The sequence below is a fragment of the Macaca mulatta genome, chromosome 4 (assembly GCF_049350105.2).
Source record: "Macaca mulatta isolate MMU2019108-1 chromosome 4, T2T-MMU8v2.0, whole genome shotgun sequence".
NCBI lineage: Eukaryota > Metazoa > Chordata > Mammalia > Primates > Cercopithecidae > Macaca > Macaca mulatta.
The window spans coordinates 101,321,248-101,465,426 of NC_133409.1; the positions used below are offsets into that span (position 1 = coordinate 101,321,248).

Genomic DNA, 144,179 nt, shown 5'->3' on the forward strand with positions numbered 1-144,179 from the left:
AGGCTTTAGAAAGGCTAGTGACTCACCCAAGAGTGTCCTGATGGCTGGACCAGAATCCAAATTCATGTCTCTCTGGTACCACAGCCCATTTCATTCTGCTCCAGGATGGATGAGTGAGAGAGAGAGAGAGAGAGAGAGAGAGAGAGAGAGAGAGAGAGACAGAGACAGAGAGAGACAGAGAGAGAGAAAGAGAGAGAGAAAAAAACAAGAAGCTGGGAAAGTAGTTGACTTTGTACTTTTAAGAATCCAGGAGAAAACTGGTGAAATTTGGTTGGATTTCTCCTGTTAAGAATCCAGGAGAAAAATAAGGGGAACTCAGGTGAAGTGAAAAAGAAAGGGTGGCTATGGCTGATGGGGTGGAGGCAGATGGATAAGATTTAGTGACTCACTGAATTTGACAGGAAAATAATAAGGAGTATTTAGAGACAAGCCTATGGGAGTGATCCTGGGGAAATGGGAGAATGCATGAATAGAATCATGGAAGAAATTGAAAATTTCTAAAGATTTGGGGGCTGAGGGGAATTCAACAAGTTCATCCAACCAATATTTATTATTCATTTGTTTATTTAACAAATATATAATGGAGCATGCCATGTGCCAGGCACTGGTGGGACACCAAGAACAAACCCAAAGTAAAAGCCACTCTCCTTGGGCTTGTGCTCTGGTGAGGGATGGGGCACTAAAACTGTAATCACACTGAAAAATGCATAATGACAAAGTGGGACAAGGCTCAACAGCAGGGATTTCCTAACCTTTTTGCATGGTGGATTCACCTGATACCTATGTCCCCTTCTTTACAGTGCATGGTTTAAATGTTCTGGGAGTGGTCTGAACTTTGGAAGTCTCAGAACCTCTCTTGGTAGTTCTAATATGCAGACAAGTAGACAACAGCAGAACTGAGTAGCTGTGACCTAGATCACATGGCCTGCAAAGCTGAAAATATTTACTGTCTAACTCTTTACGGAAAAATTTTGCCGACCCCTGCTCTAAAGGAAAAGAATATGGTCTCAGAGAGCTTATAACAAAGCAACAGGAGCTAGCATGAGTGGAGGGGGACTGGGGGTGCTGTTAGGAGGCTCCTTTGATATTTTAGTTTGTGTAGGAAAGTTATCTGGGAGAAGAGGACAGTAGGAGCACTACAAGCAGAAGAAACAGCAGGAGCAAAAGTCCTGTTCCAATTGTTCATTGCTATTTAATGGACAAGCCACAAAACTTAGTGACTCAAAACAACACTCAGTTTAGGATTATCTTTCACAATTCCAGGGGCTGAGTGGCCTCCCTGAGGCAGTTCTTGCCAGGGTCTCTCCTGTAGTTGAAATCAGACCAGCAGCTGAGGCCAGAGTCATCTTGAAGGCTTCTTCCCTTCCTTTTTGGAGGATGATGTCACTGTAAGCTCGACCTTCAGCTTGGCCTGGACCGACAGAAACACCTACCCACAGAAGACCTCACCACATGTTCTCTGTGTTCTCACCACATGGTGGCTGGATTTCAAGAGTTAGCCTCTCAGGAGAACCAAGTGGAAGTTGTGTTGCTCTTTATGACTTTTGTTTGTAAGTCATAGAGCATAGCTTCTGCAGTAACTGTAGGACCACTCAGATTCAAAGAACGGGGCATAGGCCTATGTCTGCTTAGGAGGCTTGTCAATGTCACATCCTAAGAAGGGCCTGTGAGCTGGGACCTATTGTGATGACACTCTATGGAAAATACTCTCTGCTGCAAACACAAAGAAGCATGGAATGCTTCAGCATCTCAAAGGAAAAGCGTGTGGGGGAGATGAGGCCAGAGAGATGGTGAGTCGAGACAGAGTCTGTTTGCCCATGTGAAGAATTTTTATCTTCTTCATAAGCCATGGGATTTTAATAATGCTGGTATTCAATACAGTGGTGTGGCTAGAAGCACAAACTGGACAACTTGGGTTCAAATCCTACCTCTGCCATTTGCGTCTGTGCAATGTTGGATGTTGTGCAATCTCTCTGCACCTTGATTTCCTCATCTGTAAAATGAAAGAAGTTGTTATTTTCTTTACTTTTTTTTTTTTTAAGTTTTGACTAGGCTGTGTCTTTTTCTTATTTTACTTTAAGTTCAGGGATATATGTGCAGTACATGTAGGTTTGTTACATAGGTATACATGTGCTATGGTTGTTTGCTACACCTATCAACCCACCACCTAGTTTTTTTTTGTTTTTGTTTTGTTTTGTTTTTCTTTTTTTGAGATGGAGTTTCACTCTTGTCATTCAGGCTGGAGTGCAATGACGTGATCTAAGCTAACTGCCACCTCTGAACCCACGTTCAAGCAATTCTCCTGCCTCAGCCTCCTGAGTAGCTGGGATTATAGGCACCCACCACTGCACCTGGCTAATTTTTGTATTTTTAGTGGAGACAGGGTTTCACCAAGTTGGCCAGGCTGGTCTTGAACTCCTGACCTCAGATGATCCACCTACCTTGGCCTCCCAAAGTGCTGGGATTACAGGTGCAAGTCACCGCGCCCGGCGTGTGTGTGTGTGTGTGTGTGTGTGTGTGTGTGTGAGACAGAGTCTCGCTCTGTCATCCAGGCTGGAGTGCAATGGCGCTATCTCGGCTCACTGCAACCTCCGCCTCCCGAGTTCAAGTGATTCTTCTGCCTCAGCCTCCCAAGTAGCTGGGATTACAGGTGCCTGCCACCATGCCTGGCTAAGTTTTGTATTTTTAATAGAGATGGGGTTTCATCATGTAGGCCAGGCTGGCCTCGAACTCCTGACCTCAGGCGATTTGCCCACCTTGGCTTCCCAAAGTGTTGGGATTACAGGCATGAGCCACCACGCCTGGCCCATCATCTAGTTTTTAAGCTCTGCATGCAAAAGGTATTTGTCCTAATGCTCTCCCTCCCCTTCCCCCCCACCTCCCAACAGGCCTCAGTGTGTGATGTCCCCTTCCCTGCGTCCATGTGTTCTCATTGTTCAGGAAGTTGTTATTTTCTACAGTACATATCTCATAGAGAAGTTGGGACAACTAAATGGTTTAGTACAAGTTAGTATTTATGACAGTGTCTGGTCCTTAGTAAACATGACAAAATGGTTATCTAATGTTATTACTTGATACCTGCTAGGTAGTTAGTGTTCCACCTGTGGCTTAAGGAGGAATGCTAGCTCTCAGGATAAGCTTGATGCCTTTCTTGCACTCCACTCAGGGGTTGCAGGCAACTCGAACCCTTTGTTTCCTTCATTCTAGATTTTAATACTGCTGCCCAAGGACCCGACCAGAGTCCCTGTGTCACCATCACATCTTCTGCCTTAGAACACAGTGTGGCTCCTGCAGGGGGAGAAATGCTAAAGATTCGACATCCAGCATTACCCAGTGGGCTGTGCAGAAGAGGTTCCTCACATTCCCCAGCCCACCACAGCTTTCCACGTCCTTTCTCCTGTAAGGAAAAGCTCTGAGGCTAGCCAGTTCCTCAGTCATCCTCCCAAGACCAAGCTCTGTTGAGCGCCTGCAGGGCCCTCACCCTGCAATAAGGTGGAGCTCCCTACCCCAAATCACCTTTTTTCTTTTTTTTTCTGGCTAACTCCTTCTTATGTTTCAAGATTAAGCTTGGGCAACGCTTCTTCTAAGACCCTTTTTCTAACCCTTTCCCTGCTCTATCCCCATATTATACCATTTCCATTTGGGCCAAAACCAGGACCTGCTATGCAATTTGTGGGACCCAGAGGAAAATGAAAAGGTGAGTTTCCTTGTTCAAAATTATCAAGAATTTCAAAGTAGCAGTAATAGAGCATTATATCAAGCATGGGACCCTTCCAAGTGCTGGGTACAGCAGGACTGCATGGGTCACAGGCCCAGGAAGTCAACCCTGGTCAAAACACTTACCAGGCTACACTCTAATTGTCTGCATCCCTGATTGCTTCTGCCATGAAACTAGAAGCCACTTTATGGAAAGGGCAGCCTGTTTGTATCTCTGCTACTTAGTACAATCAATCTTGAAGAAAAATATATGAATACACTAACTGATAACTAACACCAAAAACACAGTAATAACAAAATAGGATAGAAGAGACATTCTTGAATCTCCTGCAAATCCTGATAGGAAATGGATCAGATCAGAGACTTTGGAATCAGATGTCATGACGATAACCCACCGAGACCTCTCAAAACCTTGGGACATCTTCCTAACACTCACCAATCCTCAGTGACCTCATCTGTAAAATGCACAAAATCACAATGCCTACCTCTCAGAGCTGCTCCAGGGATGGAATGACAATAATACATGATCAGCTATGCCTTGTACTTACAAATTAGTTCATTAATAATAATTATCCCAATGAACTGAGGCGGTTAAACTAGGAATGGTGTTTTCTGCTTTTCAAAGTACTTTTATATTCATGATCTCATTTGACTTAAAATTCACTATTAATGAGATCCCATTTGTCAATTTTGGCTTTTGCTGCCGTTGCTTTTGGTGTTTTAGACATGAAATCTTTGCCCATGCCTATGTCCTGAATGGTACTACCTAGGTTTTCCTCTAGGATTTTTATGGTATTAGGTCTAACATTTAAGTCTCTAATCCATCTTGAATTAATTTTCGTATAAGGAGTAAGGAAAGGATCCAGTTTCAGCTTTCTACTTATGGCTAGCCAATTTTCCCAGCACCATTTATTAAATAGGGAATCCTTTCCCCATTTCTTGTTTCTCTCAGGTTTGTCAAAGATCAAATGGCTGTAGATGTGTGGTATTATTTCTGAGGACTCAGTTCTGTTCCATTGGTCTATATCTCTGTTTTGGTACCAGTACCATGCTGTTTTGGTTACTGTAGCCTTGTAGTATAGTTTGAAGTCAGGTAGCATGATGCCTCCAGCTTTGTTCTTTTGACTTAGGATTGTCTTGGAGATGCGGACTCTTTTTTGGTTCCATATGAACTTTAAAGTAGTTTTTTCCAATTCTGTGAAGAAACTCATTGGTAGCTTGATGGGGATGGCACTGAATCTATAAATTACCTTGGGCAGTATGGCCATTTTCCCATTAAACTAAAGAGCTTCTGCACAGCAAAAGACACTACCATCAGAGTGAACAGGCAACCTACAGAATGGGAGAAAATGTTTGCAATCTACTCATCTGACAAAGGGCTAATATCCAGAACCTACAAAGAACTCAAACAAATTTACAAGAAAAAAACAAACAACCCCATCAAAAAGAGGGCAAAGGATATGAACAGACATTTCTCAAAAGAAGACATTCATACAGCCAACAGACACATGAAAAAATGCTCATCATCACTGGCCATCAGAGAAATGCAAATCAAAACCACAATGAGATACCATCTCACACCAGTTAGAATGGCAATCATTAAAAAGTCAGGAAACAGCAGGTGCTGGAGAGGATGTGGAGAAATAGGAACACTTTTACACTGTTGGTGGGATTGTAAACTAGTTCAACCATTATGGAAAACAGTATGGCAATTCCTCAAGGATCTAGAACTAGATGTACCATATGACCCAGCCATCCCATTACTGGGTATATACCCAAAGGATTATAAATTATGCTGCTATAAAGACACATGCACACGTATGTTTATTGCAGCACTATTCACAATAGCAAAGACTTGGAATCAACCCAAATGTCCATCAGTGACAGATTGGATTAAGAAAATGTGGCACATATACACCATGGAATACTATGCAGCCATAAAAAAGGATGAGTTTGAGTCCTTTGTAGGGACTTGGATGCAGCTGGAATCCATCATTCTTAGCAAACTATCACAAGAACAGAAAACCAAACACAGCATGTTCTCACTCATAGGTGGGAACTGAACAATGAGATCACTCGGACTCAGGAAGGGGAACATCACACACCGGGGCCTATCATGGGGAGGGGGGAGCGGGGAGGGATTGCATTGGGAGTTATACCTGATGTAAATGACGAGTTGATGGGTGCAGCACAGCAACATGGCACAAGTATACATATGTAACAAACCTGCACGTTATGCACATGTACCCTACAACTTAAAGTATAATAATAATAAATTAATTAAAAAAAACATAAAAAAAAATTCACTATTATTATTTTAAAGATGAGGGGGCCGGGCGCGGTGGCTCAAACCTGTAATCCCAGCACTTTGGGAGGCCGAGACGGGCGGAGCACAAGGTCAGGAGATCCAGACCATCCTGGCTAACGTGGTGAAACCCCGTCTCTACTAAAAATACAAAAAACTAGCCGGGCGAGGTGGCGGGCGCCTGTAGTCCCAGCTACTCGGGAGGCTGAGGCAGGAGAATGGCTTAAACCCGGGAGGCAGAGCTTGCAGTGAGCTGAGATCCGACCACTGCACTCCAGCCTGGGCGACAGAGCGAGACTCCGTCTTAAAAAAAAAAAGATGAGGGAAAGAAAACAAGCTTTGAGTTATCTATCCATAAGACAAGGGTAGAATAAGCCAGGCTTAGATCTCTTTATCCTAATTCGTATTCTTTCAATTGCACCGGGGTGATATTGCTTTCAATGAAATACATCTATGAAAATTTCCTGCACAGGGCCTTTTAAATAATATAACTAAAATTTGATTTTTTTTTTTTTTCTGACTACAGTCCATGGTAGATAACTGCCATATGATTTCATACACTCAGAATTAAGGAACTAGTGGGGGTGATTTTGATCTTACAATTTGCTACTGGCTCTTTAAGTGCAGTGAGACACACACTGAGACGTTCATTCTTTAATTTGGTGCCACTTAAAGGTTCACCGCTTTTGCTGATGTTGGGTATAAAATATAGATCTACAAATAATTGTCTAGAGAGGGAGTAGCTTCAACTTAAAGATAAAAGTTTCACTGAACCTTCCTCCCTAGGTCAGTGGGATGGTCTTTAAATCTTATGATCTTGACTTCTTGCTGACTGATAAGGCAATTGCAGTTTTTTAGGGAAGTTGAAATATTTTAAAAGAATATAAAAGTTTTCACATAGGAGTGACAGTGAATAGAGAATAGACTTGAGAAGAGAGAAATTTTGACATGGTTGTTATGTAGAAATTATTTTTTCCTTGAAAAAGTAAAGGTCCTAGAAAACAGATAAAGAGAGTGACCTCAAATTTTTCTCCATTTTATTAATCCTCTACTGAAGCTCCCATTCTTCAAATGTTAGGCCTCATGAATTATTCTGCATCAGCATTTTCTCTAATGCTTTTTACTTGATTTCAGCAAAGTCTTCTCTAGTCACTTGGCAACTCCAACACCCCCAAAACTAATACCCATTTCCTGTTTTTTGTTTGTTTGTTTGTTTTTCTCCTAACAACCAATCTTTTTCTAGCTTACTTTATTAGCAAAGTTTAAAATACATATCCATTCTACTTTTTCTTCCACTCCTAGAGTGCACTGTGCAGTCCTCTTGATCAGAGCTGAATGTGGCCCCTTGCAGACCATAGGCCATTGAAAAAAAAAACAAAAAACAAAAAACAAAAAACATGGTATCTGTCACCCCTACCCTATCCAGTCACAAATACACTTCCAACATGCAATGGCAAGGCAAAGCCAATTAACCTGCAATGAAAATCCCAACTGGAAAAAGAAAGGGGACGCCTGGAATATATGCAGCAGTCAATGATCTGTAACAGTGATAAATCCTTCTGGGGAGAAGTTAGGAAGGGGTTGCAGCTTTTGGTTATGACAAGGTTGGTAACAACACAGAGAATAAGGTGGAGTAGGGACAAGATCACTAGAAGAAACTAGTTTAAGGAACTGTAAGACCCCGTTACCTGAAGAATCATCAACCTGGGTAACACTGTAAAAAACACCAGCCAGAAAAAATGTTTAAAGGAAACTACTTTCATTACTCAGGTGGACCAAGAGCCCAAGTATATGTGGTAAGGCACAGCATTCAGAGTGCTTGAGCATGTGTTTCCTAATTGATATAAAAAGAGATTCATCTAGGAAAAAAGTTCATGCGTACATTTACTCTCTTATAGTTTTGTTTCACTGCAAAATTATCCAGCATTCCCTGTCTTTCAACTTTAAGCTTTTGGAGGCAGAGATGTACAGTACTCATACCTTTTTCATTTTGGTATCCCCAGGCTTAATACAACAGTAGACATTTAATCAACATGTCCTTGGAACTGAATGTAAGTTCATGAGAAAAGAATGTCACTAGCAACTTTGAAACCATCATTCTAAGAAATTTAGACCAAGGTAATCTAATGTGAGAACGTGAGGATTTTAGAAAGACAATGTCAGAGGAGATATTCCCCTAGTAATGGCTATGTGGACTGGAAAGACTTTCACATTTACATCAATTTGTTTTGAACATCCTTTCTCTGTATTTAAAACAGCTCTGAAATTTTCAAATACATAAAGCCATTTCCCACAATAACCAGTGTTTTGAAATGTCATGTGATTCCAGCATGTCTTACTCTTACTTCAAAATCAGAAGACTTTGACCCTGCTTTAAGGACAAATGATGCTTGCTTTGATATCTTTATTTTTATTTCTAGGCAGGGTGTGTCCTTTGATATTAGAATCTTCCTAGTGTGGATGCAGTTGATTTCAGCAGTTCCCTGATCATCCTGTGAAAAATGCTGCAGAAGTTACAGCACCCATCTGTTATGTGATTATAGAACCTGGCCTGTCACACACCAGGCTCCTCTTTTTTTTTTTTTTTTTTTTTTTTTTTTTTACCATTCTTGCTCTGCCTGTTCAGACATTCTTAGTCTTTCTCGAAAAAGTAGAATGGAAACATAGCTTTCTTAGCCTTTCTCTGCCTCATTCATTTCATGGTGAATTCCTGGCTTCCCCACTATTTTACAATAATCTCCACAAAGTAGAAAGGGATAGCTGGGAAGTCCAGGTTAAAATATCATGCTGGACAATCTAGATTTTAGTTTTATTTTCATGGATTGAATTACATAATTTCACTGTTAATTATCTTCTTCACAGTCTAAAATATCTATCTAGCTTCAGAGTCCAGTGCTTTTTCCGTCATATTAGTCATTCTTCAAGATACCTGCAGAAGGAAATTTTCCATCTTTCCTAATCTGTAGCCAATGTGAGCCCATTGCCTAGGGTTATGTAGGAATCACTGAGCTCAGCCTGTTCGAGTGGTTGACCCTTGGCAGTCATCTAGTTTGCTCCCTTCATTTAGCAGATGAGGGAACCAAAGCCCGAGAAAGATAGTGGGCTTATTGTCCATCACACAACTGGTAAATACTGGAGTTGGGACCTTGACAATGCTACTCCTTCAAGCAGGCTTAAAATATTAAGGTTCAGAACTCTAAGTGGGCCCCCCCGGGAACCTGAGGACAGTTCCTAGTTGTTTAAATGGCCTTTCCATACTTCATTACCAACAGCTACAGCCCAAGTCTGAAAACTCATCTACAGCTATCTAACCTGCAACATGCTTTCCAGGCCCCTCTCTGAGGGGGTTAGGGGAAGCTGGGCAGGGCACTGCACAAATAAACACAACAACACTGGCAGACTTTGGAGCTCTGCTGAAGCAAAGCACTGCCAGGAGTGAAAGTCATTAAAGACCCTTTGCAAAGGCTGTTAAGAAATGTGCAAACAGCCGTATAAACAACACCAGGTCAGGTCATGGAAGGAGACTAGCAACTGGGGAGGCCCAAGAGAGCCTGCCGAAGTGGGAAATTCCCAGCAGGGAGAAGACATTTGGAAAAACAACTCCATCAGGTTTTATCAACACACATCATTTACTAAGTGCTATATTTTATGTAGACTATGTGTGGCCTAAATTTAACAAGAGAAGCTTTGATCAATCGCAGTTTTTATCACTTCCAGATATCTCTGTTTCTGAATTACTGGCAACATTGATGCTATGTTCATTTATCTGGGCTTTCCTCTCCAAACACACCGTGGGTGATGCTCTCAGAGAGATCATCTCCGTGGAGAGCAGCGATGACCTGCACACACACGCTTCCTGTTGGACGTGCTGTGTGGTTCAGGCCCTACACATGCTGACACATGCTGAATTGTAAACAAACATAATTAGGCCTGGTGTTCTAATTTTAAGCCTTAGAGGAAACAGACATATTAATAATCACGGTGGTAGAGAAACTCCCGCATATAGGCCATGCTATGAAATACTAGTTTCTCTGCCAGAGTAAAAACTTTGGCACTTCCTTCTTGAGGAAGCTGATGCTATAATTTCCTTGACCTTCTTTGGAATAGCATCAGTGGCCACAAACCTTCAAGGGAGTTCTGCTGAATGCAGAAAAGTGATTTCTCATGTCTGTGACTTTACCTACATGTGGAGAGCAATTATGTGAAGATGAGAGGGAAGTCTTGTTTTGCACATGACTGCCAGTAGCCTAAATTTTTCTGCTTCTGCTTCTCTATCCAGATTCTTTCCTCTCTGGTCATTCAAGAAGCTCTTTCTGACTGGCCTACCTTCTATTTTTCTTCTGCCAAGATTTTCTTCCTTCGCTTTCTTTGCGCGCACACACACACAGAGCCACTTTTTTAGCCTGGTTGTTCAGCTTTTGCTCCAATTTAGGAGGACTGACTCTCTGAGTACATTCCTCTGGACTCCTGGAGACTCAGACATATACATGGAAGTTTCTTCCACAGCAGTTTCCTTGTTGTCTGTCATATTAAATAAAAACAAAAGCCTTTTTAAATATAAATAAATAGTATTAAACTTTGGAATGTCCTGAAAGTAGCTGGAGAAATTTGCACTGAATTTAGATGGTATGTTTGAGCTGTTCTGATTTAAAATCTAGACTGTGTGCCCCATGAGGAATTGCCCTGTGGATAGACCTCAGAGAGACATGCCGTCACCCTCCAGGACAGCTGAAAGCAGAGTTCATTGAAGGGCCAGGCTGTTATGGATGCTCTTGAAAGAGAAATAAACCAGGGATCTTCCTCATGAGTCCTGACTGAAAGTCATGACAGATTTTCAGAAAAGAAATTCAGCTTGTAATCAAGCTGCTTTTCACAAGTGCAACTCTCTGTGGCTTTCACCAGGGCTGTAGAATTAGGGTTTTATTTGTTTAGCAATGAGTTTTTCTTCACCTGTGTAATGCAAGGTGGGATCAGCATTGGACAAGGATAGCCTGCATGGCACATCATGTGTTTCTTCTCGTTCCACTTGGCACAGGAACTGGTTACTCTTCTAGATATCCACATTATCAGTCAAACACTCTTAATTATCTCGTCTAGAGAAAATTTAGGGCTGGATGCTGTGGCTCACACCTGTAATCCTAGCACTTTGGGAGGCTGAGGTGGGTGAATCACCTGAGATCAGGAGTTCAAGACCAGCCTGACCAACATGGCAAAACCCCATCTCTACTAAAAATATAAAAATTAGCCAGGCACAGTGGTGAGTGCCTGCAATCCCAACTACTCGATAGGTGGAGGCAGGAGAATTGCTTGAACCCAGGAGGTGGAGGTTGCAGTGAGCCAAGATCTCACCATTGCACTCCAGCCTGGGTGACAGAGACTCTGTCTCAAACAAAACAAAACAAAAAGAGAGAGAGAGAAAAAAAATTTAGATTTTTCTGCCATTCTTAATGACATAATTGTCTATTCCTGTTAATGGTAATACCAAAAACTAAGGTTTGCAAGCACTTAATATATGTCAAGCAGTGCCAAACACTTTCTTAATTCTCATTTGTCCCTTTTAAAGTATACAATTCAGTGCTTGTTAGCATGTTTACAGAGTCATGTCACCATCATTACTATCTCATTTAAGAACGTTCCATCACCCTAAAAAGAAACTAATATGGTCTGGCTCTGTGTCCTCACCAATATCTCATCTTGAATTGTAATCCAAATTATAATCTCCACGTGATGGGGCAGGGAACCCATGGGAGGTGATTAGACCATGGAGGGGGTCCCTCTTGCTGTTCTCATGATAGTGAGTGAGTTCTCATGAGATCTGATGGTTTTATAAGGGGCTCTTCCCCGTTTGCTCTGTACTTCTCTCCCCTGCCACCATGTGAAGAAGGACATGTTGGCTTCCCCTTCTGCCACGATTGTAAGTTTCAGGAGGCATCCTTAGTCATGTGGAACTGTGAGTCAATTAAACATCTTTTCTTTATAAATTACCCAATCTTGGGTATGTAGTCATATCAGTGTGAGAACAGACTAATACCATAATTGGTACTAGGAGGTAGTGGGATACAGCTATAAAGATACCCAAAAATGTGGGAACAACTTTGAAACTGGGTAACAGCAGAGGTTGGAACAGTTTGGAGGCTCAGAAGAAGACCAGAAGTTGTGGCAAAGTTTGGAACTTCCTAGAGACTTGTTGAATGATTTTGACGAAAATGCTGATAGTGATATGGACAATGAAGTTCAGTCTGAGGTGGTCTCAGATGGAGATGAGGAGCTTCTTGGGAACTGGAGCAAAGGTGACTCTTGCTATGGTTTAGCAAAGAGACTGGCAGCATTTTTCCCCTGCCCTAGAGATCTATGGAACTTTGAACTTGAAAGAGATGATTTTGAGTATGTAGTGGAAGAAATTTCTAAGTGGCAAAGCATTCAAGAGGAATCAGAGGATAAAAGTTTGGAAAACTTGCAGGCTGACAATGCAATAGAAAAGAAAAACCCATTTTCTGAGGAGAAATTCATGCTGGCTGCAGAAATGTGCATAAATAACAAGGAACCAAATGTTAGTTGCCAACACAATGAGGAAAATCTCTTCAGTGCATGTCAGAGGTCATCATGGCAGGCCCTCCCATAACAGACCCAGAGGCATAGGAGGAAAAAATAGCTTTGTGGGCCTGACCCTGGGCCTTGCTGCTTTGTTCAAGCTCAGGACTTGGTACCCGGTGTCCTAGCCATGGCTAAAAGGGGCCAATGTACAGCACAGCTGTTGCTGCAGAGGGTGTAAGCTACAAGCCTTGGTGGCTTACACATGGTGTTGGGCCTGTGGGTGCACAAAAGTCAAAAACTAAGGTTTGGGAATCTCTGCCTAGATTTCAGAGGATGTATGGAAATGCCTGGTAGTCCAGGCATAACTTTACTGCAAGGGTGGAACCCTTATGGAGAACCTCTGCTAGGGCAGTGCAGAAGGAAAATGTGGGGCTGGAGCCCCCACACAGAATCCCTACTGGGCACTACCTAGTGGAACTGTGAGAAGAGGGCCACTATCTTCCATACCCCAGAATGGTAGATCCACCTACAGCTTGCACCATTTGCCTGGAAAAGCTGCAGACACTCAACACCAGCCTGTGAAAGCAGCTGCAAGGGGGCTGTACCCTGCAAAGCCACAGGAGTGGAGTGGAGTTGCCCAAGGCTGTGGGAGCCCACCTCTTGCATCAGCATGCCCTGGATGTGAGACATGGAATCAAGTGAGATTATTTCAGAGCTTTAAGGTTTAATTACTGCTTCATTAAATATCAGACTTGCATGGGACCTGTAGGCCATTTGTTTTGGCCAATTTCTCCCATTAGGAATGGGTGCATTTATCCAATATCTGTACCCCTATTTTATCTAGGAACTAAATAACTTACTTTTGATTTTACAGGTTCATAGGAGGAAGGAACTTTTCTTGTCTCAGATGATACTTTGAACTTGCACTTTTGGGTTAATGCTGAAATGAGTTAAGACTTTGGGGAACTGTTGGGAAGGCATAATTGTGTCTTAAAATGTGAGAAAGATGAGATTTCCAAGGGGCCAGGGGTGGGATGCTATGGTCTGGCTCTCTGTCCCCACCCACATCTCATCTTGAATTGTAATCTGAATTGTAATTCCCATGTGCTGGGAGAGAGACATTGTGGGAAGTGACTGGATGATGGATGCAGTTGCCCTTGCTCTTGTCATGATAGTGAGTGAGTTCTCATGAGATCTGATGATTTTATAAGAGGCTCTTCCCCCTTCGCTCTGTTCTCAATTATTCTCCTTGCCACTGCCATGTGAAGAAGGACATGTCTGCTTCCCCTTCTGCCATGATTGTAAGTTTACTGAGGCCTCCTCAGGCATGCAGAACTGTGAGTCAATTAAGCCTCTTTCCTTTATAAATTGTCCGGTCTTAGGTATTTCTTTATAGCAGTGTGAGAACAGACTAATACAAAAGCCCTGTACCTATTAGCAGTTATCATGCTCCTACTCCCATAACTCAGTGTTTGGCAAGTACTAAACATCTTTCTGGACATGGCTATTCTGGATGCATCACACAAATGGAATCATACAACATGTGGCCTTTTGTGTCTGGCTTCTTTCACTTAATGTTTCTAAGGTACATCCCTTTTGTAGCATGTATCAGCGCTTTTTTATGGCTGAATAATATTCTAATGTATGAATTTACCAAACCTCATTTATCCATTAATTGAGTGATATTTCATTTATTTCCACATCTTCACTGTCTGGAATACTACTGTTATGAACACTCATGTACAAGCTTTTTGTGTGGACATGTGTTTTCTTTTCTCTTGAGTATATACCTAGGAATTAAATTGTTGAGTTATATAATAATGCTGTTTAACTTTTTTAAAAAAAATGGACTTTATTTTTTAGAGTAACTTTTGGTTCAAAGAAAAATTGAGCTGAAGATACAGAGATTTCCCACATACCCTCTGGACCCACGTATGCACAGCCTCACTCATTATTGATATCCCCCATCAGAGTGGTGGTACATTTGTTATTATACAATTGGTAAACCTACATTGACACATCATTATCATTCAGAACTCATAGTTTACATTAGGGTTAACTCTTGGTGTTGTACATTCTATGGGTTTAGATAAATGTATAATGAAATGTATTTACCGTTATAACATCACACAGAGTAATTTCACTGACCTAAGAATCATCTATACTCTCCCTATTCACCCATTCCTCCCTCTTAATCCCTGGCAATCATTGATATTTTTACTGTCTCTAAATATTTTCCAGATTATATACCTGGAATCATAAAGTATGTAACCTTTTCAGAAGTGGTTTCTATCACTTAGGAATATGTATTTACGCTTTTTCCATGTGTTTTTCATGGCTTGATAGCTCATTTCTTTTCACCACTAAACAATATTCTATTATCTGGATGCACTACAGTTTATCCATTTACCTGTTGAAGTACATTTTGATTGCTTTCAAGTTTTGGCAATTCAGAATGATGCTACTATAAACGTCCTTGTGCAGGTTTTTGTGTGGACATAAGTTTTCAAGTTCTTTACATAAATTCTAAGAAGCACAATTGCTAGATTGTTTGTTAACAGCATGTTTAATTTTGTAAGAAAGTACCAGACTGTCCTTCACAGTGGCTGTACCATTTTGCCTTACAAACAATTAACAAGATAATTCCTGTTCCTTGTCAGCATTAGGTGGTGTCAGTGTTATAGATTTTGACCATTCTAATAGGTGTGTAGTAGTATCTCATTGTTGTTTTAAGTTGCATTTTTCTGATGACTTATGATGTGGAGCATCTTTCTATATACTTACTTGTCATTGTGTGTCTTCTTTGATGAGATGTCTGTTAAGGTCTTTGGCCCATTTTAAATTAGTTATTTGCTTTCTTATTGTTGACTTTTAAGAATTATTCATATATTTTGGATAACAGTCATTTGTCAGACATTTTCTCCGAATCTGTGATTTGTCTTTTTAATCTCTTCATACTTCACAGTATGCTTCCCAGGGAGTAAATTTTAAATTTTAATCAAGTGCAAGATATCAATTCTTTTTGTCATGGATGTTTAGTGTTATATCTAAAAAGTCATCATGAAACCCAAGGTCATCTAGACGTTCTCTTTTGTTATCTTCTGGGAGTTTTATACTTTTGAGTCTTACATTTAGATCTGTAATCCATTTTTAGTTACCTTTTGTGAATGGTGTAACGTCTGTGTGTAGAGTCATTATTTTACCTGTGGATGTCCAGTTGTTTCAGCACTATTTGATGAAAAAATTATCTTTTCTCCATTATATTGTCTTTGGTTTGCGGCCAAAGATCAGTTAACTATATTTATGTGGGACTATTTTTAGGCTACTATTTAACTTTTTAAAACATTGCCAGTGTTTTTTCCAAAGATGCTTCACCATTTTACAATCCACCAGTAATATGTAAGGGTTCCAATTTTTCTGTTCGCTCTCCAATGCAAGTTATGGTCTATTTAATTATAGTAATACTAATTTCTGTGAAGTGATATCACATTGTAAGTTTGATTTTCATTTCCCTAATGATTGAAGATGTGGAGTAGATTTTCATGTGCTTATTATCCATTAATGTGTTTTTTATTATTATACTTTAAGTTCTAGGGTACATGTGCACAACGTGCAGGTTTGTTACATATGTATACATGTGCCATGTTGGTGTGCTGCACACATTAACTTGTCATTTACATTAGGTATATCTCCTATTGCTATCCCTCCCCACTAATGTGTATTTTTTTTTTTTTGGAGAAATGTCAGTTCTAGTTATTTGCTTTTATTTTAATTGGGTAATTTCTGTTGAGTTGTAAGAATTCTGATGTATTTTGAATACAAATTATTTATCAAATATATAATTTGAAAATATTTTCTCTTCTTCCACTGATTGTTACTTCTCTATCCTGATGGTATAATCAGCAGCACAAAAGTTTTGAATTTTGATAAACTATTATTTTTTTTCCTGTATTGCTTGTGCTTTTGGTGTAATGTCTAAGAAACCATTGCATAACCCAGTATTAGAAAGATTTACTTTTGTATATTCTTTTGAGTTTTATAGTTTTATGTCTCATAGTCTTATTTTAATAGACCTTATTATTAGATCTATTTTAGATTAAAATAGGTTTATTTTAGATTAACTTTTGTATGGTTTGAGGTAGTTGTCCAAATTCTTTCTTTTACATGTGAATATTTAGCTGTTTCAGTGACATTTGTTTAAAAGACTAATCTTGGAATTGTCCTCATTGAGAGAATTCCATTGAATTATCTTGCCACCCTTTTTGAAAATCAGTTGATCATAAATGTCAGTGTTTAATTCTGGATATTAAGTTCTGCTGTATTGATCTATATGTTTATCCTCATTCCAGTATCACAGTTTTTTGTTTCGTTTTTTTTTTTTTTTAATTTCTGTAAGTGTATTTCTTCCAACTTTGTTCTTTTTTTTAAAGATTGTTTTGACTATCCTGGGTCTCTTGCATTTCCATCTGAATTTTAGGATCATCTTGTCAGTTTCTACATAAAGTCAGCTGAGATTTTGATAGGAACTGAGTTGAATCTATAGATCAACTTGGTGAATGTCATGATCTTAACAATATTGAGTTTTCTGAGTCATGAACATGGAATGTCTTTCCATTTGTTTAGGTCATCTTTAATTTCAACAATCTTTTACCCCTTTTAGTATAAAGTCTTACGTTACTTTTATCAAACTTATTCCTAAGTATTTTTTCTTTGTGGTGCTGTTGTAAATTGGGTTATTTTCTTAGTTTCATTTTCAGCTTGTTCATTCCTAGTATATTGAAATACAATAACTTTTTGTGTATTAATCTTGTATCCTGAAAACGTAGTGATCTCATTTATTAATAGGTTATTATAATGAGTCCTTAGAATTTTCTATTTACAAGGTCATATCATCTGTGAATATAAAATAGTTATATTTCTTCCTTTTCAATCTTTTTTCTCTTTCTGTTTTAAAATTTTTCCATAAGTTACTGGGATACAGGTAGTAGTTGGTTACATGAATAAGTTATTTAGTGGTGATCTGTGAGATTTTGGTGCACCCATCACCCGAGCAGTATACACTGCACCCTATTTGTAGTATTTTATCCCTTGCTCCCCCACTCTTCCTCCGAAGTCTCCAAAGTCCATTGTATCATTCTAATGCATTTGTGTCCTCATAGCTTAGCTCCCACATATCGGTGAGAACATACGACATTTGGTTTTCCATTCCTGAGTTACTTTACTTAGAATAATAGCCTCCAATCTCATCCAAGTCACTGCAAATGCTGTAAATTCATTCATTTTTATGGCTGAGTAGTGGTCCATCATATATATACCACAGTTTCTTCATCTACTCATTGATTGATGAGCATTTGGGTTGGTTCCACGATTTTGCAATTGTGAATTGTGCCGCTATAAACATGCGTGTGCAAGTATCTTTTTCGTATAATGACTTCTTTTCCTCTGGGTAGATTCCCAGTAGTGGGATTGCTGGATCAAAGACATTTTAGTTCTTTAAGGAATCTCCACATTGTTTTCTGTAGTGGCTGCACTAGTTTACATTGCCACCCATAGTGTAGAAGTGTTCGCTGATCATCGCATCCACGCCAACATCTACTGTTCTTTGATTTTTTTGATTATGGTCATTCTTGCACAAGTATCACATTGCAGTTTTGATTTGCATTTTCCTGATCATTAGTGATGTTGTTTTTTCACATGTTTGTTGGCTATTTGTACATCTCCTTTTGAGAATTGTCTATTTACATCCTTAGCCCACTTTTTGATGGCATTGTTCATTTTTTTCTTACGGATTTGTTTGCGTTCATTGTAGATTCTGGATATTAGTCCTTTGTCAGATGTATAGATTGTGAAGATTACCTCCCGCTCTATGAGTTGTCTATTTACTCTGCTGATTGTTCCTTTTGCTGTGCAAAAGGTCTTTAGTTTAATTAGGTCCCAACTATTTACCTTTGTTTTTTTGCATTTGCTTTTGAGTTCTTGCCAAAGCCAATGTCTAAAAGGGTTTTTTCAATATTATCTTCTAGAATTTTTACAGTTTCACATCTTCAATTTAAGTCCTTAATGCATCTTGAGTTGATTTTTGTATAAGGTAACAGATGAGGATCTAGTTTCATTCTCCTACATGTGGCTAGGATTATGCCAACACCATTTGTTGAAAAGGATGTCCTTTCCCCACTTTATGTTTTTGTCTGCTTTGTCAAAGATCAGTTGGCTATAAGTATTTGGGTTTATTTCTGGGTTCTCTATGCTGTTCCATTGGTCTATGTGCCTAATTTTATACCAGTACCACACTCTTTTGGTGACTGTGGTCTTATACTATAGTTTGAAATCAAGTAGTGTGATGCCTCCAGGTTTGTTCTTTTTGCTTAGTCTTGATTTGGCTATGCAGGCTCCTTTTTGGTTCTCTATGAATTTTAGAACTGTCTTTTCTAATTCTGTGAAGAATGATGGTGGTATTTTGATGGGGATTGTATTGAATTTGTAGATTGCTTTTGGCAGTATGGTCATTTTCACAATATTGATTCTACCCAACCATGAGCATAGGATGTGTTTTCATTTGTTTGTGTCATCTATGATTTCCTTCGACAGTGTTTTGGAGTTTTCCTTGTAGACATCTTTCAACTCCTTGGTTAGGTATATCCTGAGTATTTTTTTTTTCACAGCTGTTGTAAAAGGGGTTGAGTTATTGAATTGATTGTCCACTTGGTCGCTGTTGGTGTACAGAGGAGCCACTCATTTGTGTACATTAATCTTGTATCTGAAAACTTTGCTGAATTCTTTTATCAGTTCTAGGAGCTTTCTGGAGGAGTCTTTAGGGTTTTCAAGGTGCACGATTATATCGTCAGCAAACAGTGACAGTGTGACTTCCTCTTTACTGATTTGGATGCCCTTGATTTCTTTCTCTTGTCTAATTGCTCTGGCTAGGACTTCCAGTACTATGTTGAAAAGGAATGGTGACAGTGGGCATCCTTGTCTTGTCCCAGTTCAGCATCAGAGGGAATGCTTTCAACTTTTCCTCATTCAGTATTATTTTGACTGTGGGTTTGCCATAGATGGCTTTTATTACACTGAGGTATGTCCCTTGCATGCCAATTTTGCTGAGAGTTGTAATCATAAAAGGAAGCTGGATTTTGCTAAATGCTTTTTCTGCATCTATTGAGATGATCATGTGATTTTTCTTTTTAATTCTGTTTGTGTGGTGTGTCACATTTATTGACTTGCATATGTTAAACTATTCTTGCGTCCCTAGTATGAAACCCACTTGATCATGGTGGATTGTCTTTTTGATATGTTGTTGGATTTGGTTAGCTAGTAGTTTATTAAGAATTTTAGCATCTATGTTCATCAAGGATATCGATCTGTAGTTTTCTTTTTTGGTTGTGTCCTCTCCTGGTTTTGGTATTAGGGTGATGCTGGCTTCATAGAATGAATTATGGAGGGTTCCTTCTCTGTCTATCTTGTAGAATAGTGTCAAAAGGATTGGTACTAATTCTTCGAATGTCTGGTAGAATTCTGCTGTGGATCCGTCTGGTCCTGGACTTTTTTTGTTGGTAATTTTTAAATTACCATTTCAATCTTGCTGCTTATTTTTGGCCTGCTCATGGTATCTAACTATTCCTGATTTAAGCTAGAAGGGTTGTATTTTTCCATTAATTTATCCATGTCTTCTAGGTTTTCTAGTTTATGTGCATAAAGGTGTTTATAGTAGCCTTGAATGATCTTTGTATCTCAGTGGTGTCAGTAGTAATATCTCCTGTTTCATTCGCTAATGAGATTGTTTGAATTTTCTCTCTTCCTTTCTTGGTTAATCTTGCTAATGGTCTATCAATTGTATTTTTCTTTTCAAAGAACCAGCTTTCTATTTCATTTATCTTTTGTATCTTTTTTGTTGTTGTTGCAACTTCATTTAGTTCTGTTCTGATCTTGGTTATTTCCTTTCTTCTGCTGAGTTTGTATTTGGTTTGTCCTTGTTTCTCTAGTTCCTTGAGGTGTAACCTTAGAATGTCAGTTTGTGCGCTTTCAGTCTTTTTGATGCAGGCGTTTAGGGCTATGAACTTTCCTCTTAGCACCACCTTTGCTGTATTCCAGAGGTTTTGATAGGTTATGTTATCATTGCCCTTCATTTTGAAGAATTTTTAAATTTCCGTTTTAATTTCATTTTTTACCCAATGCTCATTCAGGAACAGGTTATTTAATTTCCATGTATTTGCATAATGTCAAAGGTTCCTTTTGGAGTTAATTTCCAGTTTTATTCCACTGTGGTCTGAGAAATTGCTTGATATGATTTCAATTTTCTTAAATTTATTGGGGCTCATTTTATGACCTATCATGTGGTCTATCTTGGAGAAAGTTCCACACACTGTTGAATAGAACTGAGGTTGTTGGATGAAATGTTCTGTATATATCTGTTAAGTCTATTTGTTTACTTCCATTGTTTAAATCCATTGTTTGTTTGTTGACTTTCTGTCTTGATGCCCTGTCTAATGCTCTCAGTGGAGGATGGAAGTCCCCACTATTACTGTGTTGCTGTCTATCTCATTTATTAGTTCTATTAGTAATCGTTTTACACATTTGGGAGCTCCAGTGTTAGCTGCATATATATCTAAGATTGTGATATTTTCCTGTTGGACAAAGCATTTTGCCATTATATAATATCCTTCTTTGTCTCTTTCAACTGCTGTTGCTTTGAAGTTTGTTTTGTATGATATAAGAAGAGCTACCCCTGCTTGCTTTTGGTATCCATTTGCATGAAATGACTTTTTCCAGCCCTTTATTTTAAGTTTAAGTGAGTCCTTGTGTGTTAGATGAGTCTCCTGAAGGCAGCAGATGGATGGTTGGTGAGTTCTTACACATTCTGTAGTTCTGTATCTTTTAAGTGGAGCAGTTAGGCCATTTACATTCAGGTTAGTATTGAGATGTGACGTACCATTGCATTCATCATGCTATTTGCTGCCTTTGTTTGTTTCTCCTTTTTAACGTGTATTTTTGTTGTGTAGATCCTGTGTGATTTATGCTTTAAAGAGGTTCTGTTTTGATGTGTTTCTAGGATTTATTTCAATATTTAGAGCTCCTTTTAACAGTTCTTATAGTGGTGGCTTGGTAGTGGTGAATTCTCTCAGCTTTTGTTTATCTGAAAAAGACTGTATCTTTCCTTCATACATGATGCTTAGTTTTTCTGGATACAAAATTCTTGGTTGATAATTGGTTTGTTTGAGGAGGCTGAAGATAGGGCCCAAATTTTGCCCTTCTAGCTTTTAGGGTTTCTGCTGAGAAATCTGCTGTTAATCTGATAGATTTTCCTTTATAGGTTACCTGGTGTTTCTGTCTCACAGTTCTTAAGATTCTTTCCTTCATCTTAACTTTGGATAACCTGACGACAGTGTGCCTAGGTGATTAACTTTTTGTGATGAATTTCCTAGGTGTTCTTTGTGCTTCTGTATTTGGATGTCTAGGTCTCTAGCAAGGCCAGAGAAGCTTTCCTTGATTATTCCCCCCAGTATGTTTTCCAAGCTTTAGAATTTTCTTCTTCCTCAGGAACACACTGATTATTCTTAAATTTGGTCATTTAACATAATCCCAGACTTCTTGGAGATTTTGTTCATATTTTCCTATTCTTTTTTCTTCATCTTTGTTGGATTGGGTTAATTCAAAGACCTTGTCTTCGAGTTCTGAATTTCTTTCTTCTACTTGTTTAATTCTGTTGCTGAGACTTTCCAAAATATTTTGCATTTCTATAAGTGTGGCCAATGTTTCCTGAATTTCTTATTGTTTTTTTCTTTAAGCTATTTCCTTGAATATTTCTCCCTTCACTTCTTGTATCATTTTTTGGATTTCCTTGCATTGGACTTTGCCTTTCTCTGGTGCCTCCCTGATTCACTTAATAACTAACCTCATCAATTCTTTTTCAGGTAAATCAGGGATTTCTTCTTGGTTTGGATACATTGCTGGTGAAATAGTGTGATTTTGGGGTGTTAAAGAGCCTTGTTTTGTCATATTACCAGAGTTGGTTTTCTGGTTTCTTCTCATTTAGGTAGGGTCTGTCAGAGGGGGGTCTAGGGCTGAAGGCTGTTGTTCATATTCTTTTATCCCACAAGATGTTCCCTCCAAGTAGTTCTCTCCCCGTTTTCCTATGGATGTGGCTTCATGTGAGCCAAACTGCAGTGATTATTGTCTCTCTTCCAGCAAGTCTACCCAGCCCCAGCCTAGTACTGGGGGTTCTCTGCACAAAGTCCTGTGAACTTTCTATGGGTCTGTCAGCTGTGGATACCAGTGCCTGTTCTGGTGGAGGTGGCAGGGGGGTACAATGGACTCCATAAGAGTTTTTAGCTTTGGTGGTTTAATGTTCTATTTTTGCGCTGGTTGGCCTCATGCCAGGAGGTGGCACTTTCCAGGGAGGATCAGCTGTGGGTAGTATGGAGAGAAACTGGCAGTGGGCGGGGCCCTGGAACTCCCAACATTATATGCCCTCTGTCATTCTTTCACTAACAGGGTGAATAGGGAAGGACCATCAGGTGGGGGCAGGGCTAGGTGTGTCTGAGCTTAGACTCTACTTGAGTGGGTCTTGCTGTGGATGCTGTGGGGGATGAGGGTGAGGTTCCCAGGTCAATGGAGTTGTGTACCTAGGAGGATTATGGCTGTCTCTGCTGAGTCATGCCAGTTGTCAGGGAAGTGAGGGAAAGCTGACAGTCACAGGCCTCACCCAGCTGCCACACAAACTGAAGGTCTCATCGTGTCCCCACAACAGCCCCAAGTCTGTTTCCAGGTGGTGGGCAAGCCAGGCTTGAGAACTTGCCCCGGGTTACCCACCTCCCAGCTGCAAAAGGAAAAGGCTCAGTTCTTCCCCTACCTGTGGAGACTGCATACTGCATTCACGTCCTCCCCTGAGTTCTGGCAAGGAAGCTTCTCCTCCCATTCAAATTGCTATAAAGTTCAGCTGGAGATTACCTTCTCCCTTTGGTTTTCCCCCTCAAGCTCCTCTAGCCACCCTCCAGATGGATCCCTGTGGTGCCAGGCAGGAATGGCCTGCTTGGGGACCCAGCAAGATCCCGGGGCCTTTCTGCTGCTTCCTCTACACCTGTATTTTACTCGGCTCTCTAAATTGACTCAGCTCCAGGTAAGGTAGGAAACTTTTCCTGCCAGCAGACCTTCAGTTTCTCCATTGGGGATGTGTGCTTGGGTAAAGAGGCTCTCCCTTTCCCACTTCTGCAATTGGGGCTCTCACAGTATTTGGGGTGTCTCCCGGGTCCTGAGGAGCAGTCTACTTCCTTCACAGGGTCTGTGAATCCTCTCAAGATTGCTGGTTTGTTCTTGCAGTCAATCTGGAGCTAAAATTCACAATGCAAGCCTCCACATGCTGCTCTGTCCATCTGAGTAAAACCTGCCATTTAGTCCTGCCTTCCATCCACCATCATGATCTCTTTTCAATCTTGAGGCCTTTTCTTTTTCTTTCTGAATTTCCCTGGCTGAAATCTCCAGTATAATATTGAATGGAAGAGGCAAAAGTGGACATACCAGTCTTATTTCTGATCTTAGAGAAATAGCTTTTCATCTTTTATCATGAAGTGTGATATTAATATTATTTCTTCATAGAAGCCCTTTATCAAGATGAGGAAGTTCTTTTCTTGTCCTAGTTTGTTGAAAGTGTTTGTCTTGAAATGGCGTTGGAATTTAAAAATGCGTTTTCTGCAACTACTAAGATGACCACGTGGTTTGGCATTTTATTCTATTAATATGATGTAGTATATTTTGGTTTTCAAATTTTAAGCAAACCTTACCTTCCTGAGATAAATTCCACCTGGTTATAGTTGTATAATCTTTCTCATATGTTTTTGGATTTAACTTGCTAGTACTAAGTTGAAGATTTTTATGTCTTATTTTCATAAGAAATATTGGTCTTTTGGTTGTTCTTCCCGAAATCCCACCTTTTATTTCTTGTGATGTCTTTATCTTGTTCTGGTTTTAGGATAATACTGGTCTCAGACAATGTCTTGAAAAGTGTTCCCTCCTCTTCTGTTTTTTGGAACAGTTTGTGAAAAGTTGATGTTAATTTTTTGTTAAATGGTAGAATTCACCAATGGAGTTATTTTCTTTTTGGAAAGAGTTATTACTACTAATTGAATCTATTAGCCTGTTATATGTCATCAGATTTTCTATTTCTTTTTCAGTCAGCTTCAGCAATATATTTATTTCTAGAAATTTATCCATTTAATCAATACTATCTAATTTGTAAACATATATTTATTCATTTTATTCCCTTATACTTCTCTTTATTTCTGTAAAATGGGTAGTAATATTACCTCTTTTTGATTTTAATAATTAGAATTTTCTCTCTTTCTTCTTCATCACTGTAGCTAAAGTTCAATCAGTTCTGTTAGTAATTTCAAAGAACCAACTTTTGGTTCCATTAATTTTCTGTTGTTTTTCAATTCTTTATTTATTTCTGTCAAATCTTTGTCATTTTTTTCCTATTTCTTCTTTTGGATTTAGTTGTTCTTCATATTTTAATTTCTTTCTTTTATTTATTTATTATTATTATTATACTTTAAGTTCTAGGGTACAAGTGCATAACGTGCAGGTTTGTTACATATGTATACTTGTGCCATGTTGCTGTGCTGCACCCATCAACTCGTCAGCACCCATCAACTCGTCATTTATATCAGGTATAACTCTCAGTGCAATCCTTCCCCCCTCCCCCCTCCCCATGATAGGCCCCAGTGTGTGATGTTCCCCTTCCTGAGTCCAAGTGATCTCATTTTTCAGTTCCCACCTATGAGTGAGAACATGCGGTGTTTGGTTTTCTGTTCTTGTGATAGTTTGCTAAGAATGATGGTTTCCAGCTGCATCCATGTCCCTACAAAGGACACAAACTCATCCTTTTTTATGGCTGCATAGTATTCCATGGTGTATATGTGCCACATTTTCTTAATCCAATCTGTCACTGATGGACATTTGGGTTGATTCCAAGTCTTTGATATTGTGAATAGTGCTGCAATAAACATACGTGTGCATGTGTCTTTATAGCAGCATGATTTATAATCCTTTGGGTATATACCCAGTAATGGGATGGCTGGGTCATATGGTACATCTAGTTCTAGATCCTTGAGGAATTGCCATACTGTTTTCCAAAATGGTTGAACTAGTTTACAATCCCACCAACAGTGTAAAAGTGTTCCTATTTCTCCACATCCTCTCCAGCACCTGTTGTTTCCTGACTTTTTAATGATTGCCATTCTAACTGGTGTGAGATGGTATCTCATTGTGGTTTTGATTTGCATTTCTCTGATGGCCAGTGATGATGAGCATTTTCTCATGTGTCTGTTGGCTGTATGAATGTCTTCTTTTGAGAAATGTCTGTTCATATCCTTTGCCCACTTTTTGATGGGGTTGTTTGTTTTTTTCTTGTAAATTTGTTTGAGTTCTTTGTAGGTTCTGGATATTAGCCCTTTGTCAGATGAGTAGATTACAAAAATTGTCTCCCATTCTGTAGGTTGCCTGTTCACTCTGATGGTAGTTTCTTTTGCTGTGCAGGAGCTCTTTAGTTTAATTAGATCCCATTTGTCAATTTTGGCTTTTGCTGCCGTTGCTTTTGGTGTTTTACACATGAAGTCTTTGCCCATGCCTATGTCCTGAATGGTACTACCTAGGTTTTCTTCTAGGGTTTTTATGGTATTAGGTCTAACATTTAAGTCTTTAATCCATCTTGAATTAATTTTCGTATAAGGAGTAAGGAAAGGATCCAGTTTCAGCTTTCTACTTATGGCTAGCCAATTTTCCCAGCACCATTTATTAAATAGGGAATCCTTTCCCCATTTCTTGTTTCTCTCAGCTTTGTCAAAGATCAGATGGCTGTAGATGTGTGGTATTATTTCTAAGGACTCTGTTCTGTTCCATTGGTCTATATCTCTGTTTTGGTACCAGTATCATGCTGTTTTGGTTACTGTAGCCTTGTAGTATAGTTTGAAGTCAGGTGGCGTGATGCCTCCAGCTTTGTTCTTTTGACTTAGGATTGTCTTGGAGATGCGGGCTCTTTTTTGGTTCCATATGAACTTTAAAGCAGTTTTTTCCAATTCTGTGAAGAAACTCATTGGTAGCTTGATGGGGATGGCATTGAATCTATAAATTACCTTGGGCAGTATGGCCATTTTCACGATATTGATTCTTCCTATCCATGAGCATGGTATGTTCTTCCATTTGTTTATGTCCTCTTTGATTTCACTGAGCAGCGGTTTGTAGTTCTCCTTGAAGAGGTCCTTTACATCCCTTGTAAGTTGGATTCCTAGGTATTTTATTCTCTTTGAAGCAATTGTGAATGGAAGTTCATTCATGACTTGGCTCTCTGTTTGTCTATTACTGGTGTATAAGAATGCTTGTGATTTTTGCACATTAATTTTGTATCCTGAGACTTTGCTGAAGTTGCTTATCAGCTTAAGGAGATTTTGGGCTGAGACAATGGGGTTTTTCTAAATATACAATCATGTCATCTGCAAACAGGGACAATTTGACTTCTTCTTTTCCTAACTGAATACCCTTGATTTCTTCCTCTTGCCTGATTGCCCTAGCCAGAACTTCCAACACTATGTTGAATAGGAGTGGTGAGAGAGGGCATCCCTGTCTTGTGCCAGTTTTCAAAGGGAATGCTTCCAGTTTTTGCCCATTCAGTATGATATTGGCTCTGGGTTTGTCATACATAGCTCTTATTATTTTGAGGTACGTTCCATCAATACAGAATTTATTGAGAGTTTTTAGCATGAAGGGCTGTTGAATTTTGTCAAATGCCTTTTCTGCATCTATTGAGATAATCATGTGGTTCTTGTCTTTGGTTCTGTTTATATGCTGGATTACGTTTATTTATTTGTGAATATTGAACCAGCCTTGCATCCCAGGGATGAAGCCCACTTGATCATGGTGGATAAGCTTTTTGATGTGCTGCTGGATTCGGTTTGCCAGTATTTTATTGAGGATTTTTGCATCGATGTTCATCAGGGATATTGGTCTAAAATTCTCTTTTTTTGTTGTGTCTCTGCCACACTTTGGTATCAGGATGATGTTGGCCTCATAAAATGAGTTAGGGATGATTCCCTCTTTTTCTATTGATTGGAATAATTTCAGAAGGAATGGTACCAGCTACTCCTTGTACCTCTGGTAGAATTCAGCTGTGAATCCATCTGGTCCTGGACTTTTTTTGGTTGGTAGGCTATTAATTATTGCCTCAATTTCAGAGCCTGCTATTGGTCTATTCAGGGATTCAATTTCTTCCTGGTTTAGTCTTGGAAGAGTGTAAGTGTCCAGGAAATTATCCATTTGTTCTAGATTTTCTAGTTTATTTGCATAGAGGTGTTTATAGTATTCTCTGATGGTAGTTTGTATTTCTGTGGGGTCGGTGGTGATATCCCCTTTATCATTTTTTATTGCGTCTATTTGATTCTTCTCTCTTTTCTTCTTTATTAGTCTTGCTAGTGGTCTGTCAAATTTGTTGATCTTTTCAAAAAATCAGCTCCTGGATTCATTGATATTTTAGAGGGTTTTTTGTGTCTCTATCTCCTTCAGTTCTGCTCCGATCTTAGTTATTTCTTGCCTTCTGCTAGCTTTTGAATGCATTTGCTCTTGCTTCTCTAGTTCTTTTAATTGTGATGTTAGAGTGTCAATTTTAGATCTTTCCAGCTTTCTCTTGTGGGCATTTAGTGCTATAAATTTCCCTCTACACACTGCTTTAAATCTGTCCCAGAGATTCTGGTATGTTGTATTTTTGTTCTCTTTGGTTTCAAAGAACATCTTTATTTCTGCCTTCATTTCGTTATGTACCCAGTAGTCAGTCATTCAGGAGCAGGTTGTTCAGTTTCCATGTAGTTGAGCGGTTTTGATTGAGTTTCTTAGTCCTGAGTTCTAGTTTGATTGCACTGTGGTCTGAGAGACAGTTTGTTATAATTTCTGTTCTTGTACATTTGCTGAGGAGTGCTTTACTTCCAATTATGTGTTCAATTTTGGAATAAGTGTGATGTGGTGCTGAGAAGAATGTATATTCTGTTGATTTGGGATGGAGAGTTCTATAGATGTCTATTAGGTCTGCTTGCTGCAGAGATGAGTTCAATTCCTGGATATCCTTGTTAACTTTCTGTCTCGTTGATCTGTGTAATGTTGACAGTGGAGTGTTGAAGTCTCCCATTATTATTGTATGGGAGTCTAAGTCTCTTTGTAAGTCTCTAAGGACTTGCTTTATGAATCTGGGTGCTCCTGTATTGGGTGCATATATATTTAGGATAGTTAGCTCTTCCTGTTGAATTGATCCCTTTACCATTATGTAATGGCCTTCTTTGTCTCTTTTGATCTTTGATGGTTTAAAGTCTGTTTTATCAGAGACTAGTATTGCAACCCCTGCTTTTTTTTGTTCTCCATTTCCTTGGTAGATCTTCCTCCATCCCTTTATTTTGAGCCTATGTATATCTCTGCATGTGTGATGGGTCTCCTGAATACAGCAGACTGATGGGTCTTGACTCTTTATCCAGTTTGCCAGTCTGTGTCTTTTAATTGGAGCATTTAGTCCATTTACATTTAAGGTTAATATTGTTATGTGTGAACTTGATCCTGCCATTATGATATTAACTGGTTATTTTGCTCGTTAGTTGATGCAGTTTCTTCCTAGCCTCGATGGTCTTTACATTTTGGCATGTTTTTGCAATGGCTGGTACCAGTTGTCCCTTTCCATATTTAGTGCTTCCTTCAGGGTCTCTTGTAAGGCAGGCCTGGTGGTGACAAAATCTCTAAGCATTTGCTTATCTGTAAAGGATTTTATTTCTCCTTCACTTATGAAACTTAGTTTGGCTGGATATGAAATTCTGGGTTGAAAATTCTTTTCTTTAAGAATGTTGAATATTGGCCCCCACTCTCCTTTGGATTTTAGAGTTTCTGCCAAGAGATCTGCTGTTAGTCTGATGGGCTTCCCTTTGTGGGTAACCCAACCTTTCTCTCTGGCTGCCCTTAAGATTTTTTCCTTCATTTCAAGTTTGGTGAATCTGGCAATTATGTGTCTTGGAGTTGCTCTTCTCGAGGAGTATCTTTGTGGCGTTCTCTGTATTTCCTGGATTTGAATGTTGGCCTGCCCTACTAGGTTGGGGAAGTTCTCCTGGATGATATCCTGAAGAGTGTTTTCCAACTTGGTTCCATTTTCCCCCTCACTTTCAGGCATCCCAATCAGACGTAGATTTGGTCTTTTTACATAATCCCATACTTCTTGCAGGCTTTGTTCATTTCTTTTCTTCTTTTTTCTTTTGGTTTCTCTTCTCGCTTCATTTCATCCATTTGATCCTCAATTGCTGATACTCTTTCTTCCAGTTGATTGAGTTGGTTACTGAAGCTTGTGCATTTGTCACGTATTTCTCGTGTCATGGTTTTCATCTCTGTCATTTCATTGATGACCTTCTCTGCATTAATTACTCTAGCTATCAATTCTTCCACTCTTTTTTCAAGATTTTTAGTTTCTTTGTGCTGGGTACATAATTCCTCCTTTAGCTCTGAGAAGTTTGATGGACTGAAGCCTTCTTCTCTCAACTCGTCAAAGTTATTCTCCGTCCAGCTTTGATCCGTTGCTGGCGATGAGCTGCGCTCCTTTGCCGGGGGAGATGCGCTCTTATTTTTTTAATTTCCAGCTTTTCTGCCCTGCTTTTTCCCCATCTTTTTGGTTTTATCTGCCTCTGGTCTTTGATGATGGTGACGTACTGATGGGGTTTTGGTGTAGGTGTCCTTCCTGTTTGATAGTTTTCCTTCTAACAGTCAGGACCCTCAGCTGTAGGTCTGTTGGAGATTGCTTGAGGTCCACTCCAGACCCTGTTTGCCTGGGTATCAGCAGCAGAGGCTGCAGAAGGTAGAATATTGCTGAACAGCGAGTGTACTTGTCTGATTCTTACTTTGGAAGCTTCCTCTCAGGGGTGTACTCCACCCTGTGAGGTGTGGGGTGTCAGACTGCCCCTAGTGGGGGATGTCTCCCAGTTAGGCTACTCAGGGGTCAGGGACCCACTTGAGCAGGCAATCTGTCCCTTCTCAGATCTCAACCTCCATGTTGGGAGATCCACTGCTCTCTTCAAAGCTGTCAGAGTCGTTTGCATCTGCAGAAGTTTTTGCTGCTTTTTTGTTGTTGTTGTTGTTTAGCTGTGCCCTGTCCTCAGAGGTGGAGTCTACAGAGACTGGCAGGTTTCCTTGAGCTGCTGTGAGCTCCACCCAGTTCAAGCTTCCCAGCATCTTTGTTTACCTACTTAAGCCTCAGCAATGGTGGGCGCCCCTCCCCCAGGCTCGCTGCTGCCTTGCGGTTAGATCACAGACTGCTGTGCTAGCAATGAGGGAGGCTCCGTGGGCATGGGACCCTCCAAGCCAGGTGTGGGATATAATCTCCTGGTGTGCCCGTTTGCTTAAAGTGCAGTATTGGAGTGGGAGTTACCCAATTTTTCAGGTGTTGTGTGTCTCAGTTCCCCTGGCTAGGAAAAGGGATTCCCTTCCCCCTTGCGCTTCCCAGGTGAGGTGATGCCTCGCCCTGCTTCAGCTCTTGCTGGTCGGGCTGCAGCAGCTGACCAGCACCGATTTTCAGGCACTCCCTAGTGAGATGAGCCCAGTACCTCAGTTGAAAATGCAGAAATCACCGGTCTTCTGTGTCACTAGTGCTGGGAGTTGGAGGCTGGAGCTGTTCCTATTAGGCCATCTTGCTCCGCCCCCTTAATTTCTTAAGGTAGAAAGTTAGGTCACAAGTTAAAATCTGTTCTCTTTTTTGATATAAAGATTTACATCTACAGATCTCTTTAATAACTCACTGTTTTAGCTGCATCCCACAAGTTTTGTACGTTTTGTTTTTATTTTAATTCATCTCAAGGGAGTTTCTAAATTCTCTTATAATTTCTTCTTTGACTTATTAGTTATTTAAAATTGTGTTGTTTCAGAGGCAGGATGACACAGTGTGAGTAAAACTTGACCAGCCATTGTTGACTTTAAGACAGAAGGGACCAGCTAAGAAATGTGAATAGTGTACAGAAGCTCTAAAAGGCTCTTTCCTTTTAGAGCCTTCAGAAAGAAAGCAGCCTTCAGAAAGAAAGCAGCCTTGGTGACACCTTGATTTTAACCCAGTGACATTCATTTCAAACTTCTGACCTTCAGAACTGTTAGATAATAAATTTGTATTGCTTAAGAAAGTGTGTTGTTTACATATATTTTGAAATTTCCAAATTTTCTTCTATTATTGATTTCTAATTTCATTCCATGTGATCAGAGAACATACTTTTATCATTTCAATCCTTTCAGATTTATTAAGACTTGTTTTATGACCTAACATATGATATATCCTTAAGAATATTCCATGTGCACTTGAGAAAAAATTTGTATTCTGCTATTTAGTATTTATTAGATGCTTGTTATAGTGTTGTTCAAGTCTTGTATTTTCTTGCTGATCTTTTCAATTGTTTTATCTATTATTGAAAGTGGGGCATTGAAGTCTCCAACTGTTATTGTGAGTTGTCTGTTTCTCTCTTAAATTCTGTTTTTGCTTTAAAAATTGGGGGCTCTGCTGTTAGGCACATATTTGTTTGTAATTATTATATTTTCTTGATGGATCATCTCTTTTATCATTATAAAATGTACTTTTTGGCTTTAGTAAAAATTTTGTTTCAAAGTCTGTTTTGTCTGTATTGATTACTGTTTGCAGTAATCTGTTTCTATCCTTTTGCTTTCAGCTATTCATGTCTTTGAATCTAAGGCATATCTTTTACAGATAGCACAGTGTTAGGTCATAATTTTTATTTATTCTGCCAATCTCTGCTTTATTATTAAAGCATTAATTTACATTCAATATAATGAATGATAAGGTAAACTTTACATCTGCCATACATAATTTGTCTTCTACATATGTTTTGTGTCTGTTTTGTTCCTCTATCTCCATTAATTTTTTGTCTTACATAGATATTTTCTAATTTATCATTTTTATTTTCTTGTCATTCTTTTGCTGTATTTTTATTTTCTTGGTAGTTGCCCTAGGGATTAATATCACATAAAAATCTAGTTCAAATTAATAACAACGTAATTTCAATAATATTCAAAACAGGTTTTATGTAATCTTCTCTCCTATTTTGCCTTCTCCCCTTTCTGTTGCTATTATATTTATATAAATAACATCTTTATACATAAGGCACCCATGTATACAGATTTATAATTATTGGTTTTGCAGTTGTCTTTTTTTTTATTTTTTATTTTTTTATTTTTATTTTTTGACGGAGTCTTTCTCTGTCGCCCAGGTTGGAGTGCCCTGGCGCAATCTCACTGCAAGCTCCGCTTCCCGGGTTCACGCCATTCTCCTGCCTCAGCCTCCCTAGTAGCTGGGACTACAGGCACCCACCACCATGCCCAGCTAATGTTTTGTGTTTTTAGTACGTATGTACTAAAGGTATTCTTGTGTTGTGATAAGTATGTGAAGATTGAATGAGCCGCTTACTAGTAATACTGATAATAGAATAATAGCAAGAGTAACTTCATATGAGATTGTTTGGGCGTTAGTGCATAGTTTGAATTTGATGCTCATCCTGATCACAAAATGGAGTAGACAGCTAGACTGGACGTAGCTAGAATAAACAGAAGTCCTAGGTTAAAGTTGATTGGGGGTTGGGTATGGGAAGAGGGGTTCATAGGAGAAGGACAATGGAAAAGGCTAAGGCTGGTGCGGTGATGTAGAGAATGGTAGTAGACGTTGAAGGTTTTAAAGATTCTTTGGTAGAGTTTTATTGTGTCGGCAAAGGGTTGTAATAGTCCGTAAGGGCCAACAATATTAGGTCCTTTGCGTAGTTGTATATAGCCTAGTAATTTTCGTTCAATGAGTGTGAGAAATGCTATGGCGGCTAGTGCAGGTATAATGAGGAGTAGAAGGTTTGTTATGGACATGTTGTTAAGAAGAGGAGTTGAACCGCTGATTGTAAAGTTTTAAATTTTATGCAATTGCAGGGCTCTGCCATCTTAACAAACCCTGTTCTTGGGCTGAGTATATGATGTTTTGTTAGATTGAGATTAGGTCATTTATGGAATGAGGGCACTTTATGAAGTGGGCCCTATTTCTCTTATCCTTTCATACAGGGAGAAATATAGAATAGATAGAAACCGACCTGGATTGCTCTGGTCTGAACTCAGATCACGTAGGACTTTAATCGTTGAACAAACGAACCCTTGATAGCTGCTGCACCATTAGGATGTCCTGATCCAACATCAAGGTCGTAAACCCTATTGTCAGTATGGACTCTAGAATAGGATTGCACTGTTATCCCTAGGATAACTTGTTCCATTCCTCAAGTTATTGGATCAATTACAGATGTTGGCTCGCTTTGGCTTGTGTAGTCATAGCATAGGTTATTCGGAGGTTTAGTTATGCTCCGAGGTCACCCCAACCAAATCTTTAATGCAGATGTAGTGGTTTAAGGGTCCGTAGATTTGTATGATTTTGATTGCATTAATAAATTAAAGCTCCATAGGGTCTTCTCGTCTTATTATTTTATGTCCACCTCTTCACTGGCAGGTCAATTTCACTGGTTGAAAGTAAGAGACAGCTGAACCCTCGTGGTGCCATTCATGCAAGTCCCTATTTAAAGAACAAGTGATTATGCTACCTTTGCAGGGTCAGGGTACCGTGGCAGTTAAACATGTGTCACTTGGCAGACGGTGCCTATAATACTGGTAATGCTAGAGGTGATGTTTTTGGTAAACAGGCGGGGCTGAGTTTGCCGAGTTCCTTTTACTTTTTTTAACCTTTCCTTAAAGCATGCCTGTGTTGGATTAACAGTGTAGATAATACTGGCTTGTTTACATTTATTAATACTGGGCTGTTAAGCATCGGTGAAGTTTTTTGGTCTGATTTAGGTTTATGCGGTGGAGAAAATATTCATGTTACTTATACTAACATTGTTGCTTCTATGAAATAATAGATTAATCCAGTGTGATGTGAGAAGTTCAGTAGGATGCTTGGGATTTTTCAGATGATTGATGTTGAGCTTGAACTCTTTCTTAATTGATGGCTGCTTTTGGGCCAACTATGGGAATTGAATTTTTTACTCTCTATACAAGGTTTTTTCCTAGTGTCTAAAGAGCTGTTCCTCTTTAGACTAACAATTAAATTTACAGGAGGATTAAGTGATTCTGCAGGTAAACTTAAGACTGAACTAAGATTCTATCTTGGATAACCAGCTATCACCAGGCTCGGTAGGCTTGTCACCTCTACCCATAAATCTTACCACTATTTTGCTACATAGACGGGTGCGCTCTTTTAGCTGTTTTTGGGTAGCTCGTCTGGTTTCGGGGAATTTGGCTTTAGTTCTCTTTGCGAAATTGTTTCTAGTTAATTCATTATACAGAAGATATGGGGTGAGTCTTTGCTATTTTATGCTTGGTTAATTTCTTTCATCTTTCCCTTACGGTACTGTGTCTATAGAACCAGGATAAAATTTCTATCGCCTATACTTTTGTATTGGTAAATGATTTAGTATATGTTAATTTGGTATTAGTGTTGATCAGATTTAGGGCTAGTGTTAGCTCAAGGCAGTCAAATGGTATTGAGATCTTCTGGGTGTAAGCCGGATGCTTTATGTTAAGCTATGCCTTGATTTATCCAAGTGCATTTTCCAGTACACTTACCGTGTTACGACTTATCTCCTCTATATAAATGTTAAGTGTGTTTAGTTAAGTAGTCCTTAAATATATTTGAGGAGAGTGACAGGCCGTGTGTGCGTGCTTTATGGCCTGATTCAATTAAGCACTCTATTCTTAATTTACTGCTAAATCCGCCTTGGACTCAGGCTTCATAAGAGTTATCGTGGGGTTTTCTGGGGTAGAAAATGTAGCCCATTTTTTACCATCTCATAAGCTACACCTTGACCTAACGTTTCTGCGAGGACATTTATGCTTACTTTGTGGCCTTTATTAGGGTTTGCTGAGGATGGCGGTATATAGGCTGAGCAAGAGATGGTGGGGTGGATCAGGGTTTATCGATTATAGAACAGGCTCCTCTAGAGGGATGTGAAGCACCGCCAAGTCCTTTGAGTTTTAAGCTGTTGCTTGTAGTATTCTGGCGAGTAGTTTTGTTGTTTTAACTATTGAAGTTTAAGGCTAAGCATAGTGGGGTATCTAATCCCAGTTTGGGTCTCAGCTATTGTGTGTTCAGAAATTTTAAAGCCACTTTCGTAGTTTATTTTACATCAGCTAAGGTTTTACAATTTAGATGGAGTTTAGCTTTATTGAACTAGATCTAAAACACTCTTTACGCCGGTCTCTATTAGCTTGGGTTAATCGTATGGCCGCGGTGGCTGGCACGAAATTAATCAACTCTGAATGTAGCATAGCTTAGTTAAACTTTCGTTTATTGCTAAAGGTTTGTCACTGCTGTCTCTCGTGGGGGTGTGGCTGAGCAAAGTGTTTTGAGCTGCGTTATGCATGCTTGATACTTATTCCTTTTGATCGTGGTGATTTATAGGGTGTCTTCACTGGGACGGGGATGCTTGCATGTGTAATCTTGCCCAGAGTTAATAGAAAGGCTAGGACCAAACCTATCTGTTTATGGGGTGTGCAAACCTGTCTAGGCATTTTCAGTGTCTTGCTTTGGGTAAGTTAAGCTACATAAACAGGGGAGATAGGTAGCTGTGAAGTGCTACCTTTGGGGTTGTGATAATAAGGGTATGTATTTGGTAGTGGGTGAGTGTGTGGGAAAAGGGAAATAGAGAAGAGAAAAAAAGGAAGAAATTGAAGTTGAGAGTGGTAAGGTAAAGTAGGTTTATATTAGTTGAGGGGTAGTAGTTGAAGTTGTGCATAGCTAAAAGATGAGAAAGTAGGCTCTGACTAAGTGGATTAAGGCTTTTGGTTTTGGGGTTTGGCAGAAGTGAGTTTTAGGGGAGAAAAGTCAGAGATGGGGGAGGGGGGATTTGGTAAAATTTTGTTATGATTTTATAGTGTGGCGAGGAATATGTTGCGTAGTTGGTTATTGGTATGTCCTACAAGCATGAATTAAATAACACCTTATGGTATTATGCGGGGCTGGAATATTGAACGTAGGTGCGATCAACAATGGTATGAACCAGGAATCAAAGACAGGTCCTGAGACATACGATGTTCCCGGACCAGCTTTCTGCGATGGGGTCGCGTGCAGACCCGAGAGAAAAAATGCCAAATGCATGGAGAGCTCCCGTGACTGGTTAATAGGGTGATAGATCCGTGATCCATCGAGATGTCTTATTTAAGGGGAACGTGTGGGCGGTCTTAGTTTTATGGCCCTGAGGTAAGAACCAGATGCCGGATACAGTTCACTGCAGCTACCCCCATGAGTTATGGGCCCGGAGCGTGGAGAGTAGCACTCTTGTGCGGGATATTGATTTCACGGAGGATGGTGAGCAAGGGACACCTAAGTGAGGGGGATATCCGTGGTGACGGGGATTAATTTAACTGGAATGTGCTATGTCCGATGAACGATTTAATGTGCTATGTACAATGAGTGGACATTTAGGTTGGTTGATATCCTAAGGGGTATACTTGGGCTTTGGATGTTGGTGTTATGTACTATAGTTGGTTAGCTTATTAGAGTTCTTGCTTGTAAGCATGTTATTGGACGATTGTTAGCAAGTATGTAAGATTATGTGCTATGTACAGTTAAACATTTATAGTACTATATAATATTCATGTTGGCTAGCAGTAATGCACGATTTACATAAGGGTGTGCTAAAATAAATTAGTACTTAAGTTGCATTTAAAGCTTGCACCCCATAGAATACAGAAAGTAGTTCAAATTAGAATGCCAGTTTTGGGTGTTGGTAGTGAAGTTAAATACTTTCTTTCTGAATGGCCCTAGGGAGAAGTTTCCATTTCCGGTTTACAAGACTGGTGTATTAATTTGTACTACAAGGGCAGGTTCACTTGAGTAGATTGTTTTCAGTTAAGGAGGCTAGTGGTATTAAGATTAGAATTGTGGTGAAGTATATCATGGATGCTATCTGTCCAATAATCATGAAGGGCTGGTTTATCGGCTGACCTCCGATTCAAGTGAGAGTTAGTAAATTTGTGATTAGGAGTCAGAATAGGGATTAACTAAGTGGTCGGAATGTTATACTTTGTTGTTTGGATTTGTGGAGTATGGGTATGATTGTTAAGATGAGGATTGATAGGAGGAGTGCTAATACTCCCCCTAATTTATTAGGAATAGACAGTAAGATTGCATAAGCGAATAGGAAATACCACTCTGGCTTAATGTGTGGGGGAGTGCTTAGGGGGTTGGCTGGGGTGCAGTTATCTGGGTCACTTAAAAGGTCAGGTGAGAATAATACTAATGTTATTAAGGTGAGAAAGAGAAGGATTAGGCCTAAGATATCTTTGATTGTGTAGTAGGGATGAAAAGCAATTTTGTCGGAGTGACAGAAAATACCGCAGGGGTTGTTTGATCCTGTTTCGTGTAGAAATAGTAGATGTAGAGTTGTGAGGTCTGTGATAATAAAAGGTAGGATAAAGTGAAGGGTGAAAAATCGTGTGAGAGTGGTATTGTCAATAGAATATCCGCCTCAAACCCATTGGATGAGATTGGTTCCGATATATGGAATTGCTGATAGTAGATTTGTAATCACTGTAGCACCTCAGAATGATATTTGGCCCCATGGGAGTACGTATTTTTAGTAAAGACGGGGTTTCACCATGTTAGCCAGGATGGTCTCCATCCCCTGACCTCGTGATCTGCCTGCCTCGGCCTCCTAAAGTGCTGGGATTACAGGCGTGAGCCACCGCGCCCGGCAGCAGTTGTCTCTTAAATCAGATAGGAGAAAAATAAGGTTACAAATTTTTTAAGATACATTTATATTGTTATTTATATTTGTCTATGTAGTTACCATTATTGTTGTTCTTCATTTCTTCATGCGGATTTAAGTAACTCTTCATTGTCCTTTTATATCAGCTTGAAGAACTCGTTTTAGTATTACTTGTTAGTAGTGATTTTTCCTAGTTTCCGTTTGTTGTTTATATCTCTTGAATGTCTTAATATTTCCGTCCTTTTTGGAAAGATATCTTTGTGGGATATAAAATTCTTAGTTGACAGTCTTTTTCATTCGACAGTTTGAATAAGTCATCACACTCCATTCTGACCCCCATTATTTCTGGTAAGAAATCACCTATTAATCTTACTGAGGATTCCCTAAACATGATGATATATTTTTCTCTTGCTGTTTTCAAGAATCACTGTGTCTTTGTTTTAAAAGTTTAATTATGATGTAGCCAGGAATTGATCTCTTTGAGTTTATCCTTCTTGGAATTCATTGAGCTTCTTGGGTGTGTAGATTATATTTGTCATCAAATTTTGGGGGCGGAGGATTCTACCATTATTTTCTCAAACATTCTTCCTCCTCTTCATCTCTCTGCTTACATTCTGGAATTCCCATGATATGTTTGGTATGCTCGACACTGTCTCACAGATCCTGTTCAATGCCTCAGCATAGCTCTCTTAATTTTTTTCATTTTTAATTGTTTGTGTTTTTCAGGCTTGATATTCACAATTGACCTATTTATAAGTTCATTGATTATTTTGCCAGTTCACATATGCTTTTCAGCTTCTCAGCCAAATTTTTTATTTGAATTACTGTTCTTTTCAATGTCATCATTTCTACTTTATTTATGTTCATTTCTTTATTGTTATTCTCTATTTAGTGAGACATCAATTTGCATACTTTCTTTTTTTTCTTTCAACAGTTTCCTTTGGTTCTTGAACATATTTAAGATACTTGATTTAAAATTTTTTGGCTACTAAGTCCAACATCCGAGCTTCTTGGAGAAAGTTTCTATTCAGTGTTTCTTTACTAGTATTTGCCATTCTTTTTTGTTTTCTTGCACTTGTAGTTTTTGGTTGAAAACTGGACATTTAAAATAATATAATGTTGAAACACTAGAAATCTTATCTCCTTTTCCCTGAGAGTTTTTTCTTACTGCTGTTTATTGTTGTTGCTTCTGTCTTATCTAGTTGATTTCCTGAACTCATTCTGTGAAGTCTATACTACCTTTGCCATGTGGACAGTGAAGCCTCCAGTCAGGCTAGTGGTCAGTGAGTGATTGCACAAAAATTTCCCTAAATTTTTAAGTATCTGGAATCAACAAATCTTCTATCCTTTGGCAAATGATTGAGTGCGTGTTTTGGGGAATACCTTCAACATTCAGGCAGGCAGTCACAACTCTGCCTTGGCTTTCACTTCTTGCTTATATGATACCTCAGACCTCAGGTCAGAAAGAGCTGAGAGGTTAGGACTTTTTCCGATTTTTTTCTGGACATGTGCAGAAAAAAAACATGTGCAACTTTTCAGATTCCCAGGAATAGTCAGACCCGATCAAAGCCCCCTGTGGACATCTCATTTCCCAACTTTTCCTTATAAATATTTTGGTCAGTTTCTTGCTTGCTCCAACTCATATCACTGCCTTAGGTAGCTGTAACATAATGCAATTGTCGCTGATTATTTTTGACACATGCCCCCAGGGAAATGCACAATTTACACTGAGAAAGGACAAATTTTTAGAGTTGGGGTTTCCAAGGAACAACCAGACGAGTCAAATAGTGACAATTTTCTGAGACTGATGTTTGTATTAGTTAATTTTCATATTGCTGATAAAGACATACCCAAGACCGGGTAATTTACAAAAGAAAGAAGTTTCACTGGACTCACAGTTCCACATGGCTGGGGAGACCTCACTATCATGGTGGAAGGCAAGGAGGAGCAAGTCACATCCTACATGGATGGTGTCAGGCAGACAAAGAGAGTTGTTCAGAGAAACCCTCATTTTTAAAACCATCAAATCTCATGAGACCCATTCACTATCATGAGAACAGCACAGAAAAGACCCACAGCCCATGATTCAATCATTTCCCACCGCATCCCTCCAACAACACGTGAAAATTATGGGAGCTACAAGAGGAGATTCAGGTGAGGACAAGGAGCGAAACCATATCAATGTTTCTGGGGAGCTCCAGACCAGTGCTCTGTCCCTCCAGTGGCTGCTAGACTACTGTTTTTCAAAGCTATTATGGTTGAGGGACTCTTGGTTTTCAAAGCTATGTCACAGAGTTGGAGAAAGAGTGATAGGAATAGGATAAGTGCAAACATCCAAAGGTAATGTTTTTACCCAGATCCAACTTAAAAAGAAAAAGAAAAAGAAAAAACCTCTCCTTGTATTGTTGCAAGTGTTTAACTAATTTATAGGGTACTGAAAAAATTGATTCTGACAAGTTTTGTGAGTATTTCGCTTTCTTTACCATGGAGAATTTCTTTGTGAAGGTCCTTACTCCACCATTTCCATTGATGTGATTTTCCTACTCTATTCCCTATTGCCTTGAAAGAGAATATTTATGACCTAAAATAATCATTCAAAAAAATGCTGACCATGAATCTTTTCAGTTATTTGCAAATAATTAAATGATTTACATATTCATTTAATATCTGTAACTGTATTACTCTTTTCTACTAAGTTGTTCTTCTTTTTCTATATAAAATGTAGGTTTTCTTTTTCTCTCTGTAGCCCTCTATATATAGCTAAGTATGATAACAAGCACAACAAGGATTTACAGCATTTGCTTTACACCAGGTACCATCTAAAACACTACACAAATATTAACTCAAAAGAACCTATCACATAAGTGTTGTTATCCTTGCTGTAGACACGAAAAAATCCAGGCACAGCAAAGTTAAAGTTAAATAATGCACCCAAGGTCAGATAGTTAGTAATAGGCAAAGCTGGGTCTTAAACCACAGCAGCCTTAGCGCTTAGGTCTTAAACAGGGCACTATACTAATAACAAATTAACCAGTCTTAATGTTGATGATTACATTTTTTAAAAATGCAATGCTATTAATTTTTGTTAGTTTTAGAGCTACAACTTTTGCTGAACAAAAGAAAATATATACCTATTTGTTGTCTTCCACATCACAAACATATAAAAATGTTCACTATGGAAAATGTCATGAAAGACTAACATTAGCCAACTGATGTTACCTAAGAGGTGATAGTGTTAGTTAATATGGTAGCAAGCATATATTATATAGATTTTTTAAAACAATAAGAAGTCAAAGGTACAGATTCAAACCTTGGCATTTGAATCTTGAATCTATTCCAAATCTTTTCACTCTATAAAGATGTATAGTGCCAGACCTATTCTGAAGCTGTGTGTAAAATTCTACATGCTGCAACGAGATTAATATTTTTTAAAGAGTGATTTTATAGAAAATTGGCACCAGAAAATAAGGTTCTGTTTCATTATTTTGACATATAAAAGTTTATGGAGGTCACAATGTATTCTTTTTTGGAAAAAAAATCATTAGCACATGGTGAAATATACAATTTGTTGGCAAAGCCACAGTAGCACTTTTTCTGTGTAAATTTCTCACAGTCCATCCAAAATGTATTTGAGATGACTTCTAAATAGAGCTGATGAATAGATTAACACGAACAACGTTCTTCATGCCAATCTTTAAGTTTCTAGTTCTCAAATAACATCACTGATCATTTAGTCTCATAGGGCCTGCTTTATTGTTGAAATTCCTCTATACATGCTTTGCAATCAACACTTCCCTTTCAAAGACCTTGTTCTACCTTCTTTATTAAAACACCCCCTGTGTGACAGCTCACCAAGCACCTTTCTACCTCCCAAGCCTGATCTCTTTAGGAGAGGTGCCACTGTGCTTTTCTTCCGCCATTGATACTAACGACATAATGGAGGTGTTGATGTTTTTCAAACACTAAAATTCAGCGAGTCTTGAAATAACTGACCTACAGTTGATTTGGGCCAACTAAGTAATTTGCAGCTTGCCTCTCTAGATTGGTGTTAACTCACTGTAAACTTCAAAGTTCTTTTGGGTACAGAGGGAAACCTGGAAAAATATTTGCATTTATAAGTTAAGTCAAAATGTGTACTCCCAGAGCCCCTCCCTTTGAGGAAGCCCAGAAGTTTTAACATAAACTTTATTTATATGCAAGAGTTATTACAAATTATACCTGAAAAGGACTTTATCATTTAGCTCAAGCTCTACTGACAAATGAGGAAACTGAAACCCAGGGAGATGATTAACTTGCTCAAGTTGACACAATTCAGTCACACTTGAAATATGGCTGCCTAGGCTGGCTTCCTAGGACATATTTTAGAGCCACAACAGTAAGTGTCCAGGTCCAACCTAGAGAGTGATGGTAGTGCCACTGGAAGATGGCATTCCTATGATGATGATGGAAAAAAGGCCAAGTTCAAAGCCAGAGATGCATTGCAGTTATTCATATTACAGCAGGAAATTTAGGATAGTGAGCAATGTCAGGGTTTTGAAGACCTATTTGTAGGGAGGCTGTAGCTGTGTGGTTGGGGGAAAGCCTCATGATTTAAAGGAGTTATGTGGAACTCAACTTTGTAGAGTTACTTATACATATGTGACCCATTCTGGACATTTCCTTTTAGGAAACTGTGTTTTTCATTAAATCTCAGAAGGAACCAGTATTTGGGAAAGGTCGGTCTTGATCCCCCCAGCAACATCACCAATCAGTGATGCAATCCTAGGTTTATCAACAAGTCTCCTCAACTTTGGCTGCTAATGGAAAACTTCAACTCATAACTGTGTTGTTGGTCTCACCCTTGGTGTTTTCTAGCCATATTCTGTGTTGTAGTCAATGGCTCTATCTCGTAAGCACTAAATATGTGAGACAGATAATGTCTTAGCATTGCCGTTGTCCTTGGAAATCCATGCAGCACTCATATCTGGCCTCCTCAGCTGGTTATATCTTCTTTCCTTCACTTACTTCCCCTTTCTCCAAAGGTCAATATGATAATATATGTATACTTTCTGGCTCTGGGATGTGAGCATCAGTTGTCATGATAAGGTAGAAGAAAGAATGGAGTTTGTCTATTGGTAGGAAGCAAGAACTACTCATCTGCTGGACTGATAGCCTCGCAATAAAATAAGAGTGAACAAGTAACACTGGCTATCATCAGAAATAGTGAAGACCATGCAGTGTAACTACAGAGCTATCCTCTGTAGTAAATGCCCTCATCTATTCAGAGCTCCCTTCCCTACACATATGTGTTTTGTTACTTCATACCACTCAAAGGGAAGATAGCATGGTACCTTTACCTGCGCCAATGGAAAGGCAATGAACACTACTACTGAGATAGCCTTCCACCAATTTCTGTCTTCCGCAAGGCTGATGAGTTTCCTTCAAAAGAAAATATTTATTATGTGTAGCCTTAACAGCTCAGTAGAGTTATTGTACTGGAGTTAATGAACATCTTTTTATTGTCTCTAACAGGAAACAACTACTTGCCTTCAGCATGATGTGTACGCAACAGAAAAAGAATGGACAGAAAAACCTGTGCATATCCAGCTCTGTGAGTTTCAGCAAATTATTTAGCATCTCTGAGCTTCAATTCCCTCATCTGTAACATAGAGAAAATAAGAGTCTATTGTGAAAAATTATTATATGGATTAAATAAAATGTTATTTGGTTATATGAAATGTTAATTATAATTACAATCTGATATATATTGAGTGATTAATATATGATCATCCAGCTCCTTCCCAGTGGTAAAATAAACAACACTGTTCCTTCTCAACCATGAGGAGAATAAGAAGAAAGGGGAAAAGAAGGGAGGAGTTTATTCCCTTTAAGGATAACTTATTTCTATTATTTAAGGATATTGTAATTCCTCTGCCCTGGCAGCCTGAATGTAGATTGAAAATACTGAAACTCCTTCACCCAACATGCATCAAGAAGATGAACTTCGGGAAATAAAGAAGTGCTATATATTGTCATTATAGGAAACTATGGTAGTAGGAATGCTAGTAGAGTTACCAACTAAACAGTGGAGTATAATCAAATATCTGTTCCATAACTCAACTAAACATGACCATTTAGTACATTTGTGCCAAATATGAATCAGGAGATAGGTGTTTATTTACCAGCATATCTCCTTACAGAAAAGCAAAAAATGTTCCCACATAACTAGAGATTCAACTTGTCTCACTTCCTATTTTGATAAGATATTGAACTATTTCTTTATAAAACTCCTTATAGGCTATTCAAGATTTTTCATGGATTTTTAAATCCTTTTTAATTAAAACAAAATCCACCAGAAATAATGAAGAGGGAAGCAAAAAATAAATCATTTCATTACATAATGATTTTTATAGTCTATTCTCTAGGACATATTATTATATGGAATCAAGATTTTACATATCCATAACTGTTATTCACACTCTATTTGGTCATAACTGTTTTATTAAAAAATTAATTCATCTTATTCGTAAATTTGTTTTCAAGAGTATTTATCTCAAGCTACTTTTCCACAGGGTAAAAGTCTGAGATTTCTTCACTGAGATAACTCTTCAAAACAGAACTTCTGTTGCTATTTTTTACTTTTAGTAAAAAATGTTTTACTTCATTTAATGCAGTATATACTTACATTTAATGTGGTACTTTTTGCCACATTAAATATGCTTAGCTTGTTGTCAGACTCAGAGATCAGAAAGGATGCATAACATTCCCCGAAAAGACTGTGGCCAGCACCTAACCAAGAGTGGTCAATGGCAGCAAGCCCAGGAGGGAGCAGGCAGAGCACACCCATGCTGCAGTGGCCAGGTCAGCCTTACCCCAGTGTGACTCTTTATAGATGGTCACAGTCCTCCTGGAAATGACTTCCCATGACCTGCTGTTGGCTACAATACAAGGAGTCAGATAAATGATCAGAGCTGATGACTAAGCCCAGCAGGACCAGGCTTAGCCCAGACATCCATATTCAGGCAGACACTGGTACAGGAAAAACACACAAAATAGCACCATCAAAGTTCACTTCCTTCTATGCTAGCGTGGTTTAATGCTTATGGGCCAGATAGAGCATTGCCCACACTCTGAATCACATTCCGTATTATAGAGAGTTTATGAAGATCTTATGAAGGTTAAATAATTTTTCAAAGCTTTATGAACTTTAACAGTAGAAATGCCAGTTTGCTTATTGTTGTTAATCTTGAAAATCTGAAAAAAATCTGAAAAAGAAGCATTTTTTTTAACAAATGTTGGTGGCAGGTTTTCCGAATTCCTACACTGTTCATGATTCATCTTGTTTTCTATATTCCAACTGTGAACTACAGTAAAACAACAACCACAGTCAGTGAAAATATGATAGTACATAATGAGTATTACTTTGATTTCATGGCAAAGCAAAAAGAGCCAGGAGCTACAATCAAATCCCATTACACAATTAATTTTGAGACAAAACAATTTATCTAAAAAATTTTAAATTTCATGTGTTTTAGTCAGTTTTAATATAAGATTTCAAAATTTTCAATGGCTTGATGTTTACTCTTGTATATTTCTTAACAAGCCTTATGAATTACCAATCTAATAACCAAGAAAAGTATAAACTTTTACAGTTTTCCAGGTTCAATGAGAATACCTTAAAGAGCTAGCCAGGGGACAAAAGACATGGATGTCCCTACTTCAGTAAACCTCAGCTGAATGCTTGAGATGTGCAAAACTCCATCTGGGCTTTCTAGAGAGACAGGCGTAAATTGGTTTCTTCACTTGAAGGAATTTGTATTTAGTGGTGAAAACAAGGCAACAAGTAAATAATGCCAACTTAAAGCTGATTACGTCAAAAGCCACGGGAAGGGTACTATGCTTCTGCGTATGCAAAATGCTCTCGGATCAAAGGAGACCAGTGATCTAAAAGGCTCTGCCCTGCTGAAAGCTCTGACTTCACTACTTCCAGAATCTCCCAAGATGTGGAAAAATATTCAGAATTAAGGTGGAAGTGTTAGAGAGTACCTTTACTCTAAATTGCTCAGTTGACTCACAAGTTCTTATAGATCCCATGTGACCCTCAACAATTGTGTTATGCATGTTTCCTGATCAATTTTATTGACCTCTGATAGACTAGTAAAAATAAATGGGAAAATCTGTCACAGAACAGGATGCTTGGAAAATACTTCCATAATAACCTTTAATTGCTAGAATGGAGGCTAGTCTACTTACAAAATAAATGGAGAACCAAGGAAATCACCTGTGTGGTTCAGGCAAAAATGACAAACTGGCTGGTTGGAAGTGGAAGGGAACCCCGATTTGTAGTATTTGCTATTTTTCAAAGTGTTAATATTAATAGATCTACCATGACCACTTTCAAGCTACCAACACGAATTCACTGAACATGGGGTTGGGATGAGCTATGCATAGCACATTATTATTCAATATTTCCACCTATAGATACAATAGACATAAATAACCACAAGATCATATACAATAAAATGTAGTAAAGTAATTAGGAAATAATGGGTTTTTGGTATTTACTACCTCTGTTTTAAATATAATTTATTTAATCATCAGTTGCTATTGTTTAATTTTTAATAATGGCTGTTTGATAACCAGCTTACAATATTCCTGGGAATTTAACAATCATCTCTCACGAGCCAGCACACATAGACTTCAGCACACCACTGCTGTTAGCTGTCAGACACCATGTGCTTCAGGCAGGTGACCTTGGTGTTAGATGCATTTCCTGTCCTAATAGAGGGTGCAGTCTAGTGAGGCAGACAGATGAAAGACAAAGATTATTTAATTCGCAATAGCAACAAATATTATAAAAGGGAAATAATGGGAAGTCCGGCCTTTTGTTGGGGTATGAGTGTGAGGAAATGTTAGGGAAAATGACATCCCTGAGGGAGGGAGTGATTTAAACTCACTGATTTAAACTGAGGCCTGAAGGATGAATAAGAGGCTAAGGCCAAGACTAAGATAAATGAAAAAAAAAAAAAAAAAAAAAAGCTTTCCAGAGGAGGGAAGGTCTGACCCAATACTCCTGTATATGGATAGCAGTGACCAAGGGAGAGAGCAGCAAGCTAGCTGAGATGGTTAATGGGCAGACCATGCATAACCTCTTACATCCTCTTTAGCATTTGATTCTTTCCTAAGATAAGGAGCAAGCCTTGCAAGATTTAAATAATAGTAAGCAGTTGACAAGTTTATATTCGTGTGTAAGATTACTTGGTCCACTGGGGAAAGAATGGAACAATTATGAAAATAGAGAACTTCATTAGGAAGTTATTGCAGTATCTAAGATGCGAGAGTGTAGTGGCTTGGATTAAGCTATTGTCAATGGAGAACAAGAAATAAATGAAAGATGTGTTTTGAAGACAGGACTGAAAGACTCGTCATGGAGAAGAAAGCTCATGTTCACCAATATCCATGTTTCTTCTCCCTTTCTTAGGCACATAACTAAACTACATTTTCCAGCCTTCTTTGAAGTTAGGTGGGGCCATGTGACTGAGTTCTGATCAGTGGTATATTTGTATGAATGTTATGCCCAATACATCCAGGCAAGTTCCATAGAAATTTCCCACATGCAATCCCTTCATTATTTTATCCCTCCCACAGTAACCTCAGAGGCCACATGCTGAACCTGGCCTATCCACAGTGTAGAAGAAGCCTTGGATCCTGAGCCACTGTTCTGACAACCAACCAGTTTATAGAAGAGAGCTACATAAGTAATAAGTCCATTTTATTGTGTTAAGCCACAGAAATTTGCATGGGTTCAGGGTAAAGGGTTGATTTTGAGACTTCTCTTGGCTTGTAGGCAACTGCCATCCCACTGTGTACTCACATGACCTCTTCTTTGCATGTGGAGAGAGGGAGACCAAGCTCTCTGGTGATGCTTTTTGCAAGGGCACTAATCCCATGATGAGAGCCCCACCTTCATGACCCCATCCAACCTTAATTACTCCCCAGAGGCCTCATTTCCACACATCATATTGGTGGTTAAGGCTTTAACATATGAATCTGGAAGGGACATAAACATTCAATCTATAACAACAGGCAACTAAAGCTCTTGGAGAAGGAAGTCAGCTATGCTGAAAGCTGAGAAGTAGTTTAAAAACATGAGTACTAAAATTGTCCATTGGAATTGACAGCACAGGGTCATTAGAAACTATAGTAAAAGTAACTTTAGTAAAGTAGTGGGAATGGAAACCAACTTAGGGTTTATTGGGAAACAAATATTGTATGAAGATGTGGAGAAGTTTGGCTGTAAGAAGAGAGAGGAGAGGTACCTGGAATGGTTATGGAGCCTGTGGAGGATTTGGGGTTTTGGTTATTTTTTGCATGGTATAGAATGTTTCAACACTCCAGTAGTGAGGAGAAGATAGGAAACATGGGATTTCCCTGGGAATATGCATAAACATCAGTGAACATGAACATTTTATACGACTAAGCTGAGCAGAATGTCTTACCCTAGACAAAGCCCAAGAGAAAAAATAAGAAATAAATTCCTTAAGTATTTTGCCAGGGAATGAGAGTCCTGAAAAAATCGCTAGAGGACCTGCTACTTTTCAAAGAATATTTTCCTTAAAACATTTTATGATTTTAGTCACATTTGAACTTTTCAGGAAAAGTTGTTGCTGGAAATCATAAAGCACTAGTCAGTGGTAAATTTAGATGTGCTCTCAATCTCTGAGTAACTGCAGTATAAGCCATCATCCTGATTGTTTGTACTCCCTCTTGGATTTTTGTTTTGTTTTGTTTTTGGTTCATGGGGTCAACTTAAAATCCAAATTTATATTTCTTCTCATCAAAATTGCTATATATGCCCACTAGTCCAGTGAAAACACTTTAAAAATTACGTTTAAGAGAACCTGTGGTTGTAGACTGTAGGAGTTCAAGGCAGTATTAAGTCAAAGGAATTTTCATATCCATAAAAGATGGTTTGCTAAAGCCCTGCTAGTATTGCCACAAGAAAGAAAGCAACATGTTATACCATATCCATTTTATATTTAGATATTAAAATCCCTTCTTGTTCATCCCTTTAAATCTCTCACCCACCATATATTAAGGGTTGTCACATTCTGTGTCATTATCTTTCCTTTTTTGCTTTCACTATGATGACCCCTGTTCAGGCTTCCACTACCTCTCACCTGACTCGATACTATGTCCTGAATTGTTCTCTAATACAGAAAACATTCTGAGTAGTGTGTGCATGATAGGGTGCTTAGTGTTGTTTACCATGTGAGCCCTACTTCTCTGGGTGACTTAAAATCTTTGCCAAACTCCTCCAACAAATCTGCTGTAAGACATCATCTCTTCAGATTAATTATTTGCACAGCAATGTTAGGATGTACAACAGTGGCATGTGTTTGTTGTCTATGTATTTTTTAAACTTAACTGAGGAAAACCAGATCTGCTGTTGAAGGAGCTCCTGGCTGGCAATTTCAGGCATGAGAAATTGCTGCAGCAAAAGTTAAGAGATGTGACTAACATTTCAAGTTATATCAAGAAGAAGGTAGTCATCACTCAATCAAATAATTCGTTCTTTGGAAAATAACCTGAATTATTGATCCTTGATATTGCTAGGATTACTATATTTAAGACTATATTTTTTATTTATGCAATTTACAAAGCTCAACTTTACATTTTTTATATATGCAATTTACAAAGCTCAAATTTAAGAATTGCTACCCTCCATTTACTGACACTGTTGGTGAGGTTATGTTCACTGTTCTTTCTATTGATCTATAACAAATCACATGAACTTTGTGCTTTAAACAAACAAAAATTCCCTCTCTGTGGGTTAGCTGGGCTGAGATGAGTGGTTCTTCTGCTCCATATGGTGTTGACTGAGGCTGCTCATGCAGCTGCTTACATTTAGAAGCTCATCTGGGCTGGGTAATCTGCCTCACTAATATGTCCAGGACTTTGGTGCTGATTATCAGGTGGAGTGCTTCATTATTTCTCCATTTGGCTTCTCTCTCTAAATAGTTTCTCATTATTCATTAAGAAGTTCAAACTTCTTACAAGATAGAAGCCATTCAAATGAGAAAAAGGAAAAGCCATCTGGTCTCTTAAGGTCTATGTCCAGAAGTAGCACAGAGTCACTTTTGCTGCATTGTATTGATCAAGGTCAGCCCAGATGCAAGGGGAGAGAGGAGAGTCTCCACCTCTTGAAAGAAGTGTCGTGTACGAACAGGCATAAGAGACACAAAGTTGGTGGCCTTCTTTGTAGATCGTCTACTACATCTACTATTAGACCTTAAGCTTATAAAACTCCAGTTAATTCCTCTTCCACTAGGCTTGAATATTTTAGTGACTTAATGAAGAGTATGAGACCAAATTCTACTTGAAAATGGATTATCTATCATGACTCAATAAAGAGAAAACTTGCTATATATCCTTTGACTTGACAAGAGATGCTCAGCCATCATGAGATTGTCACTGAAGTCCTCTCAATGCCAACCCATTTGTTAAGAGCATGAAACCTTTCTTTGTTGTGGTGGGCAATAAGTAAAGCATTGTTTTATAAGCCTTTTGAATTGAGTAGAATTTTTTTACAGTAAGACATAGCACCAACAAATATAAATATTCTCTTATCTTTAAAGGATAGTCAACTGGAAAATTCTATGAGTCTGTTATTCTAAAACATTGTATAAATATTACTCAGGATTGCTTTCCAGATTCAAGTTCAGATATTTTAGATAATGCCTTTTTTTCCCTGCCTACTTTTAGTTTGACTTCAAACAATTGGAAATCTTTTAAAGACAGAGAGTTATCTTATGCAATAAAGAATGGACATTGTGTCAATATCTCCTGTAAGGAAGAAAAACAGATTAATTAGTTGTCTATGTAATTTTCCCATGACTGGGTTTTAGCATTTTTTTTCTTTCTTTTTTTTCTTTCCGAATAGTACAAGACTTAGCCAAGTCTGTAACAATGAAGGAAAATGTTTGAGTGTGAGAACTTCTATCAGCGCTTGGGATTTTAAAACCGTCTGAGAAGTTAAGATAGATTTTGAAAGATACAAGGAGTAAATACTTTCACAATTAACTCAGTGGGATTTGGGTGATTACAAAAGATAATTTTGTGTGGTGAGGAAGTGGATTCCTCTTGAACCTCTTCCCTACACCATATAAAAAGCATGAAATAATTCAGCTCCTGCAGACAAGGTGGTTACAAATTATCGAAAATCTACTCTGAACCAACTGCTGTACTGAGTGCCTTATGTACATGACCTCCTGGTAATTCATGGGCTATTCCTCCATTTTACAGATAAGGAAATTAAGGCTCAGTGAGGTCAATTGTCATGCCTGAGTACCTTTTAGCAAGAGTCAAAGCTCAGATTTGGCTTATGTGTTCCTAGCTCTAAATCCAGAGCTGCTTACATTGTACTATACTGACCTTCATGAATTAAAATCATGGTAATAAGGTTTCCTCCAAGTATCTCTTATTTCCAGTCTCACTTCTCAGTCTTTTAGATTCTCTCAGTTCAAATTTTTGTTCAGGCTCCTTTTCTTTGCTCTTCCTCTTTACGCTTAGGTTCAAAGGAGACTCTCAAACAGAGCCAGGTAGAGGAAAATGTAGATGGTATACATGGAAGAACATGCTTTTTCCAATTTTCTGATTTCTGGGATGGGTCTTGTGTTTCTTCCTCAAAACTTTTGTCCTTAGCATTGTGAAATTTGGAGCTTGAGGGTGCTAGTGATTTCAGCATTTGCTGTGTAGCCTACGTCTTTAATGCATTTTTCATATAAGAACCTCAGAATGACTGAAGGAGCAACCTAAACATGTAACTCAGAAGACCAAGTGCCAAGTTCTTTGAACATTGCTGGGAAATTGCTCATAAGGATTTTCAAACAGTTTTAATGCCAAATAACTAAGGCTTCAGAGATTCCTCACCAAAGAAGAAGCTGCAACAGGCATCAAGGTCCAATGGAAAGCAGCCTAAGGTTATTTCACTGGTCACTAATCATACAAGGTTGCTTCCTTCTTGTTAAGTTCTTCTGAAACAAAGTAAGTTTGCAACAACATGGCTGGACCATAAATTTAGATTTATTACAATCACACCCACAGTAATTCCTCCTAGTCAACCTTCACCATACACACCTAATGACTTTTTCTCTCTGGGTGTTGTGAATGCTTCAATTTTTCAGAAAGGTACAAAATAATATGGGGCCTCTGACAACATTGCTTCAGTTAGGTCTTGATAATGGACCTTCCGCCTCTGTGATAACTTCTGAACCTAGCATCTCTGAAGGGGAGAATGGGAATAAAAAGTAAAACATTGACTACCACGATGGCTTCAAGAAAAAGCCATGTCTGAAATGATATAAAATTGTTTCTGAAGGATCAAGTGAAACTACCATTCAACTACAGCATTTGTAAGCACAAATGGTTTGTATTTAATAGACATTATATATTTCACATAACTATAGGTATTGGTTTCATCTAATAACTCAAAGTGTGTTTTCCCCTGAAAATTTACTAGGTTTCTTTCTGCACTCCTTACAGGGATGCTAGCTGACTGCTGTAAACCTAAAGGTCTTTTCTAACCAAAAGTTTATATGAAGTTAGGGAGAGTATGTTTCTGCATAAATTCAATGCCAGTACTGCTGGGAAATCAGGACTGTGTCTTAAATCCAGACTCAAGGACATACAACTGAGGGTGGATGAAACGATTGTATTTGGCATACCTGGACCAATGAAAATATTGGTTCTTGTCCTAAATCCACATAGTCATAATGTGCTGTTTGTAGTCCTGACCCTGCCCCAGAACCAGTGTTCCCTGGTTGCCAGCTCCTCTTCTCAAAGTGAAGCTTCCTGTCCTGTTGGCCCCAAATCCTGGTAATTTCATGATAATTCCCTCCAATCACTTTTGCTCCTAGGCCCCACATGTGCCAGAGTGACCCCTTCCTGGATGCTAGCATTGATATATTCAATAAGCAACACTGTCTGACTTGAGAAGGCAGAATCTTTATTGAATCCTGCAGAAAACAGGAGTGAATCACACTCACTGCTTCATATGTTGTTATGTATTAGGTAGATTGGTACAAAAGTAATCGCAGTTTTTGCCATTAAAAGTTTTATTGCACCAACCTCATATTTTCCTCTAATAATAATGATAATGGTTATGCATTGTTTCTATAATATGTGTTCTAGTTTTCATTATATCTTGTTTTGATTTTGATCTTACAGATTCCTGTCATTATTCCCACTTCACAGATGGGGAGGTAAAAACCCAGAGCTTAATAGCATGTCCAAGATCACGTAACTAGTAAGTACAAGACCTGAACCCAATTCCTCTGACTGAAACCCTTGTGTTTTTCTCCCTGAGAAAAGCAATGTAATGAGAAAATCATTTCTAAGGAATATGTCCATAGTCACCAATTATCAATTTAACTGAAACTTCTATAAAGTGGTTGAACACTAACTAGTAACATTTTATAGTGGTCTTTATAAATAATTCTTTTAACTGATAATAAAAATAAATCTATGAAAGATTTCAGAAAGCTGAAGCAAGCTGTGGGAAGACCAATTTCAATGTTGGCACAAAAACTGAAACACTTGCTCAAGCTTTTGCTCAACTGGTGTTTAAGCAAATTGTATTAAATATCCATGTTTGATTCAGTAGTGATTTTTGAAACTTTTTCTATTCTTATATAAAAGTCTTAGCTCTGCACTATTATAATATATCAAAGTTGGTCACCAAATGCGTATATAGTGAGTACAGCTGTAGAATTTAATAAAACCAAAGGTTTGAGCTAACAAATGAAAAATTATATATTATTGGAAACTTGTGCTCAAAGTTGAAACTTGAAGGAAATATTTTAGCACTATCACAATATTACATTGCAACCATTATTTAATTTATCTCCTCTGAAATGACTTAAGGGAAGTGCTCACAAAGCCCTATTTACTTCATCCAGGAAGGAAGGCAGTGGTCAGAGAGTGAATGAAGTCATGGAAAGCTGACAATGCCTCTATTGTAAGAGCACCTCAGAGTATTGTTTGACATTGACCAAGTGAGGAGTAAGTGTTGGGAGGTTTTAATTTCATCTCAATAAGAGGGTAGGGTCAGAGGAATAATATAAAACTGGCCTTTACTTAAATTCCTTTTTTTTCTTTAATTAAAAAGCATCAAGTTGAATGCACCTGGAAAAAAAGAATGTCTTTTAGTAGTTACCAAGATTTTGAAAGACAGTTTTACATTTTTAGAAAAGTTTCATAAGTAAATAGCATATTTTTGGCCTATAAGTAGATACTATATACATTTTCAGTAGTGCTGTGTATCATATACATGGATGTATAATTTACATATTCACCATTCAATTTTTCCAAAAGAAACTTCAAGAATCCCTAAGCAACCTGTGCGTTGCAATTGTCACTTTGAACTTTAGAACAAAGGAGAGACTGTAAAACCAGTTTATAAAAAGTATTATGAGATACCACAACTGGCATTTTTATGACCTTATTAAACTACATTCAAGTGGCATAAATTATATGTAATGAAAGTGAAAAGGATCTCTGACCCGATTTTAATATTGGGTGCATGCTTATTAGTTTGAGATTTTTCTGAATAGAAACCTTTTTTCAAACTTCAGCAGTTGATATTATGTGGAAGTCATAAATGTCAGATTACATTAAACTATTTTGGTTCATAGAATAGAACAGCCATTAAGTTACTAGAGAGTAATGAGTAGGTCTTCTCACAAAGTAAAGCCAAAGGTGTTAATTTAGATTTGAAACATTCCACCTCATTATAAAAGCCAAATTAATTTGCCATGTGTAGAAGCAGCAAAAACCAATATTTAAAATGTGAAAGGCCTCCTTTTTGTAGAAGAGTGATAGAAAAGGGCATTACAAAGTTTCTATTCCTAAAGAGTGGGCAAACTGGTCCCTCTGAGGTTAATTATGATTAAGTCTTCAGGAGCCTCTTACTGGAAATTTCTATTCAAGAAGTTGAATTGATAGAATTAGTTAAATATTTAAAATAAAAGGAAGTCTGGCCATTTAGCAATTCCAAGTTTAAAAATCTATAAACTTAAACATGTGTAAAGTTGATTTATCTCCTCCAATTTTTATAACTTAATGAAGAATAAATAAATAATCGTATTTTGTTTAGCATTAATTACAATTTTTGAAAAAACAGGAAAAAAAACACACTAATTTGGAATAATATAGAACAAAGTATAGAGCATCCTGACTTTCAAGTGTCTATTTATTAAAAGCCAGACCAAATGAAGAATATTCAAAAACCCAAATAAATAAACATATTTCATAAGAACCCTAGAAACAACAGCCTTTTTAAACCTAGACAACAAATTGAACAAAAATGGTAAAGTGATAAGAATAATAATGTTGGATTGATTTATCATTTTTAAACCATGAAAAAAACAGAAACGCAAAAGCCAATTAATGAATTAATGAAAGAAAAATTCTAACTTATAGTAGTAACCTTGTCCAGAAATAGACAAAAATACCGATCATGGTGTCTACAGAATCAACTATCCACAGTGGTCACATGAAGGACCATGAAATACAGTTGCTCTGTTCAGTATAGCCAGCTACTTGAAGTATTACTAAAGACCCCACAAGGATTGCTAGGAACTCCTCTGTGTTCTCTAGCAAGAAAGGCAGGTGGTGGGTAGTGATATAACTTCCCAGAAGACGTCAAGAAGTGACATCATGCAAAATCATTTAAATTTAGAGTAAAAATGATTTCTAGCTCAGGAAGTGTTTTTATATCCTGACAGCAACCACACTAGATGACTATTTGTATATTTTTTCCATATTAGGACACAGGTTCAGAGAAGTTAGATCACTTGCCCAAGATCACTCAGCTAGTTTATGCCTGAGCCATTTACAGATAATCTGGCTATCTGGCCAGTGGCCATCTCATTTCTATTTAAGTGGTTCCACGAAGACTATTTTATGATTCATGATTTCTTGTGAAAATTTATAATTTATTTTACTAATAAAAAGTTTTATTTAAAAAAAAATCCCTCTAATGATATTTTTTAAAAATACTTAGGCCCTAATATCTAGGTCTGGTTAAATAATAACCATAACCAAAATTTACGTGTTGTTTTCTTGTTTGCAAATTGTTTCAATACATATTACCTAAATTTTAACATGAGATTGCAATTTCTGCTTTTATACATCAATGATTTTTATTTATTTATTTATTTATTATTTTTTGAGACAGGTCTGTCTCTATCACTCAGGTTGGAGTTCATTGGTGCAATCACGGCTCACTGCAGCCTCCACCACCCAGGCCCAAGCTGATCCTCCCACTTCAGCTTCTCCAGTAGCTGGGCCTGTAGGCACACACCTCTACGTCCAGCTAATTTGATGGTATTTTTTGTAGAGGCAGTGTTTCACCATGTTGCCCAGGCTGGTCTCAAACTCCTGAGCTCAAGCTATCTGCCCACCTAGGCTTCTCAAAGTGCTGGGATTACAGCCATAAACCACTACACCTGGCCCACGCTGCAATGATTTTTCAAAAAAACATACAGGTGACTCTCATTTTTCCTTTAACCTACTCACATATCCAGACTCCTCACCCTTTCCAAGATGGACTGCTTTGTCCATCTTTTGAAATATGGTTTCAGGGCTGGACATGGTGGCTCATGCCTGTAATCCCAGCACTTTGAAAGGCTGAGGAGGGAGGATGCTTGGGTTCAGGAGTTCAAGACCAACCTGAGCAACATAGGGAGACCCTATCTCTACAAAAAATTTAAAAAATTAGCTGGACATGGTGACATGCACCTGTAGTTCCAGCTGTTTAGGAGGCTGAGGTGGGAGGATTGCTTGGGCCTGGGAGGTCCTGGCTGCAGTGAGCCGTGGTTGTACCACTGTACTCCAACCTAGGCAAGAAAGTAAGACCCTGTCTCAGAAAAATAAAATAAATAAAATATGTTTTCAGATATAGGAACAATATTCCAAGGCAGTCTGAGCAGAATTGAAACAAAGTGAGAAGGACAGAGTGGGTTGATCAGATACAGACAAAACAGATAGAGGAAGTTTCTTGTAATGTCTGTAACAAATTACCACAAAGTGGCTGGTTTAAAACAACATAAACCTATTCTCTCACAGTTCTGGAGAAATCTGAAATCAACGTGTCAGAAGAGTTGGTTTTTCTGGACGCTCTGAAGGAGAAATCATCTTGTATTTCTTCTCTAGTTTTTGGTGTTGTAGGCAATTGTTAGAGTTCCTTGTTGTATATGCATTGTTCTGATCTTGCTTCCATCTCTAGACTACCTTTTTCTCTGTGCCTCTCTGTATCCTTTTTTTTTTTTTTTTTTTTTTTTTTTTTTTTTTTTTTTTTTTTTGTCTCTTATAAGGACACTCTCGTTGGACTTAGGGCCTACCTTAATCCAGTATTATCTCATCTTGATCCCTAACTAATTACATTGGCAATAACCCTTTTTCCAAGTACAGTCATGTTCTGAGGTTCCAGGTGGACATTAATTGGAGGCAGACACTATTAAATCTACTAAAAGGAGGAAGAGACTTTGAGAATCCCATGTGTACTTGATGCCTATGATGATATCCAGACAGTGGGCAACTTAAAAATAGAAAAACTGATTATCTCATTTGAAATGGACAAATGTTTTTGTGTTATGAAGAAAAAAAAATAAAAAGAATAATTGGAGATATGTATTTATTTAGCAGAGTGATTTTTACTAGTAGAGCTGATACAATCCCAAACAAAGAAGGACTTAATTCACAACATGGCAAGTTTCAGTGAGGCTCCCAACATTCCACTGGAAAGTCACTAGATAATCACAGAGCATGGAGGTGGGCCAAAATGAAACAGAGGAAGTGTAATAACTGAACATATGGAAGCAATGTAGTGATTCTATTAAGAACTGACAGATAAAGGCCATGGGGATTGCAAATCCATCACCTAGTTTTCAGTGATATATAAAGAACAGAGACCTAAAACACTGTTCATTTATATGTGATGTTTTCGCCCTCATCTAAATTTCCTGAAGACCTTGGCTAATGGTACAGAATGTCAATGAGAATTGAATGTGTGATCTCAGAAAATTCAGTGAATTTAGGGACTGAAGAAGGGGAAAACTGATGCTCAAGGTACTAATTGATTAGGGTATCAAGCAGTTAAAAATATTCTGAACAGATCTTGCCAAGAGGATCCATTATAAATTGGGGTCCAGACAATACATAAAGGTGTATTGTCATTCTCAACTATAAAGAATAAGAAAAACAGAAAGTAAATATTCTTACAGAGAATAGCAGAGCATTAAGATTCATTCGCATTTTAAGTCCATTTTATTTTGCCAATGTATTTAATATTTAGAGGTCTGTTATACTAATATTATGTATTAAATTTTTTCATTTCTACACACAGTTAACTAAAGAGCTTTTCCTTAAAAAGCTGTGTAAAAATATTTTTAAATAAGGTTTCTTTTGTTAAAAAAAAAAGCTTAGCTTGCCAATGGAAGAAAAAAATGAACTCAATAGATATGTATCTTATGCGAGGTAGCTGGTAGAGGGAGAGAAGTGTTAGTAGTTATAACAGAAGTGCTAAGAATCGTGGTCTAATGGGGGACTGAGTTTTATTGGACTCTGTACTTCCTCATCATGGAGCTAGCTAAGCTCAAGGTTGACCTGAGCTTTTCTAGACAGGTGGCATTGCAATAAAATGCAAACCATTCAAGCATGGGATGACAGTGAGAGGTGGAGCACCAGCATCAAAATAATCCATTTCTTCTTTAGCTTTACTTCAAATTGATGTTATAGAACTAGAGTTCAGTGAAAACAACATGACAGATTAGAAAGAGCTCACAAGAAACATGTTCTTAATTTTATTTATAAACGTGACCCGTGACATGTTTGTGTTCTATCTAGCTAGAAAAGATATAAGAATTCCTTCCCTATCCCCAAATGAAAAGTTACTAGAGTACCCCATCCTTCAACAGCTGCTCCTTCAATGACCACTTCTTATGCCCATGCTATGACTTGTTCATCAGCAGCATAAGCATCACACAAATCTAACGGATGCTTCAAGATTACTCAGGTCAAAAGCTATTATCTCCCTGAAAAGGAATACAGGTTTGCAATCTTGATATTTCCAGAAATGAATTAACTCTTTTCTTACATCCACTAAACACAACCAAAGCATTGTGGTATTTTTCTTAAAAGTATAAAAGTATATTATTTATGTGTAATAATTTATATTAAATTGCCACCCCCAAGTCTGGCCCAAAAGCCAGAAAAGTAGTCTTCTGATCCTTAGAATCTGCCATAGCATTAAAACATATTAAAGATGCAATTGATGCTTCAGAACGTGTGCATGAATAACAGAGTGAAAAACTGTGAACTCAAAGCAAATTTAGTGACTGGCTCAAGATAGGGAATAAATCAAGAGCAAAGCAGATTTGCATGTTCTGTTAACCCAGAGTTACCTGCAGATGGAAAGGTTGTTTCCTACTACTTTTTATGCTCTTGAGATGATCACTCATTGATCTAAAAGTAACCAGACTTCCCAGAATATTTAGCATCTCCAGCATATAAAAGCAAAATGACTACATTTGGTTATGTATTCACTCACTCCATAATAAAAAGTGGACCTCTCATATCTGTTAGAGACTGTGTTAGTTTCTTTGATTGCAGCAAAGAGTAAATGAGAAATAACACCTAGCTTTACAGAGCTTATTCTTTTATCTAATCATTCAATACATGTTCACCAAGTACACACCAAGAACCATTATGGGTTCTTGGGATCTGACAGTGAGCAAAACAAAAATCCCTGCATCTTGGAGTTTACATTTCTTTGGAGGACAATAAACAATGGGCATATCATAAATATATCAATTGTACAGTATATTCAAATGAGGTAAGTGCTATGAAGAAAGAAAAGCAGATCAGAGTAAGGGGGTCTGGTAGAGTTAGTGCCCAGTAAGGGAGTAAAGCAGTGTGAGTTGCAATTTCAAGTCAGAGTAGACTTCATGGTATAGGGAGATTTAAGCAAACACTTGGAAAAAGTGAGAAAGTTTATCTTGTAGCTATTGGGAACATGAGGATTCCAGGCAAAGAAAATAACCAGCACAAAGAACTAAAGGCAAAAGCATGCTTGGTGTTTAGGATGAAGGGCAGAGTTCCGCTAACTAACTTGCATATAAAGAGGAAGAGAAATGTGTACTTTACCTGGATGCATTGGCCGTTTCTCCTAAACTATTTTAGATATATGTAAAATTCACTTATTTTAGAATAAAGTTCACTTATTTCATATTTTATTGGAGAATATGGAATTAATACAGTATACTACTACCATCTAAAACCTCTATTTCTTGAGTTTTAACATATCCGTTTATCAATGCAGTTAGAAAAAAACAAAAATGTTTGGCTATTAATAGTAACATATTGTACTTTCTAGTATTCTTTTTAGTAATTTTCATTGTTAGCCATACAGGTAAACATCTAATACCCTTTCTTTACATGGCAATGTTCAAGGCATTTGGATTCAGCTATAAAAGCAATTCTTCACCCTTAATGTTAACCTAGACAGGAATTGACACCAAAACAGTGTATTCACCAAGACTTTATTAATTAACAGATGTGATGTAGTGAGGCATTTTTGTCACCCACCAGACAATGAATACTTTACACACATGGTGATTTAACATAAAGTTGATTCATGTTAGAACCCAGTTCCTCTTTCAGTAACATGTAAATTTATAGCAGTATGTCTGATTCTTCAGTGAAAATAATATTTTAAGGAAGGAAAATGGATTTGCTAACACATCCATATTTTCCATGTTGGACATGTTTCACTGCTGTTTATAAAATACTCAGTCATAAGGATGACACTTAAACCTTGAAATTATGGCAAAACAAGCAAACAGACTATCAAGGAAAAATAAAGATTTACACTTAAATTTCCCCACTTTTACCATCAGGAAAACCTAGACCTTGGGCCTCTTTTGTACTAAGAAATTTCACAAGAATATGATTTCAGTATCCTGGAAACAAATTAGTCATTAGGATTCTACTGTTTTCCTTTAGAATTAAAGCAGTGAGAACTGAAAACTTTGCTCTAATATTGCACTGTGGCTCAGCAGAGTCTAAACCTTAAGGGAAAAATGAATTCCAAGTGTCTGTCATCCACTTTTTCACTACAGAATGGAAGGTAGAAGGGACATGTCTTTAAAGCCGGAGCTGATGGCTCCCTGTGAGCACCTGTGTGGAAGGCAGCTCTCGCAGGGTGGTGGCACACTCCCAACATCTGCTCCTTTCATTGAATTTAGCTGTAAATTGAAATTCCATTGCAATGTTTTTAGAACCAGTTGAAGTAAGGAGACTGTCAGAAATCCTCTTTAAACTCACCCTTATCCAAACAGGAAACTGACCCTTGGCCCCTGGACGTAACAGTACACCAGTGGAAATTTCATTATCCCTGTTTCAGCTGAACTAAGTGAAAATTAATTGTGTAATTATCTGGATGAGCGCATGTGTAAAATTTTACAATGTGCCAGTTAGATTAAGTAACGTGTTAGTGGCATGGTTTAGTGCAGAGTCAAAGCTGTCCTATAAAAATGGAATAAAAAAATCTGACAAGGTTGGAAGAAAAAAAAAAACATATGTCAGAACAAATACTTAACATGAGAAGGTAAGGTTAGGCTTAATTCTATAACCTGATGAAAATCTTACCCTCCTAAACCATAGGTAAATCTGGCAGGGTTGGAAAGGGTGTGTGTGTGTTTATGCGTGCGTGTGTGTGAACTCACTGGGACATTTGTGTAAAGGACTTCTCCATTTACTGTAATTTTAAAATGAAACCATTATTAAAAGATTTAACTTGCTGACTATTGTATTTTGTATTTTTTGTACATAATTTTACTTTACTAACTACATTAGAAAGTGTAGGCTGTATTCAGTAGATGGGATTATTTGTCTCAGGTATACTTTGTTCACCTGTTCAGTGAAAGGCTCTGACTTTTATTCTGGATTTAATTCTTCAAATGATAAAATAAATGCTTCATCCTGACTTAAGATTATTTCATTAAAATATTTAGATGAGTATGAACTGATTTTAACAACAAATGCATGGGGATTTTCCTTCTGAAGTCTTACTTACTTTGATAAAGATGCTAAAGTACATTTTCCCCCTGAGATTTTGGCCTCACCCTGCCCCTACAAATATTGCATTATGGAGACTATTTCCATTTGAAAGTCTCTGGAATGTTTAGGTAGAAGAATTTCTGGATGGAAAGTATGATTTGGGGTGATGCTTTTTGAAAGCAAGGATCGTCTTTAAATAACATATGAGTAGTGTGTAATCTTAGCCATTCTGAATGTCAGATTTCACAATGTCAGTGCTATCTTGGCAAATCCAGACACTAATTTATGTATCTCGCCAATAAAATGGATCTCCTGTTTTTCTCATTTCTTATACTATATGTTGTCTCTTTAAAGGTATGTTTATGCTAAAAGTCTGTTGAGATTTTTCTTCCACCATCCTCCTCAAAAATGAAACCTCCACTAGACAAAAATAGTAACATTCTCAAAGAAAATGAATTCAAAAAAAGTTTTAACTTTTTTTTTAACTTGGATTACTATAATTCTATTAGATGTTTGTATTGGGTTACTAGTGCTTTAAGAGGTTGTTAGTACTTTAAGAAGCTATAAAGAATATGTCTATATTTAGTGGAAAATATTGTAGTATATATAAGCATGATTAAAAGAAAGAAAGCACCAATGTGATTTATAGAACAGCAGGGCAGTCAAAGGACATTAAAAATAATCGAGACCATTCAAAGGGAAAGGCAAAACTTCAGGTCAAAGAACATTAGCCTCAACATGAAAATGAAACTGTGGTATTAAACCTACATTTTACCATAGATTAATTATCAGGAAGGTGTTGGAACAGTCCTTTTCTTTTTAAATAAGACACAATGCCCTCTTCACCAGTTTGAAAGTGTCAGGAGTTGGGGGAGGGGCATTTGTTTGTCAAACCTTAGAGAACAAAATGGATACCAGGAGGTGGCCGTGCAGACTTCATGTGCAGCCCTCCAGATTCCAGAGCAGTGCTTGCATTTCAGAATGTATCACATCAGGCATGACTTGCCCCTTCTTGGAAGAAACTGTGTTGGTTTCTAAAGCCAGGCCTGGGAGTTTCTCTGTTTCTTTCAGGAAATGGTAAAAATCAGGAGAATCTAGTCAGACATTTTTTTTTAAATAAAGCATTTTACGGTTGTTACTGTCCCAACTTTATATGAATAAAATTTTAAAAATTTAATCCAGATTTAAATTTATAACTATAGTTTATATGAACACTTTTTAATAATTATTGTTTTTACATATTTCTCCTTTTTGAATAATGTAAATCTGGAATTTGATTTCTAACACCGAACCACTTAACATTTTAAAATCATATTTTTATTTTAATTGACTCCAATTAAGACCATTGTTTCACTGTAGAATATTAGGACTGAAAGAGGCCTTAAAATCCTCCATGTTCATTCTACACGTAAGAAAACCAAACTCTACAAAGAATAACTTCTCTTCTAGGTCAGCGCTGTCTTAACTAATCTGGGTTTTCTAGTCATCTGGCACTTCCCCAGGCCTCAATAGGATGACAAACAAATGTGTGATTATATAGGAAGTCAGATGCTAGGTGTAACATACAGGAGGAAGAGGCATAGGATTTAAAGCCAGGATGACCTGGATTTGAATCCTAGATCTGTGTCTTGTTCTGTGTGTGACTTTGGGTATGTAACTTAATCTCTCCAAATTTCAGAATCCCAGATTCTGTGTTGTGTCTACCTCACAAGTTAGTTGTGAACATCAAGTTACACAATCTGTATGGAGCTGCCTAGCACATAATGAAGAACTAATAAAATTCAAATATTTGAGGAGCAAACTTTCAAAGTCAAGAAAGCAGTTTATTAAATTTATGGTAAAACGCATATAGAAAAGCTTTGAGAGTAATCAGGAGGAAATCAAGTTAGCATAAATTTCCTTTTTAATAAGATTTATTATGCATATCCCATATAGAACATGTTTATTCAGTATGCAGGTAAATCTTTCATTTGAGCATTTGAAGAATAGTTGAAGAGAAAAAGAAATACTGAATAACCTAGGAGAAAAATGGGTGTGAATTTACATATATATTTATAATTATATATTTATATATAAACATTTAGTGAACTTATTATAATTAACATATATATGAAACATGTACATATATGTTAATTTTATTGTGATTTATTATTTACACCCCATTTCCTTCCCAAATGAATTCAAAGTGGCAAGTTATATTTTTTCTTTCCTGTTTTTTGCCAAATGTTGATATATTTTGGAAGACCATTTAATAGATAAATTTCTCAAGCCAGATATTCTTGCAGAATTACAAGAAAACTTGGGAAACAAAGCTAAGCAGCCGGTGCCAGGATATGAAAATACAGAGAACCTAGTCCATGTGTGTGAGAATCTGAACACTAGAGCTCTCTGTGAAAGAGGGAGAAAGAGATTCCTTTCCCTCCCTTCAGTAATAAGAGTAAGGTTACAGGTTTGTTTCTTCTTTCTCATTGCTTCTAGAATTGATTAAATATTTTATTACAAATCCGAGCCAGAATTATTTAAGATGAGGGCTTAAGAAATGGAATAATAGAGTTTTTGAAACTGGTTTAAGGTTTAAAGTCAGCATTTAGTTTCTTCAAAAACACAAATTCATTCATTTGTCATATAGTTCATGAGTGCCAGAAATATAGCAGAAATAAAATCCAACCCTTAATTTTATGTAAATTCCATTCTAGTGGTTAGAGACAGAGAAATAAATAAGCAAATACTATGTTAAGTGTTGCATGCTCTGAGGAAATTTAAGAAGAGGAAAGGTGACGGAGGCAGAGAGAGTGCAACGTTATGAAGGGTGGTCAGAGAAGCACTTGTTTATAAGCTATCCAGTGGACAAATTCAACCTTATTCTTACAGCTCACACCTCACAAACTTCTAGTATGTACTGTTTAAGGGTGTACTAGAAAGTATATTTATTTTGTTAGTTTTTAGTTGTCATTATAGCTTCTAAGTAGGAAATACTTGGGTTCTTCATTTCCATTAAGTTGAGGGAACATGAAGTCAATAAGCCTATGATGTGTGAAAGATACTACCTGTATTTTAGCCAAAAGTAGAATCCCATGAAATGATCCAAAACAGGAAGAAGTAGAGGGGGAGATATTCCATTGAAAAAAGAAATGAAACTGGGGGATGTAAAATAATACAGTTACCAAAGCTAAAAATAAACGAGAATATCTGATCTTAAAAAACATATTTTCTTGGAGAACAGAAATCTAAGACAGCAAAGGGAATTCTTTTCCTTACTGTCCCACTTTTATCCCAAAGATCTGAGGAAGCCAAATGAAAATTTCCTGGCATCCTGGGGCAATAAAATAATCTTGGTCTTCTTGTGAAACCACATTAGTATGGAGAGAGAACAGAGGCCTTTTGAGTGTTCCTAAGTGCTGTGTAAGCTGCATTTTTCTCCAGGAACTCAAAGTTTTGTTTATTTGCAAAGAATTGTGCTACCAAGGCATGGAGGCCTCAGTGGCCCAGGTGACATACTCAGATCTGAACATTTACCAATTAAGAAGCTCTCAATTAAATGCTTGTTCAAGAGCCCAGGGAGACACATCAAAGGTTACTATTGGTTTCTTTAGATATGTTGGCGAAAAAGAAACTGGCATTTCTTTGGTGAAGGTAGACCCAAAAGAAACTGTCCTCAGCAAGCTATAGCTTAACGAAGCCCTGGATGATTTGAGTTATCTCTTCCCTTCACCTTTGCTAGCTTCAAGCATTTTAATGGCAGAAAACTTGATAAAAAGTACTTGAGTTGCTCACTTTCCCATTCAAAAAGACTTTAAAATTTAAGTGACTGCAATTGTGAGTGTGTGTGTGTGTGTGTGTGAAAGAGAGAGAGAGAGAGAGAGAGAGAGAGAGATGGGACTGATTGGCCAACAGTAGAACATTTGTGGAGGAAGAAGAGTTCATTTTATTTTATAACTGCCCCATAGCAAAATGCTATTTCTTTTCCTAATGCTATAACATGAAGTCGCCAGCTGCAGGAAGTGTATGGATTACTTACCTCCTCAGAAGCATAGATGTAAATACACACATAATCACTGGGGCTGCTTAGAGTTTGGTCTGTTTTATTTGGGGCCTGAGTTACCCATCCCCATTTTTTTCCAAGCTATCATATTGGAATTCAAGCTTGAACTAATGTTTTCCTGGTGGATTTAGTGCTTAGTAAAAGAGCTATATTGACAGCACACAGCGAGAATTTCTGTTTATAAGAAAAATAAATTTGTGCTCTCTCTCCAGTTCCACTGCTCAAAATTACTCCTGAAGGGATAAGGACCCCAGGACATGCCACTGGACCACTGAAGGTAAGGGCTCTAGGGAGGGAAGATTAGATGCAGCCCCAAGTCAACTCACTTGCTTATTGTTAAACACAACTGAAATGCCAGCTTCTCCCACCTGTCACTTCTTTCCCTGGTCTCCTGCTTATAACTTGTCTGTAACATGCCACCTATGGTAGCTTTGCCTTTTTTCAGAATACCTGAAGGTAGTTCAAGGCACTGCATATTCCAGGAAGGGAATGGCCAGCATCTTTCCTAGATTTTGACCGCAGTTGTGATTTTAAACATTTGCCCTGTGTCATACTGTGTCCCAGCCTTGGTTGAGAAAACCTAGTTACCATAGTGTTGTGTTGTTAACCTGAGTCTCCCCACTGACTCCAGTTGCACTTCAAACTCTCCTGACTTCGCTCATGGTTCTGACCTCTCCCCACAGCCAGCAGGGGCCTCCTAGAGTGATTCTAGTCCCTTTATTGTCATTCCCCCTGAGTTTCTGCTTCTTCATTTTCAAGAGCTGGCTTTCTCACTTCCTGGTTAACCTGCTAGGATTGCTTCTCCAACTCTACCTATATCATTTATTTCAAAATTGCATTTTCTTTATCTGCTAGTTTCTCTTATTGAAATCCTTCCAATAACAAAATTCAGGTTTGTAAATAGCCACTGTAAGATCACTAATTGTTCTAGAAAGAAAAATAACATTTAAAGCAGGAGGTGAGAAGCAGGCTTTCTTAATGATTATGATGTCTACCCATTTCCAAATATTCCCAAGGGATAGTAAGGAATCTTGGAGAACTCTCTGTTCCACCCTTGGCCTACTCTCCTCACTCTCCTCTTGTTCCCTGAGGAATTATATCCACTCTCATGATTTTAATCAGACTTATTTATATGCTAGAATTAACAAAATATCTACATCTCTAGTCAAGACCTTTCCCTGGAACTCTGGATGAACATATCCAACCAAATACCTACTGGATATTGTCACGCAGATTCTCAATATTAACATATCTAAAACTGAATTCAACTTCTTCCCCTTTCAAAGAACATCTCCTGTAATAGAAGTGGTAAATAATTCTATAGTACTTTCTATGTATCAGGCATGATTCAACGCAGTTTCCACATATTTACTCATTGGATCCTCACAGCAATCTTAAGAAGTACATATTATTATTATGGCCGGGCGCGGTGGCTCAAGCCTGTAATCCCAGCACTTTGGGCGGATCACGAGGTCAGGAGATCGAGACCATCCTGGCTAACACGGTGAAACCCCGTCTCTACAAAAACACAAAAAACTAGCCGGGCGAGGTGGCGGCGCCTGTAGTCCCAGCTACGTGGGAGGCTGAGGCAGGAGAATGGCGTAAACCCGGGAGGCGGAGCTTGCAGTGAGCTGAGATCGTGCCACTGCACTCCAGCCTGGGTGACAGAGCGAGACTCCATCTCAAAAAAAAAAAAAAGAAGTACATATTATTATTATCACCATCCTATGAAGAAACAATGGCACAGAAGTTAAGTAACCTTCCCAAAGGCAGACAGTTAGCAGTGGCAAAGCTGAGATTTGAATTCGAGCTGCCTGGTTCCAGAGGTCATGCTTTTAACCATTGTGCTATTTCACTCTCACACCAGTTAACCTGTCACCAGGACTGGACATCTAGGAATCAGCTGTCACTCTCCTTTCACCTCTTCATCTAAGCAAGCTTGTGTTTCCCTATTCCATCCCTCTCCTCTCAGATACAGTGCTCCATTTTTGCAAACCATTCTTTGCAAAACGGAAAGTCATTCTTAAAGGACTCCCCAACACAGAGAGGACTGTGTCTGACCCTGCCCTGCTCCTTAGCTTTGCCCCTTCCCTTCTCTAGCTGGAACAAGAGGCTCTAGCAATGCTCAATCACTTCCTATTCCTTTAAACACAATGCCGTGCTTTTCCTATGGATTTTCTTATGCTGTCCTCCTGCCTGAAATGTTCTTCCCTTTTCCAAGCACCCTCCTCCTAATTCCTGTTCATTTGAAAGCTTCAGTTCAGTGTCCTTTTGCCAGTAAGTCTTCCCTAATATCTCTACCACCACCGTTTACCCTCCAAGTGGATTGGTTCCTCCATCCTTCTCATGTGCTTTGTGGTACATCTTTTGACCTTTGTTTTTCTTTTCTTTTCTTTTCTTTCTTTCTTTTTTTTTTTTTTTTTTTTGATATGGTCTTGCTCTGTTGCCAAGGCTGGAGTGTAGGGGTACGATCTTGGCCCATGGCAGCCTTGAACTCCTTGATTCCATCATCTGGAATCAATTATTTCTATTTCATTATTCATTCTGTTCATTTCTCTGCCCCTTCCCTCCAGAACTATTTGTTCTCTGAGGTCTGTGACTACACTCGATGAATCTGAAATTCTCTAGCACCTAGTTTGGTAACTGGAGAACAATATAAAATGGATACATTTTTCATGGGTGAGTAGACATAAAGAATGATTGAAAATAGAGTGTCATATGGTGTTTATGCACTAAATATGCATATGTATAAGGAAAACAAGGGTCAAGATATGCATGGGTCATTTAGCGTGTATTTATGAAACTTCTGATTTGCACCCAGTCTTGGTAATTTGCAGTGATGGACAATGTGACAAACAATTGTAATGAAAATAGGATCATTCCAAATAAAAGCCAAAATATCATTTCATAAGTGGGTTTGCTGAGCCCAAGTCACTCTCCAGCTGTGTCAGTCATCTCCTTGGGCAGTGTCATGAATTCTCTTGAGTCTCTAGAGTTGCAGGTCATACCAGAAAAGAAGGGCCTCTGCCGTTTGCTACAGGAGGACTTCCCTCTCAAGGCAGGTGAGAAGCCTCAAGGTCTGGCTGCCCTGACGCTGTTCTTACAGAGTCTCTGGTTGGCAAGTGTGCTGAACTGGACTTCTCTCCATATGAAGCTCAGAAGCAAAAGTGGCTTAGAGACAAAAATAAATAAAGGTCAAAGTCAACTTAGACTTTTCATCATGCTAATGATGTATCCCAGATTACAGGATATGAGCTTAGCTCATCAGAGTGCTGCTTTGAGGTATGACCAAAAGCATAACATTCCTCGGAGCTTTCTGCATGTAATAATTAGTCATCCATTTAAACATCTTTTGAGAATCCATAGATGCCAGTCATTGTGCCACATTCTGGAAGTGAAAAGAAAAATAAGAAATACATTTTGCCTTCATGAAGCTTAGAGTTTGGTGAGTGAGACAGACAAGAAAAGGCATCCAAGAGAATAGTTCATGGGATAAAATAACTTTTTAAAGAAAAAAAAAGAAAAGGCATAGTTACTTGAAATCACATGGGGGATGGGTTGTGGGGAAGCAAAAGGCTTTGTGACAGCATGTGAGGAGGTTCCCTAATACAGAGTAAGGGAGTGAGAGGGAGAAACAAGGATCCTCCCACTTCCCCTATATGTCTTGCCCTCTCAAAACAAGATTGAGAATGACTAGGCTGAGGACTTGCAATTTATCTTCCCACAATTGGTAAGCCATTGAGCCAGCATAGGTGTGATGTTGGGCTATGAATGATGGCATGAATGCTCCCTGGTATTAGAAAGTTCCAGGAGAGTGCGACAAATTTCCATCATTTGTGAATACCATGGAAAATTGCAGGGGGTTAAGTCACTTCGTCACTAACCCCAGAACATCTACCTGCTAGGTGAGAGGAAGCCCTAGCAGCCAGACATGCAGAATGGAGCCTCCCTTGCTTAGTGAAGACTGAAAAACTGAGAAACAGCCTCAGCGAGATGTCTCACCCCAGAAGACAGAGTAGGTGAGGCCTCATTTCCAGTCCCCAAAGAACAACAGATATCCCCTACAAAAAAGCCAGCAGCTCAATGTCCAACCCAGAGAGACTAAGAGAGTGGAAAGGCTAAAGTCTGAGGCAGGACCTCAAAGTATAGGCTTAAAGTGAAAATAGAAACAGGCATGGCCAAGGCAAGTTCCTAGATCAATCACTATAAAGACTGAGGATATTGTGCTACCTACCATATGCCAAGAAAAATGGTACAAAGTGAGTCTTTCGTTCGCCCAAACCCTACCCCAAAACATAAAGTATAGGTAAAAATAGTAGAAGTGCCAACACAACTTGAAGCCCTTTAGCCACCATCCCTCTTCCAAACAAAGTATGAACCCAAAGTCCCTTCTATTTATAAGGTAACCATGTGTCCTTTGTCGTGGGGCAGTCTTGGTTTACAACTGTCTCCTGGAAAACTTATTAATATCATCTTCTTTCATTCTCAAAAGAGTTCTGATATGGGCTATAAATTATCACCATATATGAAAATTCTGGAGCCCCAATTGTGGCAGGAACTGGGCTCAACACATTTCTTTCTTCCGCTATGATATTTAATCTCACTATTTTCATCTCTATGTTTACAGATGAGAACTTGAGGCTTAGGCAGTTTAAAGAGCTTTCCCAAAATCATAGAGTCATTGAATGGAAATAATGGGAATTGACCTCAAACCTATCTGAGGCTAAAATTTGAGCTACAATTATCTATATTTCTTCAGTGAAATACCACTCCCTTGGCAAGAGCATGAAAAGTTGCCTCCAGTATTAAACTAATGAAGAAATTCCATGAGGAATTGTCAGACAAAAATCACTGTGTACTTACTATATTCCAAATAACCATGTTTTAATGTATTTGAATTGGGTCTCAAGGACAACTGCTTTGACAATAGAAAGAAGCTAGCATGAGGGATTGTGTTTCAGGAAGAGGAAACATGGGTGAGAGTGAATACGGCTGATAAAGAACTTATGGACGTTTAGTGAAATGAAAATAATGATGTTTGGGTTTGGAGAATAAGCAGAGAGTAACCATTGAGGTACTTGACTAAAGACTTGGACTTCACCCTTCATGAACTAGGGATTCCTTGAAGGCTCCTACCCAGGGAGAAATATAAGATAAGCATCCCAGAGGCTGGTGGGGGATGGGATTATAGGGGATTAAACTGAAGGCACTAAACTGTTCATGAAGGTCAAAACTAAAGCAGTAACAGTGGGGATGGAGAAGAATGGTGTGTTTGACAGTTTCTCAACAGACACACAACAATGGGCATATCCCAGTAACAAAATGGGTGAGGGAGGAGTGACATAAATGGAGAGAACAAGAATGATGCGCAGTCCCATTAGTGCTTCCCAGACTTCCCACTGCAGACAAACACATCAGATTTTCCAGGCAAGAGGCCTGGTAGTCTGATTATATAACAAGGGCTGGGGTGGTACTTATCATCTGGGAAGCTGGGAAAACACTGGACAAAATGGATAAGATTCCCTTAATACAGCCAAGGATAGAAGAGAAGGAAGAGCTTTCATTAAAAAGATAATAAATTCATTTTGGAAATAACACTTTAGATCCAAGATAACTGAGTTTTTCAGTGTTAGAAACTAAGGAGAGGGCCATGCTTGAAACTTTAGATTTAGGGGATTATTCACGGATACAAGATAATGGAAGTCATGCCTAGGGATGAAGTTACTCTGGGACCAGATAGTATGATAAAAGGAAACAAGGACAAAAGTTCAAACAACAGTAACAGTTAAAGAACAGATGTGGGAGGAAGAATCAATCTGAGAGAGAAAGAGATTTTAGAAGTCAGAACTAAGAGGGGGTAATGTCAGAAGCTAAAGAAATGTGCTTTTCAATGAAAAGGGAGTAATCACCAGTATCAAATGTCACAAAGATTAGGAATTTAAACTATCCCTTGAAATTGGCACTTAGAAAATCATTTGTAGCCTTTCCAAGGCAGCTAGATTACAATGAAACGAAAAGTAAATGGGAATGAGAAAGTGGAGACAAGCAGCATTTGCTATATTTTCTATGGTCTTGGTGGAGAACAGAAGAAATGAGGAGTGAGAGGATGATATGTTCAGAGGGATTTGGGGGTCAAGAGAGACTGCTTTTTTCTGGTCTGTCAGGAGTTGTCAAGGAAGCAAGGGATAGAAACCCATACAGAAGAGAAAGAACAGGAAACCATGGCTAGAAGCCCACAGACGTAGTAGATATTATTTTGTGTTTAAAGGCACATAATTATGTTTGAGGGCCAAGGGAAAGGAATCAGTGAGAAGTGAGATGGTTAGCATGTGAGGAAAAACTGATAAAAAAAATAGATGAATGGCTATTACTTGATATCTGATAAGTAATAGATGAATGATAAAAATTGATAAGTAATAGATGAATGGCTATGAGGACAAGAATAAGACTATAGTATAGATAAGGTTTTAAAAGGAGGAATGCATTTTTTCTCTAAGAGCAGAGGAAAGAATAGATGAAATTAAGGACTTTCTGTTGAAGAAAAAAAATATTTAAAGAACATATGCCTAGTGATGACCTGGTCCCAGTACAGTAGAAAATCAGGTCAGCCATTGAGAGGAAGAGGTAGGTATTGAATCAAGGGCCTATGATGATAGCTCCAGTAAGAAACCTCTGGAAGACTGGCAAATTGTCAGTTTGAACCTCTTGGTTCAAAATCCTCTCCTTGCTTTATCCACCAAGCCCATATTATAATCCATATCCACTACTAACAAACCTCCACCTCCCACACTGAAAGCTTCATCTTAAATCTGACTTCAAAAAGTTTATAAAGATTTCAACTTTGGCCAGGCACAGTGTCTCACACCTGTAATCCCAGCACTTTGGGAGGCTGAGGTGGGTGGATGACTTGAGGTCAGAGTTTGAGACCAGCCTGGCCAACACGGCAAAACACCGTCTCTACTAAAAATACAAAAATTAGCCAGGCATCATGACGGGCGCCTGTAATCCCAGCTACTCAGTGGGCTAAGTTAGGAGAATTGCTTGAACCCAGGAGGTGGAGATTGCAGTGGGCTGATGTCGTGCCACTGTACTCCAGCCTGGGTGACAGAGGGAAACTCCGTCTCCTCTTTGAGATGCTAGTGAGCCTTAGATAGTGCTATCCTAACATGGTTAGCAATAAACTAAGCTTTCTTTTCTCCACTGAGAGTTCTGGTAACATTCTTGGGAGCCAGCCAGCATTCAATTATTATTTCTATCATAAATGAACAGAAGATACTTAGACTTTCCTTAGTGACTAGAGACCAGCCATTGATGTGATAATTGGTTTTCTAAAGATAGATTTTCAGAAATGGGAATGCTGAATAGTTTAGGATTCTTGATTAAATATATACATCTTACATATGAGAAAACTGAGGCTCAACAAATGCGAATGATATGGTACAAAGAGATGAACAAATGGAAACCTGAAATGGGACCCCACAGTGCTTCTCTATAACCAAGGAAGCTGCTTTCTCTTCTCTTTGCTGCTGGCTTTCTGCTACTCTGCTCACTAAACAGTAGTTTCTATTAGCAAGCCCACCTACTAGCAGCCCTGCTTCTACTCCATTAGGGATGTCGCCCTCCTTAAAAGACAGGCATGGGTGAGTCAGGGAGAGTCCTCTACCAAGAGGGTCAGTGCTTAGGGCTGACAGTTAAAACTGAAATATGTCAAAGATGGCAGGCAGAGTTCTAAACTCAAGCCAACGAAGGCTGTCCAAATGAAGCTCTCCATCTCCAGAGTCCTTTTTCCCAAAAAAAAAAAAAAATTCTCTGCTGAATATTTTTCCATTTCTTTGCCTTTTTGCCTTTCTTGAAAATAGCTCACCTCTCCTATTACCAATTAAAGTGCTGCTTTTGCTCATATTGTTAGCCTAACCAATGACAGTGTTATGAGCACAATATTTGTTTCATTTCTTTCACTCTTCAGGAAAATTTAGTTGCTTTCTTGTTTTTGTACTACAAAGACACATTTTTTTCCTTTTTTATTTTACTTTAAGTTTGGGGATACATGTGCAGAATGTGCAGGTTTGTTACATAGCTATATGTGTGCCATGGTAGTTTGTTGCACCTGTCAACCCATCATCTATGTTTTAAGCCCCACATGCATTAGGTGTTTGTCCTAATGCTCTCCCTCCCCTTGGCCCCGACCCCTGACAGGCCATGGTGTGTGATGCTCCCCTCCCTGTGTCCATGTGTTCTCATTATTCAACTCTCACTTATGAGTAAGAACAAGTGGTGTTTGGTTTTCTGTTCCTGTGTTAGTTTGCTGAGAATGATGGCTTCTGGCTTCATCCATGTCCCTGCAAAGGACACGAACTCATTATTTTTTATGGCTGCATAGTATTCCATGGTGTATATGTGCCACATTTGCTTTATCTAGTCTATCATTGATGGGCATTTGGGTTGGTTCCAAGTCTTTGCTATTGTAAATAGTGCCACAATAAACACAATAAACATTTCCTGATTTTTTAATGATGGCGAGTGATGATGGGCATTTTTTCATGTGTCTGTTGGCTGTATGAATGTCTTCTTTTGACATTGTGTCTTTGTGTCTTTATAGCAGAATGATTCATAATCCCTTGGGTATATACCCAGTAATGGGATTACTGGGTCAAATGGTATTACTAGTTCTGGATCCTTGAGGAATCTCCACACTGTCTTCCACAATGATTGAACTAATTTACACTCTCAACAATAGTGTAAAAGCGTTCCTATTTTTCCACATCCTCTCCAACATCTGTTGTTTCCTCACTTTTTAATGATCGCCATTCTAACTGGTGTGAGATGGTATCTCATTGTGGTTTTGATTTGCATTTCTCTAATGATCAGTGATGATGAGCTTTTTTACATGTTTCTTGGCCACATAAATATCTTCTTTTAAGAAGTGTACAAAGGCCCATTTTTATCATTTGCTCTGCTTCTTGGATTTTTATTTCCTTATTTATTATTATTTAGGAAATCTATAACTACCTAAAGCTTGTTTTAATTTCTAAATAAAATAATTACTTGTCTCTCTGTCTCACAGTGATGAACACATAGTTGGTATTCAATAAATGCATCTTGGATCAGAAAAGACATTTTCTTTTGCCGGATATATACATATATATACACACATACATACACACACATATGTACATATATACATACATATTAACCCTTGACCTATATAATCCATGCAACCAGATTGATAAATGCTATAAGTGTAACTACCAATGACTACTAATAGCAATGTACAATGACAGAAAATTACAAGTGTAACTACCAATGACTACTAATAGCAATGTACAATGACAGAAAATTACTCTGTGTAAGCCATTGTTCCAAGATATTAACCTGGGTTAACTGATTTAATCCTTAAATCAACCCTGTAGGGGAGGGACTGTTAGTAGCCTCTTTTTCAGAAAGGGAACATGAGACACAGAAAGGTTGAGTAATTTGTCCAAAACGAAGCAACTAAAAAGTGGCAGGACTAGGATTTGAACCTAGACTGTCTGCTTTCAGTCTCTTAACCACTACACTATACTAAGGACCACTACTATTTTATGTGATTTGCAAATGTAAGAATAAAAACAAATTATATGATTAAATTTAGAATTAATAGTTATTTTTTGGAATACATTTGTTCATATAACTTTTCACAAACACATGGCCATTTTCTATGCAACAACTTTTAAAGAAAGATTGTATAATTCTGAAAAATGAGAGATAAACCAATAATTTTTAAATTCCATGAAATATTTTGTGTAAACGTATCTTGCTTGCACAAATGAATCAAAGTTCTTTCTTTAGCTTTGACTAAACTTGACTTTCAGGATGATATACAAAGAAAGAATGTGATTTATCCTCCCAACTGGAGAAACTTAAAAGAAAGTAGGATTCCAAACATTAATGACAGTGGCAGAAAAATTAGGAAATGAGTATCTTTGCATTTCTAAAGAAAAGAATGCCCAACTCAGGAAAACTCCTGGGCTGCATTTCTCCTCAAATGTTGGGGTATATTTTCTCCACTGCCATCCTATTTCCACCTGGGAAAAGAGGAAAATCTTGGCAAGTGACTGCGAACATCCATTTTATTCTTCTTGAAGTAAAATACATCTTCTTTGTTCTTTAAGGCACTGCCTCTGTGCTTGTAATTCTTAACAATCCTTCCTTTACAGGGACTCTTAGTGGCATAGAAAATGGTTGCCAAGAATTCAAAACCCTCACAAGTCATAAGAAATTATATTTGAGTGAGAAACTGCTAGAATTGTTTTAAATCACCCAATTTCACATAGTTGAGATGTGAACAGAGGAACGGAGGTGAAATGTAAGCTTTTAAAGGAATGTTAACTGCTATCACCAGGGAAAGATACATACATACATATATATCTGTGTGTGTGTGTAGTGTATACACACACACACTCACACACAAACACACACACACTACTGTCAGTAAAAATATGGATATGTTCTCTAGGATATATGGGGAAAGCCAGATGGGAAAAATGATAGAACAGAAAACAAAAGGCCAGACAATACAAAATCTCTGTTTAATAAACACAGCTGGGATGCAGCTGAAGTTGAGAAGACAGTGAAGCTACCTTTCTGCTCACAAAGAAAATCTGCTATTAGTAGAAGTAAAATTGAATGTTTGGTGAAATTGACATTTTCATGCCAAGAAATAGGCATGATTATTTATTCCCAACAGCTTGTAGGATTTAGCATTAAAGAGAAATTGCAAGAATCAGTGACTGCCTAAAGATAATGTCTACTGACTTGCATGGGCAACACATTGATATAAAAAGAGGAAACATGCAAACCTTTTGTAGTCATAAATACATTCATAAAAGCAACTATCATAAATAATTCAATGCATTTGGGCATTTTAATGTATGCATAATATTCTTAATTAAGAAGGATAAGAATTTTTAATTTCAAATATAAGATTTATTTTGCCTCTTTTTTTAATGTTGGAAGATAAAACTTTATTCATTTGTTTATTTTATTATACTTTAAGTTCTAGGGTACATGTGCATAATGTGCAGGTTTGTTACATATGTATACATGTGCCATGTTGGTGTGCTGCACCCATTAACTCGTCATTTACATTAGGTATATCTCCTAATGCTATCCCTTACCCCTGCTCCTCCCCACAATAGGAACTGGTGTGTGATGATCCCCTTCCTGTATCCAAGATATCTCATTGTTCAGTTCCCACCTATAAGTGAGAACATGCAGTATTTGGTTTTCTGTTCTTATGATGTTTGCTGAGAATGATGGTTTCCAGCTTCATCCATGTCCCTACAAAGGACACGAACTCATCCTTTTTTAATATTGCACAGTATTCCATGGTGTATATGTGCCACATTTTCTTAATCCAGTCTGTCACTGATGGACATTTGGGTTGATTCCAAGTCTTTGCTATTGTGAATAGTGCCACAATAAACATACATGTGCATGTGTCTTTATAGCAGCATGACTTATAATCCTTTGGGTATATCCCCAGTAGTGGGATGGCTGCTTCAAATGGTATTTCTATACCAGTGTAAAAGTGTTCCTATTTCTCCACATCCTCTCCACCATGTGTTGTTTCCTGATTTTTTAATGATTGCCATTGTAACTGGTGTGAGATGGTATCTCATTGTGGTTTTGATATGCATTTCTCTGATGGCGAGTGATGATGGGCATTTTTTTATGTGTCTGCTGGCTGTATGAATGTCTTCTTTTGAGAAGTGTCTGTTCATATCCTTTGCCCACTTTTTGATGGGGTTGTTTGTTTTTTTCTTGTAAATTTGATTGAGTTCTTTATAGGTTCTGGATATTAGTCCTTTGTCAGATGAGTAGATTGCAAAAATTGTCTCCCATTTTGTAGGTTGCCTGTTCACTCTGATGGTAGTTCCTTTTGCTGTGCAGGAGCTCTTTAGTTTAATTAGATCCCATTTGTCAATTTTGGCTTTTGCTGCCATTGCTTTTGGTGTTTTAGACATGAAGTCTTTGCCCATGCCTATGTCCTGAATGGTATTGCCTAGGATTTCTTCTAGGGTTTTTTTGGTTTTAGGTCTAACATTTAAGTCTCTAATCCATCTTGAATTATTTTTCATATAAGGCGTAAGGAAAGGATCCACTTTCAGTTTTCTACTTATGGCTAGCCAATTTTCCCAGCACCCTTTATTAAATAGGGAATCCTTTCCCCATTTCTTGTTTTTGTCAGGTTTGTCAAAGATCAGATGGCTGTAGATGTGTGGTATTATTTCTGAGGGCTCTGTTCTGTTCCATTGGTCTATATCTCTGTTTTGGTACCAGTATCATGCTGTTTTGGTTACTGTAGCCTTGTAGTGTAGTTTGAAGTCAGGTAGCGTGATGCCTCCAGCTTTGTTCCTTTGGCTTAGAATTGTCTTGGCAATGCAGGGTCTTTTTTGGTTCCATATGAACTTTAAAGCAGTTTTTTCCAATTCTGTGAAGAAAGTCATTGGTAGCTTGATGGGAATGGCATTGAATCTATAAATTACCTTGGGCAGTATGGCCATTTTCACAATATTGATTCTTCCTATTCATGAGCGTGGTATGTTCTTCCATTTGTTTGTGTCCTCTTTTATTTCACTGAGCAGTGGTTTGTAGTTCTCCTTGAAGAGGTCCTTTATATCCCTTGTAAGTTGGATTCCTAGGTATTTTATTCTCTTTGAAGCAACTGTGAATGGAAGTTCATTCCTGATTTGGCTCTCTGTTTGTCTGTTACTGGTGTATAAGAATGCTTGTGATTTTTGCACATTGATTTTGTATCCTGAGACTTTGCTGAAGTTGCTTATCAGCTCAAGGAGATTTTGGGCTGAGACAATGGGGTTTTTCTAAATATACAATCATGTCATCTGCAAACAGGGACAATTTGACTTCTTCTTTTCCTAACTGAATACCCTTGATTTCTTTCTCTTGCCTGATTGCCCTAGCCAGAACTTCCAACACTATGTTGAATAGGAGTGGTGAGAGAGGGCATCCCTGTCTTGTGCCAGTTTTCAAAGGGAATGCTTCCAGTTTTTGCCCATTCAGTATGATATTGGCTCTCGGTTTGTCATAAATAGCTCTTATTATTTTGAGATACATTCCATCAATACAGAATTTATTGAGAGTTTTTAGCATGAAGGGCTGTTGAATTTTGTCAAAGGCCTTTTCTGCATCTATTGAGATAATCATGTGGTTTTTGTCTTTGGTTCTGTTTATATGCTGGATTACGTTTATTGATTTGCATATGTTGAACCAGCCTTGCATCCCAGGGAAGAAACCCACTTGACCATGGTGGATAAGCTTTTTGATGTGCTGCTGGATTCGGTTTGCCAGTATTTTATTGAGGATTTTTGCATTGATGTTCATCAGGGATATTGGTCTAAAATTCCCTTTTATTGTTATATCTCTGTCAGGCTTTGGTATCAGGATGATGTTGGCCTCATAAAATGAGTTAGGGAGGATTCCCTGTTTTTCTGTTGATTGGAATAGTTTCAGAAGGAATGGTACCAACTCCTCCTTGTACCTCTGGTAGAATTTGTCTGTGAATCCATCTGGTCCTGGACTGTTTTTGGTTGGTAGGCTATTAATTATTGCCTCAATTTCAGAGCCTGCTATTGGTCTATTCAGGGATTCAGCTTCTTCCTGGTTTAGTCTTGGGAGAGTGTAAGTGTCCAGGAAATTATCCATTTCTTCTAGGTTTTCTAGTTTTATTGCATAGAGGTGTTTATAGTATTCTCTGATGGTAGTTTGTATTTCCGTGGGGTCGGTGGTGATATCCCGTTTATCGTTTTTTATTGTGTCTATTTGGTTCTTCTCTCTTTTCTTCTTTATTAGTCTTGCTAGCGGTCTATCAACTTTGTTGATCCTTTCAAAAAACCAGCTCCTGGATTCATTGGTTTTTTTGGAGGGCTTTTTGTGTCTCTATCTCCTTCAGTTCTTCTCTGATCTTAGTTATTTCTTGCCTTCTGCTAGCTTTTGAATGTGTTTGCTCTTGCTTCTCTAGTTCTTTTAATTGTGATGTTAGAGTGTCAATTTTAGATCTTTCCTGCTTTCTCTTGTGGGCATTTAGTGCTATAAATTTCCTTCTACACACTGCTTTAAATGTGTCCCAGAGATTCTGGTATGTTGTATCTTTGTTCTCATTGGTTTCAAAGAACATCTTTATTTCTGCCTTCATTTCGTTATGTACCCAGTAGTTATTCAGGAGTGGGTTGTTCAGTTTCCATATAGTTGAGCGGTTTTGATTGAGTTGCTTAGTCCTGAGTTCTGGTTTGATCCGCAAATACTACCTTATCATGGAAATGCCCACTTTATAGAGTCAGACAGACTCTATCCTTAAATTGAGAGCAGGAAATAATGGAATTGTAGATTTTTTTAAGATAATAAGCTATTTATTTTATATAGCAGACATTATTGAGCATCTACTATATATGAAACACTATGTAAATCCTTGGGTGGGATTCAAAGATGAATAAGGCACAGTCCCTGTCCTCAAGGGACTTATAATCTAGTGACAACATAAGGCATTGAGCAAGGTATGTGGAAGGGGGTGAGGTTGGTAACTGGGAGCTAGGACAGTTTAATATTGAATATAGTAGTAACCAGCAACAGGATCCCAAATTAGTATTTTGCTGTGGTAGTAGCAGCTGATTTTATTTTGGTATGGGTCATTGCAAATTCCTATCCCATGCCCAGTTTTTAAAACCATATCTGGGAAAATTGAAAATGAACGAACGAAAACAACAATAAAATAAAACATGTCACACATTGTTGGAGAGGGGGGTGCTAATAATAATTAAGGTGGAAATAAATGCCTCAGCCTAGGAGTCTGGAGATTGGGAAGTCAGCAGCCCATTTCTGACTTCTGTTTAACTGTGAACAAGACACTTAACCTCTTTGCAACATAATATATCCATCTTTGAGACGATGCTAAAAATGTCTACTAATAGGGGTGCTAGGAAGACAATAGTGTTAACATTTGCTTATTTAATGAATGCTACTTGCTAAGTTTAAGTGGTCTACAATGCTCTACGTGCATCATCCTATGTTGTGTTCTTTGTGAAGGGAACTCCCTGAAATTGTGCAACTTAGCCAGTTGGGTAAAATGTCTTTCCCAAGATAGTAAGCTGGGATGTAAACCCAGCAGTCCTGGACGCTTGTGAATTCTCAGTCTTAAACACTAAGCAGCACTGTCTCTCTGAGGATAAAGAGGAGATGAAACAAGTAGAAATATCATACGTGATGAAAATACTACAAGTGCTGAGATTACAGTACACTTACTTCCTTGCATTGTATGGCAGAGAAAAGTCATTCTCCGGGTAAATATTTTTTTTCAAGACTATCCATTATTTTTTGCAAGACTTAGTCCAATTTCTTTCAAGGTTTGTCCCTTCAAATCAGCAGTGCCTGGAGAAGCCTCCTCACTAACAAAAGCACTGAGAAGTCTCAACTGAATCATACTGCCTGAACCAATGATGCAGGGATATAATATCTCAGGTGGGATGGACATAATGGATTTTCCTGTTGATAGGACAGTGAAAAGATGTGCGGCTGGCTAGCTTATTAAGTGCACTAATTTATTTTAGCACATTCCTTATGCTTTGAAGTGATGTAATAAACAAACATACAGAATTTAATTGTAGCTGTTCCATTTTAATATCGACAAAGTTAGCTTTATGGGGTGGCTAGGGAAAATAATAGGCATTAATCTATGCATCCATCCACCATTCACTCAGAAAAAAACATTTGTTGTATTGTAGGTTCTAGGGTTCAAAGATGATTGAGAAATGTTCCCGCCCTCAGATAGCTGGGAGGAGGGAGAGAGATAAATTAAAAGATAATTTACACTTTGTGGCAAGAACCAAAATAAAAGAAGGAATTATGAGAGATAGGCCTGCAGGAGGCCAAACAACTGAACTAAAGGAGGAATAAAAGGCTTCATAGAAATGGAAGAATAGAGAATCATTCCATAGAATAGGATGAGTCATTTATTCACAACAGCAAAGACATGGAATCAACCTAAATGGCCATCAGTGACAGACTGGATTAAAAAAAAAAAAAAAAAACTGTGATACATATATAGCATGGAATACTATGCAGCCATTAAAGGAACAAGATCATATCTTTGCAGAGACATGAGTGTACCTGGAGACCATAATCCTTAGCAAACTAATGCAGGAACAGAAAACCAAATACCACATGTTCTCACTTATAAGTTGGAGCTAAATGATGAGAACACATGGGCACATAAAAGAGAACAACACACACAGGGACCTATTGGAGGATGGAGGGTAGCAGGAGGGAGAGGATCAGGAAAAATAACTAATGAGCACTAGGCTTAATACCTAGGTGATGAAATAATCTGTACAACATACCCCCATGAGACAAGCTTACCTATGTGACAAACCTGCACATGTACCCCTGAACATAAAATAAAAGATTTAAAAAAAAGAAACAATGATCTTTGATCTGGGCCTTAGAGGATGTGTACAGTCTATATAGACAGGCTATTCTTAATGGAAAAGAAGCTTCTCTACCCTCAACACCCCTCCCCCACACCAAATTAAGTACAGCAAAATGGTTTTATCTACATATTCTTTGAAAGGAAAACTAAAATCTACTCATTTTCTGTTATGTTAAAAGAACAGTATATACTAGTTTTCGTTAGTTAATAAGACCATTAGCCAAGTCAGAGTAAATATGATACTCTGAGATTACGAAGCTGAACAAGCATCAGGAGATCTCATTTCATATCCCAGTCTGTGCCAGCTTATAATACAATCTTGGGCAATACAAATTGATATAATGAGAAGAAAAAAAAACTTTAAAAATTGCTGCTTGAACTGAATCACTAGAAGATATTCAGTATGACCATTGGTAAGAAGTGCTCTTTCAGTTTAGAAGGGAAGAAGGGAGGGAGGGTGAGAGGGAGGAAGAAAGGGGGAGAGAGGGAGAAAAAAGAAGAGAATGAAGAATGGAGGGAGAGTGGGAGGGAGGGAAGAAGGGAAGAAACAAGGAAAGAAGGAAGGAAGGAAGGAAGGAAGGAAGGAAGGAAGGAAGGAAGGAAGGAAGGAAGGAAGGAAGGAAGGAAAGAAGGAAGGAAGGAAGGAAAGAAAGAAGGGAGGGAGGGAGGGAGGGAGGGAGGGAGGGAGGGAGGGAGGGAGGGAGGGAGGGAGGGGAGAGGGAGTAATGAAGGGCAAGGCAAGGCAGGCCATGGTCTATACTTGCTGATGTTCTTATTGTTGGTCAGAGGAGGTTCCCTGGGTGGGGACTGAGAGGAAAGACAGGAAACAGAAAGCTAAATCATCCTTCATTTGGAAAGTCCTTCCTGGAGATTTGTAAGATCAGAGGTCCTGGAAATATGGCAGAGGACTGACTCAGGAGACAGAATGGTCCGTGTGAAGGGAGGATTGTGTAGGTAGTGGCGTGGAAGGACAGGGCGGGTTACAAAAATAGTTAGTCATTTTGTGTTCATCTTTAAGTTGTTCCCTGTGGGGTGCTCTCTGTTGTGTTTGCTTGTGGTGCTTCTGAAGAATGGAGAAAGAGAATGATATCTGGTGTGAGTGAAAGCTGTGGCCCCTCAAGAGCAGGACCCACATCTGCTGTGACCACCTTCACATCCCAGTGCTGAGAATAACACTGGGCACATGTTGGGGCTTCAATATGGAAGAAAGAGCAAAAAGAGGATTTGTGAGAACGTTTCATATGTGTGAGTAATCATTAGTGTATCCATTGTGAAAACTAATCTCATCGTGTCTATTAAATAAAATCACATGCCCTAAGATCCAGCAATATCATTTCTGAGAAACTATATGCCAGAAATAAAATTACCAGTATGAAAGAATTTGTATACAGAAATGCTACTAGCAGCATTGTTGGGGGGTGGTCAAGAAATAAGGACAACCTAAATGTCCATCAAAAACATTTGATAGATAAGCAGACACATTCCAAAGCTCAGGCTCTGAAACCTGCCTTCTTGAACTTAATCTGGGTCCCACAACTTACTACAGTATGTGACATGAGTAGGTTATTTAGACTACCAGTCATTCAGTTTGCTTATCTGCATATTGATGATGACAATAATATCTACTTCATATGTTTATTATAAAAAGTAAAGGAAATCATTCAGGTAGGGTGCTTAGAACAATGTCTTGCACTCGATAAATATTCTCATTACTGGAGGTGTGCATGGGACAAAGAAAAGTGAAGCCAGAGCTGTGAGCACTTTTTCTACCCACGGTGTCTCAGATTCATTCTTAAGAAACTGAGAACTTAACCTTCCAAAATGCCAAAAAGACCATCTTATGCCCCATCTCCCACCCCGGCTTCTACAACACAAATACCCAGCCCACCAGGGTTTGCAAGATACAATCCATACCATCATCTTGCCTACAACAACTACAGGCTGGGAGGGAACCCAGGCACCAACAGCTGGGTCGGGGCATCCTCCAGTATTACGATTCCAAAACCCCCAAAGCCACAAGATAAGCCGCTGATGCCCTACAGGAGGTAGAGAAGAAAGGTCTGGGACCAAGTAAAGGCTTCCAACCCTGACCTATAGTTGTGGGAAATTGGCAAGATTATTGGTGGCATGTGGCAAGATCTCGCTAATGAAGAGAAACAATATTTAAACGAATACGAAGATAGAGTACAATGAATCTATGGACGCCCATCATAATTTCCCCATGTACCTTGCTTACATAAATGCAAAAAGTCTTGCAGAAGCTGCTTTAGAGGAGGAAAGTCGACCCAAACAGTCTCACTGTTTGGAGAACCTTACATGAGCCTTCTCTGCTAAAGATCAGATGATTATGATGGTGGCTTTTCAACGAAGCGTACAGCCACCGTTCGTTTCCAGAGAAACCACTGCCTCATCAGTGAAATCCTTAGTGAGAGTGTGGTATCAGAGGTTCAGTCAGTTGTCACAACAGCTAGAATGCAGGTCCTCAAATGATAGATCCAGTCCTTAATGGTTCAACAGCGAAAAGTAAAAGTTGAACTTCTTCCAAAAGAGGAACGACACCAGGAGAAGGCGAAATTCCTGGAAAGCACAGATTCATTTAACAATGAACTTAAAAGGTTGTGCGGCCTGAAGGTAGAAGTGGATCTGGAGAAAACTGCAGCTGAGATTGCACAGGCAGAGGAACAGACCCACAAAAGGCAGGAGGAAAGGGAGAAGGAGGGGGCAGAGCAAGCTTAGTGCAATGAGAGCAGCATCGTTCCTGAGGAAGAGCAAGTGGCCAACAAAGGCAAGGAAAAGAAACACAATGAGAACATTCCAATGGAGACAGAGGAGACACACCTTGAAGAAACGGCAGAGCCAACAGAATGGTGAAGAAGGCAAGTCTACTCCTGAACACAAGGAGAGCGGGCAGGAGAGGGTCAGCAGTATGACAGAGAAAGGAACCAGTGATAGTAATACTGGCTCAGAGAGCAACGGTGCAACAGTGGAGGGGCCACCACCATACTAGAAGATGAGAAAAAAGAGTAAATGTTGCCTTGTTTTATGTGTTTTAAATACTTTTATAAGTGAAAAAATTGTTTTTAGTTTCAATGGTAAAAAATATTCTCCTTACTATGATTTATTATTATTATTTGCTCATAAGAGCACAGAGAAAAGTGTAAAAATGCATTCACCACACTATAAGCCTTGGTGATGGGACTAGAAGGAGAGAGAGAAGTTACTAACTTGATATATACACCATGCTCTGCTGTTTAATTTGTTGTAAGACACGTGTGTTAACATAGTAATTTGAAAATCAAATCCAATGCAACATTTTAAAAGAGTAAAAACAAAATAGAAAAAAATGTTGAGGTAGACCAGCCCTACAATATATTAAGGTGTATATTGCAGAAACAGGTGGCTCTAGTAGTTAAATATATTCCAGTGGGATAGAATGGAAAGGTCTGAAATAGGCTTCAGTGGGTATAAGGCTTTATTATAGGCTAAGGTAATATCTCTAATCTTTACAGAAAGGTGGGATTATTTAAAATGGTACAGAAACAGTTATCTCTTTGGAAAAAAAATTATGTTGATTTTCTCCCCCGTACCGTAAACTGAAATAAATACCAGATGTATCAAAAACTTAAGTACTTAAAAAAAAAGAAAAGGCAGAAGAATATTTTTCTGATTTTGAGGTAAAGAGAGCCCTTTTAAGCATGCAAACAAACAAATCTTAAGGAATAAAATAGAAATGGCTATATAAACATTTAAAACTTCTATATAACTTCCTTATTCAAGTTTTTAAAAACTATGAATTAAAAGACAAACGAAAACCTGAAATAGTACTCATCATGTGCTGACCATAAAGATAATTTATAAATAATATGAAAATGATGAACACCCCAGTATAAAGAGACTGGGCAAAATAAGTGAGAAGACAATTTGCAAAAGCAGCACACAGATGAAAATGCAAAAAACCATTCAGTGTTTTTAATAACCAAACCGAAATTCAAACAAGAAATACCATTTGTACTTATAAAATTTCTCCCTTGTAAAGGTTAACTTCTAGAAGACCACTTTAATTCGTAGTGTCAAATGCCTCCGTCCCGGTAGCAGCCATTGCCACCTGTTGGTGGCACTCAGAGGTAACTAGGGTTTGCTCTGAGTTACAGCTTTGCCTTTCAGAGAAAGCTCCTAAGTCAAAAGTCAGAAACTTCTGTACCTCTACGGTGTGATGTGGAGAAATGGCTTTTTCATTCTATGCTGCCACAGGGATAAAATAGTACATCTACGGAGAGCATTTAGCAATGTAAAAATCATTTAATGTGTTAATAAATTATGATTTAATGAGTGAGTTTGCATGAAATTATAAGAAAATAATCTCACACAAGAGAAAGAAACCACCTACTATCAGCAGCAGATCTGTTAAATAAATTAATTTAATTTAATGAAATTAGTAAAACAGTGATATAAAAACATGAAAAATATTTACTACATCAAGCTAAGCTGTGGGGAGGGGAAGGAAATGACCAAGTTCTATTTTCTTATTTTATGTCTGAAATTATACATGGAAAATGCTGCAAGTTATTATCTCTAGGAGGTAGAATGAGAAATGTTTTAATTTTCTCTTTTCCTCTGGGCATGTGTGTGTTTTATGTTTTTTGTATTTTCTACAATAAATACATACTACTTTTGGAACTAGAAAAGAAAATTCTGTAAAAAATGATGGCAGTCAGGGGCAGGGAAGAAAAGAAGTCTATAGATTTGCTAAGTTCTTTTAGTCGCTGTAATAGGTGAAAGTGACAAAATGAAATTTCTGAGTGTCAGAAGCTGGACCATAACCAGCTATGTAGCTGCCCTGGCGTCCCTATCACCCCTATGGCTCTCATTCCTCTTCTGCCCCAGGCTGGGCCCGTTTTCTTTCCAATCCAATTTTACGGAAACTGCCAGCATCTAAAGTCTGTGTTCCTTGTCTATCTGCCTCTGTGGGACAACAAATCCCCACTCCTGCCAGCCTTTAATTCTCATTTCAGAATCTGATTCCTCTAAAAGGTTTTCCCAAGTTTGCCTGCTATTCTCTGCTATCTCACTAGCACAATCTGTGATCTTGTGTAAATTAACCTCTCTGCGAATCGATTTCCCCACAAAGTGGGGATAATAAAATTACCTACATTATAGGGTTGTGATAATTAAATGAATTAATATATGTAAAATGCTTACAATAAGACCTGCTAAATAGGTAAACCACAGTAAATGCTGGTTACGATTTAACAATTGTTCTTTCATTATTTTTCCAGAATACCATTTCATAGCACTGTACTTGTATAAAGTATTAATAGGTATACTATTATATTAAAAGAAAAACTAAAGTAAGTGAGGGGAAGGCCAGCCTAAACAAAATTAGTAGGGTTCTTTACTGCAAAATTAATAGGATTTACACTAAATCTGAATGAGTGAGATAAGTGTGGAGGGTTTTCCAAAGTTCTGTTTTTTAAAAGTCCCAAACCCCTTTTCTTAAATTATCTTAATGAATGGTTGAATTTCACTTTCGGGAAGGCTGTATTTGTTTGTTTGTTTATCATTTATCATACATTTGTCTTTCTACCCCTATTCACTTCTGTTCAGTTCAAGGCCTGCTTGCTTTTATTTATTTTTATTCTTTTACTTTTAAATCGGTTCGTTAGTCGTTTTGAAAGCATTTTGAGATAAGAACAATATGAATGTAAGGGGATGGCTTGTTTCTAAACGAATTACATTCCTGAGGCACGAAAACCTTCTTGCCAAGCTTATGAGAGTTTGAAATAAATTTTTATTGAATGGAAGAATGAGCAGATGAATGCAAGAAAACTACCCCACAGTCTAAAATAACAAATTCACCAATTGTTTTAGAAAGCTTATTAAAACAGAGGTTCTTAGAAGGGAGACTGCATTCTACATGAAATGTGTGTGTTGCATATGTAATTTATACTACATCACTGCTGCTGATGTGTTTTTAGAAGTTTAACTCAAGAAAACCTTGCAATAGCTCAAAAATATCCAGCACATTTGTGTCATAATGAGTACCTCAAAACCCATATGAGTGCAAACACAAAAGCTGACTCAGGCAGTGATCTTGGCTGTCTGCTCTGTTTGGGCTCTTGGCATATTGCGATCAATGACATGGAATCTTCTACTGATTCACAGTTGTTTAAGTGGGACACATGCAGGTGGTCTGGGCTAGTAAGCCTGGAGGCTCACCCGGTCCTCAGTATACAATCTCCACTCTTGTTCCACTCCTAGGTAGGCTTTTTGGTACCTGACCCTTGGTCACCCAAACAATGTGTTTAGACCCAGAAAAGGAGTTTTATCTAAATTACAGGATGCCTGGGGCTGCCTGCCCTTTGCAGATGATGGATGTAGATTAGCTGATCTAAACAATTAGTTAAGGAACAATCTGATCCCTAGTGACAATTAGGATGTTTAAGGCATCCTGCTGACAGCTGTGGTGACAGCGGACAGTAAAACTACCCTTCACTGAAATCAAGAAACTGGGTCCTTATGATTTACAGGCAGTCCCCTCCCCCTCTTCCCCATATGGGCTTTTATAGGACTTAAAAATGACTGAAAGGAGCCCCTGCTATGTAGTGGAAAATGAAGAAATGGCAACCTATAATTCTAGCTGAATCATTTCTCAGATCTAGCTCTTCAGAGGACTAAATGAATGGGGAAAACAAAGAAAACTGATAAGGTCTACTTCCCCTGAAATAAGTTGATTTTAAAACGTAAGTCAAGATATTTTCAGAGACAGCACATAGGGGGATCCCCTTGCCTTTTAGTTTTCCCATGCATGAAACTGTTCTGCAGTTTAAAGAGCAATACATTCTTACTAGATAAATTTAGGACAACAGAGTTTAGAGCAAATACTTTATTCAGGGAATCTGGAAATCCTAAAATGCCAATAGAGTACTACTGTTTTGCTACCACTCCAAAAGGAAACATTTTATACATAAATGCTCCGAAGAAAGAATTAATTTTTTGAATTTAAAATACGTTGTATATTTACATAGGATTGGTTCCCAATTCCTCTATCAATTGAATAAGCCTGTGAATGTGCTCCAAGCTGGCTCCTTCCCTACAGAAAAGAACACATTTCTCCAGAGAGGATTTTGAGGAATGTGTCCAAATCCTAAATCCCTTCCTCCCCGAGAGAAAAAAAAAAAAATGGGAGAGAATCAGCACATGGATTTCTATTTCAACTCTTCTTTCTTAGATCTTTGAATTATGGGATATTAAAAATAAACCTAGAGGACATTGCAATGAATTTTTGGAGCAGCTGGAAAAGAAACCATAAAACGAGTGATTACAATCAGCAAAGTGTGATAACAGCTGAACGCATTAGAACCATCCTTAAAAAGTCAGACCCCACCCCCTCCCCTCTTGGGCCTGTTCAATAGAGAAAGGGATGTCACACAATACAATCCAAACACATACTCTGTCCATACTGGGTTAAGAAAATACAGTGCTGGTCATTGTCCCCAAATGACAGACATCCACAGATGGAAAGCAGGAGAATCTGACTTCCACAGTGCTTCTCATTCCACCAGGCAGATTCTGTTTGGAAAACACCCACCTGCACTAGGATCTGACCTGAATACTATTTAAAAAAAAAAAAAAAAAAAAAAAAAAAAAAAAAAATCTTCACTATGGTCACTGCCTTCTAGAAGGAAGTTTAGATAATTTCTCTTTGTATGTCTTCCTTCGGTAAAGATAGTGAAAGGAAAACCCTAAGGGCATGTAACATTTTCTTGCCTTTATTGTTTAAGTAGGGAGAGTTCTCCCTTAAAGGAGTTTTGTTCTTTCTAACGCAGAACACAAACATTGTCCTATTGAAGGAATGCCTTTTTGATGTGTGGGTATAACATTTCACTTTTGCAAGTTGTTATCTGAATGCATTTAAAAATTATTTAAGCAACAATGGAGGGAAAAAAGGTGAAATTTGGTTCAAGGAAAATAGTAGAATTTTGAAATATCTGCCTTAAACTGTATGTTTTTTTTCTTATTTTAACAGCTTTACATTGAAAATCCAGTTTCACACTGTGACAATTTTATTTTCATACTTGCAAATTTTTTAAACTGGAAAAATGTTTCTTCACTAGGAAGTTGCAACTATGACATGTGTAAACAGACAGTAAAAGAAAAAGAGACTATGCTTGCATATCTATGAAAAAGATCATGCCCAAATATAGAAACAGAATTTCAAAGCAGACACCATATGTTTAACTCTGTCTTCGAACATAACCCTTTATATCTTCAGGTTTTCACCTATTATTTTGAGATTATAGACATATGTCTTTAGCAGCCTTCACTTTGGGAACTCATTTTCAGTGCACAACATTAAATACATAATTCTCTCAAAAAGAATGAAACTTCTAATTTTTAAATTTTTTATTAATTTAATTAAACTTATTTATTAATTTATGGAGTACATGTGATATTTGATACAAGGATACGATGTGAAATGATCAAATCTGGGTAACTGGGATATCTGCCACCTCATACATTTATTATTTCTTCGTGAAGAGTAACACTTTCTTAGGGTCGGGCATCAAAGTTTTTCCCAACATAGCTCTTGGTTTCCTTTTTAACCCCAAATATTTGTGTAGAAAAAAATATAAAATATCAACGTTTAAATAGTAAATTAGATTGACTATTTCAGATTTGTTGAGTATATAAATCTAACTTAATGAGATATTAATGAATAGTTCTGGAAATATGGCATCTGAAAATCCAAGTAGATATAGTATCTGTTTATTCTTACTGGGATTTTAAAATCCTGACCCTCTCCAACCCTCCCCCACCCCCGACAAAAAATGCTTGTCTATATAATCAATTTTATATTATGTAGGCATATATTTAATCTACTTCTACATAAAGAATGGTTTCTTTTTAAAAAACTTTTTAAAGTTAAGATTAATTTTTTTACATTAAAATAAAACTTTCTTTAAAGATTTAAAGACAGTTGCTTGACAAAAATTTATGTACATATAGCTCCTGAGCAATTTTATTTATAAGGACTTATTAGTCAATTGTTTAGAAAAATTAAAAATAGCCTGTTCAATGAGAAATAAGCAAAATTTTTTAAATGATGATAGAGCCATGAATAATGAGATTTTTCTAAGAGCATTTAATAATTTGGGAAAGTGCTCATGATATGATTGATATGATACTAAGTAAAATGAATAAGATAAAAAATGGAAGATATGGTTCATATGGGAGGATATTTTCTTCTTGGCAATGGAAGATGCTGATGGTTGACCAGACCACTGTCTTTAAGGCTCCATTTTAAAATGAATCATATGTATTTTTGTAGCTGTGAACCTTATCCTCTATGCTTCTTTCCCTTTGAAAATCGAGCACTCTCTTTTTTCCCTTTACACAGAGCTATATATCTGCCCAGTAAAACAATAAAAATGATGGAAATTATTTGGGGAATGGAGATTAATTTGCAGTTTATTTAAAGATTTTGCATATTTCTTTATGCTTTCAACAGGGCATAGTCCAGGGTGCTAAACTAAAACAAAGGTGCTAGCTTGAAATCTTCATTTATTTAAAATATATTCACCTTCCTTCTTTTATCATGAAAAAAATACAGTTACTCTGACTTCATTAATAACTAAATTACCTTGAGTCTTTGAATTTTAAAATTGTACTATATGGCATAATTTATTAAAAGGTTAAAAGTGGATTTCTAAGAATTTAGATATGAGCGGTTTTTTTAACCTAAAATGTTTTCAGGAAAAAAATTAATTCAAACTTGGAAATTATATGATAGTGCTACTATTCTTTTTATCCCAAACCTTCATTTCCATCAGCTGTATAAACATACTTGAGAGAGCTAAGTATACAAATGTCCAACCGATTTCTAATTGCTTAGTTATTTTCATCAGTACTGACGGTCAGTGGGTTTTTAATGTAAATATTTTACATGTACAATGAGAAAGAGACACAAGAACGAAAGCTTGAGAAGGTTTATTCTCTGCTGCTTGAAATAGCGCGTGGAGTAGGAGGGTGCGCAAATCTGGGCCTTAGAGCGCCACCCCATGGTAGACTGGGCGAAGGCCACTGCAGGGGTGTGCTCGGCTCTTTGGTCCAATATTCTCTGCTTTGTCCGCGTGAAAGAGCTTCCTTCACTCAGCTTATTTAAAACATCAACAACTCTAAATAACTTACCTTCTCTGCACCAGTGGTTGAGTAATTTCTGAATTTAGGAATCCCTTTGAGTATTTCGTACTCTGACTTTAAGAACAGGCTTCCCCACGCCTGCCCTGGCCCAACCCCAGGATAAAACAGAAAATGTGTGGGGATCTGAGTAAATAAATAATCTCACAACAAGGAAAGCGTTGTGAACTTGTGAGCCTGCGCTGCAAAATTCCCTCTCACAAAAAGACTGGTTTAATGATCAGTTTCAATATCTACCATCAATATTCATACTATCTCTACATTGTTACTTTGCAAAAGATCATAAATTGGCTAAAATTGCCAAAGCCAGTAAACAAGAATAAATGCAGTTAGACTTTCTGGGGTGTTAAACCAGAATGTGTATGTGTGGGTCGTTATCGGCTTAGAAAATTAGAAAATCAGAAACAGTACAGAACAGGATTAGAAAATTAGGAACAAAAGCAAGGCACTGTGAAATGGCAATTAAATTCTTGTTTGACTTAAATGCCTTTCTTTTATAACAGCTATACATCCTTTCCATTTTTATCCCAGTGATTTATTTTATCTAAAGTAAAAAGAACATTACCTTTCTTGAGTTCATTCCAAAATTGTTTAGGATAACACAGAATAATATAATTGAAAATTCTCCCTGTCACTTTCATACCACATTAGCGGAACAGAAATGTGTTAACGTTAACTCTTAAGGCTTTTTGTTTGCATTAACTTTAAAAAATGTTTAAATTGTTGTTACCTTTTTCAATATTATAAGTTCTCAAGACTCCCATACACAATGGGAAAAAAAAAATCCATTTACAAATGTAACAAGCCCGGGCAGAGGCATTTCTTCAGGCAATTCCCAAGGAAAAGAATTGGGACAAGGAGTCAGAAGCAGGGGCCCCATCTAGCATTTCCAGATCCACACACCCCCTTTCTGTCAAAAATCTTCCAGCTGACTTCACAAATGACTTTTACAGGTATAACTGGGGTGAAGACCAGCAACATTGGGTGAGGAGATATAAATTCCACCAAGAAAATAAAAAGTCCAATAGTGAAAAAATTCCCAGGAAAGCACTTGGAAAAGAGGATAGGAAGAGTAGTTAAATGGCAGTTTTCTGCCTGTCCAACCCTCCCTTCTAATGACTTCTTTTATGTCAACAGAACTGCCACTTCACTTATCTCAGGATTTCCCTTTTTCAGGAATGGCGATGGTAATGAAGCATTTTTGATGAGCACAGCCATTGTTTGCTCTGCGCTGTCCTCACCCCTCAAAAGAATTTCCCTTATTATTATGAAAGCTTTTTGTCTTAAAAAATATTACATGTTAATGGAACTGTTGTTTAACAAATGTTTTATAAGTGTACCAACAAGCACATTGCCAAAATAAAAGATAGGAAATAAGTGAAAAAAATTGTCTTTTTTATACTTTATAGTTCAATTTAACACTGCTATCTTTTTTAAAACTGCAGAATATAGCATACACAGGTAAGTATTTACTGTGTAAAGAATAATAATAAAATAAACTCACTTGTAACCATCTGATTAAGAAAGAAGATGTCGCTCCACTTTGGAAGTTCTCTACTGCCCCTTCTTCACTACAGTAACCTTTATCCTGACTTCTGTGACATTCCTTCTCTTATTCTTGTTGTTGTTGTTGTTGTTAAAATATAGTGTTACTATCCATGTAAGTATAAACTGAATTATTTTGCAGGTTATCTGCTGACCTTTCAATGTGTCACTTGGAAGGAGAAGTCCGTCTCCTCCAAGATGTAATTTGTAGATAGGTCATCATGTGCTCCCACCTCTTTTTCCCATTCAAAAGACTCAAGTCTCCCAGGACCCACATCCCTTTCCTAAGAAGACTTCAGTGCTCTTAATTCCAGTTTACCCTGGGAGATTCTTAAGCTGTAGATGATGGAGTGCATGTGGATAGCTAATAACCAGTGCATTCTATGCATGCTCTGAAAATGCCTGCTCTGGGTCTAGGCTAATATGTAGGAAAAGTGGGTGGGCAGATGTTGTTTAATTTCAAAGCATTAGACCCATCTTTGTGTTATCTCAAAATATGTCTCAAAATTAGGCTAATGCACAAGTATTATAATTTGGAGCTTTATTGCTTTGACCTAAGACTGTATTTTGAAAGAGGCCCTCAGATGGGCATCCTCATCTGCTTTATCAACTGTACATTCTTTATGGTAAAAGAAGGTCTTACACTGGTTTCTGGGATCATGTTTTCAAAGGGGACAAAGGTGAGGCTATCAGGACAGAAGGGATCAGTAATGGGACCTCTTGAAGATCTGCCATTGGATGACTGAATAGCCACGACAGGTAGAAAAGTACTTTGAACCTAACATGCAGGGACCTATGGTGCTGCAGCTTTTAATAGTGGTGGTGTTTGATTGTGATACATGCTGGCCTCCTGAGTCAGGTGGCACAAGAACAAGTTTCCTTCCCAAGTCTCTTCTAGAGTTTTGCTTCAAAAAGAAACCTATAATCCATGCTGAAGGTCAGTGACTGGAACGGTGTTAAAAGAAAACTACTGAAAGAATTTGCCAACACCTTGGACAGACTAACCCAACAAACATCGCCTACTCTAGTAAACACACTAAAGCCTTCTGCAAAAGAATTGTATGATGTTTTTATTAGCAAGGTATGCCTGGGAATGTCAGAATTTTTCCAGCACTACAGGGCCTCTTATACTGCCCCAGAACCTTAGCTTGATTTAGATTTGGAAAAAAAATATTATATCCATATCAAGCCCCACTAGACAGAGTCCTTTTGGATCAACAATTTCACTGAAATTAGAGCTTGCCTCCTAAATTTCCTATCAAGTCTTGCCTTAAATCCTTCTATTAAATTTCACTGCTACAGATAATGAGAGTTAGCATACAGCACAACCAAAAATGGTGTGCAGAAGTCAAGGACTATGATTTGCATAGGTGTGCTGATAAAACAATAAATTTCTGTTTCTATACCCCAAAAGACTTGGTACACTGAACAGGTAAAACCCAATGATTCTTGTTTAATCCAGAAAACCCAGGCCCTCCATGGACCGGCCTTCAATTGAGCCCTTATACCCCAGTTTCTAACCTTGACTGTGCATTGGAATCACCTAGGGAACTTTAAAACATACCAATTTTTGTGTTCCACTCTCAGAGATTCTGATTTAATTGGTCTATAATGCAGCCCAGGTGGGTACTGAGAGGTTCAAAGACACTCCAGGTGATTCTAATGTACAGTCAGGATTGGGAACTACCGAGCTAATCACTGCAGAATTGACCACATTTTATGGTCTGAATCAAAGACAATAGAGGTAGAAGGTGCAGGGGTTTGTTCCCAGGCACTGGGTTAAATTGTGACACCCCCCCCCCAAAAAAAAGATATGTTTATGTCTCACTCCTCAGAACCTGCGAATATGACCTTATTTGGGGGAAAAAAAAAAATGAGTCTTTGTAGGTGTGACTGAATTAAGGATCTCAAGATGAGATGATCCTGAATTTTCATGAGGGTCCTAAATTCAAAGACAAGTGTCCTTAAAAGTGGAAGACAGAGGGAGATTTGGGATGGAGACTGAGGAGAAGGCCATTTCAAGAAAGAGACAGAGATTGGCATTATTCAGTCACAAACCAAGAAATACTTGGAGCCAGCAAAAGCTGGAGGAGGCAAAGAAAGGCTCTCCCTGAGAGCCTCTGGAGGGAGTGCAGTCCACACATACCTTCGTTTTGGACTTGGCCTCAGAGTGGTGAGAGAATAAATTTACGATGTTTTAAGTCACTCAGTTTGAGATAATGTTATGGCAGCCCTAAAAAAAAAATCTAATACATTGTTCAATGGCTTTATTCATATTATCACATTTAATCCTCACAAAATTCCCTATGAGAGAGGTATTATTATCCCCATTTTAGAGATGAGGAAACTAAGGCTAAGAGAGATTGAACAGCTTGTTCCAGAGGCAGAGCTAGTCGTGGTACAACTGGCTTGACCAGAGCCATGCTGAGTGGCATAAAACTGAGAACATGAAACTTCCAGAATGTTAATGGGCCACTTTGACTTGGATCCAATAAGTCTAAATACATCCTGATTCGAGTCCCCCAAGTCAATCTTAAGGCCAATATGTTTCATCTTTAAAATAATTTTTAAACGCAGTTTGTGTGAATGGTTATCTGTTCATACACATTCAAATATACAGTTGGAATTAGATACCTAGAAGAAGGATGTTAAAATTCATACACTGTTGCTTGCTGTTAGATTCCCCAAGCCTTAGGAAACTGGCACATCTGTGCTTGTTTAGTGGTCTTTACAATTACTAGATCTGGGTTTGATGTCTCAAAACTGGAATTGTACTTCTAGCTCAGTTTCTAATATTTGGGATCTACCACTCGACTTTCTGTATCTCAGCTTCCTCATCTATAGAATAGATGTGAAAACTCTACCTCTCAAGATGATGTGTGTGAAAATGCTTTGAAAACAATAAAGCTCTCTACAGATGTACATTGTGAGTGTGTATGCCATGGTTACTGCTGAAAGCCATATAGGCTATGTGATTTAAAAAAGTATGGAGGGTGGTCCGGGTGCGGTGGCTTATGCCTGTACTCCCAGCACTTTGGGAGGCCGAGGTGGGTGGATCACTTGAGGGCAGGAGTTCAAGATCAGCCTGACCAACGTGGCGAAACCCTGTCTCTACTAAAAATACAAAAATTCACTGGGCGTGGTGGCAGGTACCTGTAATCCCAGCTACTTGGGAGGCTGAGGCAGGAGAATTGCTTGAATCCAGGAGGCAGAAGTTGCATGAACCAAGATCCTGCCACTGTACTCCAGCCTGGACGACAGTGAGACTTCATCTAAAAAAAAAAAAAAAAAACCACTATGGAGGATGGAGAAATCAAATTATTTTTTAAATTTAAAACTGGGTGTTAAAATGGCAAGGAACACATTGCAATCTGCAGAGTCATTAAGTTGTCATAAGGCTTTAATCTCTACAGAGATTCATGCAATTGCCTTAATATGACTAACAATACAAGTAAACTTGTTCTAAAAGGAATTGGCATAATTCTGGGGGTTTGTGTAAGAAATATATTTTTATTAGTTTTTTTCTTCCAATACTCCAATCATTGTCATCTAGTTTGAACTTAAAGTCAACAGATATGTTTTATTTCTTAATAAATTCAATGGAATGCTTTTTTCTTACATATAGAAAACAGTATGGTTTCATACACACTCATTCAGACACACACAGATTTTTAAAATAATGCTTAAATTAGAGAATAATTATAATGAAACAACAGATTTTCTTTAATAGCACCTATCATAACTGTACATTGCAACATAGACAATATATGATTTTGTAGAAAATTATTTATTACAATTTCAAGAAAACATTCATAAAATTTGGTTGACAAGCGATAACATGATTTTATTACTAAAGCAGAATTTTCTTAATATACTATTGCTTTCAATTTAGATGGTTTTAATTGGACACATAACATCTAAATAATGGAGATCCAATCTCCCATTAGAATTACATAGTATGCTATTAAATAGCGTTTAATAGCATCCCGTAAGGAAGGAATGGAAATTAGATTTATGAACACATAGTAGTTCACATTTGTTTATGACATTTTGAGAGCATCTATGTAGACTTTAAATCAGAAATAATCTACCACATTTTAACTATTTAAAGTTTTAAAAATAAAAAAGAACCGTTTATTTCTGTTTCAAATGACAGTTCATTTGCATAAAATTCATTTATTTTTCAAGTATAGCCTATATTATACAACTTGAATAATGTTATAAGAAAAAAATTTTTTCCGTCCTGTGAGAATAAATGCTATGTGATGCCCCAAAATAGGAACCCTGATCACTTTCCCAAGCAGCATAGTATTTTCCCCTATGCAATCATTTTACTTTTGCTTGTGCAATATCAGACCTCAATTCTCTCTGTAAAGTAATCATGCTTTGAGACACATTCAAATATTTGATATTCTGAAATCCCAGAGTTACAGTATTTTAAACTTTTATTACATATAGGGACCTTTTCAGAGAGCCATCACAACATGGTAGAAAATAAAAAAGAACACTTTCAGAAATAAACACTGATCACAGCATTACAAAATAAATATGCCCTAATTTTTATCTCATGTTAGCCAATAAAAACTAGGAAGAACATGATAGACATGGATCAGAACCAATTCTTTTCTTAGATAAAACTGGCTTTGCTAAACAGAAATCTCTCAGTTCCCTGAAATGATTTAAGTCTTATTGTTCCCTGATTTCTATCCAGGGAGTTACAAAATTACTTCTTGTCATTTTATGAAATGCACTGTTTGGAAGTCTGAAAATATGATGCTATTTAACAATCAATGTTTAAGCTAGCTGTGAAATTGCCTGTTTGCATTTTCAGGGTCTGGGTTTGATGGTGGGTGAAGCATGAGTTGTGACTTTCAGTGTGAAATAATTGCATGGCCATATGTAAACCTTCTTCATGTAGCACTGACATAGGTTTATGAAACCACAGTTTACTTAAAATCAGAAAAAAATCTAACTTTTATAAGAAAATACATTTGCGTCTCGATAATACTCTCTCCCCTGCGATGTGCGTAGGATTGGTCCTCCAGCTTTTTTTCTTTTAGCAGGTTTAAAATACCAAAGCCCTGCAGTTATTCTGGGGAATCACACAGTTCCCCATGCAGGTGGCAGAGCACCACACACCACACCTCCACCTCCTCCACGGCCCTTGCTCCTGTGGAACCTGTGTACATGTGCCCTGAAGCATCTTTCAACAATAGTATCAGATTTGCTTGTCGTTCTGAAGTAAATGTTTTCATAGTCTGTCACCTTGCTTTTATTAAAGGTGTTGGGACTAAAGCATTAACCAACGTTGAAAAACACTCATACAGTGGTCCTTAAATGTTTAGAATCACCAATCTCTTTCAGCCTTTTATGAATTGTTTTCACATAGGGATATCTACAGCTAATCAGAAGTAGGACACCACAGATGCTTTCAAGTACTTAACATTTCAGTTTTGTGCCTGTAATGCTTAGATTTGAGGCAAGGCAGCTAGAGTGGGGATCTTTTGTAGTCATTTTAGGAAGCACTTTGCCTTGCTTGCTGTGGGTAGAATCAAGAGTTTTCAGGGAATATCATCTGAATGTTAAAAATATTCTCAGGCCATAGCAGTCTCTGCAATTTCACAATATCTTTAAAAGATTCTATGTCCAGAAACCATCAGAGTAGGAGCTAATTTTATAAAATTTGTATTGAATGTCCAGGCTTTTGCAACAGGCGGCTTAGTCTTGCTTTAGTGCTTTACCTTAAGTAATATTCACACAATTGTTTAAAAACTGCTCTAAAATAAAAAAAAAATAAAATTGATAAATGTACATACAATTTATGCATGTATACTGTGTGCAATTTCTGAGCAAAAACTTAACTCTCTTCTTTGCACACTGCCCCTCCTTCTCTCTCACCAACCCCCACCTTATTTTTTCTTAATGAAACATCTTTTTGAGACTGAACTACTTGGAAGAAATATGTACTTTTTACCAACACAGATTCTGTGTCACTGAGCTAAGTGCAAAATTTAATTAAATGGCAGGAGCGATCTAGTCCCCCTGTGAAGAGGTCTGCTGATAGGTGGGTGAAACAAAACAAGTATGTGTTGCAGGACTCTCGTGCAATGTGGCTGAATCGTGTGTGGTCTGGGTGGACATTTTTTGTCATCCTGTTTGGGAACCAATTCAAGATCTGTTTCTGTTGGCACTTTCCTCCTGTTGTGAATATATTAGTACATCTCTCAAAGTCTCTGTAGACCCGAAAAGCTGGTAATTTAAGCTCTGTGGCTATGACAGACAGTTCTCTTCCATCAGTTCAAGCATGGGTGATGGGGTTTCTCAGAAAGGGAGAGATGTCTCAAAAGCAGAAGAAATAGTACTGGCCCAGGGTTAGTAATGGGTTCTTATCTGTCTTCTTTTAGTTTTTACCACAAATGTTTAACAGCGCATTATCTCTGGTCTGAGAAAGTTATAAGAAAATCATGCCTTGTGCTTATATTCTTCAACTGATTTCGGAGCCACAGCCTGAAAACTGAGATGAAAAACACAAAGTTTTCCATAGGCCACAAAATGTCATATCCTTGTGAAAGTCATGTTTATGCCTATCCTTATGAACTGTTTCTTGCTCTCCACTCTGTTCTTTGGTAGAGCCACTGAAAGATTTCAATTTCTCTTAGATTTAATTTCCCCTCCCATCACACTGAGCTCATTCATATGTAGTTATGTGGGAGGATTCCTTTTTATGAAATATCCATGAGATAGCTGTTTTCCTCAGCAGTAAGGAAAAATGAAAGAAAAACTGTACAGATATTCTGCTGTTTACATATTTCTAACACAGTTAATATAAAATCAAATTTTATTTTAAATACATTAAAGTTTCATTTCATATCATATAATTAAACATGTGATAAATCCCAAATCCCAGAGTTAACTGAATGCCAGCTACTCCTCAGTATGTTTTTTTGGTAGATAAATAAATTTGATGTTGATTTATTTTGTGTACAATGATTTATGAACATAGTGACATTACTCTGTGTTTTCAAGAGCTACCAGCAGTGAAAAGATATAGGTGGGCAAACTTTGATTCTTCCAAAATGCCTAAGTAAAAGCAGCATATTAAATTCAGGTGTCAGTCCTGATGGTTCTCTGTATGTTCTTTTATGTGAAATTTTGCACTCATTGGAGTTAACTATACACCTGACACTATAAAACAGTACAACCACGATATAAGCCATTCACACTGGCCACATCTGCAAATATTTTTTTTCTCTAAATTTCAGACCCATTAATGAATATGTGATTGTTTCTCTATGACCTTTTAGCTTTCTCCAAATCCTAGCAGACGGCTATTTCTCTTCCTTACCCTACTGAATCACACATGTTCCCATTCACACTGAGCATCTCTTATCTCATAGTGTTCCTACCTCACAATTTAAGGAAAGGTTCAGGACTCCCTAAGATTCAGGACTGAAAATGAAGCGTAAATCTTACGGGCTAATAAGCACGGCAGTTACTTCAATAAAATGTTACTTAAAAGTCAATAGGCTCCACATGTTAAAGACATTAGAGCTGTTAACAGACCATTGTAAAGTAAGCAGAATCTTTAATAACCTGCATGCAATGTTGCACCATTCCATTTTCAGCTCAGGGCAGGTTTACCTCCGGCACTGAGGCACTGGGCTCATGGTATGAGCCACTCTTGCATTCTCAGAATTAACAATCCGACAAGACTGTATCCAGAGCTAAAATCTCAGGGCTCCAGGAAAGCTTAAAACTCAGAGAGTTTCGCCTTGCACCTATCTTTAGCTTAGAGACAGTCAAACTGCTTGACGCTATGTATCAGACCCAACTTTCTCTGATATCTGAGAATGCAAGAGACACAGAACTGTTAACGAGAGCTGGCTGCAGTATTCTGGAGAAACTGGACCAAACCCAAGGGGTACCTTTAGCGCATACTTTCAGAGACTGAATGTAAGCTAGAGAAGGCTAATTATGAAAGAAATCTATGACCACAGCCAAAGAACAACTGGACAAAATTAGTTGTGAAGCATTTCATTCTACTTTACTCCTGAGGGAAAGCAAGGCACTAGTTTTGTCTGCAGTTTCTTTTATACTCCCCCAAACTGGAACATTTGTGTTTTATACTATGACTTTGACACCTAATCTCACAGACACCAAACAAACAACACATAAAGGTGAAACTCATAGAACATTGTATTACTTAGAGGGTGGTACTGCCTGCTTTTCTGATGTTTCTAGGCTCCTTTTCATTTCAGAGTATGTAGGTTTCTAGATGGAAAAAAAGACAATGAAGACAAATTTTCTTTCTGGTCCTGGCAACTTTTATATTTGACAAATACATAAAGATTTTTTTAGCCTGAATTATTAAAAGAATGAAAACTGATTAGAAATTCTTTTCATAAATTTAACTAATAAGCTATCCCTTATGGCAATTCATCTTATATCCTGACCATTTTCATTCAGAGATGGAATTTATAGACCTTCCCTTTAGAATGGAATCTCCACCTCAAATTTAACACAGTCATGTTGCTAATAATAACAATTTGGGAAGGGGCAAGGAGGGATAAATCAGACTGGGTCAAAACTGAAGAATATAAAAATGTGATAACTGTACAGAAAGTTTTACGTTTAGAAGTTCCAATAATTTTACCACCTAAATGATCTATATTTTTGTTTGACATATTCCATTTCAGACTTTGTCCATAGGCATATGAATTAATTGGAACCTAATAAACATAACACTTTACATGTGTTTTTTTTTCACTTAACATGTTATTAAAATTACTTTTTCATAATTCTCTGTAAACTTTATCACTTACAATATTCCACTGAGTTGAGGCATATAAAATGTAGTCATTCTCTAATTGTTGTACATTTAGATTGCTTGCCAATTTTTTGATAATTAATTTGAAGTGCCTACTCTAAGATCAACTTCTCAGATGGCAATGAAAAGAGAGTGAGATAAATGGATGCAAAAGAAAATGACACAGGACTTGTTCCTTAATACCACTGAAGAGTTCTGAGAAGCAATGTCAGGGAAGCCGAAGATTGCTGGCCATAATAACTAAGAAGGAATATACTAATAAATGATGAGGCAATGTAGCACAAAAGGGGGCAGAGAGGATAAAATACAAGGTAATTCCCTCTGTCCCCCAAAGATAGAACCAAAACAACAAAAATGAGGGTAAGAAAAGAACCTTGGCGTCCCACCTGGGAAACAGTGCCAGGTACAGCAGTGAGATGCTGCGTTCCCTAGAATTTCACAGAGTGACCAAGTATGCAATGACTGGGAGAGGCTCCAACAATGCATTTAGGGAAGGAGTTGGAAGAGAAAAGGAACTGCAAAACTAGCTCTCCGTGAGCATTTAAGTACTTATTTAGTTGTCTAATGCCTTTACTCTCAGTTCATGAATAGAACGACTAGTTAGTTCTGCTTCTATATTTGACAAAGTGTGACCAAGGACAACCTCTTTCCCTTTTAGTTTCCCCTCAACTATCACAGGAGGGTAATACCTTGGAGCTCTCTCCTGGTCTATTGTTTGGGCTAATGAGGGGTTGTAAAGCATGATATATGAGTAATGTGTAGTGTAAAATATTTAACACCTCTCTTGAGAAAGAAAATTCTAATTGTTCACCTGAAACTGTCTCCCTCACCAATTAATTCCAGTTTAGGAGATTGACACAAGGGGTTCCCCCAAATCAAGTCCATGCCTATGAAGGGTTTAGACAGGTGATAGAGTGAAATTCCACCCCCACCCCCACATACAAAACCACAAGGCTCTTTGGAGGAATTACTGCCTACAACAGACCAGCCAACCTGCCCCTGTGCTTTGCAGGTAATATTTTCATAAAAGGGGTTTCTTTTTGCTCAGTTTGCCTGGTAAGAACATTTAGAAAGTAACGAGTAGCTACTGAAGCTAACCAGGGACATTTTTCTATCCAGGGATTTTTCATTATGTTCGACATTTGGAAATTTCAACTAAAGATAATTGCAGGTAAGCGTCCACCAACCGATGTATTGATTTTCCATGGTAGTTTTTAAAATGGGTACTTGTACACAAAAGACCTCCTTCCTGTATGTTTCAGCTCTCCAAGGTACAATTACATGAAATTATTCAACAGCCAAGTTTGCTTTGTATCACTTCACTGGGTAAGGACACAGAGAAAGCTGCTCCCTGTGGCACTGAAAGCTGCAAATCTTTTTTGCCTAAATGTTTAACAGCCACATTCATCATGGTCTCATAACAAGGCCGCCCACAGACAACACAGTTCACTTGTTTTCGCCCTACTGTTAAGAGTTTACCAGAAAGACCATCTCAGGTCATAGCATTGATTTTATATTCCAACTAACTGTACATTGAAGGTTATAATGGTCTTGAAGGCTCAACATTGGACTGGTGTCATATAAATTGATTTTTCATACCATTTGCAAACCTTCCAGTACTATCTACAGTTTGGAAGTTCTTGAATAATATTTACATTTTTCGAGTAGCAAAATCTGAAACAAGCTATAGCTAATTTAATAACCATAATATACTTGAAAAAGCACTTTTTAATACACAGTGCATTATTTCATTTATTCCTTAGAATAATTCATTAGAGTAGGTTTCATGATAATGTAACAGATTAGCAGAAAATGTCTTATTTGCTTCTGTTCTGTTTGATAATGGTTAACAGAGCTGGGCAAAGAATTTATTCCTTTAACCTTTGAACCCCTGCTTCAACATAAAAATAAGTAGGCTTATTTGTATTTTGTTTTTGTTTTCTTTTTCAGTCTAACATTTATTAAACTCAGTGTGCCAGGCTTGAAGCAAAGCCCTTTACATACATTGTCACATTTAAGCAAGAGACAAGTAAAGAATTTGACTGGGGTTCGGAGAAGTCCTTCAATTATTTTCCTCCTGAAAAGAGCAAACGTAAACTTCTGTATGGATGATACATGAGGGTAACAATAAAGCCCTTCTCCTACAAAGATTTTGGCTATAAAGAAGGGTGGGGGAACTGCCTTCTGAAAGTTAAACTGTAAAACCAAAAATTAATGGAAGAGCTTAGAGATTTTTTTCCGAAGACTTTAAACAAGATAGATTGTTTCCAAGACCAGAGCAAAAATGAGACTTCAGTATGGGGATTTATATGCACAAAGGAAAAAAAAAACGAAGATCCACAAAGAGATGGGACAGCCATGGATGCCTCAGAAGGGGAGACTTAGGTGCATGTACAGGTGGGAGGGGCTGCTTCTGGCTCTAGAATATGACTCAGTCAACCTCAAAACTAAGTTTACCTTTTAGGGGTAACCAGGGTCCCTTGGTACTAACATCCGAATTACAAAATAAACCTTGTGTTATCTGATTCCACAGACCCCAAGACCTCTTCTAATGATGATATGGCTTCCCTGCCAGATGCTACCAGGAGACAATTCATTAACAAAGCTGCTGTCAGTGCTGACAGATCGGTGGTAAAATAATAAGTTGGCTACTTACACATCTAGCTCTATAACTTTTGTGAATTTGAGTATGCTCCTGAAAAATAAGCCACCAGCAACATCCTAGGACTGCATACTTCAGCACTACAGTCTGGACTGTGATGAAGTCACCAGGGGAAATACCAAAACCGTGCTCTTCCAAGGTGCCTTTAAAAAATTATTTAACAGTAAAAAAAGTTTTTAACCATGAGAACATTACTTGCTTCCGTATGAGACTAAAGATCATACTAAACCATGACAAAATACTTAAGATGCTTTCAGTATCTTTTAAAATAAACCTTATATAAATAAGAATAAAACCTTATTTACAGATGAGGAAAAGAGATCCCAAAGAGATGAAATGGCTTAGTTAATGCCATTCTGCTAATTAGTTATAAGAGTCAAAGAAGACTTCAAATCTTTTTCCTGTGCAAGGCTTTCATATTTTATAAGGAACTACTAATTGCTTTAAGTATTTGAGAACACAAGTGGATTTCATATGACTTTGCATTTCCCTTGTGTTTGCTGAACATTTCAAACACAACCATCGTCTATTCACTCTTCCATATCCCTTCCCACTTCTACATCTTTTAATCACTTTAAACTTTTCCTGAAGTCCCAACTTCAGGTGAAATGCATCACATAAAAGGAGACCGATGTTACAGAAATACTCAGTGCCTTTAATTTGGTAATGTTAGTTAGGAATCTCCAAGGAGCGTATGAGAATCTCCAAGTTTGCTTGACAAATCTTTGCACAGAGCATCTCATTATACTGTGAATATGCATGTCAGAAGTGCTACATCTGAAATGTCATATTGCCTGTGCTTTTTCCTCTCAACATTAAATACTCTAGTCTCAGGAAGCACATGAGGTGGGGGCAATGGAGAGAGTTGAAAGATAACAAGGGTGGTGAGTGGAGAAAGTTAGCAGAGTCATTTAACACGCCTGCCTGTAAAACCAACCAACTAAAGTGCTGTAGTATTTCTTCACACAGGTCCAGAGAGGATTCATTAATTAGTGTTTGAAAACAGATCTTTGGGAAAGGTACTATGTGAATGTGGTAATCATCAGCACCATTTACAATCACGTCAATAACATGTGGTGATGGCATGTTGACTCTGATTGTGAACAGTTGTTGCTGTTGATAAAGCTGTGAACTTTGAATCATTAAATGTGCTTGCTTTGTGGTTTTGAAACCCCTTAGCAGATGTTATGTAGTAGAGTTAAGTTCCATCTTGAATATGTTCCTGGAGCCCAAAGCTAAGAAAGAAAATCATCAAAGAACACAGAACAATGACAAACAGGTTTTGACAAAGCCTCTCCCGTGAGAGCTGCCATTGAGAAGTGATATGATAGGTTAGCTCCATTGTCCCATTTCTCTTTCCTGTTAAAGAGAATTTTGCAGCTTGGCTTGCAGCACACTGAATTTCATAGTGGACTGTCAGCCTTAATAAATTTTCCATTAACTTTTATGTATTCTTAACACAAAGCACCAGAATTTTTTTGTTTTTTTGATGATCAAATACATTCCCAAGTGACTCTTCACTCCTTAAAATGAATAGAGCAATTTGAGAATAATTTATGAAAATGGATAATCTTCTGAAAAGTTCCCATGGGATGTCTGCCCACTCCCACTTGCCAACTACATTGTCTCATAGAAGACTTATTTTTCACACCAAAAAAGGGGGAGCAAATGGGGGATAGAAGCAAAGTACAGAAATGTCTCTGTCAGCCATCGAAATGAGATATTTGGCTGGTTGAAAGAGAAAGACTTGCTGTATTGCTTTGACCTATAACTTCTGTTTGTACTTTAGCTATTATCTAATTTTGATTCACTTCTTGACTTTTCCATCTAGTACTTGAATTGCTCTTACATTAGGCTGCTCTTCTGTCTCCAAACACCAAAGACATGTATGTTCAATTTCTGGGCCATTTGCCTACCTTCTGATACTGGATTTCATTGTAACTCCCTGTTGCCAGCTACTTACATAGAATGGGCATATTCTAGCAAATCATGCCTCAATGTAGCATACTCAGCTCTGCTTTGGCCTTGGTTGGCTGCCTGCTGTATTTTAGTGACCACAGTCCAGACTTATAAAAAATAAATTCTGAACTTTCTTCTCACGCATTTGGGAACACAGTGATAGACATGAGGATAAGGATATAGGAGGTAGGGGTCTTAATATGTTTGTGAGAGAGTTGTAATAACATGACAATAGTAAACGTTCATTAAAATGAACATGTTGAAGATTCCTGTGAATTCTCAAATTTTTTGGACTCTCTCATGATCATAAAAGATACATTTGAGTTGTAAGGAGATGAGTGCCAATATTTTCAGCAATTTTTTCAAAATTGATCACTTTTGGTGTCTCAGGAGGAAGCACTTCACAAATAGTGATGCCTGTAAATTATGGGGCTAATCATTTAGTGGGTAATGGTAACAAATCCCTAGTGACAGGATGGCTATTTCTGGTTGCTGTGCTCCTGTTTTAGCCTCCCCTCCCTTCTCCCACCTTCTAAAACTGATTTAATAAGAATTGCAACATCTGAGTAGCCCCTGCAAGCCTTTAAGACAGCAAGTCAGTTACATTCAACAGTATGGTCTGATGGAAATCAGGGTAGGTGGAGTTAAACTAGAAGATGGGGTATGAAGTGGGGATATTGATAATTGTCTTCAGCCATTTCCAAACCAAAGAAGCCACCCTATATTTCCCACAATATGCAAAATGTCCTCAATGAATTTTATTAAGGGTGTTATGAAGGATCTCTGTACTATTTCCCATTTTTTATTATTGGTAGGTATAATTTGGCACATGCATAATAATGTCTGCAAAGATTCCAAGCAAATTATAGAAGGTGTTTCCAATGTCTTTTTTTATATTTACATAAAAGACTTACATGCTCAGAACTTATGTGGCATGATTTGTGTCTAGAAAGAAGAGTTTGTCCCCTTACTGCTTAATGTATTCATTTACCTGCCTGTTTAAGCAAAAACAAAATTGTGACCCCATTCAACCTGTTTGTTAGAAACTAAAATTAGCCATTTGAATATCACTTAACACACTATCAAACAAGATAGTATTATATTTAACGGATATGGAAGTGTTTGCAGCTGCACAGTAATGCTTACTATGTATAGAAGCTCTTTGTATATATTTACACACTTAATTCTCACAACAGCTTGCTCTGAGTAGGAACTTTTATTTATCCTCAGTTTATAGATGAAGAAAATGAGGCACAAAGAGGTTAGGAATATTGCCCAAAATCACATAATTTTTAAGTGGCAGAGGCAGGAACCAAACAGGGACAATCTGGCTTCGGCATCCTTGTCCTTAAATGCTAGACAACACTGCCTAAAAGTTCATACTGGACTGCATCATTATTCATTATATATTGTCTTTGAGCCAATTTATTATGTTTCTGATGATCTCTCTTATTTTGGTGGACCTATTAGAATTATCACCACTCAGTGTGAATATTTGTAACAGAGGTAAAAGTTTTGCCAATTAATCTCAATATTTGTAATTTATTGAACAGCAGAAGCAAATAATTTCCTGTTTGAGTTTCCTGATCAAAGTAATGAAGCCAGTTGAGAAAAATGTGACTTTATAATCTTAGAAACATTTTTCTAAATAAAGTAGTGTCACATCTTTATTTTTGTATGCTGGGTATATTCTAACAATACTGAACAAAACTCCACCATTTGTGAGCAAATTCTAGGAAGGACCCAGCAGTGAGTATATACATAACCATATACATATGTATATAGAAATTTACAAGCTGCAATATCCAGACATCATGGGGCTCGGCTCATAATTTTCTCAACCTTGCCAGACTGTAGCAACATTTATGATCTGAAGATTTATTGATTTTAGTTTTTATCCCTCTCATAATAGGAAACCACCCTTTAGACCATTGACCTCCTCTTGTTATAATGAGAGTAGAATAAAGAAACATATTTATAATGCCATTCTTGGAAACAGGCAAGTTTTTTAAGGTGTTATAAAGAAGTGCTGGTGATATAATGGCAGTGATTGTAACAAAGGTTATATGAAATAGCCATTTAATACTTGAAGCTTATATTGATTGGATTTTTCCCCTGTCTTATTACCTAGGTAACTTGACCATGTTTCATATTTGTAACTAATTATTTAAATAATTAAGTGTATATATTTCAGAACATGGTACTCGAGAAAGCAAATGCTCTCCAAGCAAAATCGGATGTCAAACAGGTCACTGTTTTGAATATGAATTATTCTAAATAAATAAATCCTGTCTCTAAATAAATAAATAAATAAAATAAGCATGTAATGTTTGAGTTATCTTGAATTTAATGTTACAGTTTATAGCTCAGGGATCTAGGCATGTATAAGGCATTGTAGTACTTCCCTACAGCTAAACTCCTTTTTCTAAAACATGGTAGTTAGGCCTATCCCTTATATCATGGAAAGTGTTTTTTTGTTTTTGTTTTTGTTTTTGTTTTTGTTTTGTTTTGTTTTGTTTCTTGAGAGTGGCAGGGAGGGGAATGAAGTCTCACTCTGTCACCCAGGCTGGAGTGCAGTGCCACAATGTAGTCTCACTGCAATCTCTGCCTCCCAAGTTCAAGCGATTCTTTTGTCTCAGCCTCCAGAGTACCTGGAATTACAGGCACAGGTCACCACACCTAGCTAATTTTTGTATTTTTAGTAGAGATGGAGTTTCACCATATTGAGATGGCTAGTCTCAAACTCCTGACCTCAGGTGATCCGCCCACCTCGGCCTCCCAAAGTGCTGGGTTACAGGTATAAGCCATCACTCCTGGCCACAGAAATGTTATGATTAAAAATAAATGTTATAAATATAAGATACTATCAATGATAAGGAAACTTAAAAGATATTAAATAGTATCTAAATATTTATGATACTGTGTATTTTTGGGGGCCCAAAAACAAATTCAAGTATACCATGTTTTAATCAAATCTATATGTGTATATTAAGGGGTGTGCTTTTTTTTTTTTTTTTTTTTTTACTAAAGAAGCTGTGAGGTAGGTCTGACACAGGATGGAAACCATATTTACAAGAGGGCAGGGTTGCTGAGTCTCTGAGTTCCCCTCAGCCAATCCTCCTAACCCATACACTCATTCCAAACTCAGAATTGGGAGCTTCTCTCGAACCTGTATGAGAGACCAGCACCAGACCTGAGCCCTGAGTCAGAAACACACTGGTTCTGCATAGCCCCCACCTCAGCCTGCACCTGGTGGAGCCAGCTGGGGCTTCACCCCCAGCTCCAGGACTGCAGTTATAAATAGTCATCAATCTATTTTCAAGTTATGAAACCCTCTCTAAGCTTCGGTTCCCCCATGTATAAAATTGAAATAGTGACAGTATATCCCCATAGGTTGGCTGTGAAGATTAAATGAAATTATCTATATAAAGTACTCAGCACAGTTCATTGTGCATAATGCACAGTAGATACCAAGTGCTTATATAAACTTCACGGCTTTATTATTATTGTAAATGCAATTATTATCCCCTAGTGATAGAGTCTTGTCCCATTTCCCAGATTCATAGTTATGAGTTTCATGCCCTGTTCCTTCTTTTTTGGTAGCTCAGTTTCCACTATGTGCAGCAGTCCTTCCAGCTACAGGAGACCTCAGTCCCTTTAGGACTGATTTTCTGTCCTTAAGTCTCATGCCTGGATCCAAGGTCCTTCTGGGCCTCCAATGATTGCTTGCTGTTTGAACCACAATAACGAACCCACAAGCCCAGTTACTGCCACCCCAATATGGAAGGACAACTCAGAGCCTGATTTGTTTGAAGTTTAATTATGCTCAGACCAAGTCAGTTTTTCTCACTATAGCTGATCTTAGAACTGTAACCAACTCTCAAATTCAAATTCACTTTCCAAGTGCCTTTTTAACAATGTCTTTCTCTCATTTGTGCTCCCAACTGGTAACTGGTGTCTGGCCTTAGTTGTCTTCAATATAATTGACTTTTCTGCTGTTGCGTTTTTTTGTTTTGTTTTGTTTTGTTTTGAGACAGAGTTTCACTCTGTCACTCAGGCTGGAGTGCAGTGGTAGGATCTCAGCTCACAGCAACCTCCGCCTCCTGGGTTCAAGTGATTCTCCTGCCTCAGCCTCCCTAGTAGCTGGGATTACAGGCATGCACCGCCATGCCCAGCTAATTTTTGTATTCTAGTAGAGACGGGGTTTTGCCATGTTGACCAGGCTGGTCTCAAACTCCTGACCTCAAGCAATCCACCCGACTCAGCCTCCCAAAGTGTTGGGATTACAGGCATGAGCCACCACACCTGGCCTGCTTCTTAAACCCAGGTTCAGAGTGGGACACATTAATATCATAACACAACTGCTCTGTTACTTTATGAATTCCAGTGGTTTTTTTTTCTTGCCTTGCAACTAATTTGAAACTTTAATGACAAGCTTTTTCAGTTCTTGTTCCACCAATGTGTTTTTTGACAAGGCACAGGAACTTTTTTCAAATCCTCTCTGAAAGACCACTGCCAATAATTGGGTCATTGTAAAGTTACCAGGACTAGTATAGGGACATTGGTATGAAAGTTGAGAAATGTTTTCCTCAAAAATTATATACAGTTGTGTGGTATGAACTGCACATTTGATTGTATATACCATAATTTATATCTTCTCACCAAGGAAGAGATAATCTAAAAAGTCAATTTGAGTAGCAAAGTTCTTCAGTAGCAAAATATGTCTGGAATCCAAATTTATACAGATTGCATAAGCAGCCATGAATGTGGTGTTTAAGAAAAACTGATCTGGAGTTAGCCTTCTGTGTACTGGTGCCCTGTCTTTCCCACTTACTAGCTGTATGACCTTGGAAAAATTGTTTTATCTTTCTAAAACTCAGTTTTCTCACATGTGAAATGGGCATTACATTTGTATGATTAAATGATAGTAGTAGTTATTATTATCCAAATCAAGTGTACAATTACAATAAAATATTTGTAATGGGGCCCAGGAGAGATCACCTTCTCAGTAAAAGAGATGATAAACCTAAAGATTTTAATAGGGGTTTTCTAACCTCTCCTCATTTTCTGACATGTGGAGGACATTTTACTGAGAAATAAAAATGACCTGTTTAATCAGCGGCAAAACAGAAGAGGAATCTGGGTCTTTATATTACAAAATTAGTTAGGTCATCTCCGAATTTTTGGAAATACAACAACCGTTACATCTAAAGACTCCTTAGTTCCATAAGAGACTTCTTAAATGCAACAGCAGAGTTCAGATTCAAGGGCCTAAGAAACTTGCAGTTTTATACCAACCCTGAACGGTGAAGAATACGCATTTTAAGTCTGTAAAATAAGCAGATTTTGTAGAGTATTGCTCCAATGTTGTGAACATTTCACCAAATAATTGAGCCAAGTGTCAGAAAACCCTTGGCATGTCAATGATGACTTCACTGTATGAAAAAGGGTGAAAACCAACTAGGGCAACCATATAAGTGTTCCACTCTCTCAGACTTCTACCCAGAACTCTCTCAGGTCAGAGTGGTCCATACACAGACTTGACCCAAATATACTCAGAACAGGTAGCATTGAGTTGAAGCATTGCAGACACCAGGAAAAATACTCTGAAATTTTAACTGGCTTTGTGCTAACTTACAGTTCAATAGGACCACGTGACCAAACTCTCAGAATCATTCATTTTGGCAAATCCAGGCAGTTTGCCAGGATTACATCGTGATAGCTCAGTGAATGGTGCAAATAGGCAGGCACAATGAAAGAGAACTCCCATTTTATATATTTCGTAAATCAGATCAAAAAGAAATATTTGAACATGATGCATCCTCTTAGAAGTTTAAAACTATGGCCACTCCCCAAACCCTAAAATAATTCAAGGCTCTCTAGAATAACTCTTATCTATTGAAGGTTCACTCTGTTTCAAGGACTGGACTAGGTGTTTTAAATGTATCATTTTATTTTATACCTGCAACCACTGAATGACTTAGGTATTAATTTGATCCCCATTTACAAAATGGGAAACACCTTAGTGCCAAGACAGTCAGTAAATGGTAGAGTTGGAACTCAAACTAAGGTTGTTAGACTCTAGGGCCACTGCAAATAGCTACCACTCTCTCCAATAGTAACACTCATGTAAGGAATATAGGCAGATCATCTGTCATGCTGTGAGCTAATTATTAACATATTTGAGAGAAATGGATTTCTAATATTATCCAATAACACCACCAGGAATGTCACATCTGGGACTTGCAAACTCAGATGCTTCTAGGGGACCAACATTTAAAACAAGGAAGAAGCAGCATTTAAGCCCAAATATGAAAGACAAGTGAAATCTGGTGAGGATAAGGGGAAGGAAAAGAGATTGCAGAAGAGGAAAAATGATACTCCAGGCAGAAGGCATGCCATGCAGAAGTGCAAAATAGTTAATAATATGGATTACAACACAACAGACAATTGGACAGAATTTTACACAGTAGTCCACAATTTATCTGATCTCTGTGCCTGTGGTTACATACCCTTTATATTTCCCAATGTTACACATTTCTTGTCTCCTTTTCTTTATTAGTCATGCTCTCTGTTTAAAAGTATTTTCATTAATTCCTTCAACTACTTTTTTCTGTTTCCAGTTGCTAATATCTTTTTGAAACCTTAATCTGTGATCCTTTTATACGTTTTACTTTTCACTAGTTTTAGATTTTTATCTTAACCTTCCATCTATTTTGTTTTTATGCATTTTTTTAAAATTAACTTTCTGTTACTGGTTTTGATCTTTTTATCTTTTATTCCAAATATGTATTTGGAATAAAATACCAAATACAGTATTTGTCAGTATTGTTGTTAGTACATGTTGACAGTATTATTGTTAAACTTTTAATTTCTATTAGGATTTTTATTAGGATATTTTAAAACTTCAACTGTATCCCTATTTCTTAATTTTATCTTAGCTTACTCCCATTTTCATTCATTCTACAATCTGCCCTAATTTTATTTAACATATATTCTCCTTTGATCATCCTTTATTTACTATATTGCACCTTATTTTCTGTTATTTTTTATAATTGTTGCCAAGTATGTGGCCACAAAGAAAGCAGCAGAAGAGTCCAGATATTTGACAGCAGTAATTAAAGTCTGTCTCCAACCATTCTCACTCTCTGCCCCACCTCCAACTCCCCCTAAAGCCTCCCTTCTCTCAAATCCCTACCAATCCCTCAGCCCACTGAATGTTGGCTCTCCAAACACTACTCAGAGGAGTCCCAGAAAGCCCAGGGCTGGCTCTCTCAAAGGCTATAACTCTTCCTGTAAGTGTGTCGCATTTATTTTACTAAATGGAAATTGCTTCCTAACATCTCACTTAAGGATCTGCCTGGTTTTCAAGTCTATGATCAGTTGAAATTTGGTCAAACAGAACTATCACTGTGCCATAAACCAAGAGGAAATGTGAATCAAACCTTGGAAAAGAACCAGACAGATACTCAGGGTGAAGTGATGGGGGTGGGGGAGATGCATTAGAGGTTGAAGTTAAATAGTTGTTCCTAAAAACCAACCTACTTTATTTTATTTCTGGGTTGGTGCACACTTTCAATTAGTAGGATTCTACTTCAAATAATACACTACTTCATATGTAGTATAAGGACCTTACAACTGTGTACTCTGTATTTCTTCCTCCCTTTTTTGTGAACATTTGTTCATACATTTTACTATTACATGTAAGCTACTATTGCTTGCTTATACAGTTATCTTCTAGAACAAGTAAAAGAAAAAAGAAAGTTATTTTACTTGTATTTATTACAATTTCTCCACTTTTTGTTTCTTTATTCGAGCTACTGCCTAACATCATAGTACTTCTGCTTAATTACTTTAACTTTTCTTTTTTCTTGTAGGCAAATCTCCTGGCAGTGAATTTTCTCAGTTTTTGTGTGAGAAAGTCTTTTGGCTTCTCCCTTCACTTCTTGAAAGATATTTTTGCTGAGTGTAGATTTTTGTGCTGACAACACTTTTTCTTTCAGCACTTTAAAGATGACACTCCATTGTTTCCTGGCTTGCACAGTTTTTAACAAGTAGTCTGCCTAAATTCTCATGTGATCCTCTATGTGGAATGTGTCATTTCCTATCATCCGCTGCCCTTGGTCACTTCCAAGACCTTTTTTTAATTATCTCTGGGTTTCAGCTGCTTCTATGATATGAACCTAAGTTTTTTGTTTTGTTTTGTTTTGTTTTTTGATCCCCCTTGATATTCTCTGAGCTTCTTGCACCTATCCTTTGATCCTTTCGTGTGTGTTGCAGGATGAATGACGGCCCCCACAAATATATCCAGAACTGTAAGATAATAAATTTGTGTAGTTTTAAGTAACGAGATTTCTGGTAATATGTTTCAGCAGAAATAAGAAATAAATAGAGCATGTGTCATTAATTTTGGAAAATACTTGGCCATTATTTCTTCAAATATATTCCTTCAAATATTTTTTATGCTCTGTTTCTCTCTTTCTCTGTTTCTCTCTCCTTTTTCTTCTTCTCCTTCTCCTTCCTCCTCTTCCTCTTCCTCCTCCTCCTCCTCTCCTCCTCCTCCTCTCCTCCTCCTCCTCTCCTCCTCCTCCTCCCCTCCTCCTCCTCCTCTTCCTCCTCCTCCTCCTCTTCCTCCTCCTCCTCCTCCTCCTTCTTCTTCTTCTTCTTCTTCTTCTTCTTCTTCTTCTTCTTCTTCTTCTTCTTCTTCTTCTTCTTCTTCTTCTTCCTCTTCTTCTTCCTCTTTTCTAGTGACACATAGATTAGATTATTTGATATTGTCCTGCAGGTCTTGAATGCTCTGTTCTGTTTTACTTTATTTTCTTCACTCTTTCTTCTCTGTGTTTGAATTTGAGAAATTTCAATTGACTTATGTTCAAGTTTGCAGAGTCCTTCAACTGTATTTTGAGTCTGCCAATGAGCCTATCAAAGGCATTCTTCATCTCGGATCCTTTTTTTTTTAAACATCTAGTATTTCTATTTGATTCTTTCTTACAGTTTCCATTTCTTTGCTGAAACTCCCCACCAGGTCTTGCATGTTTCCCACCTTTACCAGTAAAGACTTTACATTCAGTGATTTTAAGGTTATTTTAAGTTAACTGATAGTTTCAGCATCAGTGTCATGTTGGTTATGGTTTTATCAAGTGCTTTGTCACTGTGGTTTTTTTTTTTTTTTTTCCTTGCTTTTTCATATGTCTTGCAAGTTTTGGTTTAAAACCAGACATTCTGTGTAGATTAGTAGAAACTGAAGTAAATACTTTTTATGCCTAAAAAGAAGCCCACTTTTCTTCTGCTAGGTCTTTAATTTGGGGGATTTGTGACAATCAGTTCAGGAATTAGGTAGGTTTAAAGTTTGCTGTCACTATTGTTTCCCTGTCAGATTCTTCAAATTTTTTAAGTGATACCTCATCTTTTGGTGAAGGCTGGTTTACCAGGGTTTCAGTTTGCTTTTTTGTTTGCTTTTTTTTTTTTTTCAATTTGCTTAACGGTCAGGTTTAAGTCATTCCTTTGTATAGCATTTTAGAGAGGGTCTCCCTGTGCTTTTGTAACTCTCCAATGGTATGCCACTGTTACTTTTTTAAAAAAATTTATTTATATTTTAAGTCCCAGGGTACTTGTACAGGATGTGCATGTTTGTTACGTAGGTAAATGTGTGCCATGGTGGTTTGCTGCCCCTATCAACCCATCACCTATGTATTAAGCCCAGCGTACATTAGCTATTTTTCCTAATGCTCTCCCTCCCCCAACCCCGTTCCCCAACAGGCCCCAATATGTGTGTTCCCCTCCCTGTGTACCTTGTGTCCATGTGTTCTCATTAACATGCAGTATTTGGTTTTCTGCCTCAGTTTGCTGAGGATAATGGCTTCCAGCTCCATTCATGTCTCTGCAAAGGACACGATCTTGTTTTTCATGACTGCATAGTATTCTATGCTGTCTATGTACCACATAAAATCAAGAAAAAACAGATGCTGACAAGGTTGCAGAAAAATAACAATGCTTTTACACTGTTCATGGGAATATAAATTAGTTCAACCATGTGGAAGACAGTGTGGTGATTCCTCAAATATCAAGAATCAGAAATACCATTTGACCCAGTAATCCCATTTGCATATCTTCATTGAAGCACTATTCACAATAGCAAAGACATGGAATCAACCCAACTGCTACTGTTACTTTTTTTTTTTAATACTTTAAGCTCTGGGATACATGTGCAGAATGTGCAGGTTTGTTACATAGGTATACATGTGCCATGGTGGTTTGCTGCATTCATCAACCTGTCATCTACATTAGGTATTTCCCCTAATGCTACCCCTCCCCTAGCCTCCCACCACCCCCATCAGGCCCTGGTGTGTGATGTTCCCCTCCCTGTCTTCAGATGTTCTCATTGTTCAACTCCCACTTATGAGTCTTTTTACTCAACATTTGTTAGTCCAGTGGTAGGAAACCTTCACTCTTCATTTGATTAAGCGAATACAGTCTAACCTCATTCTTAGACTGTATTCATGAGTGTTGAAAGTATGGCCTTCTCCACACTCCTGTCCCTCTTCTATCTGTAGTTCTAGGCCCAGAACTTTATTCCCACTCCTCCCTTATGGGAGGAAGTTTTATTTTTTGTTGTTGTTTTGTTTTGTTTTATGTTCACATGTCTCTTCACTGCAATGGATTCTATTTCCTTAAGCTTGTTGGTAGTTGCTATAATTCCTCCCACACACATAGTATTTAAGGCTTTCTTATTCCAGTGAGAAGAAAAGATTTGGATGAGATTGTGTGTCTTTTCTGCAGAGATAGCTGTTTTCTGCCCCAGACCTGTGCCATGAGGGACATTTTCTCAGGACTCTTCCAGTCTTTTCTGAGAGTACCTGGTGAGCTCTGTTGTGAATTGCCTGTAAGTAGATAAAAATTCCCTTATATTATCCTCCCTAAAGGTTTGTATAATCTAGCTCACATTTTGCCATTACTAATTTAGTAACTTTAGCTTGGTTCTTCTTACTAGTGATCAGCTGTGTCTGCCCCAAATCCCCAAATAAACAAGGGTTCATGTCCTATTTCTCCTTGAAGTCTCTGTGTGCTCAGTTCTCTGATGGATCAAGAAAAGTTGTGAATTTGCAATTTGTCTAGTTTATTTGTTGTTTTTTGGTTGTATGAGTGCAGGACCTATGTTTTTTCCAGTTTTCTACAAGTATAGGAAGTCCTCAGTATATATTTTTATTATAAAAGCAATAATATTTTATTACAGAAACCTGGGAAAATTTACAATAATATAAAGAGAAAATAAAAATCACTCAAAACCTCACTATGCAGAGAGGAATGCCTTGGCATAGTTCTCATATATAATATGTGATTTATAAAGGACATTTCAGTCAGACTGTGCACACTACTTTGAAATCTACTTTTTTTCCTACTTTTTGTGAGTCCTTGACTCTATAGACAGCTGTTCACATGAGCTCAGTATAAATCCCTAGTATATAGATGCTTTCATAGAGTATTAACCTTAATGCCACTATCAAGGTTGAAACTCTGGATTGCCAGAATTCAGCACAAACCCTTAGGATAAGAGCTGGTGTTGATGCTTCCCTCCCTCCCTCCCTTCCTTCCTTCCTTCTTTCTTTCTTTCTCTCTTTCTTTTTTTCTTTCTTTCTCTTTCTTTCTTTTCCTTCCTTCCTTCCTTCCTTCCTTTCCTTTTTTTAATTTGACACCCAGGATTTCTGCTTTCTGTTAATTTTAAGGCTCTGACCATTCTTCTCTTTTGTACCAACTCAATAATATATTTTAAAACACGATTTTTGATACTTTCATCAGAATTTTTTGTTTCTTTGAGTAGGATCTTTTGGATTATCTCTTCTGCCATATTGTTGGGAATAGAAGTTAAAAGTCAGTTTTACTGTTCTTCAATTCATACCATTTGGTTTTGCTAGATAAAAATACCTAATTATATTGTTAGCCTTTAGATATGGATGTATTTTTCTACAACTATATTTATAAATTCTTTGAAAGAAGCAGTAGCTCATGTTTTAGATTACTTAGTTTCTGAAGAATTTAGCACAAATTATTGCTTGTAAAAGATACTTAATAAACAGGTTTTTAAAATGCATCATTGGTGCAGGTATTATATTCTCTCTAGGCTAGAACGTGGGCCAATGAATATGAACAATCATACATGGTAGCCACACTCATGACAATGAACTTGTTATTTAAGCTGAGTCAAAAGGTGTGTTACTGTCTATTTTTTTTTTAACTTTTATTTTAGATTCCAGAGTATATGTGCAGGTTTGTTACGTGGGTAAATTGCATGTCATGAGGATTTGCTATAGAGATTATTTTGTCACCCAGGTAATAAACATAGTATCTGATTATAGTCTTATTGAGTATAAAATTAATTTCCTACTTTGAAACATAAGCTTGAAAAACTTTATTGTAAGGTTGTCAGCCAATATAATTTAATAAAAAGTTTATGATGTTGAAGTCGAACAGACTTGGATTCTGAATCTCAGCACTATAGGGAACTAGTTAAATGACCTCAGATAAATAGTTACTCATTATTCAATCATTCATTCAACAATGTTATTGAGCTTCTACCACATGCCAGACATTTGTGCTAGACACTGTAAATAGCAGCACAGACATGATCCTTGTCTTCATCAGGGCTACAAACTAGCAGAAAAATGCACATTAACTAAGTAAACACACGAGCTAACATTACTGTAAAATACTATTAGCTTTTATTTTCATGTATTTTCTTCTTTTCTCTCTCTCAAATGAGATCCTTTCACCAACACTGTAAAACATGTAAATGAGTATCTTCCAATACCTAGCCAATGCCTCTCACTGTCCAAACACAGAAGACAGGAATCTGGAAAAGGCACCCTGCAAGAATCTGTCATCCTGTAATTTATAATATAATCAGTCCCCCTCCAGCTTCCAGAGAAGAGGATGAGTGATGACTGAATCTAGAGCAAAAAGGCCAAGGACTGGAGCAGAGTCCACTAATATTGCAGTCACATGGTCTATAAAGTCACTGATTAATTACATCTAAAAATACATTTTTGAAAGTAATACAATATTAGTTACAAGCATTAGAGGCTTGAGGGCTATTTCATTTAATCTGAAAAACTGAGAAGAAGGAAAAAAAGTATTTTTCTTTACCTAATCTAAATGCAGATTTGTCTGATTTCAAAACCTGACATCTAATGTCCTTGGTGGCCTCTTAAAAAGTTTTCTTAGCAGGGTTTTTGAATAATAACATTCTAAACAATAAAAAGAAGTATGTTTCAACATGAACTTTTTAAGTAGTGACTACTTCATTAGATTCCATTTTAAAGTCTACATTGTTTTGGCATATCTAAGCATTGGAGACTTTTTGAAATGCTATTTAAAATATTTGCTAGGCTGAAAAAAATGACATTGAGCAACAATTTCATCATTATCTGGAACTTATTTATATTGCTTTGTGGGAAAATCCTTTGCTCAAGACATATTCAAGGACTTGAATATATTGATTGATGTGATTCAGTGACTCAAACTTTCCAAATGGTATTAGATTTTCATTCAGCAAATGTTCTATTCATTAATTTAATAGCCTCTGTGAGCTGTGTTTAACAGCCATTGGTCTATATGAAAAATTGATTGGAGTTTCTCTTTCTCTTAAGATTTAAATAGAAGTTTCAGTAATGACTATTTGTACAGAAAAACTGAAAATGGCATTCTGTAGTCCTTAAAGCATAGATTGCGGTAAGCATTTAAGTTATTCATTAATGGATCAGGCATCGCCACAGAGCAGACTTAATCAAAATAGATTTAGGCAACTTGCAACTCTTCTTGTCTCACAAATGATGAAGAAAGAGAACCAGCCATTATCATAAAGGGGTATACTTAACAAATCTGTGAACTTCTGAAGTCAGACATACTCACCAACCAGTTGCTTAACCTCAAGTCTGCCTGAGGAGTAAATTTTTGGCAGATCTGGAAAAGCATTGGCACCTGGTCCACCGTGAGGCCTGCAGTACCACAGAATTGATAGTGGTGAAGTTCACAATGTCCTGTTGATATACTTTCATCCAGAACTTTCCTGCAAAACATATATAATTATATATAAAATCATGACATAGACATTAGACCCTGAGAGAAGTGCACAGTTCTCATAATCATAATAATGATAGGTAACATTTATGCTAAATGCCTTCATGTGTACATGATATGATTTAATTTTTATAACAATCCTCTAAAGCAAATACTATGATTTTCTCCATTTCACGGATAAGAGCATTGAATAAAAAAGAAAGTAAGTTATTTGCCAAATTCATACATCTAGTAAGGAGGAGAACCGTATTTGAATCCCCTGTCTAACTAAAGAGGATAAGGCTTATTCTACTGTGCTTCAACACCTTTCATAAATTCATTAATTCAGTTAGTCTACAAATATTTATTGTACTAGTAATTGTAATGCCTGCCTGGTCAGGGTATCCATTATTAAATTTTAAAGTTTAACGCGTAATGTACACCAGTTAGAACACTAACATAATAATACTAGCAATGATTTTGACATTATTTAATAACATTTGACCAGAGGAATTTCTGAATGTTACCCAGCAAATCATCCCCTTCTTCCACAAGTTTCCTAACAATTATATACACAAAAAAGAATAATCAAAAGTATGCCTTTATTTGATGTTGCCCATGACACTTAAATCTCACAAGGCTGAATGCTGATAAAATTGGGTTGAAAATGCAGCTTCAGCTTGAATTCTAAGCAAAGCCTCTGTCTCTTTTAAGCCAGAATCTTGGTCTTGGGTTCCCAAGATCCTCTGGCCAGCCACAGGATATAACATCAAATGCAAGTATTTATTATATACAGGAAAGAGAAAGATGCAAAGCCTTCTGTAAGCCAAAACCCACTTAACATTCACTCATTAGCAGAAAAGGAATCAAGAGAAATTGAGACACAGCAGCACATGACTACTTCATACACAATGACCCCCACCATGGCAACCATGGTATAATCATTTTCCTTCAATCTAAACAACTGGATTATAATTTCTTCTTAAGTAAAAGAAAGAAGGAAGAAGGAGGAGGAGGAATGCTCCCCAGTTACAAGGAGGGTATTGAAAACTCTCCTCACCCTAAGAGGACTGTGAAAAAATATTATCAAAACATGATGACTTCATAGTCATCACTGATAAGAAAAGAATACTGGGGTAAAAACAACACAATGAGTAGCTGCATTGCAAATCAAAATCAGTAGCACAAATCAGTTTCTGCTCAGTTTTCTCTCCCTCTGGGATAAATTTGTTCTATAACCTGAAAAAGTTATTTAACTTTCAGGCTCTAGAATCTCATTTTTGAAATTAAGAAATTTTATAAACTAATATCTAAGTTCCAAGAATCTACAATTTTCCAACTACTACCAAAACGATAGAATGACAATCTATGAATTAGAGACCCAGAAGTAATGAAATAAGTACACAAACCTAGTGCCTCCTTTTAGGAAGTTTTTATTGGATCCCAGTTATGAAGAATGGAAGCAATCTTCCAAGATGTACAAACATTCAAAAGCGATATAACTAAATGAAAGTAGACAAAATCCCAAAGACATCACTTTTCTCCCTGTTAAAAACTAACTGGGCAGCTATCAAACATATTGTTATTCTCTATTGCCAGAGGGATCCTATGCAGAAGCTTTTGATCCAAATTAAACACATTCTCTAATCCCTGGGGATAGCTCAAGATTCTCCTTCCCACCAGCTCTATTGTCAAGAAGAAGAAGCTCTGACACATGTCAAGAACATTCCATTGTAAAGAGTAGAGCTTTGGGTAAAATAAGTGAATAAATTATTTCCCCCTTGCATTATAATAACTTTGGGATGACTTATTTCTCTCTCTTCCCACCCATAGTGGGTGCTTTTTGTGTCCCCCCGCCCCCGCAAGATCACTTACCTAGGCTAGTGTGCCCATGCCCTGTCTGCTATGGGTATTGGCTGTAAAAGGTACACACTTGCCCTCTTCTCCAGGTAATTGCCCCTGACCAAGGAGGACTAGGAGATTCCCCTGTTCCCTCTTAGGGACAGCCAGTGGCCAAAGACTGACTTGATCTGAGGGTACAAAAGGCCAGATCAGTCCTCTTGTCTCAAGTCAAGAACATCTCTGTAGTGTACGTTGTTCCCCAAGGCTTCCTCATGCAGCCAGACTGAAACTGGTTTCCAGGATAGACAATTTCTTTGGTTAGCATTCTTTACTGCCCTACCCTGCTTCTCTCACTTCTCTTCTTTGGAGAGTACTCCATCAATCAATTGCTTGACAATAATCCCTATCATAGGGTCTGTATGTAGGACCTAAGACATGCCTATGAGACTGATGATGGGAGACAGAATTGAACCATCTTCTAAAAAAGTGTTGAACCTGTGACATTCAAGGAAGGGATGGTGAGGCTCATCACTCTGAGGAAGATATCTGTTTCTGTTCACTTCTCATACCTCTTCTCATAATCAGAGTAAAAAGATCCAGAAGGCTGAGATCATGATAATGGACTCAAAGAAATGGGGCCAAGAAGTCCACTTTGTCTTTAGATCTTATGTAGAAAAAGTTACTATGTGGTCTATCATAGCTCAGCATAAAAGAAGACCACATACATATTCAACATTGAAATTACGGCTAATAGGAAGCAATGCCAATTTACCCAGAGGGTCTTTGAGTACTAACTATCCCTATAATTACTGAACAACAATAGTGGCTGGTCAAAGAGTGTTTCATTCAGGCCAAATCTCCCTCTTGCCATCTAGAGATCAACTGGTACAAAATACTGCCCAACACCAGATAGTATACAATGTAACATGAATTTACACACAGGGTGCTTGAACCAGTACTCAGTGGTTTCCTCTGATTCATTGCCAAGCTTGTGATTGCCCTCATACGATGAAACTGGTAGAAAAAAATCCCATGACTAGAATCCAGAGAGAAGCCTAGACCAGGAACAGATAGGGTTAATCTGTGTCCATCTGTTTTTTATTTTCTCCAACCCACTCTGTCAGCCACTACAAAATATTCCCATGTGTTCCTGGGTACTGTCAAATGAGACATCTGGAAACAAGCATTCTTGTTTTTAAACCATGATAACAATAGAGGAATTAGACAAACTATGTTAAATGCTTCATTATTCTGATGGGAAAAATCTCTAGCAAGGAAAAGTATATTCAGGTCCATATTGGAAAGTGTTGTTCTCCTACATGGCTTGTCCCCGTATACAGGCTGGATTCTCGAGCTTTTGAAGGAGGTGGGGGGTGTGGTGCAAACAGGCAGGACTGATCAGGTGGTCGTTGGAATCAAAAAAGTCAAACCCAAAGCCAAGCAGTGTTTTGAGTTAAAAAAAAAAAAAAGAATCAAGTCAGGGGTTAAGGATCCCCAGGCTGTCTCCAATAAATAGACAACACCAGTGGAATTTTTTTTAAGTACCAAAAAGAGAACATTTGAACAAATAAGACTCTATTAGAGTACACATGCATGTACTTAATTCTCTTAGTTTTAAGATATAATCATTCCCTAATCTCAGTTTAAACATAGTCATGAAGTCATAGAATTTAAACCTGGGTAGGAATTTTGTGTTTATCAAGAATAACTGTCATTTTACACTGAGACTCAGAATGGCTAAGGAATAGCAACATGGCTTCTGCTACCCAAGTTAATATACTTTGCACTATATCACATAATATGGCAACTCTAAACAAAATGTGACAACCCCCAGAATTAGCTGTGGTTACCAATACCACCTATAAAATCTTAATTAAGCTATAATAACATAAATAAAGGTATTAACAATATTTCTTCTTAATAAAAATTAATGTGTTAGGCACAGAGATGTTAGCTCTGCCTGTAACTATCATCTCTTCCTTACAAACCAAAAGGAACTATCATCTTTATCCATTGCATTTTTCGTAACAAAAACTGATAACAAAAAAATGCATTAACAAAAATTAATTTTCATTGAATTAAAACAGTATCAAGGTATTGTGAATACCTTAATATAAATTATCTTCAGGTTAAAGTCAAGGTATCATGAGACTGTCACAGCCTGGGTAGACAGGGCACAATGGAAGGGAGCTATAAACAAAGTGACCAGTCTGACAATTCTGCCTTTATTCTGGCCAAAACCAGAAGAATAACTTAACACTGAACTCCTTGATCTTCACAAGCTTCAAACTGAGAAACAGAACTTTACTGGCATGCCTTACCCACATTTTATAAGGATTCATGAGTTAGAATAACTGCTCCAAATAAAGGCCTATAGCAGAGTTAACCCATTTCAATTTTGTGCCAGCAGGATAAGTACCAAGCATACAGATGAGGGTGAAATTAAAATTAAACAAAATCCCCAAACTCCACTAGAGCATCATCAGCTTTCATTCTGTCCCAACAGAGTGGTAGCCTTGGACTGCCCTCCTGACATCAAATAAAAATGGATTAATTTGCACTTACTCAGGGTTGCCAGGTAACCATCCCCATTTCCTCATTCATTAAAAGCTCTCCAGATGTGTAAATTCCACCTTACATCTCTATTATTTCTGCGGCACGTTACAAGTCCCCTTGGTGGATTTTAATGGGGATAAAAAACCAGGCTGCACCTGGGCAGAGCTAATGCTCAAAGTCAAGGCTTTGGGATTTTTCTAGACAGCCAGACACTCACAAGAAGAAAAACAGCAGATTCCATTTTCTTCTGCTTTGGAGTCTTGTTTCTGACAACTCTCACTGAAAAGGGTAATTTTCCCACAAGCTTCAATCAGCCTGCCACCCTATGTAAGCATTATTCCTGGGGTCAAATAAAGGCTGGAATAACCTTTGGGAAACCATGGGTGACATTCCCTCCCTCTGCACCTTCACTCTCCATGCCTCACCAAGCCACCTTAAGAAGGTGTTACATTTAAAGCCTAGCTGGGACTGTTCCTTACCCACTCAAGGCAGGTGGTATGTGCACATTAAGGAACTCCCACCCTGCTGGCACTGGAATGTGTCTTCCATTCATTCAATAAATACTGACAGTGTGCTTATGGTATGCCACACTGTGCTAGGTGCTAGGGATTAAGAGAAGAATCATAAAAGCCATGCCTCCCCAGAGTTCCTCCTGCTGCAAGAATAACAGAGTCCAGTTGTCCTTCCCTAGCTTTTATTTGTTCGTTTATTTCAGACTGGAGCCTTGGAATAAGAACTATTCCACCTTTTTTTCCAGCATATGCCTATATTTAGAAATTCCTATCCCTTTTGGAGGCTCTATTATACCTGAATATTCCTATGGTCATGACTAGAAATCTTCTTGATGCTGAACATCATCTGACTTGTCAGGCAAAGCAGGAGTTTGTTCCCTAAAAAGTCTGTGAGGCCTATGGCTCTGAAGGACAGTGGTGAGGGAGGAGGCAGCTGTGCTCCATGCAGTGCTCCAGGTAATGCCCCATGCACTAGAGCTTTCCTTCAGAAATCTCCCTGGATATCTGAAGTCACTTCACTAGATTAATAAATGGTAAGATACTAATAAAATACAATCCTAAAACGTCTGCATTTAAAAGTACTGGAGACTTCATCTGTCACAGCATAGAGACACAGAGTTTTACAAGGCCACACTGACTGCAGAAAACCTTGGGATTTTGGGGAGTGTTTGTGTCTAATAACATGCTAGGCACTAACCCAAAGGAGGGCTGACTGCAGGACTCCAGAGGCTGCGCAACCTGGCAAGCTGAACAAGAGAACCCTAGGAGAGGAGGGTATTTGGGTGCTTCTAAGATTACACCAAACAAGTGTTGCTCATTCTAGAAGCCCTATCCCAGCAAGTGCTTTTGCTGGAGTAACTTCTGTGGCATAATTCACACCTTCATCTGCCACAGAGAAAATGAAACAAGTGAATGATGGTCTGTGCTCTACTTCTGATATAGTAGTCTCTTTGGGGTTTTCTATAATTCTTTAAAAAGAAGGCATTTTTATTCATAGAGAGTTTCAATAAATATGTTTTTACAATATACAGAAGGAGAGACTAACACAAATTTATTAATATATTTATCTGCTACCATGTTTAACTTGATTTTGCTTCGAAGTCATATTTTTTAAGTGCTGCCAGGATAAGGAAGTACAAACAAGGATGGGGATGGGGCCATGAGAAAGTGAAGACTATAGGATCCTAAAAGAAATCAAGCTTAGGTTTAAAAGAAATCAGGCAGTGGTAATAACGGAAACATAAAGTCTGCTCCTCTATTACATTTTTAAATCAACTCACCAGTCTTCATATAGTGTCCATTCTGTTCAAGTCACCATGAGAAATAAAAGATATAGTTCCTATCTTCAGGGAGGAGATGTAGAAGTGAGGAAAAGACACACAATTTTTTTTTTATTTCAGAGCAATATGCCATAAGTGCCAAATGAGTGATACAGATAATCAGTTACATCTCAAATATGTTCACCTCTTTATTTCCATTACTACCTCACTAGTACCAGCCACCATCATCTTTTACCTTTAATAAGTGTAGAAACTTCCTAACTGGCTTTCTTTCATCTTCCCTTGCCTCCTGCAGTCTATCCTTCTCACAAGAGTCAAAGAGATCTTTCATGAAGTCCAAATATACTCTGTCACAGCCCTGTTTGATGTTAAAGGCTTCCCATTGATGTCAAGAAAAGTTCACCATTTTTAAAACATTCTATTTAGCCCTGCATAATCCAGCCCCACTCTTCCCCTCAACCTCATCTCTCTGTGCTCTCTCCCTCACTTGCCTGACTCCAGATACATTGGGCTTTTCTCTGTTCCTGAAATGCTTTAAGTTCTTACAAGTTTCAAGACACCACACTGTTCCCTATAACTAGAACCTACTGCCTTCTTCCCCTCCTAATTCATCCTCTCCAACAATCAGGACACGAACTAAAAGTCATTGTCTCAAGGAGATCTTCCATGGATCCCCCCTCTAGAATGCTCCCCCATTATCCTTTCCCACAGTATCTTCTACTTTTTCCTCATGTAACTTACCTCAGTTGACTATATGCTTAAGGAAATGTTGGTTTGTTTTTTCACTGCTTTATAACAAATACAACTTCCAATAAATATTTGATCAATAACCATTTTTCAAAGAATAATTAAACTAGAAGATCAGAGGAGGTACCAGAGCACTAGCAGTTGAGGTAGTGAGGGAAGACTTTACAAACGAATTAGGGTTAGAGTTGAGTCTTCGATATTAAGTAAGAGGCTAATGGATGGAGAAAGATAGAAAGAAATGATAAAGCAAGCATTTACAGGGTGGCTTTGGTCATGGTTATAAGGCTGAACAAAATCCTGTGCCATTTTTCAGGTTGGTTCCATTTTTATCTGACTTTTTATACAGAAACACTTGATGAATAACAAGTCAAGTTTTGAAAAATCAATACAATTACTTTCTTAATAGTAATCCCAATCAATTTCATGACATTGCTGTCATCACTTCGTATGTTTAAGTTAATATTTAAACAGAAAGCCAGTGTAGATTTACAGTGATTTCAACATGGACTCCTAAAGAATTGATATGATAGTACTATCCACACATTAGCTGTTAGAAATGGGAGGGAGAAAACAGATGAAATGGAGGTGAAAACAACATTGGCATATGTGAGCAAAGCCTATACAGTTTGAGTAGGCCAAAGTTGATGGAAAAACTTAAACATAATTTGAAATTGTCTGCCATGCAGTTTTAAAATAAAATTAATTTTAAATAATATTTACCTGATTGAAGTGAGTTGTAAAAAGATTTTATGTAAGAGACCACACTCTAAGAAATTGGAGGAAAATATATTGATCACATAGGGAGTCTTCTCAAAGCTGAGTCTTCTCAAAAGAGAATTGTAATATCAAAATTTATGGAATGCAGCAAAAGCAGTTCTAAAGGAAAATTCATAGTAATAAATGTGTACATTAAGAAAACAGAAAGACCTCAAACAATCTAATGCTACACTTCAAGGAACTAGAAAAAGGAGAAAAAAACTAAGCCCAAGATTTGTAAAAGGAAGAAAATAATAAAGATCACAGCAAATATAAATAATATAGAGACTAGAAAAACAATAAAAAAAGATCAACTAAACTAAGAGTTGGCTTTTTGAAAAGATAAAATTTGACAAACCTGGCCTGGCACAGTGGCTCACACCTGTAATCCCAGCACTTTGGGAAGCTGAGGCAGGTGGATCATTTGAGGTCGAGCAGCCTGGTCAACATGGTGCAACTCCATCTCTACTAAAAGTACAAAAATTAGCCAAACATGGTAGCAGATGCCTGTAATCCTAGCTACTCAGGAGGCTGAGGCTAGAGAATTGCTTGAACCCAGCAGGCAGAAGTTGCCATGAGCTGAGATGGCACCACTGCACTCCAGCCTGGGTGACAGAGTGAAGATCTGTCTTAAAAAAAAAAAAATTGACAAACCTTTAGCTAAACTAACCAACAGAAAAAGACTCAAATAAATAAAATTACAAATGAAAGAGGAGACCTTACAATTAATGCCACAGAAATACCAAGCATTGTAAGAGACTACCATGAATAATTATAGACCAGGAAATTGGATAACCTAGAAGAAATGGATAAATTTCTGGAAATACACAACCTGCCAAGACTGAATCATGAATAAACAGAAAATCTGAACAAAACAATAATGAGTAAGGAGATTGAAGCAGTAATCAAAACTTCCCAACAAAGAAAAGCCCATGACAATGTAGCTTCATGTATGAATTCTTCTGAACATGTTGAGAATTAATGCCTATCCTTCTCAAACTCTCAAAAAATTGAAGAGGAGGGAACACTTTTTCTTTTTAAAAATTTGTATTTCTGTAAGTTTTGGGGGAATGGGTGTTGTTTGATTACACAAGTAATAGCAGTGATTTGTGAGGTTTTGGTGCACCCATCACCCAAACAGTATACACTGTACCCAATTTATAGTCTTTCATCCCTCACCCACCTCCCATTCTTTCTCCCCAAATCCCCAAAGTTCATTGTATTATCCTTATGCCTCTGCATCCTCATAGCTAAGCTCCCAATTATGAGTAAGAACATACAATGTTTGGTTTTCCATTCCTGAGTTACTTCACTTAGAATAACAGTCTCCGATTCCACCCAACTTGCTGCAAATGCCATTATTTTATTCCTTTTTATGGCTGAATAGTATATCATGGTGTGTGTGTGTGTGTGTGTGTGTGTGTGTGTGCGTGTGTGTGTGTGTGTGTATGCCACAATTACTTTATCCACTCAATGATCGATGGACATTTTGGCTGGTTCCATATTTTGGCAATTAAGAATTGTGTGGCTATAAACATGTGTGTGCAAGTATCTTTTTGTATAATGACTTTTTTTCCTCTGGATAGATATCCAGTAGTGGGATTGCTGAATAAAATGTTAGTTCTATTTTTAGTTATTTAAGGAATCTTCACATTGTTTTCCATAGTGGCTGTACTAGTTTACATTCCCACCAGCAGCGTAAAAGTGTTCCCTTTACACAATGTCCACATCAACATCCATTATTTTTTAATTTTTTGATTATGGCCATTTTTGCAGAAGTAAGATGGTATCACATTGTGGTTTGATTTGCATTTCCCTGATCAATAGCAATGTTGAGCATTTTTAATATGTCTGTTGGCCATTTGTATATCTTCTTTTTGCGAACTGTCTATTCATGTCCTTAGCCCATTTTTTGATGGATTTGTTTGTTTTATTCTTGCTGATTTGTTTGAGTTCCTTGTAGATTCTGGATATTAGTCCTTTGGCAGATGTATAGATTGTGAAGACTTTCTCTCACTCTGTGGGTGGTCTGATTACTGATTGTTTATTTTGCTGTGCAGAAACTTTTTAATTAAGTCCCATCTATTTATTTTTGTTTTTGCTGTATTTGCTTTTGTGTTCTTGGACATGAAGTCTTTGCCTAAGCCAATGTCTAGAAGTGTTTTTCTGATGTTATCTTCTAGAAATTATATGGTTTCAAGTCTTATATTTAAGTCATTGATCCATACTCACTTGATTTTTGTATGAGGTGATAGATGAGGATCCAGTTTCTTTCTTCTATTGGATACTGGCTTTCCAATTATCCCAGCACCATTTGTTGAATAGGGCATTCTTTCCCTACCTTACGTTTTGTTTGCTTTGCCAGACATCAGTTGGATGTATGTATTTGGCATTATTTGTGGGTTCTCTATTGTTTCATTGGTCTATTTGCATATTTTTATACCAGTATAATGCTGTTTTGGTGACAATGACCTATAGTATAGGTTGATGTCAGGTAATGTGATGCCTCCAGATTTCTTCTTTTTGCTTAGTCTTGAAGATGGAGTGCTCTAAACTCTTTTTATGAGGCCAGCTTTACCCTCATACCAAAGTTAGACAAGAACATGAAATCAGGCCAATAACTCTGATGTGTATGGATGCAAAAAACTTCAACAAAATCCTAGGAAAGCCAATTCAACAGCACATTAAAAGAATCATTCATCGTGATTAAGTGGGACTTATCCTTGAGATGAAAAAGTGGTGCAACATACACAAATCAATAAACATGATACACCACATTAATATAATGAAAGATTAAAATCACATGATTATCTCAATAGATGCAGAGGAAGCATTTGACAAAATACAATGTATTTTTATAATTAAAAAAGACACTTGTCAACCACTTAAGCACAAAAGAAAAGCACCTCAACATAATAAACGCAATATAGGACAAACCCACAATAAACATCATACTTACCAATGGAAAGGTGACTGCTTTTCTTTAAGATTAGGAACAAGACAATAATGTCCACCCTTGCCACTTCTATTAACAACAATATTCAAAGTCATGGCCAGAGCAATTAGAGAAGCTAAAGGAAAAAAAGGATCCAAATTGGAAAGAAAGAAGTCAAATTATCTCTCTTTTCAGATGGCATGAGCTCATATGTAGAAAATCCTAAAGATTCCATCAAAATTGTTAGAATTAATAAACTAATTTAGTAAAGTTGTAGAATACTAAACAAATATGCAAAATTAGTTGTGTTGCTGTACACTAACAATAAACCACCTGAAAAAGAGACCTTAAGAAAAAAATCCCATTTATCATCAAAAAGAATAAAATACTTAGGAATAAATTTAACCAAGGAAGTGAAAGATATGTATACTAAACAATGAGACCCTGATAAAAGAAAGAAGACACAAATAAATGAAAAGACATCCCATGTTCATGGATTGATTAAGTTAATATTGTTAAAATGTTCATACTATCCAAAGTGATCTATAGGTTCAATGCAATTCTTATCAAAATTCCAATGTCACTCCTCACAGAAATAGAAAAAAAGCCACTGCAATTTGTATGGGACCAGAAAAGACCCCAAATGGCCAAAGCAATCTGCAATTTAAAAAAAAAAAAACCAAAAAACAAAAACAAAGCTGGAGGTAGCACACTACCTGGTTTCAAAGTTCACCACAAAGCTATAGTAATCAAAACAGTATGGTACTGGCATAAAAGCATTCACATAGGCCAATGGAACAGAATAGATAGCCCAAAAATAAACTTACACATATGTGGTTGATAATCTTTGAAACAGAAACCAAGAATACACAACAGGGAAAGGATAGGGTCTTCAACAAATGGTACTAGGAAAATTGGATATCTTCAGGCAAATGAATGAATTTGGATCCTTATCATACACTATACACAAAAATTACCTCCAAATGAATTGAAAAATTAAATAAATGTAACACCAGAAACTGTAAAACTCCTAGAAGGAAACATAGAGAGAAAGCTCCTTGACATTACTCTTGGCAATAATTTTTTTGGATATGATTCCCAAAGCACAGACAATGAAAACAGAAGCCAACAAGGGAACTATATCAACTAAAAATCTTCTGCATACCAAAGAAAACAACCAATAAAATGAGAAGACAACTTACAGAATGGGAGGAAACATTTAAAAACAATATATCTGACAAGGGGTTAATATCCAAAATACATAAATAACATATACAACTCAATAGCAAAAAATCATATAACCCAATTTAAATATAAGCAATATACTTGAATAGAAATTTTTCAAAAGAGCACGTACAAATGCCCAATAGGTATATGCAAAGGTGCTCAACACCACTAATCATCACAAAAATGCAAATCAAAACCACAATGAGAATCACCTTACACTTGTTAGGATGGCTATTATTAAAAAACACAAGAGATAGCAAGTGTTGGTAAAGATGTAGAATAATGTGAACTGTTGTACACTGTTAGTAGAAATATAAATTAAAAATTAAAAACAGAACTACCAAAAAGGTAAGTGAGAGCTCTTCAACAGCCCACATTCCCACTGTGGACTCCCATAGCTACAATCCTAGCTATGAGAGAGCCCCTCAACCATCTTTGAGCCCTGAAATTAACAAACGGAGCTGCCAGGAGATTACACAATCTAACTGTGATGGCACAGTTAGAGAGAAGGAGCCCATCCTAGGTCCCACACATTCCCTGAAACCTAAGCAGCTACAGCAAGGAGCCATTTTAGAGTCCTACCCATAACAGACTGCACACTGTCCTGGAGCCCAGCAGCACCAGGGCTGAGGAAAAAGAGAAGCACAACTAAGAACCCAAAAGCAAATGCAACAAAAGCAAAATAGATAAATGGGATGTAATTAAACTAAAAGGCTTCTGTGCAGCAGAAAATATAATCAGCAGAGTAAACAGACAAACCATAGAGTGGGAGAAAATATTTGCAAAGTATGCATCTAATGAAGAACTAATATCCAGAATCTACAAGGAACTCAAACAGATCAGCAAGAAAAAAAAACAAACAAGTAATTCCATCAAAAACTGGGCAAAGGACATGAATAGATGATTCACAAAAGAAGATATACAAACAATGAACAAACATATGAAAATATGCTCACCATCACTAGTTATCAGAGAAATGCAAATTAAAACCACAATGAGATACCACCTTACTCTTGCAAGAATGGCCATAGTTAAAAATAAAAAAAAAATAGTAGACATTGGTATGAATATGTTGAAAAGGGAACACTTTTACACTACTGATGGGAATGTAACTAGTAAAACCACTGTGGAAAACTGTATGGAGATTCCTTAAAGAACTAAAAGTAGAACTATCATCTGATCCAGCAACACCACTAACGGGTATCTTCCCAAAGGAAAAGATGTCATCATATAAAAGGACGCATGCACAAACATGTTTATAGGAGCACAAATCGTAATTGCAAATATATGGAACCAACTTAAATGCCCATTAACCAAGTGGATAAAGAAAATTCCATATACACCATGGAATACTACTCAGATGTAAAATGGAACAAAACAATGGCCTTTGCAGCAACTTGGATGGAGTTGGAGGCCATTAGTCTAGGTGAAGTAACTCAGGAACAGAAAACCAAATGTCATATATTAGTGGAGGCTGTGGTGAAGTTTTGCTGGGGACTGGAATGCCATGTAGGCCAGTCTTTTGGTCCCACTGGTGTCAATGGCAGGCTGAGCATCTCTGTTTTGGGGCCCTAGAGTGATGTACACTGGTACTGGTATTAGCAGGTCCAGGCAGAAAATATCATAAAAGGGAGCTAAACTATAAGGATGCAAAAGCAGAAGAATGATATAATAGACTTTGGGGATTCAGGGGGAAGCCTGTGAGGGGAATGAGGGATAAAATACTATATATTGGGTATAGTGTATGTACATGGCTCAGGTGATGGATCCACCAAAATCTCAGAAATCACAACTAAAGAATTTATCCATGTAACCAAAAACCACCTGTTCCCACAAAACTGTTGAATTAAAAATATATGTATACAAACAAGGCCAGCTTCACAGACATGCAATCTATGCACATGGCTTCATGCTCAGAACTTAGTATAATGATCTGCTGTTGCCATTTTGAAATTCTAAACAATTTTTGAACACAGAGACTTCTACTTTCATTTTGCACTGGGCTCTGCAAATTATATTGCTGATCCCACACATGTGTATGCATGCACACATGCACACGCACGTGCACACACACACATTTACAATTATGAAATATTAAACCATATTCTTAAGCCTTATAATATTCCTAACATACAACAATTCAGGTTTAATTTTGGCAATTAAACCTACCGACACTGAATCAGGAAAAAATTAAAAACTTGAATAGACTAATAATGAGTAGCAACATTAACACAGTAATAAAAAGTCTCCCCAAAAGGAAAAGCCCAAGACTGAATACATTCACTGCCAAATTCTACCAAACATATAACGAACTAATATCTATGCTCCTCTATCTATTCCAAACCATTGAAGAGGAGAGAATTCTCCCTAACTCATTCTATGGCACCAGCATTAATCTGATACCAAAACCAGACAAGAACACACACACACACACACACACACACACATACACACTATAGGCCAATACCCCTGCTGAACATAAACACAGGAATCCTCAGCAAAATACTAGCAAACTGAGTTCAACAGCACATCAAAAAGATAATACACCATGATCAAGTGGGATTTATATCAGGGATGCAAGAATGTTTTAACATACAGAAATCAGTAAATATTATATATCACATCAACAGGATGAAGGACAAAAACCATATAATCATCTCAATAGACACAGAAAAATATTTTATGTAATTGGATATCCTTTCATGAGAAAAACTCTCAACAAACTAGGTACAGAGGGATTACATCCCAAAATAATAAAGGACATATATGACAAATTCACAGCTAAGATTATACTGAATGGGTTAAAATTGAGAGCCTTTCCTCTAAGAATTGGGACAAGACAAGGATACCCACTTTCACTACTCCTATTCAACATAGTACTGAATAGTATAGCCAGTGCAATCAGGTAAGAAAAAGAAATAAAAGGGATCCAAATTGGAAAAGAGGAACTCAAATTGTCCCTTTTTGTAGATGACATAATCTCTTTTTTTCCAACTTTTATTTTAAGTTCTGGGGTACACATGCAGGATGTGCAGGTTTGTTACATAGGTAAATGTGTGCCATAGTGGTTTGGTGCACAGATCATCCCATCACCCACATAGCTAATAACCCAGCATTTATTAGCTATGATGCTTTTCCTCCTCCTACCCCTCACCCTCCGACAGGCCCTGGTGTGTGTTGTTTCCCATCCCCCATGTGTCCATGTGTTCTCATTATTCAGCTCCCACTTATAAGTGAGAACATGTGGTATTTGATTTTCTGTTCCTGTATTAGTTTACTAAGGATAATGGACTCCAGCTCAATCTATGTCCCTGCGAAGGACATGATCTTTTTCCTTTAATGGCTGCATAGTATTCCGTGATGTTTACGTAGCATGTTTTCTTTATTTAGTCTATCATTGATGGGCATTTTGGTTGACTGCAGATGGCGTGATCTTATATTTGGAAAAGCCAAAAGACTCCCTCCACCAAAAATCTTTTAGATCTGATAAGCAAATTCAGCAAAGTTGGAGCATGCAAAATCAATGTACAAAAATCAGTAGTGTTTTTATATACCAGCAATCAAACAGCCAAAAGAAACAAGAAGGCAATCCATTTACAGTAGCTACAAAAAAATACCTAGGAATAAATTTAAGGAGGTGAAATATCTCTACAAGGAGGACTACAAAACACTGATGAAAGAAGTTGAAGAGGACACAAACAAATGGAAAGGCATCCCATACTCCTGGATCAAAAGAATTAATATCATTTAAATGGCCATATAGCCCAAAGCAATATACAGGCTCAATGTGATCACTATCAAACACCATTACCATTTTTCACAGAAATAGAAAAAAAATCCTAAAATTCATATGGAACCAAAAAAACAAAAGAAAGAAAGAAAGAAAGAAAAGCCAGAATAGCCAAAGCAATCCTGAGCAGAAAAAACAAAGCTTGAGGCTTCACACTTCCTAACTTCAAAATATATTATAAGAGTAAAGTAACCAAACCAGCATGCTATTGGTATAAAAACAGACACATAGACCAATGGAACAGAATAGAGAATCCAGAAATAAATCCACATATTTACAGCCAACTAATTTTTGACAAGATGCCAAGAACATACACTGGGGAAAGGACACCATCTTCAATAAATGGTGCTGGGAAAACTGGATATCCATAGGCAGAAGAATGAAACTGGACCTCTACCTCTCACTATATACAAAAATCAACACAAGATGGACTAAAGACTTACATGTAAGACTTGAAACTACAAAATTATTAGTAGGAAACACAGTGAAAACACTTCCAGACATTGGTCTTAACAAATATTTTATGGCTAAGACCTCAAAAGCATAGACAACTAAAACAAAAATAGACAAATTGAACTATATGCAACTAAGAGCCTTCTGAACAGCAAAGGAAACAATTGACAAAGTGAAGAGACAACATGTTAAATGGGAGAAAATATGTGCAAACTATTCATCTGATAAGGGACTAATACCTAGAATATACAATAATATACAAACAACTCAACAATAACAAAGCAAAACAAATATTTCATTAAAATGTGGAAAAATAACATGAATAGACAATTCTCAAAAGAAGACCTAAAAATGAACAGCAGGTATATGAAAAAACGCTCACTATCACTAATCATCAGGGAAATGCAAATCAAAACCACAATAAGGTATCATTTTACCCCAATTCAAATGGTTATTATTAAAAAGACAAAAAAAAAAAAAAAACAGATGCTGGCAAGGATGCAGAGAAAAGGGAACTAACTCTACAGTGTTTGGGGAATGTAAATTAACACAACCACTATAGAAAACAGTAAGGAGATTTCCCAAAAAAGAAAAAAAAAATGGAACTACCATATGATTTAGTAGTCCCACTGCTGGATATCTATCCAAAGAAAAGAAAATCAGTATATCAAAGTGATACCTGTACTTACATGTTTATTACAGCACTATTCACAAAAAAATAATATGGAATCAACCTGTGTCCATCAACAAATTGATAAAGAAAATGTGCTATATACACACAATGGAATACTATTCGGCTATAAAAAAAAATGAAATTATGTCATTGCAGAAACATGGATGGAACTGGAGGTCATTATGTTAAGTGAAATAACTCAGGCACAGAAAGACAAGTACTGCATGTTCCTACTCATATCCGGACTCGAAAAACTTTATTTCATGAAGACAGAGAATAGAATGATAGATACTAGAGGCTAGGAAGGGTGTTAAGGTAGGAGGAGAAAATGAAGAGAAGTTGGTGAATGGGTACAGGCTTACTGTTAGATAGAAGATTGTAATGTTCAAAAGCAGACAAGGGTGACTATAGTTAGCAACAGTATATTACATATTTCAAAGTAGCTAGCAGGGAAAACCCAAGATGTTAACATATGAAAATGATAAATACTCAAGGTAATGGATGCTCCAAACTCACTGATTTGATCATTAGACATATATACACATAAAAAATACTCACATGTACCCCATAAATATGTAAAATATTGTATAACTATAAAGAAAAATATATATACATAGATTAAAAACTATAATTGAATTTTAAAAATAAAATTAACAGAACTGCTATATGATTTAGCAACCCCCTTCTGGTTATATACCCAAAGGAAATGAAATCAGTATGTCAAGGAGATATCTACACCCCTATGTTTATTGCAGCATTATTCACAATAGTCAAGATATGGAGTCAAACTAAATATCTGTTAACAGATGAATGGAGATAGAAAATATAGTACTATATATTTATATGCAATAGAATGTTGCTCACTCGTAAAAAGAAGGAAACCTTGCAATTTTTATGAAATGAATGAACCTGGAGGGTGTTAACGCTAAGTGAAATAAGCAAGACACAGGAAGAGAAATACTATACAATCTCACTTATATGTGGAATCTAACAAAGACAAACTCATAGAAGCAGAGAAGAAAATAGTGGTAGCAGGGGACAGAGGCATAGGGAGTGGAGAGATGTTGGTCAAAGGGTACAAAATTTAAGTTATGTGCGATGAATAAGTTCTGGAGATCTAATGAATGACAAGGTGACTACAGTTGATAATATTGTATTGTATTCTTCAAGTTTGCTAACAGAATAAATCTTAAGTGTTCTCACCACCACCACCATCACCACCACCCCCCCCACACACACACACACACATACACACACACAGAGGGAGAGAGAGAGAGAGAGAGAGAGAGACTGAGAGACTGAGAGAAAAGATAACTATGTGAGGTTATTAGTTTGATTGTGGTAATAATTTCACAATGTATATGTACATCAAAGCATTATGTTGTACACGTTAAATATATGCAAGTTTTTGGTTATTTATACCTCAATAAATGTAGGTGTGGGAAGAGAATTGTAGTATCGAGGCAATACTACCTTGGGGATGGGGTAGAAGAAGGGGATTTAGGAATGAAGTTATTGTTAACTTATCAATCTTTTCATTCTAAGCAGTAGAGCAGTATTCTTCATGGTTATCTTGTCCCTGGCTTATCTGTCTGGTTTTGTTGTTCATCATCCTCCAAGAGTGTACCAAGTTCCCACTTGCCATTGGCCCCCAAACCCTTTTTCCATCTTCCTGTGAACTCTCTCCTAGCATCTGCTCCTGTCTGGCTGCTGCTTATTCTTTAGGTCATATCTTAGACGAGTTTGCCAGAGTTCCAATCACTCCTTTTGTACTCTTCACACCTTTACTCATTTTTATCATCCACCAAGTCCTAAAGGCTTTTGAATTTGTGAACCCCAAGACCAACATAGGGGTTAAACTAAATGATGTCCTGGGGTCCTTTGTGTACAATTTAGGGAAGATTTGACGAAAGCTTTGCAGTATGGTACTCCATCTGATTTGGCTTCTTAGCTTTTTGACTAAGACAAAGAGACCCAAAAACTAGTTTGAGGTTTTTTGGGTTTTTTGTTTTTGTTTGTTCTTGTTATTGTTTTGTTGTTATCCCCGACATTTTCGGGGGTAATGAACAGCTTTGCTTTACATTAGAGAAAATGCTGAATTCTGTTCTGTCATTTTAGGTTCTAAATAATAAAGGTACATACGTAGTATTTTCTGCTTCATAAGTTTCCTCTAAAAAGCTCTATTAAGTCCTAGATTGTAGATGAAATAGTCCTGGGCACTGCTTAAAAGGAATAGATAGGCAATTGCCAGAAAAAAAATGGTAAGTAAATAATTCAGCTATGGAAATCTATCTATTTATCTACCTATGTATCTATCTGCTTGTCTTTATCTATCTTTACTATACAGACAAATATTTATAATACCTGTACAAAGTACCGATTTAAGCAAAATTTCTGCCCTGTTTATGGCACGCATAATTCTCAGGCCATAGACTCAAGCATGCAAAATGATTTTTTGCCATAATTCAACATATTTTCTATCCCTAACCCCATTCTCCTAGATGGAAGAAAGTCAATTTCAGTCGATTCAGTTTTAGGTCACTACTGGGTCTTTCAGTTGATCGGAATCCCTAGGTCTGCATATATGTCCCAGGTGCCTAGAGAGAGTGAGAGTCAAGGTATCAAGAGAGTAGTGGGGAGTGTCCCATATTTGATTGTCATCTCTTCATCTGGGCACTTGAGGAGTCATCCCAGATGCAGACAAGCTACCTCCATATCCTTAAAGATCACTGCTGCATTTTCCTCATAAAGCCTTAGGAGGCCTTGCCAGGCCTTCCAGCTTTCTCTGCCATGCCTGCACCTCTCTCAACCATGCTGTTCCTCTTCTTCCTTCTCCATACTCAACCCCTACTCCTGGGAGCGCTCAAAAGTTCTCTGGAGTTGCCTCAGGCACATCTCCCTGCAGATACCTCATGCAGCCTTTTCTCTCCTCTTTGTCCAGGCCAGGCTGGGCTACAAGTTGGTCAAGAATGGTCACATAGCCATGGGAATATCTTGACATATTCTTACAGGACAGGAAAGACATTTCAAAAATATGTCATTGTGAGAAGGTTCTGAGGTTGATATGAGATAACCCAATATAAAGGATACTGAACAAAGTAAGGGATTAAGGTGAAACTTTGAAGAAGCTGAAGGAGATGGGCTCAGCCAAAGGATTTACACAGAAGAGCTAATGCTCTTGACAATGATCTCTAATAAAAGATGCTGCCAGGGTGTCTTATTTAGAGTGGAGGAAACATGGTACATGCTACTATTTCTAGAAATGTTGAAACATAAGTAGACTTAAATGTTATCAGATCACCTACTGGTCTCAAACAGCAGAAAGTATCCTAAAACCCCAGATGTTTGGCTCATTTGCTATACATAATATAGAATTCTCATCCGCTCCTTGGTTTAGAGGTGTGACACCATTTTACCTGCCCAGTTTTTAGGTCTGAATTTAGATAAGTGTTTTCGAATAATAGAAGGCAAACACCATGTATTAGTCCATTCTCACACTGCTATGAGGAAATACCAAAGACTGGGTAAGTTGTAAAGAAATGACATTTAATTGACTCCCATTTCTGCAGGGATGGGGAGGCCTCAGAAATTTTACAACCATGGCAGAAAGGGAAGCAAGTGTCCTTCTTCACATGGTGGTAACAAAGAGAATGAGAGGGGAAACCAAGCAAAGGGGGAAGCCCCTTATAAAATCATCAAATCTTGTGAGAACTTACTATCATGAGAATAGCATGGAGTGGACCACCTTCATGATTCAATTACTTCCCACTGGGTCTTTTCCATGACACACGGAGATTGTGGGAACTACAATTCAAGATGACATTTGGATGGGGACATAGCCAAACCATATCACACCACTTCTTAAGTGATATGTTTTTGCCCATTTTCTAAAATAGTTTTTCTGGCTCTAAAAGTAAATACTTTCATTGTAGAATATTTGAAAAATATACACAACTCATAAAGAATAAAATGAAATCACCGATAATTCCATCAATCAGAGATAAGCACAGTTAACATTTCGATTCTGTAGTTGCAGTCCTTTTCTCTACACAAACATGTAAATTTCTTATTACAAAAATGTGGTGATACCTCACATACTATTTTCTAACACAGTCTTCCCCTTCAATTTATTGTGAACATTTTCCAAATTGTGAACAACTCCTAGAAAATAATCCTTGGTGGTTGCTTCAGATTCAAGTATGTTTATATACCATAATCCATTAATCCAGTTCCCTATGGTCTAACATTTAAATTGTTTTCAATTTTTTGCTATTACCAAAAGCACAGCTTTCTTTAAAAATAGTAAGGAATAAATTGCTATTGCAATTACCACTGAATTTTTTTTAGAACACTACACAAATCAATTTTAGAGAGTGAAGAATCCAGAAAGAAAGGATCACTTTGGTAACAGTGTTGAGAATTTTTAGAGGCTGTTTAAATAAAGGTTAAGGTGACTTCAAGAAAGAAGTTCTAATCACGAATGGGACAGATGACTGGCATTTGAGCAAACAGTATAAGAGAAAGCAGAACTACATACAGAAATGTTGAAAATGAATGTGAGGAAAATTAAAGAACAAGGCAATGTAGAGTGCAAAGCTGAGATCTTAAAATTATTGTTTAAGAAGCAATTTTGTTGTCTTTAATGGCAAACCAGTCAGGTGCTAAAAGCGTCAAAGGTTCACGAAACAGTCTGATGCAGAAAGCTTGTAGACAAAGATTGTGTGGCCTCCTTGCTTACAGCTGTGCACTGAGTTTTAGCATCAAGCCAGTCCAGTTAACATACTGACTTGTGATATTTACAGACATGAAATTGTACTTACATATATAAAGACACAAAATTATACCTGCATATAATCTAAGGAAGACAAAAACAGTGCAAGTCTGCAAAATTCTATCCATATCCAAAGTGTCTCTGGGAAGTCCAGTCCCTGGTGATTTATTTGTCCTACCCCATAAGTAACATCATTTTGAAATGATTTTTAAACCAAATGATTTTCTTCAACTTGAAATAGAAACATGTGAGGACATAAAGTTAAAAAAAAAAAATTGAGTCAGAAAGTGTTTTTCTCCGTATTCACCACATTCAGAATTACTTAGAGAGACCATGGGTACTTTCAAAGAAAAAGTATGGTTATGATTCCCCAAGACTCTTCCCTTGTTCTAAGTGCAACCCAAGCAATAGCCCATTAGGGAAAGCTCTGACCC

The 144,179-nt window shown here is 37.6% G+C and overlaps 1 long non-coding RNA gene and 2 pseudogenes across 1 annotated transcript; 2 read left to right on the top strand and 1 right to left on the bottom strand.

Annotated features, from left to right (window-relative positions):
• Nucleotides 1-31,476: 31,476 nt before the first annotated feature.
• On the top strand, nt 31,477-94,545 carry LOC144340663 (uncharacterized). Its single transcript, XR_013416908.1, has 5 exons — nt 31,477-31,579; nt 41,087-41,206; nt 53,548-53,626; nt 66,694-66,758; nt 94,335-94,545. It is a non-coding gene; the product is annotated as an uncharacterized LOC144340663 (long non-coding RNA).
• Nucleotides 35,173-35,628, bottom strand: LOC144340783 (18S ribosomal RNA; annotated as a pseudogene).
• LOC100429085 (SWI/SNF-related matrix-associated actin-dependent regulator of chromatin subfamily E member 1 pseudogene) lies at nt 84,307-86,106 on the top strand (annotated as a pseudogene).
• Nucleotides 94,546-144,179: the final 49,634 nt, after the last annotated feature.